At 42.3% G+C, this 140,601-nt stretch overlaps 6 protein-coding genes and 1 long non-coding RNA gene across 8 annotated transcripts; 4 read left to right on the forward strand and 3 right to left on the reverse strand.

Annotated features, from left to right (window-relative positions):
* Window positions 1-8,633: 8,633 nt before the first annotated feature.
* Window positions 8,634-34,594, reverse strand: SH3BGR (SH3 domain binding glutamate rich protein). Its single transcript, XM_066177147.1, has 7 exons — window positions 34,439-34,594; window positions 28,614-28,799; window positions 22,275-22,355; window positions 15,528-15,704; window positions 12,352-12,381; window positions 10,100-10,210; window positions 8,634-9,114 (listed from the first exon to the last, which is right to left on the reverse strand). The coding sequence occupies exons 1-6, from the start codon at window positions 34,481-34,483 to the stop codon at window positions 10,142-10,144; spliced, it is 588 nt and encodes a 195-aa protein (XP_066033244.1). The 5' UTR covers window positions 34,484-34,594; the 3' UTR covers window positions 8,634-9,114; window positions 10,100-10,141.
* A 2,170-nt stretch (window positions 34,595-36,764) lies between these two features.
* Window positions 36,765-50,708, forward strand: LCA5L (lebercilin LCA5 like). Its single transcript, XM_066177312.1, has 8 exons — window positions 36,765-36,774; window positions 39,100-39,279; window positions 41,260-41,795; window positions 42,800-42,937; window positions 44,591-44,684; window positions 46,920-47,023; window positions 47,323-47,449; window positions 48,998-50,708. The coding sequence occupies exons 1-8, from the start codon at window positions 36,765-36,767 to the stop codon at window positions 49,636-49,638; spliced, it is 1,830 nt and encodes a 609-aa protein (XP_066033409.1). The 3' UTR covers window positions 49,639-50,708.
* Window positions 50,709-50,720: 12 nt separating this feature from the next.
* Window positions 50,721-57,112, reverse strand: GET1 (guided entry of tail-anchored proteins factor 1). Its single transcript, XM_066177148.1, has 5 exons — window positions 56,964-57,112; window positions 54,970-55,135; window positions 53,843-53,910; window positions 52,409-52,523; window positions 50,721-51,724 (listed from the first exon to the last, which is right to left on the reverse strand). Exons 1-5 carry the CDS (start codon window positions 57,051-57,053, stop codon window positions 51,651-51,653), a joined length of 513 nt encoding a protein of 170 aa, XP_066033245.1. The 5' UTR covers window positions 57,054-57,112; the 3' UTR covers window positions 50,721-51,650.
* Window positions 57,113-57,216: 104 nt separating this feature from the next.
* HMGN1 (high mobility group nucleosome binding domain 1) lies at window positions 57,217-61,753 on the forward strand. The gene is made up of 6 exons (XM_066177149.1): window positions 57,217-57,377; window positions 57,676-57,708; window positions 57,835-57,864; window positions 57,967-58,017; window positions 59,830-59,961; window positions 61,238-61,753. Exons 1-6 carry the CDS (start codon window positions 57,363-57,365, stop codon window positions 61,283-61,285), a joined length of 309 nt encoding a protein of 102 aa, XP_066033246.1. The 5' UTR covers window positions 57,217-57,362; the 3' UTR covers window positions 61,286-61,753.
* Window positions 59,955-64,858, reverse strand: LOC136285677 (uncharacterized). Its single transcript, XR_010719514.1, has 3 exons — window positions 64,293-64,858; window positions 62,416-62,545; window positions 59,955-60,292 (listed from the first exon to the last, which is right to left on the reverse strand). It is a non-coding gene; the product is annotated as an uncharacterized lncRNA (long non-coding RNA).
* A 409-nt stretch (window positions 64,859-65,267) lies between these two features.
* On the forward strand, window positions 65,268-106,738 carry BRWD1 (bromodomain and WD repeat domain containing 1). 2 transcript variants are annotated; one of them, XM_066177150.1, is made up of 41 exons: window positions 65,268-65,401; window positions 65,535-65,593; window positions 65,739-65,768; window positions 65,952-66,011; window positions 68,936-69,086; window positions 69,911-70,009; window positions 70,221-70,381; window positions 70,593-70,814; window positions 72,183-72,283; window positions 72,879-72,949; window positions 73,830-73,930; window positions 74,556-74,596; window positions 75,281-75,379; window positions 76,762-76,912; window positions 77,365-77,499; window positions 78,415-78,543; window positions 79,718-79,943; window positions 80,272-80,457; window positions 81,144-81,327; window positions 82,518-82,608; window positions 83,540-83,680; window positions 85,082-85,167; window positions 86,078-86,273; window positions 87,463-87,579; window positions 87,679-87,786; window positions 88,125-88,249; window positions 88,347-88,429; window positions 88,782-88,893; window positions 91,977-92,038; window positions 92,808-92,963; window positions 93,523-93,643; window positions 95,252-95,377; window positions 95,915-95,990; window positions 96,477-96,521; window positions 96,635-96,781; window positions 97,449-97,601; window positions 97,914-98,098; window positions 99,505-99,740; window positions 100,484-100,666; window positions 101,122-102,099; window positions 104,657-106,738. In XM_066177150.1, the coding sequence occupies exons 1-41, from the start codon at window positions 65,341-65,343 to the stop codon at window positions 105,799-105,801; spliced, it is 6,939 nt and encodes a 2,312-aa protein (XP_066033247.1). In that variant the 5' UTR covers window positions 65,268-65,340; the 3' UTR covers window positions 105,802-106,738. The 2 variants fall into 2 exon arrangements, with proteins under 2 accessions (XP_066033247.1, XP_066033248.1); XM_066177151.1 differs by having other exon boundaries at window positions 97,914-98,026.
* Window positions 106,739-109,153: 2,415 nt separating this feature from the next.
* PSMG1 (proteasome assembly chaperone 1) lies at window positions 109,154-116,849 on the forward strand. The gene is made up of 7 exons (XM_066177152.1): window positions 109,154-109,281; window positions 109,535-109,632; window positions 110,825-110,976; window positions 111,314-111,376; window positions 113,328-113,526; window positions 114,360-114,496; window positions 115,573-116,849. Exons 1-7 carry the CDS (start codon window positions 109,160-109,162, stop codon window positions 115,645-115,647), a joined length of 846 nt encoding a protein of 281 aa, XP_066033249.1. The 5' UTR covers window positions 109,154-109,159; the 3' UTR covers window positions 115,648-116,849.
* Window positions 116,850-140,601: the final 23,752 nt, after the last annotated feature.

Below are 140,601 nucleotides of genomic sequence, written 5' to 3' on the forward strand. Positions count from 1 at the left end.
TACAAGCTCCAAATTGTCCACCACAAGGGCAGTGTCCAGCTGAGTGTTTACAGATTTATTTCTGAGGGCTTCCTTGACAGGTGACTTTACATGAATGGCATTTTTTAAACATGAAAAATTATTCTCAAGTGAAAGAATGAGAGGAAATGACCTCTCGGGGGAAGTTCAGATTAGATATAAGAAAAAAACTTTTTCCCTGGAAAGGGGGTCAGGTACTGTATTGAGTTGCCCAGGGAGATGGTGGAGTTGCCAGCTCTGGAAGTGTTCAAGAGGTCTCTGAATGTGGCACTTGAGGACGTGGTTCAGGGGTGATTTTGGTGGTTCTGAGTTGACAGTGAGACTGGATGATTTTGGAGGTCTCTTCCAGCCTCAATGATTCTGTGATCCTACGAAAAGAATATTAAATTTTAAAAAATCTGCAGATAGTTCAACTTGCTCTGCTTATAAGCATTTTATCTGCTCTCCAGTTTATATTCCCACTCTTAACCCACCTTTTTTTTTCAGGCCATCAAGCCCATGACCTGCCCAGATCAGGGTGTGTTCTGCTCCCCAGCTCCTCTTTAGCATGGGCCAGGCCAGGAAAGCTGGCTGCTCACAAGTTCAGAGCTCATCAATCTTTCATACAGGGCAGTAAAACATGGATGAGCAGTAAATACACCTATCCTCGCTTCCTCTTGCCCACTAAATCAACTCCCTGCTTTTAGGCATTCAGTCAGTGCTGGGCTTCAAATATTAAACCATCAAATCTTGAAGCAATTGGAGACTCTGGAGTCTTTTAATGGGTTTCCTTGGCTAAGCTTTGGCAGCAGGGACAGGGACTACAGGAATTAGAAGTTCTCTTTTTGGCATCTTCTCAACACAAAGGGTGTCTCCCAGCCCTTGCACACAAAGAAAGAAGGGAAACACTTCTTTATAAAAAAAAAAAAATTCAGGCAAAATATAAGAAGGTCATTTGTTGGAATTCTTTTTCTCTTTGCAAAGAGAAAAAGAAGCCAGAACCATCACAGTCATTGACCTTTGCTTTTGTGGAACCTTTGTTTTAATCCAGCTCTTTTAGAGAAAATGCTTTGTACAAAAAGCTCATCCTACTCGCAGGAAGAAAACCCTTTTGCTGGAGTCATAGTTTTTGACCAAAAGGTAGCTGTTGGGATTTTCCTTCTGTGAGCAAGCCATGCCACTGAGACATGCTTCCAGGGACAGGGCATCCAAAATTTCTCTAGGAAACCTGTTCTAGTGCCTTCTACCCTAAAAGTAAAATATTTTTTCCTAATATCTGACCTAACCCTACTCTGTCAGTTTGAAGCCATTCCATGTGTCCTGTCCCTCCAGCCCTTGGGAATTGTCTCTCTCCAGGTTTCCTGGGGCTCCTTCAGGCCCTGCAAGGCCACCCTGAGCTCAGCCCAAAGCTTCTCCTGTCCAGGCTGAACAATCCCAGCTGTGCCAGCCTTTCCTCCCAGCAGAGCTGCTCCATCCCTCTGCTCATCCTGGAGCCTCCTCTGGACTCTCTCCAGCAGCTCCACATCCTCCCTGTGCCGGGGCAGCTCTGCAGGTGGGGTCTCACCTGAGCAGGGCACAGGGACAGGATCCCACAGGTGATGGCCCCAAGCAAGGAAGGAAGAACTTCCCGAGTTTCTGCCGCCGGCTCAGCGTCTAATTTGGAAACAAAAAATACAGCCTGACAGGGCACCCTTCAGGAGTCTCTGACCTTCATCTCTGGCATGTCGCTAAGCCTTTGCTGCCAGCCTGGGCCCTCTGGGGTGGGGTCTGTCCCGAACCCAAAGAGGCTCCATCACCTCCCGGGGGATTATCCCGGCGCGAGTTTCTGAGTCCTGCCCGCTGACGCCGCAGGGATCGAGTGTCTGCCCGGCTCTCTGATCTTCGACTCGTAGCAGACGCGATTTCAACACGCCTCCCTCCCCTTCAGACAGCAGGCACCGAAATACCTGTGTTTTTAGCTCTTCCTCTTCGGCAAGAGGTTGATGTTGAGGTTCGGAATGGTGACAGCCAGGTAAAGATGGCCATGGGTTAAAAACACACTGATAAGAACAGGGGCCAGAATAATTTACTAAGGACTTGTAGCACTGTCTGAATTCACTCTTTTCAGGTGCCTCTAGCACACTACAGGTCCTGCACACCCAGTATTTGTTGTCTCTCCTCGTTTTACATCCCACATCCCTCCTGACACATACAGTACTGCATTACACACCTGCCAAAGAGATTTTATTGCCCCTTCCTCTGGACTAAGTTCCTTCTCCAGCTTTATGTTTTCTCTATTCCTAGTGTGAAACAACTTTCATTATCCACCATTTTTGGGAATTTCCAATTTGGAAATGTTGCTGCACTACACCAACCAAGATCCTGTTGCCTCCTCATAAATTGGACACTGCCAGACCTGGATATCTGGAATGGCTTCTCCCAGACCTCCTCAGTGTGGATTTAACCTTTTTGGTCAGGATTCAAACATTGCACAGGAGCTGCCCCGAAGGAGGTGCCAGGGCAGAGCTTTGCAATGTGACTAGGTATCCCCTTTACTTCTGAAAATAACTCCTTGGGACATCTACTCATCACATTCCTCTTTGCCACGGCTGCATCACATTACAGCTCCCCACAGCTTGGAGACAAACCTGTGCACACAAAATTCTGCCTCCTGGGTCAATCCTAGGAGGACAGGATCCCAGCTTCTAGCAGAAATTCTTATTAGCCCCCAAAGCAAGTTATGTTGGACCTCCATGCCACCAAATTTTATCTGATAGCTGTACTTGAGGATCTTTCACCTCTTTCTGGGATGCTGTCCTGTTTTCCTCCACACTGGCAATGATCCTCAACTTTCTGCCAGTTCACATTTCTTTGGCACAGGCAGCCTGTGCTGGGGCTGATGTTAAACACGGTCCCCAGGACCAACTTTGGAGATTTTCTCTACCCTGGGCGTGTCCCTCCTCCTTCCCCACAACTTTCCCCTCTCCCAGTGCTTAGTGATCAGGTGGAGGTGTCCTCATGGCACAGCTGGGTGATTCCCCATCCAAATTTTGACCCTCCAAGAGCTGCTTCCTCAGCCTCCTGTATTTGTCTCTGGATGGGCCACACTGGCAACTCCCTCAAAACCAGCTGGAGGCTGGCCAGAACCTGAATTTAATTTTCTTATAGTGATTTATCTGATGAAGACCACACAGATGCCATTTCAACTGGGTGCAGCACGACCCATCATTAGAATCCAGCACGACTCTAATGCTTATGGAAAAGTACTGGAGCCCACAGAAAGCCAAAATTCCTGCTCCATCACTGACTGCTGGGAATCACTCATGTGCAATGCCTTGCAAAAACTGTCAGCTCCCTGGGCAGAGGGTTGCCGGAAGAGAATGTGCCTGTTTTGTTTATTTATTTAGAGCCTATTGTGGGGGTGCTTCACTTTTGTTAAAATAAAATATTAAATGAACAAAAAAGTCTCCATGGTGAGGGGTAAGGGAAACACAGGCTGGGCATCAGAAAAAAAGCCAGCTCATGTGCTTGGTGCTGCCTGGAGAGCTCCAGGACTGCAAATTTTATCAGGGTAATGTGATTTTGAAGGCAAAGAGCCAGGCTCAGCTCTGCTCAGCACACGGCTCCAGCTCACCTGCAGCTTCTGCTCAGTTCCACGAGAGCAAATTGGTACTGACAGGACAATGGCATCCAGCCAGGAACCCATCCTGGAGTTTGGCAGAGCAGAAATCTCTGTCCTTTGACCCCAGCCCCAAAGCTCAGGGGCTCTGGATTCCACAGCCACCCTCTCCCTCTCTTTGTGCACTCTGAGCTCTGATGTGTCCTGGTATCTATCTTGGAATCATGGAATCATTTAGGTTGGAAAAGGCCATTAAGATCATCAAGACCAACCATTCTGCCAGCACTGCCAAGCCCACCACTGACCCATGTCCCCAAGTGCCACATCTGCAAGGCTTTTAAATCCCTGCAGGGATGGTGACCCCAGCAGTGTCCTGGGCAGCTCATTCCAAAGCTCAACAACACCTTCCTTGCATAAAATTTTCCTCCTAAACTTCCCACCTAAACTTCCCCTGGTGCAACTTGAGGCCACTTCCTTTTGTCCTGTCCCTTGTTACACAGGAGCAGAGCCTGAGCCCCACCTGGCCCCACCCTCCGGTCAGGGAGTTTTGTAGAGGAAGAAGATCCTTTCTTCAGGGTTTGGTTTCTCTTTGATCCACTGAGCTCCACTCTGGTGCTGTACAGTTCTGGATAAAATAAAATAAAATAAAATAAAATAAAATAAAATAAAATAAAATAAAATAAAATAAAATAAAATAAAATAAAATAAAATAAAATAAGTTCTATATTCTTGCATTGTTTTGTGCCTCCAGGCTTCTTTCTCTGGGGCTACATTTTCCTGAGGGATTACACTGCTGAGGAAGGAGAGGTGCTAACAGCTTTTTTCCACACCTCTCAGCAAAATCCCAGCTAGCTGGCAGGAAGGCACTCTGTCTGACATCTTGCTCTACATACCTAAGGAAGTGACCTCAGCAGTCTCAGAAATACCCTCCAAACTTCTTTTGTGAAGTAGGAAACACAGATAAGTTTTGTTCTGCTTCAAAACATCACAGAATCACAGAAACTTCAAGGTTGGAGGAGACCTTCATGGCCATCCAGTGAGCAAAAAGGACTGAAAGGTGACCATATCCTCAGCCATTTCTCCTACAGGCTGCTTAATAGGAGAGTTTGCAGTGAAAACACAATGTGAAGGAGGTTTGATAGCTGTCACTCATCAATATGATGGGGGGAAAAATGTTATCATCTTTAAAGGGGAATGGACAACTCAGAAGCAAATAATCTTATCAAAGGAAGAAGGTGAAGTTACATTTTCACCTTTTCATCCGTGCATTGGCACTTTGTTTTTATTCCCACAAATTCTCCGCAATGTTTTCTCACATTCGTGGGGAAATCAGGGTGCAGGGAAGTTAACTGGGTAGTCTGTGGTTAAAAATGGGCTTGGACAAGCTGGTATCAAAACTCAGCTTCTCTTAAATCCAGTGAGAGTTATTCCTCACTAATCAAACATCCTGAAAGAGAAAGGTACAGTGCCTCAAAGAAACTGTGGTCTCTAAAGCAGTCCCAGGTGCTCTCAGAGATTCATCCTTCATCTCTCCAGAGTCCCTTCCTGCTTTTAACCCTGGAGGTATTTAAAAGTGAGGACGAGACCCTCAAAGACACTTTTTAGTGGTGAGGTTGGCAGTGTTAAGTTTATGGTTGATTCAGTGGATTCAAGGGTCTTTTCCAACCTAAATGATCCCAAATTCTCAGTGACAGAAAGCCACCATGGTTCTCCACACCTGATTTGGACTCCTGTGCCCTTGATTTGTGTCATCCAACTCTGCACCTCGAGTAACTCATTAATTACTTTCCCCCTGAGCTAAATGGAGACAGAAACTCGTTAAGATGAATCTCAGCTGAGATTTGTAGCTCCCTCCCCGTGATTCTTGCTTGTCAATGATGGGAACAACAAGCGTCCTTCAGGATATTTGTCATCAAACCTAAAACTCACAATCTGCTTCCTGAAGGAATAACTGTCTTCAGTTCTCAGCTTCCCAGATGATATGTCAAGCATATTTCCAGCCTCCCGAAGTTGTCAAAAGATGCAGACAGACAGACTTATCTTCTTTAATGCTGATATTCTCACATTAAAGAGAAGACTGTAAGCAAGTTTTATTACTTGGAAGGTGGATGAACAGATGTGGTGGCTGGAAAAGTGGCCAGAAACCCCCCTCCTGGGGGCGGGCACTGCCCTAGCAAAGCTCCTGAACAGTTTAATTTTTCTCCAATGACTTTCACAAAGAGTTTTCTTAGGAGGAAATCTCTCACACAGTTTGTTGGCTCAGAAGTGCTCTCATCCATGGCCCAAGTTGCCTTCTGGACCTGCCTTTCCAAACCCTTTATTAGCAACACAGTGAAGCATCTCATATTTATTTTCCTACGAAACAATTGACTAACCCTATCCACTTTGTTGCTTGCCGTGGTACTCCATATCACATCTTTTACACTTCAGCAGCCTGTGAAACTTGACAATCAATCATCATCATCCCAAAGTGCCAACAGCCACATCCTATGACATATATGGATCTGTAGGAAGCATAGCTTGAAGCCTTTCTAATTTTAGCTTGTTTCAGGATACGAGAAGTTTCAAGCATCAATCATCCAAGGAAAATGCTTTACATACCAAAGTGTCACCAAAAAAATCCAAACAAAAAAACCCAGCCTGCTGGTTTGTGTGTAACTGGGGTGCACTGGAAGGATTTTACATCCATGGATTCCTGAAGCCTGTGAAATGCCGTGTACTCTGTGTTAACCAGCTGCAGTTGCCTTCTCCCAGTAAAACAGGGATACAAACATGCAGACAGTATTCCTCCAAGCGCATTTAAGCCAACAGCTCACAAATTTGTGCCACTGATTTTCATTCAGCTGTAGTTTAGAAAAGATTTAATTCTTTGCCCAGTTGCACTAAATTACTGCAGAAAGTATTAAGCTTATGTAAGCAGAATTAACATTATGTCTAAAACCACCAAGCAGCAGCCGGCCCCCCGCTTATCCCTGGCATACTCACAGCCTCCTTTTCTCCTGGCAGGAAGGATGACCAGCACATGCTGATCCCAAGGAATGCCCCAAATTCCTGTGCTGGCTGTAGGATCTTCTGCTATCCCGTTTGCTGGTTCACCCCAGTCACCAGCTGTCGAAGAGATGGGGTCTCCATGGTTTGCATCATGAAGCAGATTTTATTAAACACACTTGTGGTTTATAGACCTTTCAAGCACAAGCTAAAACAATTAACAACCATATCTATGTTTCTTAGTAACATTGCTTAACTATGGGCTAGCACAGACTTGCACAGGCCTGTACTGTCTTGCGTATCTTCCTCCTTCAGGGCCCTGCCTTGACTTTCCAGGGCTTGTGGCCCTCTAGCACATCTACTTCTGTAATGAGTTCAGCAGTACTTTTGAGTCCTGCTTCTGAGCTGTATTCCCAAAAGCAGGGCAGTGTGTCCCTCCCACGTGGGAGGCTTAGCATTCCTTACATTCCCTCCCAGCCTTCCCAGATTAGACCCTCTCCAGAAGATCACCGCTGTGTTTCTGCCTTAACAGGAATGTGCAAAGTGTGGCGGGTTTTGTCTCAAGCCCCAAGCCTGCCTGATTCCTTGAGTACATTCAGGGTTTTTGTTCTGGGGGGAAAAGTGGAGCTTGTGGTTCATCAGCCACGGGAAACTCAGGCAGCCTGGGAATACATCAAGGCACAGCACACGTTGGATTTACCACATTTTCAGAGTGATTAAGAGTTCCGTGTTTATATGGTCCACCATGCTCCCAAAAGTCCTTCTGCTTAAGACCTCTGCAGCAATGACTGGTGGTGTCCTGATTTGGTTGCTGGTGAGATGCTGAAAATTTTCCCCAGGAAGAGGAATTACCTGCAGGAACGAAAGAAATGCTAAAATCAATTCCTCACATAACCTGCTATTCAGTCTTTGAAAGTGGAAACGGGCAAAACTATTTAGGAATAGCAAGTCTGGCGTATTTAAATCCTTTTGCCCCAGTCCCCAACTTCTGTGATTCCTTGGATTCTGGATGTTTAGGACACATCCCAGGATGTGGTATCCATTTATGAGCCTCCTGTTCCTAACACTGCCTGATCCCTTCCTGGACCTGTTGACACTGTAACATCCTGTGACGACAAATTCCAAAATTTCCTGACTCACTGCATAAAAACATTCTCCCTCTTTTCTCCTTCAAGCTGATCTATTAATTTCATTGTGTCTGCTAATTTTCATTATGGTGTTGCAGGATTTTCTGACTCACTGTTCTGCATTCATCTTTTTTTTTTTTTTTAGCTGCCTTGGCTTCCTCTCCAAATTGAAGAGTCTTTTCAGCCTCCTCATGGAGCAGCTGTTTCATCCTCTCCAGCTGCCGTTTTCTCAGCATTTCTCACTTCCCCAGGTCTTGCCTGAGACCAGACTGCACAACCTGTTCGAGACACCAACACAGCCAGGTCTGTATAGCTACAAAGCCCTGCCATCCTGTTGACAGTGCATTTCCCTGCCTATTGGCCACTGCTGCACCTTGAGCTGATGATTTTGGAAGGACGTGGAGCTGCTGGAGAGAGTCCAGAGGAGGCTCCAGGATGAGCAGAGGGATGGAGCAGCTCTGCTGGGAGGAAAGGCTGGCACAGCTGGGATTGTTCAGCCTGGACAGGAGAAGCTTTGGGCTGAGCTCAGGGTGGCCTTGCAGGGCCTGAAGGAGCTGCAGGAAACCTGGAGAGAGACAATTCCCAAGGGCTGGAGGGGCAGCACGCAGGAAATGGCTTCAAAATGACAGAGAGTAGATTTAGATGGGATATTGAGAAGAAATTCTTTATAGTGAGAGGCCCTGAGAGGTTGTCCAGAGAAGCTGTGGCTGTCCCATCCCTGGAAATGTCCAAGGCCAGGCTGGATGGAGCTCTTAGCAGCCTGGGACAATGGAAACTGGATGATCCTTAAGGTCCCTTCCAACCCAAACCATTCCATGATTCTCTGATTCCATGACTCTGTACAGCCCACAGCCCTGAGGATGGAGAAAACCTCTGCGCACAGAGTTAAATTAATGCTTTTGCAGACAAAGAACAGATACGACAGAAAACACATTTATTTAAACTGCTGCACAATGGGAATCTCAATCATTTTCAAATGCCAGCTGAGGGAGAAGTGACTCACATGGCTTGTGTACAGGAAGCCTTTTTGCAGTTTTTGGTGCTGAATTTCTTTTCCTCTGAAGACGTCACTGGTGTGATTTGGGTCGGCTGCTGAGTGGCAGCAACATGCTTGGCAGAGTTTGGACATGGAGAGAGACATGGTTCCTGCCCTGAAGAGCTCACAATCTACATGTGACATGGACAAAATTATCCCAACACATAACAATTGACTGAAATACGACATGAGAACCATTTTAACAAGCAACTGGAATACCAAATATATATATAAAGGCTACAGGTGGGACAGAGTGGTGTCTGTGTTCTGTTTATCTTTTTATGTTCATACAGGCACAAAAGGTAGTGGTACTTTGCTTGAGAAAGGGATTTTCTTTTCTTTGGCGGGGTGACTCCAGCTGGTGCTTCCTGAACAAAAACAAAGAAAATTAAATTAGAACTCGGCACTTCTGGGATGTTATAGATCTGAACTCTGGACAATGCTGTGATGAAATAATTCCCATGCCATAAATTAACCCGGATTTGGGAGAGGCAGCATGAAAGAAGTGATGGATTTCCTCCCCTGTGGAGGTGCTGGGAAATCCCACCAGCACCTGGTTGGTGGAAACTTTGGCAGCTACCTCAGAGTCACCTGGGAATCCAGTCCAGGACAGCTTGGACAGGGCTTGGAGCAACCTGGGATAGTGGAAGGTGTCCCTGCCCATGACAGGGGGCTGGAACTGGATCATCTTTAAGGTCCTTTCCAACCCAAGCCATTCCATGATTCTGTGGATCCTAGAAAGAGCACTTAGTATCTGTGATCAGGAGGAAGTCCCATCACCCAAAGGAAAATCTGCTGGAAATTCCAATTCTCTTGTAAGCTTCAGTTTCTCCCCAGTAAGTGATTTTCTGATCTGTATTTCAATGTAGAGGATAAGGGACAGAGGAAGGAGAAAACCTGAAAATTAAAATTAAAAAGCACATGCTGACAGAACTTGAGCAGTGCTGGGGTGCTCACACACCTGTACAGGACAAACTTTGCCTTCCAGCTGCTTCCTGTTCGGCGGTTTTAAATTTGGCCTATTTTCAGTAATTTTATATTGAGTCATATTTCTTGTCAGGCTCCTCCCTCTTACCAGGATTTTAAGTTTTCAGCTAAACTTGAGAGAGGAATTCGTGTGAGACATGGAGCTCCTAAAAGCTGCAGTGGCATCAGTAGCTGAGTAAGAGAGTAGAGGGAAGAATTCTTATTCCATGTGAAAGACAAGCTGCAACAGTGAAATCTACTTCTGAGTCCTCAGCTGGGTACTTTGTGCATGGACACTTCTCCTGTCCACAACAATAATTACAAAAATTGCAAGTTAATGTTACTGTAAGGGTGTTTAGAAACTGTGCTTGTTGTCTCAATATTTACCTGAAAACCTGTTCAAGAAATATTGTGTCATAGGGAACTGTACTAAGACTCTTCCTGCTCCTCCACCTCTGCCTTTTCTTCTCCCTCTCCCTGCTTTTCTTCTTCTTCTTCCTTTTTAATAGAAAATATTTGGAGTTACCATGCAAGAATTGAAAGAAAAAATAAGCAGTCTTGAAACGCAGAGCTCTGCTTTTACAACTGTTCTAGTTCTAGGAAAGCAATATTTTTTGAGATTCAGAAACAGAATTAATGTATAGAGTTTTTAATCTCAACATGGCAGGGCTTTATTTTGTGGAGTTAGTAGTCATGTGCTGGAATATAAGAACTCTCTTCTTAGGGAGGTTAGAACATGTGGTTAAGCTGCAAACAGATGCTCAAAATCAAAATGAGAATATGAAATACGTGTAAATATGACAAAAAGTCTAGTATTTTTAATTATACACTTTCCTGGAGCAGTAAACAACTAGAGATTCATGGCACAGGAACTAGACTCCTGAATGATCTAGAAATCATCTGGAATCAGATAATACAGCCTTGTTTCTGTCTCAGAAGTTCTAATTTCTCTCTTTTATGCAGGAGAAATGACACAATTGAAAGACAATAGCCCTTTGCTTCAATCAACAGTTATCTGAAAACTTGAATTTGTAATGCAGACAACAATCTCTGCTTATTCTCCTTCTAGATTAAATGAAGCCCGACTCTGAAGAACAACTGGAAATTGCTTTGTGGGCTCCTCTCCTCCTCTTCCAGCGACCTCTTGTCCAAAGGCACTCCCATGTGTATAAATCAGCTTTATCTCAATCTGCCCCCCCTTCACAAACTGCTCAGACTGCAAAAGTGACATGAATTTCTTGCTGGCATAATCAAATAACCAATCAAAGAATCAATAATGAGCTTTCAGTCAGGACTGCAGGTCGTACATGAGCAGCACAGACCTTTGTTTTCCCTCTCAGGCTCCTCCTGTCTGTGCAGGAGTCACACCTGAGCTGATGAAGTGAAATCCTGCTTAAATATCTGCTTAGGAATGGAGCTGTTGGAATCAGATTCCTGGTTTCAACTGTTCTTCAGGGAAAAGCATTGCACTAAAGAATCACTCCTGCAAAACTAGAAATGTAATACAAACATCTGTGGATTAGAAATTCCTATGCCAAAGGAATATTGCCTCTTTGGGCATTTTCCCCCAGGAAAGGTGCCTTTTTTTATTTCTTGAGAACTCCGACACAGGGCCAGGAGAGTCCACAGACAAGCCACATCTTTCAGATATTACCAACTTCCATCCAAAATTCAAGTCAATTACCTTTTACAGGGGGAAAAAAGAATGGTTATTTCCCTTGCTTGAAGCATTAGTTTGTGGTGCCAGGGTACAACTAACCAGGCATGATGGGCCTCTCCAGGAACCCCAGCACCTTGCTCATGGGTCCAGGAGCTTTAGGGTCAGGAAAACACATCCTGGAAGGAGCAGCTGAGGGAGCTGCATGGGCTCATCCTGGAGAAAAGGAGGCTCAGGAGGACCCTCATTGCTCTGCACAACTCCCTGACAGGAGGGGACAGCCAGGGGGGTCAGGCTCTGCTGCCAATGAAAGGACAAAGGAAATGGCCTTAAATTGCATCAGAAGTGGTTCAGGTTGAAGATTAGAAAAAAAAAAATAGAAAAAAAACTTCCCTGGCAGAGTAGTCAGGCCTTGGGATGAGCTGCTCAGGGAGGTTTGGAGTCACTGTCTGTGGGAGTGTTCAGGAGGAGTCTGGATGTGGCCCCTGGGGACAGGGTTTGGGCTGATGCTGGTGCTTCTGGGTGGGACTGGAAGATCCTGAAGATTTGGGCAAAACAGAAAAGTGTTTGAGGATCTGCACCTGGGTCTTACAAATTCTCATGAGGGAAGTATCTCCTTTATGGGCAGAATGGCCTAAATTGTCAGAACAAGTCTTTCACACTGAAAATGCAATCACAGCATGGTGTCAGCCAGCGATTATCAAAGATACACTTGTCATGGGAGTCCTTGGCAAATTTTATTGAAGACTCTGTGACAGACAATTTCTCTTCCATTTACAGTTTTTTATGATTAAAGGCCCATCTTTGTTCCCAGTCAATAACACCACAGTAGGACCAATCATTATCTCTAGCAGAATATGACTGTGGTGTATTTACTTTCATGAATAAGAATTTTCCAGCTTTTGAGTGAAGCAAAGGGACTGAAAAGGAATTAAATGCACACAAACCAAAGACGATAAGAAAATATCCAGGTATACTATACCCCTGTTGCTGCATGTTCTTCCTTGCCTTCCTACGAAGAGATACAAAAAATGTTAGAAAGATAAAGAAAGAATATCAGAGATCAGAGAGGAAAAACACAGAAGTTAAACACTGAATTTAGGAAAATTCTGTGGAATTCACTGGATTCATTTGGAGATCATGTTCTCCAAATTAACTCACAAAACACATTCAAGCTTAACTTTTATGTTGGAAAAGGACTATAAAATCATTAAATTGAGCTCCTTTTCCTCAACTGTTTCCAATCAAAACTGCTTCATTGGCAAGCAAAGATTTGGAGCTGGGTTTTGTTTGCTTGTTCAGGTGGAGCTTTTGTGGGTTTTTTTGGTAACTAGCTGGTCTACAAAATCAAAGTATAATCAGAATTTTAGAGTCTTATCTATGCTGTATATCATCATTCAGAAACTGGCTTGTGATTCTGTTAAGTGTTGTAGGCTGCAACAGATGCCTTGGCTCAACAGGGAATAAAAAATAATGCAAGCTGGTTTTAGACTGTAGATTGAGCAGACGTGATGAGAGAGATAAAAAAGAAAAAAAAAAAAAGAAATGTACAAAGTGAATAGAATTTAATGTTAGATCCTAAGCTGGTTGTTGGGGGAAAGGGCTAATCCTACACAAAATCCCAAAGACAAGAGGCAAATGTCACAGTGCCACGCAGAAGGCAGAGGGGTTGATTTGAGTCCTCATGGAATGAGTTAAGGGAGTGAGTTGCAGTGCCAAGGTTTAAATATGGCCTGGGGAACTGCTGAGACAGGATACAGACTTGCGTTATAATATGATTTTTGAACACGTTTTTAAAATAATTTTGCCCTGAAGGGAGCTTAATCTGTACTGAAAACTGATTTAACTGGGACACCACTTAAAAAATATTCTAACCTCCAAGCTTAAATCTGAAGTCAAAATCAGACAGTGAAACTACAGAAAATTTATTACCAGCATATCGAGTGACCAGCAGTGTCCATGTGAGCTGGAGCTCAGCCTCCTCTTCAAGAAACTCAAAACCAAAGGGACAGACAAAGTGAGAATGGGATGCACTACATCCATGTGGCCAAAAAGCTGGAGCTCCTGGATTTCTGCGTCTCCCAGGAAGAGCAGCAGAAGCTGGAGAGAGCTGCAACCTCCACACTGAACATCCCCTGCTACTGAGGAGCACTGGAGGAGCCTCCTGAAACCTGGAACCTCCCTGCAGCCCGAGGGCTGAGACAGCCCCAGTTGGTTCTGTTTGCTGTCCTGTGCTCACGGGCAAAGGCTGAGGGAACCTTACCTCACCAAGACTCCTTCAGAATTTTTCCACAGTGCTAACATTTCCCCTGAGAAGTCACTAGAGAAAAGCTGGCTTGGGTACACCCCACAAATGGGAGTAATTTTTGAGATGGTTTGAAGCAGTGCTAAATAAGGCCAAAATTCCAGTACCAAATTCCCACAGGCATATTAATTCAGCCATAGAACATAAAACTGCCATCTTTCTCATTTTTGTGTTGAAAATACCTCTCTCCTTTAGGACTTAACAACCAGTGGAGATACTCTGATGGCAATCTGGCAGTCTTTGAGCATATTTACTTGCATAAAGCCCTGCTCAGGTAAGGAAATGGTATTTTTACTTCCTTTTATAAGCACAAAACAAGATACAGAGACAAAAGGTGGAATTCATCTTGCTGTAGCTGCCTCAGAGTTGCTCTTCTTATCTAACCCCTTCCACTGTGTGCTGTCTGTAGTGAGTGACTGAGTGAGTGAGAAGAGCAGAATTCCTACAGAATGATTCATGCCATCCCAACAGAAGTGATAATTGGGATGAACTATAGCAAGGCGGGCAGATGCCACACCACTGAAGTGATTTGTCCTGGCTGACACGGGAAGTGGGTGGTGGAACAGGGCAAAAAGTGTTTTCTGTGCTCTCTCCTCTGCCTCTCCCCTCCCTGAAAAACTGCACAGGAATCTGTTTTCCACTTTTAGCTCCAATCCTTTCTGTGAGAAGTGGAGCAAGGTGCTGGTTGTATAGGAGTGGTACTGCATGATGTCAGTGCAAAACCTCTCCTACACAGCTGCCTGACACATTTGCAGACAAATTCCAGCGTTCTGCTCTCATGTGAAAAACATTAAAGCAGAATGCCAGCCAGAAGGGCAAGGCACCCAAGCCAGGCAGCAGTTTTGGCTCCTCTCATGAGCCAAAAAACAAACAAACAAACAAACAAACTAGTTTAATGGCACTTACCTGCCAGCTGAAATTCATAGCAACATGAAAAGTGCTTGGATATGATTCTAATTAAGGAGGAATTTAGTACCACTGAGGACTGTCTCTCCTCAGGACTGTTTTGAAATGATGAGTGGGACTTCCCAGTGGCTGAGATGTGCATGAGGGAGTGTAAAAGGGGTTTTTCCAGCCTAACAGTGGCTGGATCAGTAACTACTAAAAAGGGCAATGGGGAAAGAGGTGTTTCCTCTGGAGAAATATTGAAGCTAGATGAAAAACAATGCCAAGCTCCATTTGTTCTGATCTCTAATATATGATGCACTTGTGCTGGATATTCCCCAGGGACCATCTGATCTCCAAACACAGAAGAACCTGACTGCAGCAGCAGTCCTGACTCCCTGGGAAGAGTCAACATCCAAATAAACCCAGCCTTAAATGATAGCCTGAGCTGCAGTTTGAGATCTGTAATACCAGAGCAGGAGCAGATAGAAAGGAAAACATTGGCTTCTGTTTCTGTACCGCCCAGGGAATTCTGGAAGGCCTGGAGAAGTCCCTGTCAGATCTGCTGCAAACATTTACAGCCAGATTTATGAGCACTGCACATGCTGGCCATTGAGAGCAGCAATTTTTTTTTTTTTTTTTTTTTTTTTTTCCCACAGGCCGGACTGAGAGGTCTACTCCTAAATCATTTGCTATAACTAGATTCTGGTTCCCAATGACCATCAAGATAAAATAAAAAAAGCCTGTGGTAACAAGTGGCAAAAGGTAGCTGCTGTTAATCAAGAATCAGAACAAAGTTCCTTGGAGGTTTATCCAGGTTTCACACCATCCTGATATCAAAGAAAATACATCCAAGAGAAACTCTGCAATCAGTCACCCTGGGGCACACCAGGAGGGCTTGTGGGTTTACATTTCATGTGCTTAGCACAGGTAAAACCCTCAGATCACAAAGAGAAAGGAAAAATTACCTGTTGACCTTCTGGTGGTGTCTGGTCAGGCTGAGCCTCTTCAGGAGCCCCTTCATCTGCCTTGGCTTCTGCGTGTGCCTCAGTTTCATTCGTGGCATCAGATTTTTCATCCTTGGAATCAGATTTATCTTCTGTGGCTTCTGATTTCTCCTCCGTGGCTTCAGACTTATCAGTCTCCTGGCAGCAAAGGGGAAGTCATGGTAAGCTTCAGGGCACATAATCAACAATTCATTTCTATAAAATTCTTGAGTTTCTTATTTTGAGAAAATGTTTTTCTATTTTTGCTTCAGCTCTCAAATGAAAATACCCCCTTTAGGGTGTATTTCTCCTGTGAAAAGAACACTTGGTGGCATGTTGACCGGGTGGGGTTTGTGTGGGGAAAACATGAATTCAAGCACTTTTCAGCACAGCAGATTCTCTAACCTTCCTCTGGAAAGTTCAGTAGAAACCAAAGTTCACCCTGATAGCACATCTGAGCTTCAGGGAAAAAAAAAAAACAAAACTTTTTCCACCAGCATCAATTCCAATTAAACATCATCCAGAACCTCCAGGAAAAACAGAAGTAACAAAGGATTTCACATTTAGTCTCTTAACTTTTCGCTTAAAAACATCAGGAAACTCTTCCCACATCAGTCAATCAAGTCCATTTATTCCAGCACCATAACCAAGCACTTCCTGGGAGGTTCTTTATTTGACAAATATCCTGGTGTCCTTTCAGCTGGGTGGCTGTGAAAGGTCACAGTGGCACCCACACTGTGTCGGATAAAAGGAAGCCTCGAGTGGAACAGCAGAAATCTGATGAAATGCAAGAGCATGAAGTGCAAAGTCACCTTATTTGGGACAAGAAGTTCTGGGTCAGATTATAAAGTGTTTTTTCTATTGCAGTTTAGGAGCTCATTACTTAATGATCATCGAGGAAGAAAATGATGGATGTATTTAAATCAGCATGGGATAACTAAGCCATGAGTGTGATGTGACAATGAAAGAGGTAAAAAAATGTGGTCCTCAGATGCATGAGGCGAGGCAAAACCTCCTTTGGATTGCCCTGTGCCATCCCAGTCACTCAGGCTCAAGAAAGAGAAACTCAGACTGGAACAGGTGCAGAAAGGGCTACAGGAACATCTGAGGGAGTGGAGAGCCTGTCTTATGAAAGGGTGACAAAAAAAACTTCATTGCTTTAATCTATTGAAAGTGATGCTGTGAGGGGATATGATGGCAATCCCAAAATAGATCAGAGTAAACAACAGACAGGGATAGGGTAAGGAAGAGTGCTGAAGGAGATGAAAAATTAGTACAAATTGGCTATGAAAAAAATTCTAATCATCATCAGTGGGAGATTTCAGGAGACATTTGTAGTAGAGAAGCTGAGGTAAAGGACCTTATTCATTAAAAGGAAATTTTACCCCTTCTGAGAGGTGTTATCTGGGCTGGGTTCCTCTGGCACTCGGGAGGTCCTGTCCTGTGTCATCCTGAGTCCCACACGCTTTGGGAAGAGCAGCACATCCCTGAGAGGAGAAAAACTCCTTCCCCATCCCTGTGACCAAGCCCTTACAACTCAGTCACCTGCTTGGTTTGGGGTTTGCTGCTTTTCCATAATTTCATCTGTCTCTACAGTTAAACAGAAGCCCTCAGTTATGTTCCCCTTTCCTTTAAACGTCACAAGTCCTCCTCCAGTGTCCCCATGATGATTTCCTCAGCCAGTGCACTTGTTCTGCAGAAAAGGGCACATCTGGCTGGCTTTTATCCCTGGAGCTGACTGGCTGAAGTTCTGGCTTAGGGAATCTTTGTCCCAAGATGTGCTGTGGGACATGAGACATGTCCTCCTGCTGACAAGCTCTGCTGGATGGGGACAGAAATGATAGAAAAGAGCTTAGGAATGTTAGGAAGCAGATTTCACAGCAGTCTGATGTTTTTGCTGAGACCTGACTGCCTGTAAGGCTTGGTGCTCTTTTGGAAATTTTCTCCTGAATCGTGGAAAGTCAGTTTTATATTTAAGTTACTTGCAGTGAAAAGGGAGTGGGCACAAAGGTCCCTAAGTCCTCCTTCCTCTGGAACTCGAGCAGGAGCTGATCAAGATTAAAGCTTTAAAAAGCAAAACATTTCTACCTCACACCAGTTTCACACTCTGTCACACAGCTGCACAAGTGTTTCTGCCAGCACGTGGGGGATGCTCAGGGAGAGGAATGAGCAGCTGGGAGGGAGCAGAAGGAGCCAGAGGAAGGAGGAGGGAGAAAAGACAATTTCTTTTTCTGGCAATATCATCTCATTTCAAGTGCACATAAAACTGTGGGCTCGCTGTACTCTGATGCTGGTGGCATTGTTATTAAAAACAGATCTACAGAGACATTTGTTCGGCTTGGTTTATTGTTTACTTTTCTCCCAGAAGCCAAAAAATATATGAAGATCAAAATATGTAGTAACACAAACAAACATTGACATTCTCTTGTGCAACATTGTGTTAATACATTATTTTCTTACGGGAATGGCAACTTCTTACAGATAATTTCTTTGCAGAAGTTCCTCAAATGAAAAGGACAGTGTTAATGAAATATAAATTAATAGAATCACTGACCATGATTTGGGTTGGAAGGGACCCTAAAGATCATCTTGTTCCAACCTCCTTGCCATGGGCAGGGACAACCTCCACTAGACCTGGTTGCTCAGAGCCCCATCCAACCTGCTCTTGAAATTGGTTAAATATTTATTTTCAGCACAAATATTAACATCTCATTAAAATCCATGCACTCAATATTTTTGGCTGGGACATAAAACGCCCAAGGACCATCCTAGAGAGCATCCTAATTAAAATGACCCTATTGTGTGAATCCATCTCAGATGAATCACATATTTAGATCTTAAGGCACAAAAAAGAGTTGTAGCTCAAAGAACTAAACTCTAGAAGCAGCATGTTATCAGCCAGCACACACACACACACACACAGAGTTCTTGTTAATTATATGGAGAACTCTGACATTCAGAATATCATCACTACACTGGCTCTCCATAGAAACACAGAATTTAATTTTCAACGAATTCAAAATGAAGTACCATTTCTAAAGATTGGCTGACAGGTCATTTTCTCTTTAAATAAAATGCACATAGCACAGATTTGTAATTCAAAGCAGATTTAGGAGAAGCCTTCTTCCACTAACTTAAGCTTAAGTATCTACAGATTTGGAGAAGATTCTGGATATTAAGATCAAGAATAGCGGGATTAAGGCTTCAAGTATGCACAGTATTTGAAAACAGACCCTCAATTCACATAAATCACTGAGTTCACTGAGTCAGACTAAGCATAAAAGTGGTGCCAGCTTTAAAAAAATGTACCCAACTTTTGAGGCAGCTGAGACTGACACATCTGACCCCAAACATACAAACTGCACTGATTATAGCTCAGATCTACACATGTCTCCCATTGGGACATCACCGCTCAGGCCACTAACCCAAGATTAAACAGGATCTCTCAGAAATCTAGCACAAATTTGAGTCATCTTTGGGTCAGGCATAAGGCACAGCTGCCCTTAAATCCCAGCTTGTCCTGAACTGTGTTTTGAACTAATCTAGACCAGGTATTCCTTCAGGTGAGGAGTATTTGGTATTAAATAGATTAAATTACTTATTAACACAACCACTAAGTCTGCTGCTTCTCTCAGGCACAGAAAACTGTTCTGCTAAGCCCTGCTAAATGATGCTTTAGAAAACACAAAAACCATTGTGGTGAGGAGGCAACAGGAGAGAGGATGATGTGAGCTACCAGACCCTTGCTGAAGCACCACAAATATGGATTAGTTTCCTGCAAAGTCAATGAATTTTATGGGCACACTGCACCCTTTAAGGGTGTACTTGGTATGATAACATCACAGAAGCAGAGAATCACAGAATTATTTGGGTTGAAAGGGACCATAAAGATCATCTTGTTCCATGGGCAGGGACACCTTCCACTATCCCAGGCTGCTCCAAGCCCCAATGTCCAACCTGGCCTTGGACACTTCCAGGGATGGAGCACCCACAGATTCCCTGGGAAACCTTTTCTAGTGCATCACTACCCTCACAGGAAGGAATTCCTTCGTAATATCTAATCTAATCTGCTCTTCAGTTTGAAGCCATTCCCTGTGTCCTGTCCCTCCAGCCCTTGGGAATTGTCTCTCCCCATGTTTCCTGCAGCTCCTTCAGGCCCTGCAAGGCCACCCTGAGCTCAGCCCAAAGCTTCTCCTGTCCAGGCTGAACAATCCCAGCTGTGCCAGCCTTTCTTCCCAGCAGAGCTGCTCCATCCCTCTGCTCATCCTGGAGCCTCTTCTGGACTCTCTCCAGCAGTTCCACGTCTTTCCTGTGCTGGGCCCCACACTAATAATAAGTACTCTAATATATGGAATATACTGATACATAGAAACAACAGAACAAAAGAATCTGCAAAACTGAATGTGTATTTTGCACTCAGCAATGGCACTGAAATGGCAATGAATTTAACTACAAGTATTTTGTTGGGAAGTTTTAATTTGTTGAGGGAGCCCCAAAAGTTCATCTGCATCCTCAGGTGGAAGGAAATACGCTCAAAACAGTCCTGGTTAGGATGCTGTTGGACTGTGCTGTGAAACAGGATCATGGCCATTAAAGAACTTCTCTAGTGTTGGTGCAGTATGAGACAAAAAGATGGATGGAAAAAGAAAGAGAATGTTTTAAGACAAGAGCATCAAACAGGCATCAGCTTCATATTAATCTCTGTCATGTCTCAGCATGGTAAAAATCCCTAGAAAGAAAATGCTTACTGCCTTGTGGTGATTCCATGCTTTTTAGATTGCTTCTTCACTCCAGAAAAAAAAAAAAAATAAAAAACGCCAAAAAAACCAAAACCCACACAATTTTTTAAGAAGGGATTAATAGGAAACCTTGTCATATGTGTCATCATCACCATCTCTTCCACACCTGACTTATAATTCCAGATTTATGCAGCTGGAAATCAGTGTCATGAGCCATCCATTGTGCTTATCTAAGGTGGAGTTGACAGAGAATGAGGGGGAAGCAGAAGCAGAAGCAGAGGCAGAAGAAGAGGCAGAGCAGGAGAGTTCTTTGCTTGACAAAGCACGGGCAGCCTCTCCTGCAGTGGAGATGCTGAGACACACCTCTTCAAGAAGTGTGTACGTCTCTCACAAACAGGAATAGACTCTGAAAGGGAGACTATCAAAATTCCACATTTAACAGGGACTTTACAAACACTCTCACTTATTTGCACTCTCTGGACTGAAGCCACCACCGAGGCAGCAGTTAATCACTGTAAATGAGACTTGCCTGCTACCAATGGCACTGACAAATAAATCTGCCCACCAGAATGTACAAAACATATTATTTTCAACATTTCCAAGGTTGTCATGAAGTCGAAGCTGTAATAGCCTCTGCTGACAGCTGGGAACAAATGAATTCTAAAAAACTGTTACTTTGCTTCATAGATATGGAATCTACCAGGACCTTGCATGAAGCAGCAGATAATCTGTGGAGTGGGAAGGTGAAAAAATGCAATTTTCTTTATCTCACTGATTCTCCACGTCTTTTATAATGATTATAATATGCAGTACCTGCAGTCCTTTAAGCCTTTCATGGCTTTGTGGATGTTAATTAAATGAATTCTCGCAAGACCCTTGTGAGGTAGGCAAGTAATTTTTATTTCCCTGGGTGGGAGATGGCACAGCAAAAGCAGAAAGTTTAAATCACTCTCCTTATCATGCAGGGGCTCAGTCAAAGACATTTATAACAACTGGGGCTCTCCCCTGGGCGTATTTTCAGCTGTGGCTCTAAAAGCACTTAGCAAAGGCTCCTTCTTAATTTTTTTTCCTCTGCTTTTACAGAAGAGGATAAAGAGATATTTGCAATGTTATGTCACTCAAAGCTGCTGCAGAGTTGGACCAAAGGCAGATCTCCTGCTCCAAGGCAGTTCCTCAGCCAGGTCACTACAATGCAGCAGAGTTCTCCTGTCACTCTGGCACATCACTCTCTTGATTCATTTCTTTTGTTGGCTCACCCACGTTAAAGATGGCAACATTTTATTACCATCTAACATAAGCTCAGGATAGCAGAGCTGTAACACTCACAGTTATAAAACTTCTAATTAGAAGGAGATTCTAGTAAGGAAAAAACACATTCGTTTCTGTAAAAACAACACGAGGCGATAACGGGGGGAAAAACCCAAAATAAAATGCTTTTCTTTTCTCAGAAATATATTAGAACATTGTCAAAATATGATGGAGAACCACAGGCAGACTTGCCAAAGGGACTTGATGATGGGCTGGGTGTGCCTCTTCTCCTCCAGGAGAGGGAGAGAGTTCCACAGTGCCAGTGAAGGATAGGATGGGATGGGATGATCCCAACCCCGCTGCTGGGAGCCAAGACTATCCCAGTTCAATGTGGTCAGGAGCAAGAGAAAGCTTCTTGTAACCAACACAACCTAAAAATTGTGTGAGGTAGTCTGCATCATTTAAAAGCTGAACATAATAAAACACTGCTTTGTGTCAACAACAACAACAAACCTACCAGCTGGAGCCATGGTAACAAGCCTGCAGTGAAAGAAGGCAAGAAAGAAGTATTTTCTAGTATTTACTGAACCAGCCACTTTTTTCCCCCTAAGAACACTTTGCTGCTCCAACATCTAATGTATTGCTTGTCACTGCCTCTTATGTGACATGCTGAGTCACTGTCTATGTTCATCTTTTATTATAATCAAATAAATGATCCCCATGGAAGGACAGAAGTGCATACCTTTGTGCCTGGAGGAGGAGCAAGGCCCAGGAACGAGTAAATAATATTTTCTTCCTTAGCAGAGAAAAAGGATTCAAAATCCTAAGAAAGGAACAAACAAACAACAGAGAATTGGTGTTGAAAATCAAACAAAAAAGCACAGGAGGAAGAGACCAGCCCGGGCAAATCCTACACTGATGAGAATGACCACGCATTTGTACAACTGTCTGCGTTATCTGAGCCCCAGGAAGAAAACACAGATAAAGGGAGTTCACACAGGGTGGCAAAATGAATAAATGAGCAAATATGTCCAGAGACTTACACTTTAATTATATCCCATCCATGGCAGAATCAGATAAAATTAAGTGTCTCATTTTAACGTGCCTCAGCTGTACACTCCGAGGCAAAGCTATTCCCTTTAAATGTTAAAATAACACTTGCTGCAAGTAAGGACACAAAATAGGTCCTCAAAACCCTGGAACTTTATGGCAAATAAAAGGCAAGTCAAGTTAAAATGATAGCTCAAGTGAAATGGTAACAAGGAAACTTTATTTTAAAGAAAGTCAGTCTGGTTAGAAAATGATGTTATTTTCAGACAAACTTAGAAAGGGGTTGTGCTGTTCTGACATCCATGTACCAACCAAAATGTCTTGTGCACTGGTGAAACGAAATTAGAAATCATTGTATGAAATGCCTGTTTTCAGTGGAAATGGAACTGAGAAGACCAGGGATGCCTTCTGCCCTGCCAGCTACAGCCTGCATACTTTTTACTGCTTTCACCTGTACAACACTCCTGTCAATTAAGGAAGTTTTGCTATCACTATTGTTGTTCCTGGGAACTTCACAGCTCACATCTTACACAGGTAAAAATCAACAAATATTAAAGTTCCAGCAGAATCTCCAGTCAGAAGTGACTGGCCCCGAATCGCACCCAGCTCTGAGACAGGGGACTGAATATGTCCTGCTGAATCCCTGCCTTGATCATGTTATCATCCTTCCCCTAATCCCAAGAAACTCCAAGAATAGAAGCCTGTAAATAAGAAGGTGCTGAGTCATCCTTGAGACTTGTTTGTAAAGCTTGGTTAGGACCTGAGCTGTTTCATTGAACTGTTTTAGTATTTTGAGAGTATAAATTATCAGAAAGGCTGGAGTGGACTGTTTTGAAGTCACCTTAATGCCAACAAGAGTGGAATTGATCACATTTCAGTGCAGTTTGGAAGAGCTTAAGAGACATGACAAATGACAGCTCATTTCACTGATTTATCTGAGGGACAGATTGGCTTTCACACAGTCACACTCAGTGGTAACTGCTCCATCTGGGAGAAGCCTTGGAGCACATTTTGCCGCTGCTCCAGGCCACTCATTTCTCAGACCATCTCTTTGCTGGTTTCCCAATCCTATGGGATTCAACTTCTCATCCAACCCAGGCAGTATCTGCATCTGACTCATGGATTTAGGAGTAATGCAGCAAACAAGAAAATGAGGAATTTGTGCAATTTGAAGGGCTGGAATTTGTCATGGCCATGCTGACACAGGAAACTTGCACCCTCCTGAACACCACATACTCACAAGGCAGCCTGAGCAAATCATGGCATGACATGGCAAGAGCTGGGGAACAAAGAAAACAAAAACACGGAAAGGCCACGAAGTGGACTTGATATTTTATATCTCTTTATTGAGGAAAATTAGCCCATGGGAGTGTACTAAAATTCCCCAGAAACACACAGCCTTGTAGATAACCAGACCTGAGGACACAAGTGAAATGTATGAATGACCAGACAACTCCTTATCAGAAGTGGGTATAATCTTTTATGATATCAAGTGCTCCTTGGCAACAGGGAGTGTGCAATGACATCCCACAGCAATGGAAGGTCACTTCTTTCCTTACACTGAGGAGAAAGCTATAATGTATTAAATAGGAGATAAAGGAATACCTACAGTGATCATGGAATAGTTTTTCTATGGTGTATTTGCACCCATGCTTTACTAATGGTGACTTGTTCACATCTCCATTTGCTGAATGACTCAGGATAATTGTTCCCAAGGCAGGCGGTAAGAAAAATAAGCAGGAACAATTTATTTCAGGTAAGCAATTCTATTTTATCTGTGTGAAAGATATAAATGGTCTAAGTGGTGCCATTTGTCAACCAGACATCAGCAGAAAATTCTTCCCCGAGTGCTTGGTACAGCACCAGGTCAGAGCACACAGAGAGGGCATGGAAACACCATCCTTGGAGTTTTTAAGAATGCAGATGGCCAAAGCCCCAGGTAATATGATCTAACTTTTGATCTACCCTGCTGTGAGTAGCAGGCTGAACTACAAACCTCCTGAGATCCCTATATTTCCATAAATTTGACTTTAGCAGTTACATAAATGATAGAATCATAAAACGGCCTGAGTTGGAATGGGACCATAAATATAATCTCATTGCCGTCTGGGCAGGGACACCTTCCACTATCCCAGGTTTCTCCAAGCCCCAGTGTCCAACCTGGCCTTATGGACATTTCCAGGGATCCTGGGGCAGCCAAAACTTCTCTAGGCACCCTGTGCCAGGGCCTCTTCACCCTCACAGGGAAGAATTTCTTCCTAAAATCTAATCTAACTGTACTCTCTGTCAGTTTGAAGCCATTCCCTGTGCCCTGTCCCTCCAGCCCTTGGGAATTGTCTCCCTCCACGTTTCCTTCAAGCCCTGCAAGGCCACACTGAGCTCAGCCCAAAGCTTCTCCTGTCCAGGCTGAACAATCCCAGCTGTGCCAGCCTTTCCTCCCAGCAGAGCTGCTCCATCCCTCTGCTCATTCTGGAGCCTCCTCTGGACCCTCTCCAGCAGCTCCACATCCTCCCTGTGCTGGGCCCCAGGCCTGGGGCAGCTCTGCAGGTGGGCTCTCACCTGAGCAGGGCACAGGGACACAATTTCCCCCTCACCTCTGCCCACACTGCTTTGGATGCAGCCCAGGACACAGCTGGTTTATGGGCTGCAAATGCACGTCCCAGCATCAAATGAAAGTCTTACCTAATAATTCAGAGATGTTTTTTAAAGTGTATACAAGGATACTTCATTCTACAGTTTTCAGCTTACAGAAGAAAGCAAAGGTTTCATCTTACAAAGAAAAAAAGTAGTTTACCTTTCATTTATTTTCTAGTTTTTTAAGGGTTTTTGTAAAGCAAAGGCAAAGACAAGAGCAACAGGGTGCTCAGTATATTTAGCAAGTGACACAGATGCAGACGTCTGTCTAGACATGAGCAAAGAAGCAGCTTAAGGAAAAGATCAAATAAGGACATAATTGCCAGCAATGATGGATTAGAATGGATACTTGAAATCGGTGCTATAGCTAGGCATACAAAATGAATCAATTTCTAACCTATTTCTTCAAGTGGCAATAACAAAGATCTGAGAGAAAAATAAAATCTGAGCTATTTTATCAGACAGTTTTAAGCTTCTCTGACCTGGCGGAAATGCTGCTTCAAGTGTATCTTCATAAAAATCCATCTATGAGAAATCTCCACTTTACAGCAGAAGCTATGGAGTGGAGCAGCTCCTCATAGTCACCCAGAAAACAAAGATACTTTAATTTAACAGCAGAACAGCAGATGTGAAGAGGGACTGACCTTGCTTTCTTATTATGTTATTCTATTCTAGCACAAACAGAAGACTCCTCACCTGTCCCCAGAACCCCCTTTCCTTTCCACCACTCCAAAAATTTCACTGAACTCCAGAAGAGGACATTGGACAAGGTCCCAAAAGACCATTCCCCCAAGGCAGGAATCATTGCATCACTCCGATCCACTGGCTCTGATCCACCTTTAATGACACAATGAGGTAATCTCCTGAAAACTATGTATTTTCTGATGTCTGACTTGAACTTTCTTTGCTGCATTTTCTTCTCATATAGCTCATCCACCTCCAGTGGACATGGAGCAGAACATATTTTACAGAATCCTAGGTAATTCAGGTGGGAAGAAATCTCAGATCACCTAGAGTAACCTCCAGGTCAAAGCAGAGTCAATACTGAATTCAGACAAATAATTTGCTTTTTGCCACAGCAAAAATAGTTGAAGGTTGTCACATCTCTCTCCAAACCCCTCTTTCTCAGGGTAAGGAAGGAAATATTTAATCTTGACTTTTTACCTCCCAAGGCCACATCTCCCAGGCCATCATGATGTAATGATTCACGCACATGTGTGAATGGGAAGCAAACATTGATAAGAACAACTGATAAGACCATTGATAAGAAAGGAAATGTGGGGAAAGAGTGATCCCAGAAAGAAGAATGGGGGAAAATGAAATGTAACAAATTTGATCTTAAAAAAAAAAAAATTCTAAAGTACTAACTGTGAACAAAGAAAAATTAGCAGGAAGGAGAAAGGGAAAATGTCTTATAGAAAAAAGAGGTGTAAAGAGCTTGACTTGTTCAGCACAGCAAAATGAAGATTAATAGAGGATACAATTCCTATTTACAAATATACTCGATTGGGGCTGTTGAAGTTAAAGGGTGATTTGGGCATAGCAGGAAATGGGTATGAACTGTCTGCATTTAGCCAGGCTAGAAATTCAAAGGTTTTCAGATGCCACAAAAGTGAGGCCCTTAAAAACTGATGAGAGCAGTATATTTTAAAAGGACTTTCATGAATTCAAATACTGCACTGGAGTCACACAGACCTTTGCAATCCTCAGGAATATTTTTAATAAAATGGCTGAAGGCCAAAGGAGTGGGACACAGGGGAAGATGTATCAGGTAAATATTAACCAGCCTAAAACAATTCTGGATTTCAGAGCAATGGCTCTGCTGGCCTTGCATGGGCTGTGCAGGGAAGCAGAATGCAAATCCCCAGGCTTTTATTATAGAACATGTTTCTTGGGAGGATTTTGCAGTGTTCTGGCAGCCCCTGGCCCTGTTCTGCCCACATCACACTCCCTGTGCAGCTCCCTCGAGGCACCTTCTCCTGGGGAGAAGGATAAAGCTCATGCACTGATATGGATCTCATTACCTTATTTATTTGGAAATAATGATGCTATAAATTAGTCTTTGTTATGCACCCACTGGGATCATTAGCTCTGAGCTCTGAGAGCTGGGTGCATTAGATTTCTGGAGACTTTTAGACTAACTGTAAATTTGTTTCAGTTTTAACATCAGTAGCTGCAACTCCTTTCCCCATGGAGATGTTTTCGCAAAGGACTATTTCTTCACTTGAATTTATTTCAAGATGTAGATTATTTGGCTTCCTGCAATAGCTTCAGACATGCAGTAAAAACTATGTCTTTATTATTTACTGTCAAAACTGACCAGTTGAAACACTTCATAAGGCAATTATTCTTTAATTTCTTATACAACTTCTCCAGAGAACATCAGAAATATTTATTGCAGCACTGGCTGCCACAAAAACCAGAGTAAGATAAATCAAATTACACTTTTTATTGGTGCACACTGGATGCTGAAATGCACATGAACTCCAACACACCAACTTCTCTTTTAGGAATTCTATGAGAAAACAAGGAAACGGCTGCACTCCAATATTCTTATCATCAGCTTTTGCTCTGAGAGCACTGAAGATAATTCTGAAAACTCAGTGGCATGAAAATCCCTGCTCCCCCAGTACAACCTTGCAGGAGTTCACACCGGATTTGTGCAGTAACTCCAAACCAGGCTCAATGTGTGCCCTGTGTTCCAGAGAACTTTGCAGGTTCATTCCAGCCACCAGATCTCAGCACTTTCCAGACTGGGAATTTCCACCCAGACTATGAGAAAATAAAAGGTCTCAGATTATCTCTTTTGATTCACAGTCCTAATATTCATGCTGGCACACTATTATCTTTCTCTGCTTTGAACAAACTGTCTCAAGAGAAAGAACCTGTTACAAGCACATATGAAAATACAAAAGCATCTGATGAGTGCTACAGTTGCTGTTATGAAGAGCTGGATGTTTATTGAATAAGCAATATAATGCCAATAATTCAAACCATATTCTAGAACTATTCCAGTAAACAAACATTCCTATTTATTTGTATAATATAATGGAAAAGAAGATTCCTATTCCCAGCCTCTGGTACCTCAGATATCTACCTGACGTCCTTGAAGCCCAGATAAGCCCAAACAAACAAAATATCAACACTCTCCATCAAAATTAACTGAAACTTCAAGAAGTTTCTCCAGCCAGTTTTCCCTCCATGCATATTTTGCTCTCACAAATAAATAAGCTTCTGTTTCGTTGCTTTTCTGTGCTTAAAAATGTTTCCTGAGAACTGTTCTTTCACAGTGAATCTCAAACTTAAAGAGTTTGTTTGACGCCTCCTATTAATGGAAAAGGGTCCTTTTCTGTGAGAAACTCTCTGAAGATATTTTAATTTCCAAACAGCTTCTTACCCCACAGTACCGCTCCTCGTTGAAGATCTGTGGAGGGAGGGGAATTCCATTTTGAGGCTTTTTTTCACCCGGGACATTCTCTCTCATCCATTTCCTATTGTCCTCATCTCCTGCTATGTCCATTTGCTGAAAGTCGATCTTGTTGGCCTCTAAAAAGCCCACGACTTCTTGCTGTTTCTTTTTTATCTGGGTAGGAAAGAGGAAAAAACAACATTTCTTCTTTAAAAAAAAAAATGGTTTTCTAAAATTAACTGCTATTACAAGAACCCGGGCAAGTTTGTCAAGTTTACAGAATCTTTTAGGCTGGAAAAGATTCCAAGATCATCGAGTCCAACCTTTGGCCAATCCTTACCCTGTCACCCAGCCCAGATCACTGAGTGCCATGTCCAGTTGTTCCCTGGACACCTCCAGGGATGGGGACTCCTAACCTCCCTGGCAGTCTGTTCTAATTCCTCTTCCATGAAAAAATTCTTCCTGAAAGTTGGAAGTTCTTGAAGTGGGATTCACTACTCCAGTAGCCTTTAAACTTTTTGAAGCTGAGATTCAACATTTTCTGTCAGCACTCAGAGTGCTGCCACTACATCCCTCCCACCACACACCCACCCCCCAGCTTCTTTCTTTCCTCCCTGGATGCAGTGACAACTCCAGCTAAGAAATGAGGCTCAGCAGGAAGCCTCCTACTGTGTTCCCAGATCTGGGAATGTGATGTACACATACTTAAGGTGATCCTGCCTGAAGTCAGTAAAGGTCTGAAATTGTTCATATTTCCCTCAGCATGTTACTGCCTCCTTCTTCCCACTGATCACATGTGACATTCAGCTTTCTGTGAGCCAGGTTTCTCTCTGTATCTGTTCTTTAATGTTAGGCATAAATAAATTTCACAGAGTCAGAATCACAGAATTCCTGGGATTGGAAGGGATCCTCCCTGCCAAGGCAGGGTCACCTGGAGCAGGTGACACAGGAAAGTGTCCAGGTGTGTTTGGAATGTGTCCAGAGAAGGAGACTCCACACCCTCCCTGGGCAAGTGTTCCAGGGCTCTGCCACCCTCGGTGTAAAGAAGTTCCTCCTCATGTGGAGGTGGAACCTCTTGTGTTTTAGGTTATGGTCATTGCTCCTTGAGATATAATATATGAGTTAAGGCTCAAGAAAATCCTGCACAGCTGAACTCCTGTGCTTAAATACATCCCCCATTACAGAATGACATTCCAGTTGGACCACGAAGAACATGTTACATGCAAATAAAGCTTTTACACACAGCTTCTGTGACACCTAAAATTCACTCATGGACATTATTCTCCCTGATGCTGGTTCTGTGCAAGCACTGAGCTTATAATCCATCCTTTTACTCTGAAACTGTAACACTCACTACACTGCCGTACTAAAGGAATGCTACTCTTAAGCAGCTTTTAAAGAATTTGCCACCAGACATTGCTAGAATGAGGCAGCAAGGTAATTTTTGTATCCTGTGATTTTAAACCATGTCCGTATGTCAGACATCTGAACACCTGAAATTAAAGTGACACCAAGCTAGTGTAAATCAGGGGGACAGGCAATGAGATGAGAAGTCAGGGATTATGTATTTCCATAATCTAATAAAACAGAAGAGCTGAAGTAGAGTGATAGCCTATTATCCTGGAAGGATGAATTCTCATGAGTAAGGATAAAATTTCTTTTCCTTGTACAAACCAAGAAGCGTCTATCTACACATATCCTTGCTTACAAAAAATAACAAACATCAAACGCTGTACATTTTTATGGCAACAAGAGAGGTTTGCAGTGAGCTAAAAAAAAGTGCATCACTTTGAATGAAAACACTAATCCAAAGTAGTCAAAAGCCATGCAGTTGACACAGTTCAAAGCTGATTACTCCTATTCTTATTTTCTCCTTTTAAACAGAAATAATCTCATTACTGGCTATTTAGCTGCAGAGTTATTTGCAGAACACATTCAGGCAGCAGAAAGGATTGCTCAGGGGACATTTCACTGGAGAAAGTGGCAGGATAATGTTTGTACAAATGGTTAATAAAATCTGCACGAGCCAGCAGCAGGAGTTACATCACATGCTTTGAGAGCCAGGGCACTCAAGTGCTGTCAGCTGCAATTCCAGGGTCAGCCTGTCCCTTTGGACACAGGCACTGCAGGAGATAGGGCTCCTGGAATAACTGCTGCTCCAGACAGATGGTGCTTCTGAGGAGATAATGGAAATGGAGCCCGAGATTCTGTGCTCCCCTGCTTATGAAAGCTGTAACTTTTAAACCTGGCTTAATAATTTCTCTTCAGCTTGAGGTTCATAATGCACAGGAGGCTCAGGCAGCAGCAGGCCTGAAAGCAAAAAAAATTTTTGTGAAAAAAAATTAATGCTGAGGTGAAGCAGTAAAGTTTCATGGAATTAGGCTGCTTAAGGAAAAGGCAAGGAGTTTCTGACTATGACAATGAGATAAACAGAGCAGAAGATGTGCTGTGTCTTAGGTCTCACCATTACTGGGGTTTAGGCAGAGCAAAAGGCTTGGGACACAACCAAGCATGAAACCACAAAGCAAACCTTTGCTGTGGGTGGCACTAAGTGGGCAACCAAAAGAATCTCTCTGGGAAGCAGCACTCACAGGGGAAATTTAGGATGTAACAACACAGAGGACATACAAAGGCTTTCCCAGAATGTATGAGACTGCAGGAGCTTGTTTGGGCCCTCCCTTGTGTCTGATGGCATGGGAAGAATTCAAATTACTTGGGCATAGATTACTTGGAAAGTGGTGATGAACAAGATATTATTTCAGCAATGCCAGTTTTTCTTTCAGCAAAACCTGAGTTGCATCATCCCTAGATACTAGACCCTTAAAGTAAGGGGGAAAAATTGTTTTAAATAAACGTTTTCTAGCTAGAGTGTAAGAATTGCCAGAGAGGTTCTGGATTTCGTATCCCTGGAAGTGTTCAAGGCCAACCTGGATGACAGAATCACAGAATGGTTTGGGTTGAAAGGGAACTTAAAGATCATCTCATTCCAACTCCCTGCATGGGCAGGGACACCTTCCACTGTCCCAGGCTGCTCCAAGCCCCATCCAACCTTCCACTTCCAGGGATCCAGGGGTAGCCACAAATACCCTGGGAAACCTGTGCCAGGGTCTGCCCACCCTCACAGGGAAGAATTTCTTCCTAATATCTAATCTAACCCTTTATTCCTTAGTCTTAAGGCCATTCCCTGTGTCCTGTCCTTCCAGCCCTAGGGAATTGTCTCTCCCCATGTCTCCTGCAGCTCCTTCAAGCCCTGCAAGGCCACCCTGAGCTCAGCCCAAAGCTTCTCCTGTCCAGGCTGAACAATCCCAGCTGTGTCAGACTTTCCTCCCAGCAGAGCTGCTCCATCCCTCTGCTCATCCTGGAGCCTCCTCTGGACTCTCTCCAGCAGCTCCACGTCCTCCCTGTGCTGGGCCCCATGGCTGGGGCAGCTCTGCAGGTGGAATCTCCCAGGCCAAAATCCCCTCCCTTGCCCTGCTGGTTATGCTGCTTTTGATGCCGATTTGAAAGGGAACAAGTTCATAAAATGTCACCAAAACCACACAAAATAGAAGGATTTCAGAGGTGTCATAACCATGAGCAGCAGGAAGCAAGACTGCAAGAATTCCTCTCTAAGACATGAATCCTCTTTCTCCCACAATTTAGAATCTCAAAGTATAGTAGCAAATTCTAAACACCTCTGTGACTAGCAAAAGCATTATTTTATTTTTTTACTGCTTGCTCCAAGCCAAGCATTTAGTGGTTTTCAGTGCTATAAATAAGCGTCTCCACTTCTGCCTGCCTTAATGAATAGTTCAATATCAGCTAAGTCTGGAGAAGAAAGATAATAAAGCTGGAAATATTTAAAATAAATTTCTGAAGCACTGAAGGGAAAAATACAGACTGCAGATTTGCTCCAGAGCCACAGCAAATTATAACATTCCAGCATCTGATCCAGAGCACCAGAATGTCACTGGGTTCACTGCATTCACTTGCACAAAGTATTTATTAACATGAAAACCATTTGCAGTGAGTAGGGTGACCATGTAGTACACAAAATAGAGACTTTTGCATTCTTTGCCAGGGATCCTCTGCTGATTTACACCAGAGGTTGGGCCCATCTTATACTGAAATTCAAAATCAACACCATGCATTTCATGGGATCAGCCACCAAATTTGAAGAGCTCACCAGTCCTAATAGGACAATTTAAATTTGCAATTTAAACTGTTTAGGAATTAAGTTAATTCTCCTCAGGAAAAGCTGTACATGCTTGATACAGAATTTCTATTTAATAGGATTTTACCCATATATTGAGGTTTGTGCTAATTCTCTGCGTGAGTGAATTTTATATTATATATACCAGAACTCATTAAAGGTTCATTGAAAGGACACCTTCCAACCATGTTCATGGGAAAATGTGGAAAACTCCTCCAGGTGTACTTGGTGTTGCAATTCAGAATCAGTAATCTAAACACATGCTGAGATTGCTACAGATATACACACACCCAGCACACCAGAAAGGAGCCAACACAGAGGAATATGAAGATTCCATCATTTTCTTCTGGAGCCTCCAGATCAAAACAGGCCAAACAGGAGCAAGAAGAGTGCCCATGCACAGCACATGGCAATTTATAAAGCTACTCGTGCAGTGAATGTTCCATTACAAATTGCAAACTACCAAACCTGAAGTTCCCAACTTCCTCTTTTTTTTTTCCCCTTGTATCTGAAGTATATTATTAAAAAAAAAAAAGCTAAATATCAATAGTAGTTTTAGAATATAAGGCTTGGGAACAGGCTGGTGAGAGAACTGCAAACTTCCTCAGCACTATTTCAACTGGAAGTTTAGTGGAGGACCACCGGTGCGTTTCCTACATATGATGGTCCCATAAATGGGGGGTGTTTTTTGGAGCTTTTCCACTCTGGAATCTTCTTAAAGAAATGGAGCTGGTGTCAGGGAGATAGAGATGTAGTTACAGCTCTGTGCAAGCACCAGCCAGTTTGTTTAGCCGTGTCACTGGAAAGGAGGGAGGGAGGGAGGGAGTGCCAAAGGAAAACTGAAATCTGAGCTCATCTGGGAACTGGATATAAAAGGAAACAGTCCTTTCCCGGTTCCCACCTCCCACAGACTTCCAACCTCCCTACTATTCACATGCCCTTCCCTTCAGCTGATACTCTCTGCTGACAGCTACAGCAGTAGACAACAATGCTAAAAATCATCAGTATAGCGTTTCAACAGATACACACACACACAAAAATCAGAACAAAAATTTAAAAAACAAACAAACAAAAACCCCAAAGCAAAAAGAAATCACCAAGTAAACAAAAAACCTCTCAAACCCATGAAAAGGAAGGTGTTGGGAACGAAGTTTTTCTGCCTAACTCTATCCAGCTCCAAGTTCTTTCTTAGACAGAGTTCCTCCTTCGCAGGAGCAGTGTCCGAAAGTCTCTTTTAAAAAGAAACACTTTATTTTTTCCTGTAAACAGTCTACCTTCGCTTTTGCACAAGTACAATACCCACTGTTTCCTTCCTCAGTGTATATATTGCAGATACTTTCCCAAACAGCAGTAAATCTATGAAATGACAGATAATTTAGATGCAAAATGTTGTAACTGTGGTAAAAGTTCGCAGGCAAGCCAGCCTGCACTGACAGGAGTTCTCTACATCTTGAGCAACTTTCAAGAATAAGGTGGTCAAGGCAGAATAAAATTAAGATTTATTCCTGCTAAGAATTCCAGTGGGATTTTTGTCACGTGTAAACTCTTTCCTGGCATGTCCCAGGCTAATTCCCCGCCCTGATCCCAACGGTAAGAGGAGGATGTTAAAGGAGTCACCTACCGCTGTAGACCCCGAAGATGTGGCGACAAAGACTTTGATCACCATGCTGGCAGTGGTGGGAGTGAATCAGCAGAGCAGCCCTGCTATGCACGATCCCCGGAGGAATCCAAATGTTCCGCAGCTCCTGTGCTAAGCCGGGTCCTAAATGGGTGCCCCCTCCCCCCCGAAATCCGACAGCTTTGCCCTCTCCCCCTCTCCCCGGGATCCCGGCTTTTCCCACTCCATTGGCTCTTGGGTATTTTGGGACGAGGATTGGTCAGTAAGAGGAGCCAGAGCAAGGGGTTTGCACCTGCCCCTGGCCTTATTGCATTAGATTGACAGGGTGGCAGCCCAAAAAAGGCAAGGGAGAGTAGTGCACCAATGAGACAGGGCTGGAGAAATATTTGGGAGAGGGGGAAGGGACAACTGGGAAGGGAGGGGGAGTTGACAGCTTCGTGTTGGGGGCAATCCCAAAGCTGTCGGGTTGCATGAGCACCGTCACAGCTCCGTCCCGCAGGAAAGAGCTTTCCCAGACTACTACAAGGCTTTGGAGTTGTAGCTGGAAATTTGAGGTTATAAAAGGGGAAGGGGAAAGCGAGGGGAGCATAGATGCAGCAGTAATTGTAGCAGAGATCATACTGAAAAAAAGCGCTGGTCACAAACGCTCTCGACTTTAAAGAATTCAGACCATCATCCACACTGCAGGGCTCAGGGACTTTCCTGACATAAATGTGTGTCAGGGCACTGCCTGATACTGATTTGCCTGACTCGATGTACCCAGAACCTATTGTTGCATTTTCTCCTCCTTTTTGCATCACCAGTGAAAATTTCCAAGGCGCAAGGTGTGAGAAGAGGTCCAGAATACTCGGCAAAAAATACTCCCATTCTCCTGTTTTATCCGGGATGCTGGTTTTTTCCATCTGGTTGTTGCCTTCTGCCCCAGAGATCGCCACAATTTCAGTGCCTGCCTGCACATACTTGCTAAAGGAGGTCTCTGGGCATGAGAGGTATTTGAAGAATGTTAAATGGTCACAGATTATTTTCAAATTTTAAAGGCCAAGTCTGTTTCTGCTGTGAGCAACATGAGCTCGGTAAAGCTGACCCTGTTCCAGAGGTGAAACTGGACTAGGTTTTAGAAAAACATATTTCACGTGTTAAGATTGAAAATAGTAATGTCTGATCTGCAAAACGCTTAAAAGGGATTATAATACTTCATTTCCAGAATTTATTAGATAGGACTAAATACACTGTTGCATAGTAATAAAGAGTAAAAATGCTCTGAAAGAAAGTTTTTTGTCTGTGTTAACCAGTATGTGAAGCTGGAAATGCAGTACTCCATGTATGGAACCAGGATTCTGAAAAACTGCACACAAAACTAAAAATACCAGTATGGATAGTTTACTGTGGCTCACCATCTGTCATTTCTTTTTTACTTTTGAAAGGCAACAGGAGGTCCACCAACAAGCTTATTAGAAGTAGGTATTTTCAGAGTGTTTTCCTGAAAAAGAACAACCACCACAAAAAAAAACCCCAGTGAGAAAACATTAATTATTGCCTGAAGTTATTACACATGCTTGTTTCTCAGGAGATTTGATATGTGCGTATAGCTGGGAAATGACTGGCCATTTGGAATAGAATGTTTCTGAATTATTCGGTTTTCTGTGCCCTGAAGAAGTACAACCAAAGGATGAAAAGCTCCTGGGCTTCACTGGGCTCAGCCTTGTAATAATGATTTATCAGAGAATCACAGAATAAGCTGAGTTGGAAGGGACCTGCAAGGATTTTCAAGTCCAACTGGTGGCCCTGCACAGCACCATCCACAAGAGTCACACCATGTCCTCAAAGCAGTAAATATTTGCACCGCCAAATGTTCACGGTCAAATTCTGAGGCAGAATTGCCAAAGCACTCTCGCTTCTGCTTGGCTTCAAACCCCAAACACTCACTGAGCCACACATGGAAATGCCATTCCTGAGGGCTTTGGGTCATGACTCTCATTGTGTGCAGCCTCAAAGGAAAACACAGCTTCATTCTGAAGGGACTTTTCCCCTTTTTCAACTTAAGAATGTTGGGATTAACCCCGAGTTTGGAGGCTGCTGGGTCCGGCCTGTGCGCTCTGAGGGCGCATCCAGGCCGTGAGGCGCCTTCAGGGCACAGCAGGACCCACATCGCCAAATTCGCATTAAAACCCTGGCGCGGTACTGAAATATGAGGGTGGAAATACACACACGGGCTCCTCTGCCGGGTCTGGGGTGAGGGAAGAGGAAGGGAAGAGAGAGGAAAAGGGTGAGGCCCCCACTCCCAGGGTGCTCCCGCCATTTCCCACAGCAACAGGGGTGGAGGCCGGTGATGGCGGCTGGTGAGGCCGTGAGGGGACAGCACACACTGGGGTGGAAGTGGGGTGAGATTCCCACAGAGGACGCAGGACAAGGTGGGATCCTTCACCTGTGGGTGCCAGGGGTGCAGGGAGAACAGAGCAGAGTGAGGGGGAACATGTGCCTGGGTGTGGAATTGTGTGTCCAGCAGGGACATTGAGGGAGCTGCCAGGACATGGGGCTGGATATGGGACTGTGTGTCCCGGTGGGACAGAGCTCCTAGGACATGGGGCTGTTTGTGGGGTTGTTTGTCCAGGCGGGATGGAGCTCCCAGGACATGGAGCTGGATGTGGAATTGGGTGTCCAAGTGGACGCTGAGGGAGATGGCAGGACATGGAGCTGGATGTGGGGTTGTGTGTCCAGGTGGGACAGAGCTGCCAGGACATGGGGCTGGGTGTGGGATTATGTGTCCAAGTGGACACTGAGGGGATGCCAGGACATGGGGCTGGGTTTGGGATTGTGTGTCCAGGTGGGACAGAGCTCCCAGGACCTGGGGCTGTGGGATTGTGTGTCCAGGTGGGACAGAGCTACTGGGACATGGAGCTGGGTGTGGGGTTGTGTGTCCAAGTGGACACTGAGGGGATGCCAGGACATGGGGCTGGGTTTGGGACTGTGTGTCCAGGTGGGACAGAGCTACTGGGACATGGAGCTGGGTGTGGGGTTGTGTGTCCAAGGGGACACTGAGGGAGATGCCAGGACACTTCCGTCTTCAACGCAGGAATTTGGCCCTAATTGTTTGTTTCCTGTACCTTTTCAACATAAATTCTCCTGGAGTTTGTCCATTCCAGCCCCTGCCTTTTTAACTCTATTGCAGTATCTTTCATTTCATATCTCTGTTTCTTCTGCTTCAGCTTTGGTTTTCCTGTCTTCTCCTTTTCTATTTTATTTACTTTTCAACACCTGCTCTGGATTCAGAGCAGATTCAGGCCACACGTCTCATCAAAACAAATTAAAGCAGTAGTTTTAAGTTTAATTTTAGATAATTTGCTTTAAAGACAATTTGCCTAGAAATTGTTGGCAGTGCCAAATCAAATTTTAACACAAATACAGATCTGTGAACCAACCTAGGCTTTGCCTAATGCTCAAAATGTGATTTCTCATCTCTTGTGGGTTATTGTACTGCCTCAGATTTAGGAGGACTGTGGCATTCCTCAGTATTCCACAAGGAAAAACTGTTCATGCAAAGGAATTAAGAGTAATGAAGCTGTTTTGATTCAGCCTAAAATGTTCTGTGCACTCCTGAATTCCGTTCTTTAATTTTCTTTGGGAGCTGTGTGATTCCCCTCTCCCCTTTAAGAAATTTAATTTAAAATTAAATGCCAGCACAAAGCAAAAAGGCCAACAAAGGAGTTAGAAGGTTCTAAGAAAATAGTCTCATATTTTGTTAGCGAAGGGGATGTGTTAAAACCCATGTGAACTAAAGCATAATTTTAACCCCCCCTCAAATTTCCTTTCCACAGTTGCCATGCTCCTTTTGGACCCCCAAAATGTACAACTTACCCTTCTACTGTGTAAGATTCTTTATTTATAAATGAATTTTAAGGGAACAAAGATGAATTTCTCTGTGGCCCTGTTGTTGCTATGAGGTGAATGCGAGATTGCCACTCTCAAATCACTCTATTAGCAAATATTTTCCTACCTTTCTATTGTTTTCCTCTTTTGTGCAAAAAGTAAAAGTTGAATTATTGCTTTGGGTCCCAACATTTAACCTCTATTGTGTTTTAATCTCACTTTTGATTATGTTTAGAACCTAATTCCTTTCCACAATTGTGTCTCAAGGCAAAACTTGCTTCTCCTCACCGGAAGTGGATTGGAACATGATAATAGGAAAATGGAATGGGCATCAAGCCATGTCCCAAGGAATAATTTTTACTAGAACTACAGTGTTTAAATAATTCCGTCAGGAGAATAAACTGATCTGCTCTTGCACTTCCCAGTAGCCTCAGCAAGGAAAAAAAAAAGAAAGGAAAAAAAAAAAAAAAAAAAAAAAAAAAAAAAAAAAAAAAAAAAAAAAAGAAGAAGAAGAAGCATACTAGCTATTCGGAAAGACCTAGAAAGTTACTTATATTTGTTTATTTTATGCTACATACATGCTTTTTACAAGCATATTAAAATAGTTTTAGGTTCTCTATCCTCTGCTTAGAGTGTTAATATGGTAGCTAAGGTTGTATTTGTGCTGTTTTAAGGGATTAGTTGATTTTGTGATCTGACTTGCTGTCTAATTCTTGAAAAATGTGATCAAATGATAAAAATGATATTTTTATGACATGAAATACTATGAAATCCCAGGTAGGGTGGTGACCTCGTAGAGAAGACACAAGTGTACATTCTCCCAGTGATGATTCCAAGAGCTTTGTCAGTGACTGACCCTGAAAGAGTCAGAGGAGACAAACCTTTAGAAACACCAGGAACTGAAGAGAAGAAAATAGAGAAAAAGGACAGAACAAGAAAAGAAAAAAAGAAATTTAGACAGTCTTTCTATGCCCAAGGTGATAGAAAAGGTAAATTTGTTTTCTGCTAGTATGGGACTCTCTTGCGAAATATCATTGTTCCCTTTCTTTGGCTTCTTTTTTTCAATAATTAGCAAGACAGGGACAACAGTTTTTCGGTGGAAGAATATAATAAATTCTGTTTCAAACACCAATAAGGGGAGGGAAGAGAGAGAGATTCCCCTCTGTGCTATCCCACAATACTCAGTGATCCAAAGGGAGAATCACCTGGGATGTGGGTGCCCCTTGGCAATCTTCATTCCTCAGCTTCAACCCAGGGACCTGAAAATGGCTCTGCCACATTTTGGTTTCTGACCATGCATCATCTGGAGAGTCTGAAAAAGCTTTTCATAAGGAAAATCGGTAGAAACAATGCACAACAGTGTTAGTCTTGACCAGAAAACAGCTATTTTGTGGCCAGCTGGATTGTGGTTGTATCCTGTGAAATGAATTTGTGCCTCAGTGGAATGAGCATAGAGAACAAATATGCAAATGTACATGGAATTTATGCCACTGTTAACAGTGAGGAATCTCTCTGTGTCTGCATCTTTTCCCGTCTAGACCCATCCTTTCTTAAATCCTACCAGGCCACATTACAAAAATGAGTGGAAAACCAGCAACCAAAGGGTCCTGCTGAGCTTCAAAATTTCATCTTGATTTACCAAAGCTACAAGATGGAAATCAATCCAAAAAAACCAGAAGAACCACTGCTTGTCTCTGTTATAATCTCTGTTATTGTATGCTGCTGTCAAGAGGTTATACTGGCATGAAAGTAGCAGACCAGAAAAAATAATGGCATTTTTTATAACTAGTTAGAAAAAAATCATTATTGACCTCTACCTGTGGTGGGTAATTTAGTGTATATATTTGCAGATGTTATATATCATTTGGATAAAGTGTTTATTTTTGCTTGTCCATGATTTTGGAAATGAAATACATTTTACAGTACTTCTGACAGCTTTTGCAGAAAGGTATTTGTCCTTTTTTTTTTTTTCAATTCTCTCAGTCTGTTCTGGAAAAATAAAATAGTAATATGATATAATTTTGCAAATACTTGTGTGACAATATTTGTGATCATATTGCAGTTTTCCTGCAGTAGAACTGTGTTACATAAAATATTGGATTCAACAGAAATTCTTGGAAAGATCTGTCCTTTTATTCTGGTGTGTTTTAAGTCAGGACCTCACCTGTTTCATCCATAAAATATGAGATGATCTGTAAATTGTAATAAACTTTTTATCAAAATACTGCCTGAAATGCCATGAGAGCTGTAGAGAAATTGAAAATACACCTGAGAAAGGGGAACACACTCAGATTTAGAGTCTTGACTATTTTTAAACTCTAATCCTGCTTCAGGAAAAGAAAAGGGGTGTAATTCAGCCAGAATCCTGGCCTTAAGGAGAGGCAATGGCAGCAACACACTGAGAAGTAGCCCAATAATATATTTTTTTCAATTGCTGTTTAGAAACCACACAGACAACTGCACACCTATTCAAGGTGTAGATTCTGATGAGTTGAATTTGGTTCATCAGATTGTGGCCACGATAGTGAAGTGTGTGATTGGCAGGAAGAAAACTGATTTCCATGGACTGAAAATTGATTTCCATTGATTTGTTTCCGTTTATTTCCATTGGCTGCTATCTGTGGTCCACTGCAGCCACAGAAAGACACAGAGATATAAAATATTTAATGCATCTGTCTGTGAATTACTTGTATCACACAATCCTAGAACAGTTTATGTTGGAAGGGACCTTAAAGATCATCTTGTTCCAACACCTGCCGTGGGCAGGGACACCTTTCCCTAGAACCAGGCTGCTCATTGAACATCAGAATTTTGGGGTATTTTGTGGAGAAACCACAATTCTGTGGTTGGATGAGCAGTTTAGGAGTAGTAGTTAATTAGTAGTAGGAGTTTATGTGAGGAGAAAAAAACGCTCAGTGATTGATTTGTCTCAGATAATTTCTGTCTCTCAATGCCAGTTTACTCTGATCTCAATGCAGGAGGGAAGAAATGGCCAGCTGCAAAAAACCCCTATTTGAACTCCTCCTTTCTAACCCTGCCCAGCGGGGTGTTTTCCCGGGACAAAAACGACACGGCCCAGCGAATATCCTCGGCCAGGCTCCACAAAATCAAAGAGCTGAAGAACGAAATAGTCGACTTGGAGAGGAAAATCGAGGCGTCGAGCTTGGAGAACCTGGCACTGAAAGATCTGACCCGGCGGCACGCCAAAGCCATCAACAGGTTCAACAACGCCGAGAGCCACCTGCAGGGGCTGCTGGCAGGGCATCGGAACGAGATGAGGGAGCTCAGGAAACTCCTGAAAATGTCCCAGGAGGCCGAGAAAAACACAGCCAGGGAGCTCAAAAAAGTTGAAGGGGAGCTGAGGAGAACTAAAGGTGACCTGAAGACCTTGGTCATGCTATCAGAAGATAAAGCTCTGGCAGAGAGGGAGGAACTTAATCGCAGGTTGTCGGTCCTCAACAAAACATTGGAAGCAAAGAATGAGAGGATACAGGTAATGCCTGCAAATTATTGTGTTTGTGGGATGTAGGGTCATAGAATATCCTAAATTGGGAGGGAATCACAAGGATCATAAAGGAGAGATTTCAGTGCAGGAATAGTGGAAAAATTTTGGCTATTTCTTATCACATGAATGATTCTGATACAATCTTGTAACACTGGATGCTGCTTAATCCAGTGCATTCCTGAGTGTAAGGAAGTTCAAGAGGAGATAAGTCATCTCCTTTTAATATTTCATGTTTCTTTACTTTCATTGACCCTGGCACAAAAAAGATAGGGACACAATTTTTACTACAAAACTGGCAGAGTGAAATTTCCATGATCCTCCGGGAATTCATTTCTATTTCCTATGGGGTCTATTATGCACAGAATTAAATAAGGAGCCAGGAAATCTTAAAAGAAACTGTAAATATGAACAGCTGAATTCAGATCCTCTTTTAAAAACTTTCTGTTTCCAGGAGTGCGCAGCTATAAAAAGCACAGAGGGTTGGGTGTCCACACAATACTTTTAGGAACTGGAATTTCAGTGCTTGGCCCTGGGTTCGGAAGAAAAGAACCCAATAAATCACCAAATTTTCATTTACACTAAGCCTCCTTACTCTGCCATAGTTCATAGGTCTCTGTGAACAGAAAGCCTTAACATTTCTCAAAGTTGTTTGTATTAATTAATCCATCAGAAAGGTAAGGCACGGCTTTATTTTTATGATTGAATGCCAAAACTTTTCCTTTTGTTTAGTGAAAATAGGTTTTAAACCATTTTTTTTCTTACTTCGAAATTAATTTTCAGATACTTCAGTGTGGTTTCATATATTGTTTACAATATAATTTATAATATTATTTATATTACTATAATTAAAATATAATAACTGTTATTATATATAATTATGGGCTTAAATTTCCTTATATTAGCACACTTATATTTTAAATGTGTCAAGAACTGAAACTTTCCAACTGTCACACTGAGTACATCCATATGGTAAAATCTGTCACTTTTTTCAGAGTCTGGAAATGCAGCTGAAGCTGAACAACAGCATCTTTAGTCGTCAGCTGGCAAGTGAGAGTAAAAAACTCCTGGAAGCTACAATGATCACAAAAGACTTGCTAGTGGAAATTAACATTGTTCACCAAAAAATTAAGGTATTCCAGATTTTATCCAGGTTTCTGTCTCTACAGGAAAATTCAAATATTTATTGCTACCTATTCCTTTTGCTTCTTTTACAGTATTTACTAATGGGATTTGGTTTCCTGCTTGAGTCTACAGTCTACTAAGAAAGCCAGAAATGTGAAATTCTGACATTATTGTGGGGTCTGTTTGTTAGAAGTAGTTCAATAGTGAATTGAAACAGGGATAATTGCATCAGAAATTGAACCAAAATCCACATCAATATGTTATCATTTTGCCAGATTGGGGTCAGATATATTCATCTAGTCATTTTAAATTAGTTCCCTCACAGAAACAAGTCAAAATGAGCCAAATATTACAACTTGCAAAATTAAAGTTTAACAAAAAGACTTGTGGAAATGTTTCAAGAGTTTGCTCAAATTCCGGTTTGCTTTTTGGACAAATGGTTTTGGGATAAATAGGTCCAGTTCAGCACTTTTTGTAATGCTTGTAAAACAATCATTCAGGAAAACTAAATGTATTTAAAGCGAAAGCTGCCAGGAATGCAATGCCATATGAGTTGTAATGAAGAAAACCATCACACATTCCAGAAAACCTGGCATCCCTTGTGGCTTTTTCATAATTGTGTTTGTAACACAGTTAAAATACATTTACTTATATATTTCTGCATCAAGGTGATCCCATTGGGGAGCTTTCTCTTCCTAAATGGAATCAAAAATCTCTGGAAGATGTTGTAAAGGGGAGTTTTCCGAGACATCTTGAAGGGCAGGACAGGCAATTCCTGAGGATTCATGGAGGTTGGGATTTCTGCACAGGAGTGTTTTTTATCCCTCTTCCCTGTGTAGCAGGTGCAGATGTTTCCTCCTGGTACTTGGCAGTGCTTTTTCCCTGTCAGAGCCTGCTCTCCTCCTGGACCAGCAGATCTGGGAGATGGTAACAATTACAATCTCAGGAACATTGATAGAAAACTGTCCCAAAATGCAAATTATTCCAAAGTACAATTCTCACCTTAACACTTCTCTGAAATTGTTCTGTTTCATCTCTTTTCCACGCAGTTTTCTGTGTGTCCAGGTCTCTGAATTTTCTATTTAGATCCACAAAATCTTCTACTGATTTACCACAAAGAAGACCAGACATGCTTATCAACCTTATTTTTGTGCCAGAACAGAGTTTATCCTTACAAATTCATAGCTTTAGACACCTGTCTTATTTCAGGCCATTCCACTTCCAGGAAAATTTGTAATTTTCCCAAATAAACGAAGCTCTTTTTTTTTTTTTTCCCCACTGAAAACTGGAGTGGTGAGAGTATTACTGAGATCTGTCTTCTGTGTTTAAGGAAGATTTCATTAAGGAAAGAGGAATCTCGCTAAATAAATGCAAAATGTGCCTCTGGAGTTCATGTCACCACCAGAGCAACAGGTTTTGAACCAACTGAGCATATGACAAGGGCACTGAGTAAATTAATTTTTTTAAAAAAATCAACACAAAAAGAGGAAGTAAAGGCAAAAAAAAAATTTAGTCTGGAAAAATGCTAATGATTAAAGCCACCACGTGGGTCTGGCAAGGGGTGAAATCCCTGATGGGTTTCACCCAGCATGGGAAAATTAAGTGGGTAAAAAGTAATTTTTAATGCATGTTAGAACTTTAATAGTGTTTATTTCTCTTAGGAAAAGGATCGGCAGCTTTACATAAAGAATATTTATGCAAATCGGATGCCAAAAGCCCTGAGGGACAGAAGTGATTGGGTTCCTAATGACCAAAGTATGTCTGTAATCATCTTCTTTTCTTGTTTAGTTAGGTGACACTTCCACTGTTTTAGAACTGGGAGGTTTATTCCAATTTAAATGCCAAAGCAGTGCTTTTGTATGGGCTGAAAAGGAGAAAGGGTTTAAGAAGTTTATAGGCTTGAATGATCGAAAACAACAATATAAAATAAGTTCTACCAAGGAAGAAAGAGCTCTTTAGTAAAGAATATTTCTTTTACATGGATGTTCATAGATATTGGGAAGAAATATCTATTCCATGCAGTCTTGGCTATCCAACATTCCAAGGGCAGCTGCCTGGAGTGGGATTCAGCTGATTAAATCCGACCAATGCTGTTTGAGATTCCCCAGTTTGCCTCCACTACACCCAGAGTTTGGGATGGAATTATCTAAACATGAATTTCCCTGGCTGAAGCACGTCTTGAGAACACTGAGCAGATATTTCTGTTCCTAAAGTGAAGCAGAAATCAGGACTTCCTTCATGTGGGTACCAAAGAGCACTTAGCAGACTTGTCTGCTGGAAATGCTCCCCACAGAATTAGTCAAATCATGGCAGCAATACAAAATCTTATCACCCTCAGTTGCTTATTTCTTTCCTCTTCATTGCCTTTGCAAACCCATTAACTCTGACTTAACCACCAGTGAACTACAAGGAAAAGATTGGTAATTCAAGGTGTAAAATTAAGAAAAGCACATATTCCTGGTTCTCATCCCAGGTCAGACATGTTTTTTTTATGAAACTCTGAATTCCTGTTTTAGTTACACCACATAACTACCATTTTTTTTACTTATATATGGCCTTTTTTTCAATAGAAATTGAATGTTGCTATTCAATTATGGTACTTAAACCACTGTTATTATTTAAATTTTTCTTTCCTTTAAGCAAGATAAGGGAGCTTATTTGGAGAGAGACGTGCTATTTTGTAATGAAAAGTTTCCAAGCAAAGTTGCCCGATCCTCCGGAATTTTTAGAAAAAAGGTTTCATTCTCTGCCAGTTAATAGATTTGGAAACCCAGAGCTGAAATTGCTAACAACTTGTTTTCCCTTTCACTATTGACTCGAATTTTCCTTTAGCAGATTTCTAAAGACTTGCTTTTGCAGGTCATTATTTTCTAGTTGACATTCACAAAAGTTTTTTTAGCCAGCAGGAAATTTGGAGCTGGGTTTTCTTTTTAACGGCGCTGATAAATGGCTGGAGGGAGGCTTCCTTAGGTGTTCCGAAAGCTCTGCGCAGGTCACTGAAATGGAGAAATGGATTTATTGGATGGAGCCGGGGATTCCCGGAGCTCCGGCCGGGAGCGGAGCGCGGGCAGGTGGCAGCGGCTCACCTGGGGGGGCAGCGCCCCCTAGTCCCGATCCCGGGGAACACCCCGCTGGTCCCGGCTGGAAAAGCTCCTGAGTAACTGGGAGAAAAAAGCTGGAGCAACTGGGAAACCAATTCCTCTCGCATCGTCAGAGTCATTCCAGGCTGCTCACCAGTACCCCTTTCACCGCCCAGCTGCGAACACCAGGAAGGGCACCGTTTTTATGCGTTTTGTCCTTGGATTTCTGAGCCCAAAACTGGGAATAAGGGTGAATGTGGATGTGGATAAGATCCCGGTTTTGCTGCTCTGGTGGTAGCAACTTTCGTGTCAAAATTATTCCAAAAATAGAGTAAAGAGACAATATACTCATCTTCTCCACCTCATATCCATATTTCTCTGAATATCTCGTTCAGTCACCCCATTGGAATCTCTTCCAAAGACCACTGATACTTCAAACAGTGTTAAGCATTTCCCACGAGGGTGGGTTCCATAAAGATCCAAATTTAGGGAAGTGAACTCTGAGGCTTCATAGCAGACCTCTCAAATTCACACTAGAATGGAACCAAAAATTAAGCCCATGTAGGCTCTGGGGCATAGACACACTTATCTGACTTTACGTGTTCTATCTGAACAGGACTTTATTTGTTGTATATTTTTATATATATTTGTGTATATAAGTATGTTTAGGATGCACTGATGTACAGATGACAAGGCTCAGAAATCCAGGTTTGTGTCCAGTTTCAGCATTTATAGATTCAGCAGAAAGAATAACTTCTTTTTTAAAGGGCGTTAAGATATGCATTAAAAAAAAAAGTTTAAATTCTTGGTCACATATCAGTATTGTCAGTTGTCAGAGATATCTTTTTGTTTATTTCAACAATCTAATTCCAGAAATTACTGTATTGCTAATGCTTGTCCTATTCAGCAGGTCTGAGAGTAGACAGATCAGTACAAGTAGATAAAGAGAGTTTCAGAGAACTGCTGCTGTCTCAGCACCAAGAAACAGAAAAAAGTCCAATCCAGCTAAAAAAGGTGGGAAAGATCTGGATCCAAATCCAATCTCCTGTTTAAACTGTCAGCTAAGGTGTGTCTTATTCCCTAAGTTGCAGTAATGTGCCTGGACAGCCTGATCCAGGCTGTCCAGGCACATGTTGGTTGTGGATTTTGCATGAGTGTGATTACAGTACAGAAATAACGCTGTGATGCAAAATAAGAATGTAACAGCAATAGAAATTGATAATCTTTTTATAAGTATTGCACTGATTGTGTTCTTTTAAAAGTCACTAAGCAAGCATTCCCTCATTATTTTTACCTTTAATTACCAATGGTAGGAGAAAAGAGAAGATAAGGGTGGAGAAGATAAAGCAAAGGAAGTGTGCTCAGATGCCCAGGATAGAAAAGAAAAGCAAGCAACCAAGAAAGTCCCAATGCCAGAAACTTCTAACAGGACACACAGAGGTAGGTTTAACGTTTCTCTCAGAAATTCACCTGATCTTTGCAAATTACCAGAAGTCCTGGTAGTTTATGTGGTTCTGACGGCCCTTCACTGGCACTTGGCTAACAGGAATTAGTTCCAAATGATGAATGAGGTGACACTGAAAACACAGAATCATCTGGGTTGGAAAATACAGCTGCTGGTGCTGCTGCACTGAGAGCAGAGCTGCTCTGTAGGATGTGGCATCTCCACCCTGCTGGTTTTCCCAAAGCACTTCCTGGTCATCATGGTAAAAATTCAGGATAATTAACACTTGTTAACCCATACTAAACAAACACTGATCTCAAAGTGATCACTGGGAATCTTCATCAGTGATGAGAACGTATTTCCATGGCTGGAGAAGGAAAAGGACTGTGAGGGCTGGGAGCAGCTCCTCATGACAGTGATCCCAGGAAAGAGATTTTATGAAAATCTCAGCCACTGTGTTCTCATGGAAAAGTTACATGCAAGGGACTCATCTGTAAACATCTTTATTCTGAAGAAATTTTATAGAACGAAGGAAAGAAAAAGCAACTGCTGTTCCCTTATTTATGTTTTTCTTTCTAGAAACTTTCCTGTTACTTCCTTTAAGGCTTTTAGGAAAAGAAAAGGGCTGGGTTCCACCATTCTAAGCATGTCACAAATGGCAGGAGATCTCCAGGTCACACATTTACCCAGGTGGAATAGGTGATGCCAGTCACATCCCTGTACCTGGGATGTGTTAACCCCTGAGGTTTGTGCTTTGCCTTCTCAGCCTGCAGCCATCCAGAGCCCCCCAGACAACCAAAGTCAGCATTTGTCTTTAAAATGCCCTTCTAAAGCTGACAGAAAGCACAGGTCTTACAATGCTCCCTCTGAAAAATCTGTGAAATCTGAGTTTCTCTCATTGATGTTAGACTTTGATTGAAACCTTACTTGGCTTTTTTAGTTCCTGCAACCTCTTATTTCTCCTTTAAGCTTGGACCATGTCTCATTTTGGGGGTATTCTGTGGGTCTCTGCAGAGCACAGGACACATTACAAGTCATCCCCTGCACAGATAAATGGCATTTCTGTACACATGTTCCTTTTCCTACTGAAAAGTAGAGCCCCCTCATTTCCAGGTGAGAGAGTTGCTGTATATTCTGCTCCACACAAGCAGCTCTGATGGGAATTAAGGGAAAGGAAATCCTGCATATCTCTGAGTTCTGTTTAAAAGCTAGAAAGTGACAATTAAGGGTTCAGACCTCACCTCGTTTCTCTGTTGCATTGTACATGACTTTTCTGGCACTCTATTTAGCCATTACTGTACATAATGGCAGCTAAATCCATTTAATTAAATTCAACACAATGAAAATGAAGTAAAAAAGATATTAACCTGGATTCAGTGGCAGAATTATGTTGTTTAAATCTTGCCCCATGTCATTATATTTATTATAAGTGGTATTTGAAATACCATCAATAATATCAACTGAAGCAGTGAAATAAGGATCTGGTACTTGCTCTTTTTAAAGCTTCATAACTCTTCATGTTCTTAAACCCCACAATATTTCAGGGGACAAACTGCTGATGGAAGAATGCAATTTTCCAGAACTTATTAAAGAAATGGAAAAACAGACGGAGGTTTTTGATCAGGAGTTGAAAAGTCTGACGAAATCTGAACAAAATCCTCAAAGTGACAGCACAAAAGAGAACAATCAAGAGGGAGAGGCAGTGGAAGAAGCTGAAAAAGAAGAGAAAAAACCATCTGAGCAGCAAAAGAAGAAAGCCAGGAGTGAAGGTGCAGTTCTAAGCAAAGATGGAGTTCCAAGCAAAGACCCCACTAGGCTGAAAAAAAAATACATCTTCTCAGAAGCTGTTGAGAATTTGCATCAGGGGCTCCACACTTCAGGTGCTAAATGCAGAGCAGGCAGCCTGAGCAGCCTGAGACAGGCAGGCCAGAGCTGCAGTAACCCTGCTGTGTCCAGGGGGAAAATTGCCTTTGGGGCTTATGAACCTTCTTTTGGGCAAATCCCCCTGGCCAGGCAGGATGGCAGCTCTGGAGTGGGAGGAACACCTGAGGAAGGAGTTCTTTGGGGAGGGCTGTTTGCAAGAAGAGAGCCCCCCGAGTTCCAGCTGCGCACGGGGAATGGCAGGCAAGTGAGGAATGCGTGGCAAAGCCCAGACTCCATGCCAGGGTCCAACTCTCCTCGTTAAAACCAACTCCTCAGAGTATACAGTTATTTCTGATAGTTCAGCTCATCAGTTTACCTTTAGAAAGTTTAAACATTCAGATTGTTAAAACCCAAATGTTTTACTTTCATCTAATGTTTATGAAATCTTACAAGCACTGGCAATTGCTTTCCATGATTTTTTTTCCAAAACAATCCATTCAGTTGTCACAAAAAAACCCATTCGGTGCTCAGTGTCCATCCACAAAAATGTGTTGTATTAACACTTCCTTATCATTTTTACCTGTTACCAGGTAAATGCTAGTCCTTGTTTAAGAACTCCCAGGTTTTTGCATTCCCAAGGAGCTGGAATTTGGAAGCTGGATGGTTGTCAGCTCCATGCTGCTTTAATAAGGTTCACTGCTGGGTGAGGACCAACAATGCAGTAAAAGAAAACTTTTTTAGTTCCTTCACTCCCCAAACAGCTTCCAGAATTCAGAGATAATAAAAATAATTTGCTCCTACATTGTTTTCACGAGCATTAGAAGCCTCTAAAGCCTCATTCTTCCCCACTGTTGGAACTTATCAAAGCAGTTTGCCTGGTAACTTCCCCAGCTGACATCCAGAGATGAATGTGCGAGAGGAAAGCATTGTTTTGGAGAAGTCAGGCATAGCCAGTCCCCAAAAAGCCTCTAAAAATCCTTGTTTAAGGTTATGTAAGCGAGGGGAGGAGGTCTGTGTTTTGCTCCTCACAGTTATTCATTAGATACTTTCTAAATTCATGTGAAGTTTGGAAAAATTAGGGACATTCTGTTATTTTTTAAAGGCAGTAGCACTTAAAAAAATGTCAAAAATTACACTACTAAAGCTTTTAAAGATGACAAAGACATTCAGAGCTGAACCTGTTTGCCAGCAACATTTCAAAGGTTTAGAAAAATAATTTAAAAAATAAATTAGTCCAGTTAAATCAAATGGTATTTCCTTATGCATTAACACAGGGGGGCGTTGTTTTGGCTTGGATTTTGGTGAGTTTGGGATTTGTTTTGCCATTTTGGATTTGTTTGTTTGGGATTTTTGTGAGTTGTTTAGGAAAACTGCAGTTAACATTAAAAAAGACATGAGAAAACCTAAAATGGGTGGAAAAGCTTTATTTCCATAATAACAACACCATTATACATAAGATTCAATCACAACATTTTTTCTTTTTTATTTTCATGTTGGCTAAATGCAACTCCTAATATAAAATCCCAATTTTTAAATTAACAATAAAACAAACAAAAGTATTTAATCTATATATATATACACACACAACATAACCTGACCTTTTGAACTGCGTTTTAAAGACAGTGCCAGTTTTGGAGGGGTTCTGGCTCCTTCCTTCCTGCAGGGAGGAAAAGGCCCTGGAATAGCAGAACAGATCATTCCTCTGTGGGAATTCCAGAGCGAGGAGCTAAATCAGCATCCCCTATGCAGGAACAGCACTGTCTTCTGCTTCATTGACAGGAGCTTGTGTTTAGCAGCTGAAAAAACCTCTTAAGAGATAAAATCTTGATTAAACCTATCTATTGTTTTAGGAGCTCAAGAATATTCCAATTTTAGGGTAAAAAAATCACAAAGAAAGGCACTCTCTTTTGCCCCAAGCCAAGCAACTTCCCTCTGCCCTCTGCACCACCCAACATGATCCTACCTCGGGATGAAGCTGCCACATTTTACAGCAAAGAAACAGCCAAGCTCCCAAATTAATTCCTAAAGCCAGCAAATTTCCAATTTAAAACCACAAACCCAACGCTTCTAAATGTTGGTGACAACAGGCCATGACAAAACCTTATGGTTCTGCCACGAATAAACCCAAAATGAGGTTTTATAACCAGCAATGCTGCTCTTTCCAAACTGAAAGACAAACTCTGGGAAGAGAAATCCAAAGGACTGACTCATATGCAAATGCAATAACAAGGATTGTCTCAGACTTTGTCTCATAAAAGCTAACTGTCCCTTTTTTAATTTAAAAGAGTGATAATGTAAGTGCAGTTGAGGAGTCCAGGGATTGCTGGGATTCCTTCAGCTGAAGGGGTGCAGCATGATAGCTACAACTTTATTGCAGACCACCAGCCAGCAGGTAATTCCCACACCACCTGGAAAAGAGGGAGAAATCATGATTGAAGTTGTTGGATCAATAACCCTAAGAAACCCTGTGCAGCTGAAAACAACCTTGGAAGTGTAAAAAATGAAACTCAGAATTCATGAGGCCAACAGGAACAAAATTCTTTATATACAAAAGGGAGATACAATAGATGGGAGATCAATCAATGCTGGTCCAAAAAAAGTCTGGATTGCCTTGAGAAAAAAACACCAAATACACAAATATGAGCTAAAGTGTGGTGAGTACACCCCACAAGCTAAAACCATCTGCTACAGACCCAAGAGAAAATATCTGAAGTTTAAGGCTTGGCAAGTCACAGAATGCTTTGCTTGAATCTAAATTCAGGATTTGAGAGAGGTAAAAAGTAAATTTCCTCTAGAATTGAAATGAGTTGTTTTGTAAGTACATAGCTATTCATAGCACACCTGCGATCCCTTTTGGGGTGATTTTCTGATTTTCTAAATGAAATCTTCCCCAGAGTCATTCAGTACAGATGAGGGCAATGCTGTTTGGGTGGAAATAGAAGCGACAAAATTCTGTGATCAGTTCAAGAAACCAGAACTGAGCACACAAGGAAAAGCTGCTCAAATATTTGAAGCCTGTACTCTGGGAGTCAGAGAAGCAGCTGCTGTTAATCCATGGATGCTTTGGGGCTTGGGAATGTCCTTTTCCTCACCTGCCACTCCTGTAGGGAAGGCCACCAGGCGCTCCAGGGGAGCCAACCATTTGCTTGGAAGCACCGTGACGGGTTCGGAGTAGTACTTCCAGATCAGAGAGATCATCAGGGCAGCCTGGAATGGGAATTTGTATTAGTTTGGATAATAAAGACACATCAAAGTACATTCCTAGTGCTATCTGAAAACAGCAAATAATAAATTCTAGTGAAAGGGAGTTGTTATTTTATCTTCAAAATATTTTTATCTTCTTCAAAATATTTAGATGTATGACCTTAAATTTATACACAGTATCAGAAGGTTGCAGTGAGAACTTGTTTTCTTTCAAGACCCTCGTTTCAATCCAAAAGAGTCAAACACAGTCATAGCATTTCTTAAAATTCTGAAGACCCTTTTTAGCCTGAGTTTTTGCCTACAAGGAATGCAACTCACTTTTAACAGTCCCCTAAGGAAATCTTCAGGGTGATCACTGCCATCCTCGTTAGCAAATTCTCCTTAGAAAATTCTTTGGCATCACGTCAGAACTACACAGACAATCTGATGAGGCACCGTGGGGAAACATGTGGCAGCTGTAGGTGGGGATTTGCATCCTCAGCAGAAGTGTATTTTGTTTCCAAAGCCAGAATTATATTTACATGTAGCAGAATTTCCCTGGATTTGGGGCCATATATTAAAAAAAAAAACAACCCCATGATTAAAGAACTAAGACAAACTCCAATCTTGTCCCTGGAAAACCACACAGAGCTGAGATGAAAGTTAAACTCCTTTCATTTTCAACTACCAGATTTTATCAGCAGCATTTCCCTCCCAGTTCCAGAAACTCTTTTCTGTTTGACAAGCTCTGTGTCCTTGGAATCCCAGAGTGGTTTGGGCTGGAGGGGACTTTAAAAATCATCCAGTGCCAGCCTTGCCATGGGCAGGGACACCTCCCACTGTCCCAGGCTGCTCCAAGCCCCGATTTCCAACCTGGCCTTGGACACTCACAGGGATCCAGGGGCAGCCACAGCAAATCTGGGAATTCTATTCCAGGGCCTGCCCACCCTCCCAGGAAAGGATTTTTTCCCAACATCCCACCTTAACTTGTCATTTCTCAGTTTGAAGCCATTCCCTGTGTCCTGTCCCTCCAGCCCTTGGGAACTGTCTCTCTCCAGGTTTCCTGCAGCTCCTTCAGGCCCTGCAAGGCCACCCTGAGCTCAGCCCAAAGCTTCTCCTGTCCGGGCTGAACAATCCCAGCTGTGCCAGCCTTTCCTCCCAGCAGAGCTGCTCCATCCCTCTGCTCATCCTGGAGCCTCCTCTGGACTCTCTCCAGCAGCTCCACGTCCTCCCTGCGCTGGGGGAGCCCTGAGTGACCAGTTATGGGCCAATAAACCCGCAGAAAATTGTAACACTACTGAGAATTTGGGTTAAGTTGTATCCAGAACAAAATATTTACTTACCTGCAATATGTAGAATACAATATTTATAACCCACTTTATTTTGGCTAATTGGGCAGTTCGTGCTTTCACTGTTAAAGAAAAAAATATTACTTTCCATTACTTATAATAATGAATTATAATTACATAAAATTAGTCATGCTTTAATATTTCGCTGTTTAAGACTGGATATAACCCTGTTTAAAAGTCTTTTTCCAAATTACTTATAGCTATATTAAAAATACCCTTCTACAACACTGCAGTTCTGTATCACACTGTAGTTTCTTCCTTGACTTACTCAAAACAGGATTCAGTGATCAGCACCACTAAGAAAGAATAAATAATTACACAGTGAAGCCCAGGAAATTCCTGGAAAGACACTAGCAAGCTCTTCAAATTGTTTAAAGAGGAAAAAATTAAGGAGGGAGAGAAAAAGAAAGGGGGAAGGGAAAAGGAGAGAGAGAAAGAAAGAGAGAGAGAAAGAAGGGAGGAGGGAAGGGAGGGGAGACGGAAGGAAGGAAGGAAGGAAGGAAGGAAGGAAGGAAGGAAGGAAGGAAGGAAGGAAGGAAGGAAGGAAGGAAGGAAGGAAGGAAGGAAGGAAGGAAGGAAGGAAGGAAGGAAGGAAGGAAGGAAGGAAGGAAGGAAGGAAGGAAGGAAGGAAGGAAGGAAGGAAGGAAGGAAGGAAGGAAGGAAGGAAGGAAGGAAGGAAGGAAGGAAGGAAGGAAGGAAGGAAGGAAGGAAGGAAGGAAGGAAGGAAGGAAGGAAGGAAGGAAGGAAGGAAGGAAGGAAGGAAGGAAGGAAGGAAGGAAGGAAGGAAGGAAGGAAGGAAGGAAGGAAGGAAGGAAGGAAGGAAGGAAGGAAGGAAGGAAGGAAGGAAGGAAGGAAGGAAGGAAGGAAGGAAGGAAGGAAGGAAGGAAGGAAGGAAGGAAGGAAGGAAGGAAGGAAGGAAGGAAGGAAGGAAGGAAGGAAGGAAGGAAGGAAGGAAGGAAGGAAGGAAGGAAGGAAGGAAGGAAGGACACTGAAAATGGGTGAGATGGGGAAGACAAGTTTGAAGGATAAATACTTAAAACTGAAAACACTCTTGACAGGATGCTTTTCAGAAACAGAAAATGTTTTTCCTTTTGGAAAAGGGAGCAAACGTGGAACTGTACCGTGGGTTTTGAGCTTGTCAGTCATTTTGTTGATCTTCCTCTCAAGCCGGGCATATCTGGCAAACTCATCCATCATACTGATGGTGGCAAGCTCCTGCTTCATGGTCTGGATCTCAGCTCTCATCTGGGATTCCTGCTCTGCATCCTTCTGTAACAGCCTGGATATCTAAGAAGTGAAGAAAGCTATCAGTTATTGACCCAGAATTCCAGTGATTGGCTTTAATGTGTATAAAGTATGAACTCAAAAGGCTCCAATAAAAAAAGGACCTTTCATTGAGATGCAGGAAATCCTTGGGTAACAAGGGAGCAAGTGACAAGATGAGAGAAAACAGCCTCAGGTTGGACTCAATGATCTTGAAGGTTTTTTCCAAACTAAATAATTCTGTGATCATTCCTATTTCCAGTTCTAGCAGCCAAGTATCCCAACACTTTCTCCTTTCCCTTTACTTTCCTAATTTCTTTTCATGAGGCACCACCTTCTTGTGGGTTCATGAACTCTGTTTGCCATAGAAATGAAGGCACAAAGGACGCAAAATCTTTTTCTTGCTGCTCCTTAGGAAATGCTTCCAGCTTCCCCAAGACACATGTAATTTTTTCCCCATGGATGCTGTTCTCAGGCCTGCAGTCAGTGGGAGCATTAACACCACCTTCAGTCTCAAACCACAGCAGAAAGCTGAACAGAGATCTTCATAGAATCTGAGAATATCCTGAGCTGGAAGGGACCCACAAGGAATTGAGTCCAAGCCCTGTCCCTGCCCAGACCCCCCAACAGTCCCAGCCTGGGCATCCCTGGCAGCGCTGTCCAAAGGCTCCTGGAGCTCTGGCAGCCTCGGGGCCGTGCCCATTCCCTGGGGAGCCTGGGCAGTGCCCAGCACCCTCTGGGGGAAGAACCTTTCCCTAAAATCCAACCTCAATCCCTCCTGGCCCAGCTCCAGCCGTGCCCTGGGTGCTGTCCCTGACACAGGGAGCAGAGATGGGAGCTATCCCTCGAGCTGCAGATCCCAGTCTCAGTCTCCTCCAGACTGAACAAACCAAATGCCCTCAGCCCCTCCTCAAATGGTTCATCCCTAGCGACACTGAGTTCAGCTTCCTGAATTGCTGAGGGTGATTTAGGTTTTAAAGGATTTTTGTGCATTGTTGAACAGTGCACACTGATCTCTGTGCCAGTGAAGTTATTTCCATGGTAGAGCAGAGTGACAGGGATTTCAGCATCTTTGTACACTTGTGAGTTTATCTGGCAGTCACACAGTTTATTTGTCCTCAATTCCATTATCCATGCTTCCACAGGAATGCTTCAGATCAGAACAGGGGCACCCTGATTAATGGTTGAGATTTAAGGTTTATTCCTACAATGGCTCAACTCCTTAATCTCCATATCCACTGATCTCCCACCTCAACAATGGGCATGTCCATCTGTTGAAAACACGCAAGACTGAGCAAAGCTGCCCTTGCTATTCCCAAAAACTGAGAAGCTGTGGGTGTCCCATCCCTGGAGGAGCTCAAGAGCAGCCTGGACGGGGCTCTGAGCAGCCAGGCCCAGTGGAAGGTTCCCTGCCCACGGCAGGGCGTGTTGGAAGTGGATGATCCTTAAGGTTCCTTCCTGCCCAAACTATCCCATGACTCCGTGATCCATCCTAAGGACTGGAGGCTCAGGAGCATCATTGAACACACTGGTAACTCATTCCCCAGCACTTCAGCGCCCGGTGTAACCGGGACTGCGAGAGGCACCCAGCCACGGGGCTGTGTCCCACCATCTCCAGCATCAGCTTCTCCTCTCCAAGGCCAGGAGCAGGACCGTCACATCTGGGGCCGCGGGAGAAGGGCACCGGGACCACTCCCGGCCCGGCATCGCTCCCCCCATGCGGTGAGAGGACCCTTTACCGCCCTGCCGCCTCCCTGGGGGCAGCTCCCAGCCATCCTCCGGCCCGCGCCTCCCTCCCTCCCTCCCTCCCTCCCGCTTCCCCATCCCCGGCGGGCGCGGTGCCGTCACTCACGACGGAGGAGCAGGAGGGCAGCAGGATCTTGAGCGCGTTGCAGAGGAACACGGCGCTGAGCACCAGCAGCCAGGCGCCGCTCTCCGCCATGGGGCCCCGCACCGAGAGCGAGACTGGGACCGGGAGCGGGAGCGGGAGCGGGAGCGGCCCGTGAGGGCAGGCGGGGCCGCGCGCGGCACGTGAGGCGGGCGGGCCAATGGGGCGGCGGCGCGCTCGGGGCGGGGCGCGCCCCGATCCGGCTGGATCCTGTTGCGGCGCCGCTGGCGCTGCTGGGATGGGGAGGGGGGGCGGTCTCGCTGCGCAGCCGGGCTGTGGCTCGCAGGCAGCCGCAGCAGCGCTCGCAGCAGCCGCGCCGCAGGAGCAGCCGCAGCCGCGGGGGTCGCGGCCGGGAGCCTCGAGATGCCGAAGAGGAAGGTGAAGGCGGGCGGCAGCGAGCGGAGCCGCCGGGCGGGGACGGGCGGGGGTTGTGCGGGGACCGGGCTCGGCGGGAAGCGGCCGCGTCGCGGGCTCCGGTGCGGCGGGCGATACCGGGGGCCGACGCCCTCCCCTTATGCCGGGTGGCTCGGCGGGACGGGGAGGGGGCTGGGGGTGCGGGAGGCTCGGGGGGGCTCGGCGAGACTGGCGGTCCGGGAGCGGCGGCGGGAAGGGGCGGGCGGGGGGCGGCGAGAGGCCGGTCCCGGCCCGCCCCGCTGACGCGCCGTGTGTGTTGCAGGTGACGGTGGCGGACGGGGACGCCCCCGAGGAGGTAAGGAGCGGGCAGGGCGGCGGGGCAGGCGGGGCTGCCCCCGGCCCGCCCGCCCCTCACGCCCTTCTCTCTCTCTCTCTCTCTCTCTCTCTCCCTCTGTCCCTCTGTGTCTCTCCCTGCCCGCAGCCCAAGCGGCGATCGGCGCGGCTCTCCGCGGTAAGTGCCGAGCGGCGGGGCCCTGCGGGGATGGGCGCGGGGCCGTACCCGGGACGGGTCCCCCAGGGTTGGATCCTGGCCTGACTTGTTCTCTTTCCTCAGAAACCCGCGCCCGCTAAAGCAGAGCCGAAACCCAAAAAGTTACCGGCAAAGGTAAGAGTGACTTGGAAGAGGGGAGGGAGAGGAGGTGGTGCTTGAGGGCATCCCGTACTCAGTGCCCCGTGCTGGAATGGCTTTATTCCTTGTGGGAACACTCACTTGGCTGAAGTGTTGTTTTAATGTGCTTTTGCCAGTATTTACAGGTACATTCCATCACTGTGTAGGTAGATCCTTGTTAAGCTCCAGGCATTGCATGGAAGCGTGGGCACTGATCCGTGCGTGTTACATTGTGGTTTGGTATTGGGTGGAACTACTTGACTGTCAAAACAACTGTTCATTAGGAGATCAGGAGGGATTTCTTCACAGAAAGGCTGGTCAGGCGTTGGAAAAGCTGCCCAGGGAGGTGGTGATGTCACCATCCCTGGAGGTGTCCAGGGATAGGCCTGGGTGTTGTTTGACTGCTCTGCTCTGGTTGACAGGGTGGTGCCCACTTAAAGTTGGGCTGGAGTATCTTGGAGGACTTTGCCAAACTGAACGATTCTGTGATTCTGTACATAACGTTGTATTTCATCTCTCTTACAAGAGGGGATAAAATACAACTACTGATGTTTTGAAGCAGTGTGGTAGGACAGGGAAAAAAAAGTATTAGCCACTTAAAAGCCACATGAGCTTCCATTCATGTGGTCTAGCTTTCAGGTGTTTGTGTGTGTGTAAGAAAGTGGTTTGTGTGATCTTCGAATTCTTCAGCACAGCTTTCACAGTGCAAATAAGTAAGGTGTAAATTCTTTTGGTTTTTTGGGAGAACTGAAAATGGCCTTGTGTCTGTTGGCTTACTGCTGTTTTAGTGTTCCTTTGTCATCATAAGATTTCTTTGTGATGTATTGATGAAGAGCTTTGGGGTGACCTCACCATTGCCTTTCAGTACCTGGAGGGAGTTGATAAAGAAAGATGAAGAGAGGCAATTTCCAACGGATGGAGGGATGGACACAGGGAATGACTTTCAAACTGCCGGAGGGCAGGGCTGGATGGGATCTTGGGCAGGAATTGTTCCCTGGCAGGGTGGGCAGGCCCTGGCACAGGGTGCCCAGAGAAGCTGTGGCTGCCCCTGGATCCCCGTGAGTGCCCAAGGCCAGGTTGGACACTGGGGCTTGGAGCAGCCTGGGACAGTGGAACGTGGTGGGGTTTGGATGAGATGATCTTTAAGATCCCTCTCAACCCAAACTGTTGTGATTCTGTAATTTCAGATAAATTAAAAATCTTTGCAGACTTCCTGATGTTTTCATTGCATTAATCCTATTGAACAGTATTTCATTGTATTAATCCTACTGATCAGGAATCTACCTTCATTCCAGTGATTTGAGTATCAGTATGTTCCTACTCTCAGGGCTGTAAGCCTAAAGAATTTTGTAATTTCCTTTTTTTTTTTTTTGCAGTGTCTGTGATGCATCTGCACTTACTGCTGCTCATTGATCTTGACTGACATATGTGATACTGAGTTTCTGCTTATAACTACTTCAAGCTATTAATTAACAGCCAGATATTTTTATTTGATTCATCCAAACTTTTTTTTGCATCAACTTCCTCACAGTATTTTTTCCAGTTTTGTGAATTTTGCTCATTACGGAGTTAGGTGGTGGGCTTTTTAAATAAATATTAATGAAGAAAAAAATATTTTTGCAATCAAAGTATAGAAGTCAGTTTGTTGCAATTATGTAATTCTGAAATATTTTGTAAGTGGGTGATCAGGGGTTGTTGGTAGCTTAGCAAATCCATCTTGGTTTTTCTGTGCTTTTTATTATTTTCAGGGTTTACCTGGAAGGTCATAAAAATTGAAAATGTATTTACTGAAAATGTATTTCGTTGTAGGATAAATCTGAGGACAAGAAAGCTCCATCAAAGGGGAAGAAGGGGCCTAAAGGAAAACAGACAGAGGAGACAAACCAAGAACAGACAAAGGACAACCTGCCTGCAGAAAATGGGGAAGCTAAAACTGAGGAGGTGAAGTTTGGAGGGCTGGGTTTGGGTTTGCTGTTACTGAGAAGGGGTTTTTTTTGCTACAAAAGTTTCTTGACAAATGAAATATTCTTTTTCTTGGGATTCTTGAGTTTTCTCAAGATTCTTGAGATTTCTCAAGATTTTTGAGTTGATTTGAGCAGAGTTGAGGTGATATTGACAGACACTGCTGGGAGAAGGGACAGATTGGTGCAGGGACAAAGTACAACAATAATTGTTGTTGCTGGAGAAGTGACTGTGCCAGGTGAGTCTTGGCTGAACTTTCTGGAGTCATTGGTCAGGTCACTTTCAGCATCCTCCACTCTGTATTACATTCCTGGAATGCAGACATAAGTCAGTTACAGATTTAGGACAAGATCTGCAGGATAAAGCAGCACCTCTTACCAGGGCAGGTGTGGTAACAGGGTCTAGAGTTGGTGTCAGCTTTCTGTGACACTCAATGTTCCCTCATTTTCAGGAGTTCAGTGGAATATTTTGGGTTTAGGTAGCTGATGGGGTTTGGTGGGCAAGGAAAGTCCAGGATGGTACTTTAGGAACAGGAGGATTTACTCTGGGGTGACAGCTTGTCATTTGCAAGCTTGCACTGTGAGAAAGTTGTGCTCTAACTACGAGTTCTTCAGCTGACTCAATTTTTTGGCATTATTGCAGTCTTTTAATTTGTGCTTGTAATATTTCAGCAGCAGAACCAAACTTGGCAGCATTCCCATCTGGGGTCCCTTTAGTTCACTGCTGCAGAGATTATGTAAATTTACAAGGAATGGTTGATGACTTGGTCACACCACCCAAAATTCCAGGTGGAATTTTATACCGAAGTCTAGAAGAGGAAGAGTCTGTCCTCCTGGATGTTATTGTTTGCCAAGAATTAAAGCAGGGTTAAGATTTGAAGAAAATGTGGCACTGAAATTTAAAGGCATGAAGTATTACCTCCTGTATTTTCTAAACACCTCGTGTAATTGTAGCAGTGTAAAAAGCTAAAGTTTTTTTCTGTCATAAAGGCAACAATCCAATTAAAATTAAAATCCTTTGCAGTGCGTGTTCAGCAATAAATCAACACCCTGAAATCCATCCTGGTGGATCCAAGGAGCCTTTTTGTGACAGCTTGGTTTTAACAGGTCACAATCCAAGAGATATCTGCAGGAACAACTCAGGGTTATTCTGTCCTTTTGTGCATTAAAACCACTCCAGACTAATCTGAGCCATTAAAAACTTCCTGCACTGAAGTCTTCTGTTTTTTTTTTTTTTTTTTTCTTTTCCTTTCCAGACCCCAGCACCTGATGCAGCTGCAGAGAAAGAAGTGAAGTCTGAGTGACACCTGCTCCCACATCTGTAACTGGTGGTCCTTCAACCTTTCTTCTTGTACAATTCAGAGGAATATTTTTATCAACTATTTTGTAAATGCAAGTTTTTTAGTAGCTCTAGAAAACATGTTTTTAAAAAGGAGAGAATCCCGACTCGACCCATTTTTTTACATATTTAGATAAGTGTAAATGCTTTTTTTAAGTGGTAAAATCATGTACTGGTTGTCTTTTTTCTATGAAACCAGAGATTAACGGTGTGTTAATTAAGGAGAGGGCTTTGAGGCCTTGATTGGGCCTCACATTCCACAGACTCCAAGGGACAGTTTTCTATCCTATAAAATGAAGCATAGCACAGATCAGACTTTGGAATTTATAATGATTGTCTTGAGAATGTCTTAACATTTTAGTTATTTATCTTTCTCTATGGTTGTACCATCAGTAGAATTGCTCATCTAATAAAACTGCTCCCTAGTGGTGGATTTCTTGCTGAGTGGTGTAAATCAGTGACAAAGTTATTTTTGGTAGTTGCAGCTTTATTTTTTTTTTTCCCCAACAACTTTGTAGCTGTGATGCAAAAGATTGGAAACTTTTATTTTATATCTTGAAATACTGTCTTAAGTAAAAGTTTCTGTTTGACAGATGGAACTTGTTATTGTCAATATTTGAGATACTGGAATTTCACATCTAGTTTTAAAGGACAGCTTGTCTACAAAGATTGAGTGAAAAATATTTGAAATAGTACTAGAAAAGAAAAACAGAATTAGTTTTTAGATTTAAAAAAGTTCTGTGAATAAAAACAATTGTAAAATTGTTGATAGTGTTTGTGATCACCGAACAAAAGCCAAATAAATCTTGATTATGAAAGGATGTTTCCAAAGCTCCTGCATTGACTGGGAACTCACAATCTGAGTGCTGCGGTTTGGATTTTTGTGTCCTTCAGAGTGTTAAAACTGTACTTTTTAAAGAGATGGGTGGCAGTTCAGGGAGTGGAGAATTGCAGTGTTAATCTCAACTTCCAGTTTGAAAGCTGAGAGCTTTGTGCAGCTGCTGTTTGCTTAAAAAAAAGTCAATAATTAGTAAACATCAGATGACAGCCAGGCAACTGTCACCTTGTCCTGGGAAGAGCAAAGATCAAACTAACTTTTTGTTCTTTGTTGGGTTTTTTTTCCTCTTCCCCCAGAACTTGTTTACCCTCTTCAGTAACACCTGCAAAGCCCAGAACCTGCTTCCTGTACATTTTTAGTGCCTTCTTCAAATTGTTGCAGTTATTTCTAAAAAAAAAAAAAAAAAAATTAGTTTCACCTCTAACTTGCTTTCTTAATCAATACTTTTCATTTGAGAATTTTTACCATTTTTTACCTCTTCAATACTTCAGGAATCTTTTAACTTTTCCATAGGAAGTCTCCCAACCTCAGGCCACAACCTGCTCCTGTTTCATTCCATCACAGGTGTGTTCCTCACAGAGCACACCTGGCTTTGGCTTCAAGGTCTTGGAGATGTCAAAACTGGAAATTGATGCCACTTTTCTAACTCACTTCCCCCAACATCCCCTTCCAGGCACCATATTTGTTGGTTTAATTTTAACATGATTTAGCTCCATGATATTATTTACTCTGTGGTTTTGGCAAGCTCAACCCACCAGTTAAATCAGTAAAAAACTTGGAGGTAAATCCCCCAAAATAACCAATCCCCCAAGAGAACCACTCATCCCTGCTTTTACAGAATTTAAACAGTCTTATCTAATGAGAGCCTATTTTTCATGTGTTTTGGGTCTCTGGTGCTGTGATCCTGTGGATTTCAGCATCTTCCTCATATCTGTTACCCAATGGTTAATTTATTGTAACTTCTCATATTACTCTGTCTTGTGTGAAGAGATTTATTTGCTCTTCAGCTAAGGACTGGAGATCTGCATCCACTGGAGCACAATCCGATTCAAAATACAACAGCAGAAAAATTGTTTCTTGGAAGATACTCTTTGTATAGTGCAAGTAGTTGTTTGGGTTAAGGGAATTAAAAATAACTTCAGGGTTCTAAAAATGCATTTCAAGGTACCAGAGGTGGGGAATGAAATAAGGAAAGCAGACCTTGGATTTAAAATGTAACCCAAGTACAGCCATTGCTGTTTTTATCAGAGTTCATGCTGGGCATGGCTGAGAAACAACTGGGAGAAAGAAGAAAGATAAAAGAATGGGTTGGGTTGGAAGGGACCTCGAAGATCATCCAGTGCCACCTCTGCCATGGGCAGGGACACCTCCCACTGTCCCAGGCTGCTCCAAGCCCCAATGTCCAGCCTGGCCTTGGGCACTGCCAGGGATCCAGGGGCAGCCACAGCTTCTCCGGGCACCCTGTGCCAGGGCCTGCCCACCCTGCCAGGGAACAATTCCTGCTCAAGATCCCATCTAACCCTACTTTGAGTTTGAAGCCATTCCCTGTGTCCTGTCCCTCCAGCCCTTGGAAATTGTCTGTCTCCAGGTTTCCTGGGGCTCCTTCAGGCCCTGCAAGGCCACCCTGAGCTCAGCGCAAAGCTTCTCCTGTCCAGGCTGAACAATGCCAGCTGTGCCAGCCTTTCCTCCCAGCAGAGCTGCTCCATCCGTCTGCTCATCCTGGAGCCTCCTCTGGGCTCTCTCCATAAGGTCAATGTCCTGGCTCCCAAAATCCTGTCTCCAGGAGCCAAGGCTCAAGGTGGCACAGGCATGGGGGCAGAGTTGCTTTTTTTTCTTTATATAATCACTGATGCCAGGGAAGCAGTGCTGCTGGAGTGGTGTGGAAAATGGGAAAATGCCCCTCCCCAAGCCGAGGTGCCCCCCAGCATCCCCCATGGAGCTCTGCTGTCACAGCAGGAGGCTGGGCTTTCCCTAACCTCCAACACAGACACAACAGTGATGCTCCCAAATCTGCTGGCATGGGACCCACACACTGGGCACCACGCGGGGCAGTGCACTTTGAATCACATTATCACAAAATCATTTAGCTTGGGAAACACCTCTGAGATCATCGAGTCCAGTCTTTGATCAGCACCTTGTTCAACGACCAAAGCACGTCCTGTCGTTCCTTGAACTCCTCCAGGAATGGGGACTTCGACACTTCCCTAGGCAGAACATTCCAATGGATAATCACCCTTTCAGCGAAAAAATTCTCCCCATGTCCCACCTGAGCCTCCCCTGGCCCAGCCTGAGGCCGTTCCCTCTCCTCCTGTCCCTGTTCCCTGGCAGCACAGCCCGACCCCCACGGCTGTCCCCTCCTGGCAGGGACTTGTGCAGAGCCATAAGGTCCCCCCTGAGCCTCCTTTTCTCCAGGCTCAGGCCCTTTCCCAGCTCCCTTAGCCTCTCCTGGGGCTCCAGCCCCTTCCCCAGCTCCGTTCCCTTCTCTGGATAAGCTGCAACCTCTCGATATCCTCCTCGCAGTGAGGGGCTCAGAACCGGACACGGCACTCGAGGCCTGGCGGCAGCTCCGTCACAGCATCGCCCCCCGGAACCGGCTCTCGGTGCCTCGCCGCGGGTCCCGGACGGGCTGTCCCGGTCGGGGAAGGCGGAGGCAGCGCCAGCAGCCCCGTTGTTCCCGGGGGCGATCAGAGCAGCCCGGCTCTCCCCCGCCGCCCTCAGCGCCGCCGCCAGCCGCGCTCGACCCCGCCCCCGGTGCGCGTCACCGCCGCCTTCCTCGCGCGATCCTTCCGCGCCTCCTCCTCCTCCTCCCCTTCTCCTCACCGGGCGCCTTCCCCGCCATCCCCCCTCCCGCCCCGCCGCCCACCCCGCCGCTCTGCGGGTGTATTCCCCGCGGCCGCACGCCTTCACCGCTGTCCCGCCGGCGCACCCGGTACTGCGGGGACTATTTTCCACCGCCCCCCCCCCCCCCCCGCGGGCGCTCCCGGCGGAGGTGTCAGCGGCGGCGCCGTGGCGGGTGGTGCGGCGGCGATGGCGGCGGCGCCGCCGAGGCTGCGCTGAGGGGGGAGAAGGAGGGAGGGAGCGCTGAGGGGAGCGGGGGGGCGGCCGTGAGGGGAGGGAGGAAGGGAGGGAGGGGAGGCGCTGACAGCGCCGTGCCGAGCCGGGCCCGCCGCCCTCAGCCCGCCATGGCCGAGCCTGCGGCCTCCTCTTCCAGCTCCGGCGCGTCGTTGCCGCTCATTGAATCAGGTAACACCGCGGGCCGGGGTGAGGAGGTGCCGCCGGTGCCGCCATCTTCCTGCCCTCCTCCCCCCTCCCCCCCGGGATGGGTCACGGCCGCCCCCCGGTTCATCCCCCGTGTCTCTTGCCGTGTCTCTTTCAGAGCTTTACTTCCTCATCGCGCGGTTCCTGAGCACCGGACCCTGCCGGAGAGCGCTGAAGGTGAGTCCGGGGCTCGCCGGGGCGCGGGGACCCCGCGGTGCCCGCGGAGGCTCTGGGGGAGGTGGGAGCAGCCGCGCCCCCCGCTCTGGAGGAGCCAAATCGTGACTTGTCCCTAACTCTGTGTTTTTTCCCCTTCCCTCTGCAGGTGCTGGTGCAGGAGCTGGAGCAGCACCAGGTCTGTGTGGGCTCTGATGAAATCTTGCTGTAGTCAAAAGTTTCCTTTGCAAGTCATTCAAGTTTCTGCCGCTGTCTCAACTTTTCCCCCCTCAACACACATTGTTTTGGATGTGGTCTGTAATCCCTCCTTTCCCCCTTAACCGCTCACGGTTTTTTTTGTTTGTTTGTTTTCTTTATTTAGTTGCTTCCTAAAAGATTGGATTGGCAAGGAAATGAACATTATAGAAGTTATGAAGAATTGGTGAGACTTTTCTCTTTAAGATAAACCCTTTTATTTACGGTGATAACATTGATGTTAGACCCTCTGCCTTTAAGAACAGGCCCAAATCTTCACCTTCCTGTACCATTCCGGCTCTGAACACTGGAGTTAATTTAGGAAGGGCCTTTAATTTCTTTACATCAGACTAACAAAAACACGAGCGGTGGTTTAAATTGAGGATATTGTTTATATAGCAGAGGTGGAGCTTGGCGTTGTGCGGTGGTACATGCCACTGCCTCCATGTAGGCAGGAGCCAATCTCCAGCGAGGTTTCATTTCGGAGTTTCAGGGGCCAGCTTGTGAGGCACGCTGTGATTTGTCGGTATTTATTTTCTGGTCGGTTTCTTTCAGCCCCCCTCCAACAGATTAGGAAATGAAATCGCTGGTCAGAAACCGAGGGTTGGCAGTTGTGGTGCCTGTGAACGTGCTCGTATCGCCGGCTCCTCGCTGGCCACGGCTTTGTTTCTAACGTGCTGGAAGGATGGGGCTGATCTCTTCCACAAAATGTACTTTCTGCCCTTCCACGGCTGGTGTGGTGTGTTCTCAGTTGTTTTTACAGAAGGCACAGCTGTGTTTTGGGGCTTAATTTTGCTGCTTTTTTTAAATGGCAGAGAGTTTGAATGCTGGGGAGTTCCTCCCCCGCCCAGTGTGATTTTTATTCTTTTTTTACTGTGTTTGCTAGTGTTTCCTTTAAAGAGGTGTTTATCCTTGCTTTTTCCCACCTAAGGTTCAGGCATTCCAGGTTACTTGGCTGATTATTGCAGTGAACTCCCTCTTGTGAAGCACTTAAGGATCTCAGGATCATATTTGCATAGAGAAGGAATGAAATGTTGTTTAAAACCTGTTCTTAATTCTTGAAGCGTTGCTTGAAATGATAAGTTTGATTCCTCTACTTGTCGTTGTGGTCAGTTGAACAAGGAAGGTTTTGGATCAGGTTTTTTTAAGTCACTGAGAAGCCTGGCCTTGAATTTAGGCAAGATGAAAGTAGGATTAAGCTTAAAAAGAATGGTTGGGAGGTTTTTTTGTTGCTTCATTGTTGGTTTCTTGCTTCATTTCTTCTGACAAAAAGCAGGGTGGTGGGAGATCCCCTGTGTATATTTTTCTGATTTCAGGACTGCTTTTTAACTGTGATTATTCTGCATATACAGTTGTCAAACTAATTCTTTAACGTGTGCTGTTTCTGCCTCTTTTTCATGCATACTTTAAAGGAAATCTCTGCACAGGGCAGTGCTGTTTCCAGATACCTAAGTGAATCTTCTCAGGGTTTTAGTTTCTGATTTTTGAGGGGCTCTGGGAACTTCCTGTCCCACTCTGGTCTCACTGTGAAAATGCAGAGACCACAGACAAATGCAGTGGTGTGGTGTAATTATTTCTATTCCACTTTGCTCAGCTTGGAGTTGCAAATCTTTGAAGTAACTGTTCCTTCTAAAATCTCAGCAAAACTACTTCAAAAAAGAAAGGAATTGCAAGGTTTTGTATGCAGGGGTTGCATTTAGAAAACATACTTACTGCTGATGGCATGCAAACAAAAAGGGTTTTAGTGTTTGGCAGAAGGCAGGCTGACCTTTCTGTCCTGAATGTTGTGGCTGGTACTGCTCTGTACCAATTCAAGAGTCAAAATTGATGTCAAACTGTATTTTGTAATTTTTGGGCTACCGGATATGTTTCTTACAATCAACCTTAAGCATCTAATGGGCTGATTTGCTTGGACAGATTTGCCTGTGGGGTAATGGGAACTGTTTTACTGATGTTATCACCTCCCACCCTGCCAGGAGTACAACCTGTGCCCCTCAAGCTTTATACCTGGGTTTTATCATTAAAAAAAAAAACTGCAAGGCTGTGACTTAAACTATACCTTCTGAATGCTCAGTGTGCATTTGGGCAACTTTTTGGCAGTGTGTGGTATTTTTATTCCCACTTTTTCTGATTAGCCTTGTTGGGACACTTTGCTCGGCCAAGGGAGCAGCATCAGCAGCACGAGCTTGTTCTGCCTGTGTGCTCAGTTACCTGGGCAGGAGGCCACATACCTGAGCTGGTGTGGCCCTGAGCTTCTCCTGGATGGATTGGCTGGGAATTCTCTGGCTGCTGTTTGTTCATGGCCAGGTCACACTGCAGGAAGCTTCTTCAGATCTCCCCAACAGCTTCAATTTATGGTTCTGATGGTTTAAACTCTCACTTTGTGTCTTTAGCTTCTGCGTTATCATGGTCGATAAGCATTAAGAATTTTTTAGATTGAACTCCCAGAAAGAAAAGGGGAGGGAAAAAAATAATCAAAACCCTCACACATCTGTTCTTGTCTGAGACATGAGTGTGTGTGGGGGTGTGGTTTTTTTTTAGGTTGCTTGATGCAGATAGTGTGGGATCATTCCTGAGCGTAGGGATGACAGGTTTGATCCTTTGGTTGAAGGAAGTAGGGCAGACTTAGGCTGTGTAGTACTGGTTCTTCAAGGAAACTGTTTCCAGAGAGATTGTACTCAAACCTGCTGGTTTGCAGTTCACTCAACATGTACAAGTAGTAGCTGCATAAATTCTCGTGCTTGATTGCAACCACATTCTCTGTGATCTTGAGTTAGGAGGGTTTCAATTTTATTTCTTATTTTTAATACAAATAATAGGGTGAATTGGCCAAAGACACTCAGTGTAGGGTGCCACAGAGGTGATTCCTGCAAGCCTCCAGTAATAAAATACTGATAGGCAGTGTGCAACTTTACTCCAGTTATTTTTACTACAGCTCTCCCTAGCTTGCAGAGTACCCACTGGATTTACTAGATCAGCGCTTAACAGAATTGATTTTTCTCTGAAAGCTGAACTTAAAAATAAATATATATACCTGTGCATATTGATGCTTTTAGATTCATCTGTTCTGGGTTGTACCATCCTTACTTTTAAACTTTGAATTTCTGTCAGGTGCTGTCCAACAAACATGTGGCTCCAGATCATTTATTACAAATCTGCAAACGTATTGGCCCCATCCTGGATAAGGAGATCCCACCCAGCATTTCCAGAGTGAATTCCTTACTTGGGGCAGGGAGGCAGTCCTTGCTCAGGACAGCAAAAGGTAAGAGCTGTTCTTTGTTTGCAGTGGATGTGATACATTGTCATGTGTACAGAGTTAGGATTTGGGGAATAGGGTGAGAAAGGCAGAACTGACACTTTGGAAGTGACCTCTTGGAATCCTAGAATGGTTTGGGTTGGAAGGGACCTTAAAGCCCATCCAGTGCCACCCCTGCCATGGGCAGGGACACCTTCCACTGTCCCAGGTTGCTCCAAGCCCCAGTGTCCAACCTGGCCTTGGACACTGCCAGGGATCCAGGGGCAGCCACAGCTTCTCTGGGAATTTTATTCCAGGGCCTGCCCACCCTGCCAGGGAACAATTCCTTCCAAACATCCCATCTAAACCTGTCCTCCTTCAGCTTGAGGCAATTCCCCCTTGTCCTTTCACTCCAAGCCTTTGTGAAAAATTCTTCTCCAGCTTTCTTGTAAATCCCCTTTAGTTACTGAAAGGTTCTTGAGATCATCTCATTAAATAACTTCATATTAGTAGCTACTCATTGGACTCTTGTATAAATATTCAGGAAAATGTTAAAAATGAGTTGAAATTCTAGTTTTGTGTTGTGTGAACTGTAGGGGTACCATCATTTAGGAGTAGTTTCAAAGCTGGGTGGTTGTGTTGGTTTTTTCTCTTTCTGTTACTATTAAATGGATTTTTCTCTTTAACTCTTAATTGTTTGTAAGAAATTTTGGGCCAGTTGGTGCTTGGCTTTTTGGTGGGTTCAATCCTGTGTTTGAGACCAGTCTAGATGGGCTCTTTGCTGTATTTTGGAACCGCATCTCTCGGCATTTTTAACAAATAGTTGTGATGAACTTGAACTGGTTTTGCAGATTGCAGGAACACTGTGTGGAAAGGCTCTGCATTTGCTGCTCTCCATCGAGGCAGACCCCCTGAAATGCCTGTGAACTATGGCACCCCACCAAACCTTGGTAAGCTCCTCTCACCTCCGCCCACTGCTGCTCAGCACATTTAAAATACTGTTTTTTACACACAGAGAAAAAAATTGCAGATACCATAAAACCTGACTTAATGAAATCTGAAAGTAATTTCTAGTCCCTTTTTAATATTAATGGCTGTTGAATAAACCCAAGTTTTAAAACAGAGATGTTTGAAACATGATGTGAATCCTCTCTGTTCCAGTGGAGGTGCATCGAGCAAAGCAATTAACTGGATATGCCAAGTTCAGCACTTCATTCCCTGGAAGTATGTACCAGCATGTCAAGATGCACAGGAGGATCCTCGGCCATCTCTCTTCTGTCTATTGTGTTGCATTTGACAGGACTGGACACAGAATATTCACTGTAAGTTGATGAAATACATCGAACTCTGAATATAGTTTTAGATGATACAAGGAGAAGAGCTTGGAAATGGATGTTGTGCTAAAACTTCAGGAGATAAATATCAATGTTGGTAAAATGTAGCTCCCTCGCTGTGCTTAAGTGGAACAATTTGCTGTAATTAAAGGTCATAAAAGCATGTCAGAAGTTGTCCCTAATGAATATTTCTCTCCAGGGCTCAGATGACTGTCTGGTGAAGATCTGGTCCACTCACAATGGCAGATTGTTTGCCACCTTACGAGGACACTCAGCAGAGATCTCTGACATGGCTGTGAACTATGAGAACACCCTGATTGCAGCTGGCAGCTGTGACAAGATGATCAGAGTGTGGTGTCTGAGGACTTGTGCACCAGTTGCTGTCCTCCATGGGCACACAGGGTCCATTAGCTCACTGCAGGTATGGGGCTTTTCAAGTGTTGCTGCATATTAAAAACTGAAGTTGTTTCTCTGGCTGTTTATGGGAGTAGTGAAATCTGAATGTGTAAATATTCATGTCAAATCACAGGATAAACCTGCTTAAAAACAAGTAAATTCCTTGTTACTCTTGAATTCCTACCTATTTAACTGAAGATAATGACAGGAATTCTTTTTCACTTAAAGATCACTACCTAGAATACTTGAGTTGTTAGAACAAAAGGGAATTTCTGGGAAATATCATGTCCTTCTGTTGTCTCTCACTGGAAACATGATTTACTATTTTGTGTGAGTATGTTCTTGTATGATATATGATCCCGTATACTACTCCTGCAACTTTTGGGATGTGGGTGTTTGTTTTAATCTCAAAAATAGGAGTTATTTCAGAAGGACAAAGGTGTAAGGTGTGTATTTAAGTTTGAAGGTGATTTGATGTGCTCTTGTTGGTCCTTTGGATTCAGTCTGGTTTTGGCCTTTAATTTTTTAATTAACACAGAAATTAGTAGCTCATTATCTAGGTTTGGAGTGTTTTCCAGTGAGACCAACAGCTTGTCATCAGGGGTGAAGAGTGGCTTGTGGAGCTCAGTACAAACAGATAATTTTGACATTTTTTTCTCAAAAATGCTGCCTCAGAGAGTAATCTTCATACCTGCACTCTCTGTGGCATTCATTGCATTTTTTAGTTTGGTTGGTTTTTAATGTCTAAATGCTTGTGGTGCTTCCTTTATTGTAATGTGTGGATTTTTTAATTTAAGCTTTCTTAATAATACCAGAATTGCAATAAGTACGATCTGTGTGACTTTCCAATGATAGTAATTGCTGAAGAGTTTAAACAAGTTGTGTCTGTAAAGTTTGCTGAAGGGTAGCTCTGTGCATAGCAATAAATCCCATATCTTGGAACTATTTCTGAGGAATTTCCATAAAATTCTTATAAAATTACAGATGATGCTAAGTTACACATTCAGACTATCTCACATCTCATCCTCTGCTTAATTATTTTTAAACTCCACCTGTCTATTTAAGCTTCCCCTTTTTTCAGTCTGCTGTGCTCATTATTTCATTCACTGACAGGATTTTCAGTGAGTGATTGTGGTCAGTGAGTACATCTAACCCAAACCACTGAAGGAATTGGGTTTTTTTAACACTGTAATTGAAACACAGACCACAAACTTATCTTCAAGTAGGGGAGGTATTACTTTGTAAACACTAAAAATCAGCTACCAGCAACTGCTCCAGCAGTTTGAGGTGAAAAATCCAAAACAAATCAAGCTTTTACTTTAACTTTTTCAGAAGTTCATGACCAATTCTTAAATCTCTGTTCTTGTGTGTTTTTTCACTTCCCTCTCTGCAGTTCAGTCCCATGGTGAAAGGCTCCCAGCGATACATGGTCTCCACTGGGGTGGATGGAACTGTTTGCTTTTGGCAATGGGATACAGATTCCATGAAATTCAAGTATGTGAATGGTTTGCTGATTAAGCTTTGTGCCATCCTAGGCTTAAGTGAAATAAGTCAGGTGCTTTTCACTCCACTGAGTTTTTGTGGGTTTGTGCAAATCGTGTATTCTGTAGTTACTTTAAAGTATCATCACCAACTGTATCCTTTACAAATTAATGTTGTTCCACTGACTTGGGAGATTAGTTGGGAAGTATATTAATCTCTTTCTTCACTAAAAGTACAAATGTGGGGCGACAGGAATGGCTGGAAATGCAAGTACGTTGGAAAGTACAATACAACTTGGTGGTGGTGTTGGTTTTCCAGCAGTCCTGTAGTTTTAGGATGTTTCTTAAAGAACTTGCGTTCAGGATATCTGTGTTCAGGATAGTTTGAAATATTCATTATCTGATTACTCTTTGTTTGTACTCAAAAAAAATTAATTACTACCAAAAAGAGCTCTAGGATGATCAGTGTGTGGCTGGTGTTGTGCCACGCAATGGTAGCTGGTATAAAATGATTCCTGTTTGAAGAAACATCCCTTTATGTTTTGAAATGTTGCTAAGAGCCAAGTTTTGGGTGGTGTGGCTGATTTCAAACATCTTTTCTTTTTAAGCACCAAGCCAGTGAAGTTCACAGAGAAACCCAGGCCAGGGGTTCAGATGCTTTGTTCTTCCTTCAGTGTGGGTAAGTCAGGTGGAGTTCAGCCTTGTGATTCCTTCTTTTCTCTCTTGTAACACTTGATTGTGACATCTTTAGAACGGACAAAACCTGCAGTTGTGAGTAAATAATTGCACAGATGTGCACTGTTAGCTGTGACACAATTAAATCATGGGACTTCCCATGTGATTTCATGGAACTCCTGTGATTTCACAGGGATGCTCATAAAGATCTTCCTCTTTCAAGGAACCAGAAATGTATCTTTAATGTGCTTCACTCCTGGCTTGTAGTTTTGTTTCATGCTCATGTGGATTTCAGAAATAAAAAGCAAATCCAAGTGTAGCTTGTTTACATTGTCAGGATAGAGCCTTGGCTAGTGTTGGGGAGATATTTTTGACATTTTGCTTGTTTGGAGGGTTTCTTTTTGACAGCACTTAGAGGCAGATCTTGGAATTTCTGCCACCACAGCTAAATACTGGTGTGCTTACACTCCTGTACTTCACTTGATGGGTTTATTCACATTTCAACCTAATTTTGATGCTGTTCACTTGCACAAATGAAGCACAGACTACAGTTAGAGTTATCTACATAATTCTGAATATGAACCATATTCCCCACTGTTAAAGGCTTCTCTGTGCAATTTAATGTGAAAAGTTCCACTATTACTCTAATGATGTATTTTAAAATCTTTTTAACACTAATTTATTTTTACTATAGCCGAGAACATTTTCTGGGGCAAGAAAGGGATTTCCTTCCACATATGTGTGTTAGTGGAAGAGCATAAAAAATGTGCCATTTTTCAAATAGTTGTGGGACTTTTTTTATATTTAAACCAGGCCTCTGAGAAGTGGTGGTGACCTGTTTTAATTTCTTCCATAGCAGGTTAATTATGGCTTGATTTTTACAGGTGGTATGTTTTTAGCAACTGGCAGCACTGACCACGTCATCAGGATGTATTTTTTTGGCTCTGAAACACCTGAGAAAATAGCTGAATTGGAAAGTCATGCTGTAAGTCATTAGTTAATTAGTCATTTGAAGCATCATTGTAGTCCCAAAGTGATTTTATGAGTGGGTTTTTAGCAGTGCTGTTAATTAATTTTATTTGCAATAGTATTTCTTCTGCAAAATCTGACTTTATTTTTGTTGCATTGATAAGGCTTTATCAGTACTTATTTCTTAAGCAGAGGAGACTTTTCCACTCTTAAAACATTAAGTGTGGTATTTTATTTATATCTACTTTTCCTGCAGTTTTTACTGTGATAAAAAACCAAAAACTATTTATTTTTAAGGAAAGTGTAAGGAGTAGGAACAACAGATTCTTCACCATTGTAGTTGACTTATGGTTTTGGAAATATATTTAAATATGATTCAGTTGTCAACCAGGTTATTTAATCTGTTCATCCTTCATGTTTAATTCAAGCAGTTTTTAAAAGCGACATTTTAAATAAATTAATGGTTAGTGAATTCTGAGAAGTGTTTGGACTTGGTTTGTCTTGCAGTTAAAACTCATAGAAATTTCATAACATTTTATTTTTTCATTATTTCAGATTTTACTAAAATCAGAACTGTCAAAAAAAACCATACTTCCTGTTTCAAAAATAAAATTTCCAACAAACTGTACCTTTTCTTACAGGACAAAGTTGACAGCATTCAGTTTTCTAATGGTGGGGACAGGTATGTTGAAAGATGATGAAATATGGACAAAAATACATAATTTTGGAATTAAGAATCTATTACTGGATGTTCCCAGTAAGAAAAATCTACTTATTTGGAAGTCAGGAAATTTTTGAGCATAATTAAGCTCCAGCTATCCCAGCTCTGTTGATTTGTCTTAGATGATATTTTTCGCCTGGCTGGGGTTTTATTTACCTGGAGGAATTTTGCCACTTTTTTATGTACCCAATGTGTTTGTGGCCTTATAAATCTCCTTTTCCTCCTCCTTTCTTTTCAGTTTCACTGAGTATTGTATAGAAGATGGGAAAAATGCAGTGAAAATGGTCAAAAATAAATTACAACCTTTTCATCTGATTTGTTCTTTGCTCTACTTCAGTATCTGAAACTCTGCAAATACTTAAAATACATTAAAATCCTGTACTGAGGAGGAGCTGAGGATGAATTTGTGAATTGAGTTAAACTTTGGAACTTGGTTCTCTGTTCTTCATGTTTTGAGGACTGTATTCAGTTTTTCAAAATTGTTTCCTCGTTTTCTGGAAAGAAAGTTAATGGAAAGAAGTCTCTTAAACACAAACTGAAGATTTCAATTTACAAAATTTATGTTGTGGTGGTGTGTAACCCTAAACATAGTGTAAAGCAAATTGTTTTGGAAGATAAATGAATTAAATTTTAATCCTTGTTCAGGTTCATAAGTGGCAGCAGAGATGGAACAGCTCGGATCTGGCGTTTCGAGCAGGCAGAGTGGAGAAGCATTTTGTTGGATATGTCTGATCGGCTGCTGGGGTAGGTGAACTTTTCATCCCTTGGTTCCTTTTGTATCAATTCAGAAAGAATTGAAAAATTGAATTCCTCAAATGTGAGAGTGACAGCAGCATTCTGGTCAAGTTCTGTGGTCTTTGGAGGGGGTGAAGTGAGTGTTCTGGTGATGTAATAATTGCTGAGTTGGAGTCTGTGCTTTCATAGATTTCTAAGTGTTCATAAAGCTCTCAAATGTACTCTGCCAAATTAATTTTCTTGCATCTTTTCAGGGGAAAAAAGTGAACAGCAAGAACCCACCTGCTTTATCTGGGTATTAGTCTGACACCTGGTGTGTCATGGTAGAAATATTTTTAGAGTAGTAAAAATCAAGTAGGTGGTGACCTATTTGCAGGAGAGGCTGTGACATGGAATAGGTGGCTTTCCTCAAGGACTCATCTTGCTGACTATTCCCATTTTCTGCTTTTAAAAAAGTGAATTAATGAAAAGTTGGTGGCACCCAGTCTTGATAATGTTATTAGAGATAAAAATCAGGGTGTTACGTGGTGTTGGGTAAACCTGCAGGGGAAATGGTTTACAGAAGTACACAAGGTCAGAAAGCTTCTGCAGACTCTGAACAGAAATTAATCTAGGTGATTAAATGAGATTTTAATTAAATGATTTGTAGGTGATTAACTGAAATCACCTACAAATGAACCTTGGGTACATGACTTGATTGGAGGGTGATTTCAGGCTTTTTCCTGTGATGAAAAAGACCATGAAAGAAACCTGATTTTACAAAGGAGGAGTCATTAATATTTGAGATTTTACTGTGGTTTTATAGTTGAGAGTAAGAGGCCTCTGCTTGAAGTGGAACAAAGATAATCCATGTGAAGGTGTTTCAAGGAAAATGGATTCTTTCACTTGACTTAAAGGCTGAGGGGCAGTGTTAGAATATCCTATAAATGTATTTTGGGGAGAGAATAAGGAAACAGATTGAGGTTAAAACAAAATGTATTTCTGTATTACTGTGTTTCTGTTGGGACTCATTAAAAAATGCTTAGCTAATGTAGAGATTGGCTTGGGAATCAGTTAGTTGGAAAAAGCTGACTGTAAAAAGTCCAAAATTTTTAAGGATTTATGTTAGAACTGTCATGGTAGAGGAGCCAAGATTCCATGAAAAAGGAAAGCCTTTTTGCCTTGCCTCTCAAATGGGAAAGAGATTATCAAGTGCTTTAAAATTTAAAAATCCATACTTGCTTTAAATGAAGGGGTTTTTGTGGACCCAAGTTTCAACCCAAATTTAATTCTTCACTTCCTTGCTGTTGTCTGATTATTAACACAGGAAAACAGGTTACTGTATTTTCATATAGAAGGGGCTAATTAAAATATAAAACACATCTCTGTCCTGTTTGACTTTTCAAAAACAGTGACACTTGTGCAGAAGAAGACAAATTCATGAAGCCTAAAGTAACCATGATAGCTTGGAACCAAAATGACAACTATGTTGTTACGGCTGTGAATAATCACCTGCTCAAAGTTTGGAATTCCAGCACAGGGCAATTGCTCCATGACTTGGTGGTATGGAACTTTCCTTGCTTTTGGAAGATTTTCCTGGAATTGCAGTGACATGTGCATGCTGAATTTATAATTAGAGCTGATGAGTCTTGAAAGCTCTGGATGGATGGTGCAGCAAGTGTGGTGTTCCTTGGAATTCTTGCTGTCAAAATTTGCTACTTCCTTCTGCTTTGGACTTTCCCTGTAAATAATAGAAAAAATAAATGTGGAATAAATAAGATTTTTGTAAAGTAACTTGCCCATTGAATCCTTTGGCATCCTTTGGAAAAACCTTCATATTTCTGCAGCTCCTGCTTGAATATAGAAAATTTTTACCTTTGGAATGTTCTAATCTTTGTGGCTGCCTGGGGTTTAATTTTGCATAGAGGACAGCACAGGCTTTGGGCTCTGTTGTGCATATCCTGCTGATGTGGTTTTTCCTTGTTTTCCCTGTGCTGTGCAATTTTCCCTGGCAGGGCCATGCAGATGAAGTGTTTGTCTTGGAGACCCATCCCTTTGATTGCAGGATAATGCTGTCTGCAGGTCATGATGGCAACATCTTCATATGGGACATCACCAAAGGCACCAAAACAAAGCATTATTTTAACATGGTAAGAGCTGCTTTAAACACTGTTTGTTCTCAGCACACAGCAGTGTGTTCACTAGCAGCTTAAGGAATTGCCACCAACACTCACACCCCTGCTTCTTTAGGGAAAAAAAAAAAACCCAAAAAACTAAACAGAAAAACCTTAACCAGCAAAATGTATTAATTTTTTTTTCCTTAGAGCTTTTTACCTTAAAATTTCCTGATCATTGCAGATTTCCACTCTTTGTTACTGAAGATCATTGTGCATGCCATTCATATTAGTTGTTTTCCTCAGGTGAGGTGAGGTGCCATCTAAAAGGCTCTGGTTTAGGCCATTGTTTCAAGACACTTGTGGACAGATACTTGTATTTACCACAGTCTTAAAAATGATAATCTTAATATCCATTGGCACAGCGCTTGAGGGCTCCATTTGACAGCTCATTGTTAACACTTCAAATTAGGTTATTTTCTCTGAGACTCAGGTTCTGATCTAATATTCATATAATTTTTTTATCTTCTTTTTCCCTGGTCAGTCAACAGCAAAGAGCTTTTTTTTATTTTTAAAATAAAAACCTTTTATTTTTAAGTTCTTAAATTCTCTGTCTAGAAAGTTGTTTAACGAAACCTATCTATATTCGCTCCAGTTTATTTCGAGCAGTGTGCTGACAGCTAAAAAGCCTCAGAAGAGCATATTTATTTCTTTATTTTATTCACTGAACAATAACTCTTCATACCCTCTAATGCACCTTTTAGAATTGGTTCAGGACTTAAATTCAAAGGGAAAAGAAATATACTGAAGCAACAAAATTGTTTGTGCCTTAATGGAGGTATTTAGGGAAATGCGTGATGGCTTTTGACAGAGTAATTAATTTTTGATGCTTATGGTTACTTCTGAATAAATAATCAAATAATCTTGATTTTTTTTTTCCCTTCAATCCAGATTGAAGGCCAGGGACATGGAGCTGTTTTTGACTGTAAATTTTCACCAGATGGGCAGCATTTTGCATGCACAGATTCTCATGGACATCTGCTGATATTTGGCTTTGGCTGTAGCAGGCCTTATGAAAAGGTAAGTTCAGCTTTTTATCAGATCTCCGTACTGAGTTTCTAACTGAAATTACATTATTACATAGAATAATTTAAAAGTTCATGTGTAAAAAATAATTTGTGTTGTTAGAGGATCTAAATATAATGGATTCCTTGATGTCTGTAAATTGTTTTGCTTACATGATCCTGACACAGGAGAAAAAAAACAATGTCTTAACATTCCCATGGGAGTAGCTCCCAAGAATGCTCCTGGAATACATTTTCATCTTGGAGACAGCTAATTCACATTAATTGTTGAACCTCAAAAATGCTTCTGTTTCTAATTTCTGCTGGTTTATCTTGCAGTTCTTTAGGCCTTTCCTCCCTGAAGCCCAAATTCACTGTAGTTGATTAATTTACGCGAAAGTAAATTATTGATCCAACTCTGTGGTTTTTGAAATATTAGAACAATGTAAGGAGGATAAATGTCTGAATTTATCCTATCCTAAATTTTTCAGTTTATTAGCCTGCTTCCTTTTCGTTTTGATAAATGCACATTTATTCTTTTCTTCACTTCTCCATATTTGTCAGGTTGCAATGCTAATTCCATGTGTATCTTGTTAAAGAATTATTTTTCCCTTGCTTTACATTCTCAGCTGAAATTGAAAGTTGTTCCCTTTGTGTTTCTCATCAACGCTGGAAGCAAATTCTGACTGTGATCTAATAGTTATGTAACCATTTTTCCTTCAGTTTCATGGACTTAGCAGACTTTCAGTTATAGAAAAAAAGCTTGAGGTGGACCTTGATGAAGAAAGAAATCATGATTAGGAAAAGTTTACTTTGAGAGCTGATGTTGAGCTTCAGCCAGAGATTTCCTTGCAAGGAAACTTAGGGGCCACTCCCTCAGGAGTTGGACTTGGTGATCCTTCTGGGTCCCTTCCTATTGTGAATATTCTGATAATTGTAGGGGGAAAATGCAGAATGAGAGATAAATACTTTTAAATGTAAAACAGTTCTTTTGCATTAAGTTACCTCAGCTTTTTGTGTTCTGGAAGAATTTTGTTTTCTGCAGAAGCACTATCAAAAGTTGCAGTACTGCAACACCCATCCAGGTTAACTGAAGTTACACATAAATCTTCTAATTGGGAACGTGCCTGTTCTTTCTTTAGCATTTTTTTTTTCCAAATTGCTGACATAAAAACAAAATTTCCTTTTAGATCCCTGATCAGATGTTCTTCCACACTGACTATCGGCCACTGATCCGAGACTCCAACAACTATGTGCTGGATGAGCAGACTCAGCAGGCCCCTCACCTCATGCCCCCTCCCTTCCTAGTGGATGTGGATGGAAACCCTCATCCAACAAAATATCAAAGATTGGTGCCAGGAAGAGAGAACTGTGCAGATGAACATTTGATTCCTCAGCTTGGATATGTAGCAACAAGTAAGAACATCACTAAAGCTCTACATTCAGGAGTAGGGTATGCACTAGTTCCTAAGGGGACATCAGCAATTTAAAAATACTTTTTTTTTTTTTTTCACTTGATATTTTGTGTTCATGTTCACTAGAGATGCTGGAAGGTCCTGTGTTGAATACAGTTTAAAGAAGCAAAAAAAAAAAAAAAAAAAATCAGTTGTTAAAATGGATGTTGCAGTTTTTCCTGTGGGCAGTGATGTTCACATACGGTTTGATTGTACATTCCATAGATGTCTTACTTGGAATAAGTAATTGGAATAACTTCATTCATTTGATCTGTTTTACACTTGGTAAGGTGATGGAGAAGTTGTTGAGCAGGTGATTGGGCAGCAGACAGTTGACCAGGATGAGCCAGGCTTGGAACCCAGCATTCTGGATGGGATGATAAGACAGCTCCAGCTGGAACAGGATCAGAGAACTGGAGCTGATCAAGAATCTGCTCCAAGTGGCCCCCAAAACGGGGAGGGAACACCCAGGAGAGGTGAGGACTGCTGATAAATTCCTCAGTAATTGTTCTGTCTCCATTTTTATTGTGCTGTGTGAAACACTGAAACAGATTTTAACTTCAGTGTAGTTTTGGGGATTGAGATTCCTTGAACATTGTGATACCTGATTATTTTTAAACAAGACGCTTTCCTAAGCTGTGTCTTTGTAGTTTTAATTACGTAATTCTGTAACATAGGTGGAGAAAAAAATTTTTTTACATAATTATATATTTAATTATATGCACTCAGCTCTAGGAAAAGTGCTTTTTAGAGCCTTACTGGCCTCAGAGCTGTCTGAAATAGTTCAGAAGAGCCTTTCTGTCACACCACAGTTCCTTTCACTATGAAGAGTTTGGGAAACCACTGGAATGTGGCATTCAGTGCTCTGGTCTGGTTGACAAGGTGGTCACTGGTCAAATGCTGGATCTTGGAGGTCTTTTTCAGCCTGAATAACTCTGTAATTCTGGTTCTGTGAAAAGAGTAGTAGAAATAACCATTTAAAGAATCCTTTGTGTAGTCTCCCTGTGGTTTCTACAAGACACATCATCCCCTGAAGGCCACAAGTCACGTACTTAGAGATAAATACATGGCCATTATTCTTTTTTTTAATCTTGTAGCAAAAAGCAACGAGCTTCCAGCTCTCTGCAGCGTGACAAAAACCTTTTTGATTTGTGTGTTTCAGCTTTCAGGAGGCCGAGTTTGGACATCCAGTCCCCGCCCAACATCGGGCTGAGGCGCAGCGGGCAGGTGGAGGGCGTGCGGCAAATGCACCAGAACGCCCCGCGAAGCCAGATGGCCACCGAGAGGGACCTGCAGGCCTGGAGGCGCAGGGTGGTGGTGCCAGAGATCCCCCCCAGCTTGCTCAGGTCTGTCAGCAGCCTGCAGGTGATGCCTGGAGAGGCTGCCTAGGGCAGAGGCCAGGCAGAGTTTGGGAATAAAGTGGGTATTTATTAAAAGGTCTTTAACAGATATGCCTTGGGCAGTGCGAGAGTCTGGCAGAGGCTACAGCCGAGATGGATGATGGTCACAAGATTTTCAGACAGATAAAAGTTTGATTTGTTTGCATATCAGAGGTTAATTGTCCAATTATAGCTTCAGCTAATGAAGTTATATCCTCCTGGTTTGCTTCTCCCCCCAATTCACTTTTGTTTATACTCTTCAGGGCCTGAGGCAGCTGGTGTGACCTTGTTTTCCAGGCCCAGAAGGATTGTTTAGTCTGATCAAAATGTGAAGAGAGCTTACTAACACTGTATTATATAGAGTTCAGAGTTATACACTAATGCAGTACAGAATCTGAAAAACATAAAAGCTAAAACTTAAGGCAGCGCTAGGGACAGCACAGCAGCTTGGTTTGTCTAAATTGAGTGCTGTTACACCAAAGGCAGAAATGGATGGTGCTGGAATAGTTCAGCATTGTGGGCAGATGTGCTAACAGCTCATAACTGTAAGGTCCATTCACTGAGAAGAAGGGGCAGTTAATCCAGTTGAATGATTCTCCCCTATTGCAATATTTTAAGTCATCTCCAAGCCAGCTAGGTCACCTAGATTCTTGGTTTCTCCAAAATAAAAGATACAACTTGAATTAATTACCATGGAAGAGCTGGCTGAGATTGTGCTCTCTGTGAGACTTTTGGAGGTGGTGAGTTATAACCCCTTGCAGTTCTAAACCAGTTGCTTTCAAACAGTATTCATCTGTGAAAAGGAGAATTAATGGCTAAACATGTCCTTTTAAAGCCACAACCGTAGGTGCTGCCACATCTCTGAGGTTTTTAAGAAGCATTCCCAATGTTGGGAGGTACAGTGATTGCAAATGAAAAAATGTGAACTAAAAATGAGGTTAAAAACCTAAATTTTATTTTTATGATTGGAAGAAAGACTTTCTTAACCTCCATATTTTTTACTCTTACCTGGAAATGATAGGATGGTTTCAAGTTAATTGAGCAACAATAACATCTGAAATTTAATATGGAATGGAATTGGGTGTGAGGGATATCCCTTAAAAAGAACAACATTGTCAAAACAGGTGTAGAATTAGATTTTCATGGCTTTCTTGTAGGAAACAGGAAGAATATCGGATTGCAAAAGGGGAAGAAGAGAGAGATCTTTATGCAACCGAGAAGAAAAAGTCATTTGAGTCACTGGAAAAGGTAGGTGGCAGCTTCTGGAAAAGTGAGTATTCTGTGCCCAAGGACAAGTGGTGGTGTCGAAAATAAATGCAGAGATTTCTGGTATGGCCTTCCAAGGACTCTGATGATTCAGCTCCCAGTTATTGCAGGACAAGGTTTGATTGATTTTTATGGATACCTGGAATTCTTTTTGCTTTCAGTCTTGCCTGCTTCTGTGTGAGGTATTTGGGAGTAATTTCTAAAGGCAGAATGGCTTTCAAGCTGTTCTGGTTTGACTGCAGTTGCACAGCCATTTTAAGTCCTGCTCAGACCACTGAGATCATTCAAGGTCCTATACTTGAGGAACCACAGGTTATATTGCTGTTCCTTGTCATTTTACTTTAGATAATTTTGTGTGTGGGGAAGCTTCTTCAGACTTAAGTGCTTTTTTCATCACCTGTTTTGTGGGAGAGTTTGACAAGAAGAAAACATTGGTTATTGTGCTGTTCTTATAAGTTTGTTCCCTGATTTGGTGTGTCTTACAGTACAAAACAATTTGACACAAGAATTCTACTTGCACAATTCTCTATACCGAGGGGAGTTGGGGGTTGAAACAAGATGATCTTTAAGTCTCTTCCAACCAAACCATTCTCTCCTTTTATAAGTACACATTGTAGGCAGTTAATGCCTTGATTTTGTAAATACACTTATCAGGTGATGTGAATGGAGCTGCCACAGCAGTTTATAAAGAGTTTATAAATTGCTTAGAACAATTAATTAATCTTAAATTTGGAACAGCAAATTTTGAACTTTGGGCTTACATGAAAGTTGTTTCTTGTGAAAGGGACTCCTAATTCTAATAATGCTATTTCAGTTTTTGCGTTTGTCAGTGCTTTTAGCCACCCTTTCCCCCTCATAGAAATTTGCCAGATAATTATTTTTATTTAACTCCTTTCCCTTCTTTATAAATTAGAGCGACTCTGAGTCTTCATTAATCCAATCGAAGCGTCGACTGCACAGACGGAAGTATTCCAACTACAGAACAAGGAACAACATTGAACAGCTGGAGTCTTCTGAGGAGGAGAGGGACAACTGCTTTGGCTTGATAGAGCAGGTGAGTTCTCTTCTGAGTCTGGACTGAGCCTGAGTTGCTCAATAAATGAAATTTCATGTAGATGTGCCTTTTCTCTGTTAAACAAGCAAACAAAAAACTCTACCCTTCTTTTTCCAAAGAAAGTGTTTCTGTAAGCATCATCATTGTTAGCACTTCCCAAACTTGTGTTGCTTTAATAAAGACAGTATTTCCTGTCAGATTATAAATGGCTCAGCTGGCTTTGCTGAGAATCTTCTTAACCAAATCCACAGCCCGGGGCAAAAATCTGATGGACAATTGGTTGGCTTCAGGTGACATTTGGAGTTTAGATGTGTTTTAATGTTTTTCTGTGGAAATTTTGTAGGTTCTTCCTAATGTGATTCTTCCACAGGGTCTGTTCCTCTTGGGCTGAGGTGGCACAGGACTCTGTGGGTAGCAGGAGCTTTTTGTTTGTGTCTGATGTGTTACCAGTCTGTAAATGGGTGATAGGACTGCCTTTGTCCTGCCTTGCCCACAAGGAAATAGTGTTAAACTGGGAAAGGGAGAAGTGGAAGGAGCAAAGAAGCTCAGACTTGTTGAAGCAGTCACTTTGTTAGGGAAAAACAGTGAACAAAAGGGAAATCAGGAAATCTTGCAAGTAAGATAAGGGATGGAATTCCTTAGAAATTGAGTCTCCTTTCCTTGCCTCTTAATGAAGAATTTCAGAGTGGCTAAAAACAGTCACTGAAACTGAATGAGAATTTCAGTGAGTACTGTCCATCAACACAGTGTATGGAAAGGTTTTAGTGAGAGGACTGTTAGCTTTGTTACTGTGAAAATGGCAATCAGCTGGACTAATTCAAACAATTGAAGCTACAATTGAGATCTCATGGGATTTTCTCCTATTTTTTAATTTTTTTGCTTGACAAAATACAACTTGACACGTGAACCATGCATCATACTGACTCAGTTACGGAAAACACGTTTAAAGCATTCTATTAATGCAAATAGTTGATGAGCAGCAGTCAGGAAATTAGTACAATCATAATATATTTTGATGTGTCTCTGCTGTTTCCCATTGCATTTAAATACATGCATGAGTACTTCAATTAGTTCTTGATCAATCGATAGTAAAAGGAAAGGGAAAAAACTCTCATCTGATTCCAATTTGCATAACTAATAAAAAAAAATCATTGCAATGACAGAATATCCCCTTGTGTGTGGAGAGAAGATGTGACTGTTTGTCTTGATCTGTTCCTTTTGTAATGTAAATTCTTCCCTGTCAGTCAGATTTTACATGCTTTACATGACCTGATTACTTTTATTTCCATTTTAACAACTTTTTACCAAACTTCTTCTAAATTTGATAATATGGACAACATGTTTTTAAGTTTCAGACCCTTAAAACATGGGTTTGGCTTGAGTTTGTGTTCTTAAATTTAGGAAGCTGAAGAAAGTGAGGGCTCTGGTTCATCTGATGAAGAGGAAGAGTGGAGAAGTGACAAGAAAAGCAACAGCAACAGTTCTAGGTAAAGTGAAAAAACACATCCCATAATGAGTTTTACTTGAATTTTGACAAATTAAGAGTTGTATGAAAGCTCTGTTGTGCTTCAGATGTGATCATATGATGACAATAATAATAATATAAATAATAATCTTATAAGATATAATTCATATACTTCACTGACATGTTGTATTGTTATTTACTGTTCCATTTCACCAAAACATATCTATTTTTTAATGTAATTCCAAGTCCCTCTGCTTTTTTTGCCATATGGCAAAGAGAGATGAGAGTCTGGAATATTTCTATAATATGTTTCGGTCTGGTTTTGGAGGAATGAAAAATTTCATTTGAGATTTTTATTTTCCCAACTTCGTTTGGGGAGTTTTGGGATTGGTTCTTTTTTTTTTTTTTTTTCCTTGCTCTTAAAAAAAAATTTAAAACTCTTGAATTTTTAAAAATTTCTAGTTTTATGTAGAAGTGTTTTAGATAAGTTTTTGATCACTTCATTTTGGTTATTTTAGATATTCTTTTAGAATTCTGTAGTACTAGAAATAAAAAATACTCAGAGGGAATGTGGATGTGTAGCTGAGATTTGAATAAGTGTAAAGAATTTAAGCAGCATTTGGTTCATGTGTTCCTTGGGGAGGGCTCCTAATTAGTCCAGAATTCCATTGCAGGATTTTCTTGAATAAAATTATTGATTTTAGAAATCACCAGACTTTAGTTGTTTAAAGAAATGTACTTTGAATTACTGGATTCTCCCAAAAAATCATATTAAGCTTCAAGCCAAGTAATGGTTACAGCAAGGCAAAGTTGTTTTGAAGTTGCTTCCAACAGCATTTGCTATCTGCTGGTATTTTTCTGAGGGAGTTCAGAGTATTGTGAAGTGGTGAGAGCTTGGTTGTGTTTTTGTTTCTCCTGCCCTGTGTGGACAGCGATTCCTCGAGCAGATATTCCGATTGGATTGCAGACGCTGGGATCAACCTGCAGCCTCCGGTGCGCACCTCACGCAGGAAAGTGCTCAGGTACTGCAGCACCTCCGAGGACGAGGTGTCAGCTGAGAAATCCTCTCCTCCTAAGAGGAGAAGGAGGAAGAGGAGGAAAAAACCCAAACCAAAAAAGCAGGAGGAGGTACACTTTTTCATTTTTTCTGCACAATCTCCAATTAATTTCTCTCCTAGAGGTTAGGTGTCTTCGTTAGAAACTTAAAATAATTGTTACTGCCATTAGCCAAGGATCTTTGTGTCACCACACACAGGGCACGTGGAATTGATTTGGGATTCTCAGTGTGAGGGATCTGCTGGTTTGTCGGGAAGAATCTGCATCCCAGATGAAGGCACTTGCATTTTCCAAATGATTAGGGTTCTCAAGGTTGATGGTATTAAAGGGGAATGTGTTAAATAAATATCAAGACAGAGTATCAGACTATTTCCAAGGGATAAAACAAGGGGGGTTGGCTTTAAACTGAAGGAGGGCAGGGTTAGATTATGTTAGTGAGGAATTCGTAACTCTGAGGGTGGTCAGGCACTGGGACATGTTTTCCGCATGTTGTCCACAGAAGCTGTGGCTGCCCCATCCCTGGAAATGTCCAAGGCCAGGTTGGATGGGGCTTGGAGCAACCTGGGATATTTGAAGATGTCCCTGCCCATAGCAGGAGGTGGAACTGGATGATCTTTGAGGTCCCTTCTAACCCAACCCATTCTGTGACTCTCTAACTTGTTTAAGCTGTCTGGGTTTTTACCTGTTTTAATGCACAGGTGACACAGTCGCTGCATTGGTGGTGGCCATTTTATACTTAGGTTGAATTTTTAAACTTTTTATAAATTACTGTAATTACTCTGTTTTAAGCTACACATTTTTTTAAGTTAATTTAAACAATTATCCTAAGTTACAATAACTACTGTTAGTTGTTTTCTCTCATAAAGAAGCAAACAAATACTTTTTTTTAAGCCTGGGGTAATTTTGATACATTTGGTCTGTTTTTCTCTCTATCCTTTCACTTTCTTCTAAGAAGAATCAAACAGTTTCTTGCAGCGTGATTAATTTTTAATTGGGAACTGAGACTGTCATCTAAATTATAAAACTTTCTGCTAGGGCCTGCATAATAATGACTTGCTCCCTATAATCTCCAGGTAGGAAAGGAGTGTTTAGTATTAGAATTACAAATACAGATACAACTCAAGCAAAACCCTGGAGGAATTCTGCTGATACTGTTTGGAAATGCTGCAGATTAGTCCTTTATGAGTTAAGCTGTTGTCTGCCAAGTCAAAATGGAAGGGTTTGTTTATCATTCATTTCCATTTTGTCTGATTTTGTGAAGGCGGATGCTGCAGCACAACCACTGAACATGGAGTTGTCTTACGACTGGCACCCTCCAGTCTGGATCACAGACACAGCTCTCCGAAGGTCCCCGTTTGTCCCTCAGATGGGGGATGAGGTATGGACATGGATTTAAATCTTCCAATGCTTGTGATTATTGTAATTGCTAAATACAGGAAAACATTCACTGTTCGGGCTTGTTGGGGTGTTTTTTTAGGTGATATATTTCCGACAAGGGCACGAAGCTTACATTGAAGCAGTGAGAAGAAATAACATTTATGAACTGAATCCCCACAAGGAGCCTTGGAGAAAAGTGGTGCTTAGGGTAGGTCTGCAGTGAAGGTTTTGTGGGTTTATAACAGAGTCTGTGAGTCAAGAGTTTTATTATTCTGTTTGCAAATCGTGGATTTGTGGGGTTGTTACTAATATTTCCCTATGGAGAAAGTGTGAACAATTATCAGATTGTCTTCAGAATTTTCTGTGGGAAGCCAAATGAAATACTTTTGTTAAAATCCTAAGGCTGACAGACTGCCTTCCACTGAAATCTCAAATCTAATTCAGGATTTTGCATATGGGTGCAGTTGGTTAATTCATGTTTAACTAACAGTTCTCTGCATGGTCCCTAAGATAAAACTTGCTGAAGCCATTTGTTCTTACCTGTAGGATCAGGAATTGGTAAAAATTGTTGGAATTAGATACGAAGTTGGTCCTCCCACGTTGTGTTGCCTCAAGCTTGCCTTTATAGATCATGCCACTGGTAAACACACAGACAAATCATTTTCCATCAGGTATGTGCAGTTTTAGTTCCCTGAAAATTGTTTAAGAATATGTTTTTTGTCTTCCTAAAGCCCTGAGATACACGTGAGTGATGATTTTTTTATCCAGGTACCATGACATGCCAGACGTCATCGACTTCCTTATCTTACGTCAGTTCTACGATGAAGCCCGGCAGAGGAACTGGCAGGCCTGTAAGTGTTTGCTGAATGCTGGACTGAACAGTTTTGAAATCACAAATGTGTCCTTGGCTAATTGCTGCATGTGCTCTTTGCAGGGTCAGAGGGTTCTCTGGTAGGCAAGAGTCAGAAATTTGAACCTTGGAGGGACTGCAGTAGATGTAAATACAGTCACCAAAATACGTATCCAGACTGTTCTGTTCCCTTTTTAAATTTTAAAGCTAAATAACAGACTTACATGTCAGTGGATCTAGAACTTTATTATGGAGAGAAATCAAGCAGTACATTTATCAGAAGTTTTTCTGATTGCCTGTGGCAGCCACAGGGTTAAATCCTCCTCTCAGCAGAGTGTCTGTGTTTGCTGCAGCTGACAGGTTCCGCTCCATTATTGACGATGCCTGGTGGTTTGGGACTGTGCTGGGGCAGGAACCCTACCAGCCTCAGTATCCAGACAGCCACTTCCAGTGTTACAGTGTCAAGTGAGTACAAAAAGATTTTATTCACAACCTTATTAGAGTGCCTTTGCTCTCACACGACTGCCTCATTGCTATGATAATGTATAAATTATTCACTTAAATTATTTTACTCCTGGTATTTTACTCACTTCTTAATGGTTTTAAGTTGCTGCTGTAGCACAGTGTGGATATGCAAGAACTTGTGGCAACTAGTTAATGAGTAGTAATATGGTAAAAGCAGTTGTTGACTTCTTCATATTTCCTGTACTGAGTAATTCTAGGTCCCTTCCATAAAGCAAGCATTGCAGTTTTCTGTGAACATTAATTATTGGTCTGCACTGATAGTTGGTTTGGGGATGCCGAATCTCCTCTGCGGTTGCTGGCATCAAGGTCCTTATGCCTCAAGTCCTCACGCTTTGTCTTTCACATTGTGCATCCTTTTTCATATCAACAAAGAGGCCTTCACACAAAGGAGGGGAATGGTAAACAAAGATATCTCTGGACTTCAGTGCTCACACTAAGGATACTGACCTTGTCCTGCCCTGTCCAAGCTGTCTGGAATAGAATCAGAGAATGGTTTGGGTTGGAAGGGACCTTAAAGATCATCTTGTTCCAAGCCCTTGCCATGGGCAGGGACACCTTCCACTGTCCCTGGTTACTCAGAGCTCCAAACAGCCTAGCCTTGGACACTTACAGGGATGAGGTAGCTACAGCTTGTGTCAGGGCCTCACCACCCTCAGTGTCAAGAATTCCTTCCTGGTATCTAATCTAAGCGTTCCCTCCTACAGCTTAAGGCCATTCCTCCTTGTCCTTCACTCCTTGCCCTTGTGAAGGTCCCTCTCCAGCCTTCTTGTCACCTCCTTTAGGCACTGAAAGGATGATTCTGGGATTTTGCTTGGTTTGGTTTCCCCCAGCAAAGAAGGACTGTAAGGAGAATAAACAGTCAAGATTCAATATTCCTATTTCCAGCATGCTCAGAGATAGTTCCCATATCTTACACAGTACATTTAGTAGTCACAGTTTCATTGTTGGAGGACTTCTTAATTGCTTTTCCACTCAAAGGCTTCTGAACCTGTTGCTCACCACAAAGAAGGGAGATGTTACAGCTAATAGATAATCCAGTGAAACTGCCAAGATTGTGTTACATGTTTTGGTTCCTTGTCTCATCTACTTGTCTTCTCTCTCAGTGATTTTCCTTGGGAAGGTGGCAGTAACTCTGAGACTGAAGTTCTTGCCTGTTATCTTCCCTTCTATATTCCATCCATTCCATGTGTTCTGTTGCGTACCACAAATATTCCTTAGGAGCAGGTTCAGGTGGGCTTTGGATTTTTCTTGGCCAGTTCCAAATCAGGCTTCCAGTATGAACATAAGCCTGGTGCTAATTTCCTGGCCTCCTTTCTCCTGTAAGACTTAAAGGATATTTCAGTATTTTAATGCATCAGCCTTTAACAGAAAAGTAGAGCTGCTTTGAAGGAAGGAATGCTGTGTTCCTCAAGATCCCTTTCCAAAAGGACTTCATTCTACCTGCCTCACAAACAGCTCTTCTAGAGCAGAATCCTAAGATATGTGTATGAAAACACCTGGAGTGTTTGGCAGCTGTATTTGGGTTTTGTGACCTGGCTGGGTCTGTTGCTCTTTTTGTCATGCTTACTTCAATTTATCGCTGTTACTGTTGTATGGAAAATAAATTAATTGAAGATAATTTTCAATTTATTTATTATTTTATTGGCAAGACAATAACAGGTGTTTGTGTAGAAGCAGCTTGATTTATTATGAAGTTGCATTAGCTGGATGAGTGAAACTTAAGCAGAACTAAGTGAGGCTTAAGCTGTACTAAACTCTTGATAAAGTCTTACATGCAAAATTATGAATTAATATATCCATTTGTGCGTATCAACAACTTGTGAAGTATTGTACAATAACTGGGGAAGAGAACTGAACAGATCAACCTTTAGGACTCTTAGTTCATAAAAATCCAAACAGGCTGAATGATCCAAGTTTTCCCAAGGCATTGGGAAATTCAAAACAACAGAGTGTTCCTCTTGCCAGAGCAGGGCTTTAGTTATAAAATACTCTGAACATGGTCATTTCAGTTTCCAGTTGGTTTGAAAGAAATACACTGGAGGCATTAGTCCAAATATCTGAGTTTATTAAGGCATCAAAAGTAGACCCAGGAATTTGGAGAACTTTGACAGGAAACTGCTGGCAAAGCTGCTAAGCTCTGGAGGGAAATTTGTGAACTGCAGTCTGATCTATTTGTTTCGGCTATGTGCTTGTAATAAAAACTAAAGATGGAAACAATAAGGATTAATCCAGCTGTAGGAAGGATCCAGCACTGCATACAGGGTACTTCTGTCTCTCTGGATCAGTGAGGTGTGAAGATGATCCAGTCAGATATTTTTTACCTTGAAAATTTCAAAATTCATTCGTGTTTTCTGTGTTTTTAAAAACATGTAAAAATCTGCCCAAATGTGGGGGGATTTGGAGAAATCTCAGAATGATGTTCACACCTAATAGTTCAATATCAGAGTGAATATCCGGATCTGTCAGTAACACTTGTGTTGCTTTTGCTTTGTCTTGGACTTCAATTAACTTCAGTTTCTTCATTTTATATTTATTCTTTGCTTTGTCTTAATGTCCTCTGCCCCATAAATTTGCATGCTAGCACATGAAATTCCTCACTTCCTCTTCTCCCTTAATCCATGGACTTGCACAACTCCTGCTGTGATCAGCAAGAAAAATCCTCTGCTGTGTATTTCTCAAATCTTTCCCTTGATGTTATCTCCCTCTGCCAAATGTGCAGCTTATTTTTCTTCTTCATCTTCTTGATACAATCTCTGTAAAATTGATTTATTCATTGGGTAAGTTGCATACAGCCAAAATCAGGAGCCCAATTTTAATCTGAAATTGATTATGAAGAATGTTTCCTTTTTGCTGATTGCAGACCAATACCTTTGTTTATGTACATGTTTTTACAGTGTATTTTGTCAATACCGACAAGTAGCTGTAATTTAAATGTGCTTATAGACTTAAGTATGCTTGGAGGGAACACTTCTGAGTCAAGGTAACTTTAAATTATTGTTTTCTTTTTTTATTTGGTGAATCAGATGGGACAATGGTGAAATTGAAAAGCTGAGCCCGTGGGACATGGAACCAGTCCCTGATAATGGTAGGTAGAAGCTCTTTAGAAAAACAGTTTAAATGTGCTTTTCCCTCCTTCCAGTTCCTTTGTTTCATGCAGGTAGTGGGCCTGAGGTGATTCCTGTCTTAAAGAGTCTTGATTCAAATTTAGTGAATTTTAATTTTCATTTGAATGTACCTATATTTTTTCCTCTTGCATCTTCTAGAGCAGTTTTGAAGAAAAATACTTCAAATGGTAGCTCTGGCTTACAGAATAAATGTAAGGTTTACTTCCAAATGTCAGGTTTCAAAAAACATCTTTAGTTTCAAACTATGAATTTGTTGTAGTATACTATAATACAAAGGGGTGCAAGAAGAATATAAATAAAGAATTTCCAGCCAACAAATCCTTACTGCACATAGTTTAGAACCAACAATTTATAAAGTTTGCTGGTCAAATCCAGATTATCTGTAAATAAAAGAGTGGCATTTGTGGTTTGTCTTAAAATTTCACTTTTCCAGTACTTGTCAGTACCAGCTGGGAGGAGGGAGGAAAGTTGGGAGATACTGAGGAAGTAGTTAACTGAGTAAGCTGTCAAAAAGATGATAAACTCAATTGAAAACTGCAGAAAAACAGAATTTACAACATTTTGCTGATTGTATCCAGTTTGTGTAAATTTTTTCCTACAGCCTTAGTATTAAACTCTACTTCAAGGGAAGGATTTTTCTTGTCAGTTGCAAGCATACAATTATTTAATAACTGTGAGTGCTCAGCAATTTATCTTGTTCTCACTTCTTCCCCAATTTGCTGCCTGTAGTTGATCAGCCTGAAGAATTAGGAGCGAGTGTCTCTGTGACTTTGGAAGAGGTGGAGAAGCTCCTGTACAAACCCCAGGAGGGGGAGTGGGGGATGAAGTCCCGTGATGAGGCCTGTGAACGGATTATCCGTGGGATTGATCAGCTCATGACTCTTGGTGAGTGTGAGCTGAGCTTCAGGTTGTTTTCTCTTGGTGTTATATTTGTAAACAGAGCCTGGAATATCCATGGCATCTTTTAAAAATTCCCAGTGACAAAGTACTTTAATGAGCAATTTTTTTCTGTGCAGTTCTTTGTGTTTGTACTGAGATCTTTATGATTTTATACATGATTGGTTTTATAACACCCATTCACTTGTCATGGACCTACAGGCTTTGAAATAGAGTCCCAGAATGGCTTGGGCTGGGAGAGACCAGGAAGCCAGCCTTCCACTATCCTACGTTGCTTCATGCTCCTGGCCTTGGACACTTCCAGGGGCAGCCACAGCTTCTCTGGGCACCCTGTGCCAGGGCCTGCCCACCCTCCGAAGGAACGATTCCTGTCCAATATCCCATCCAAACCTGCCCTCTGGCAGTGTGAAACTATTCCCCCTTGTCCTGTCACTCTATCCCTTGGAAATTGTCTCTCTGTCTTTCCTGTCAGCGTCTTCAGGCACTGGAAGGCCAAAGAATGAGGTCAAACAGTTAAATTTTTGCTGTTTTTGCTGTTTTTAACCAGACATCTCAGCCGCTTTTGCTGGCCCAGTGGACCTGTGCACATACCCCAAGTACTGCACAGTGATCGCATATCCCACGGACCTCAACACCATCCGCACCCGCCTGGCCAACAGGTTCTACAGGTCAGTGCTGCCAGGGCAGCCAGGGGGAAACTCCTCTGGGAACTCTTCAATTGTTTTGAATTACAGTTACAATTTGGAATTACAATTGTTTTGGTTTAGGGCAAATTTTGGGAGAAAACCTTTGAATGGGTTTTTTTTGGAGAGCAAACCTAAATGGTCCCTCCCCTTAGCTGGTTTGGCAAAAGAGCTTTTTTGGAGAAAAATTGGAGAAAACTATTTATTTGACAAACAAAATCCTTACAAGTATAAGGAATGAATAATATGAAACTCTTGCCACATTGAAGAGAGATGGCAAAACTGAGAGAAGTTCTTGCTGTGTGTTAGTTTAGCTCTTTTAGTTTTTTATTAGTTTTAGTCTGACATTCTTTTTTTGAGAAACTCACTGTTTGAAATCAGCAAATACTAAAAAACTCCCTGAAGTTACTTCACTGCTGATGACAATTCAGATTTTGAAGCACTGTCCATAAGTTACTTGGAACTTGGAGAAGGTTAAGCTCTTGCTGTTTTCAGAAAGGAGCTTAAACGCCAGAGGTGAAGTGTTAAATATTAACAGCAGCATTTTAAATGATAAAAACTTACAGAAGAAAAAGAGGGAAGAGTGTAATGATGACAACACTCTGGTTTGCTGGATGTGCTGGTCAGCCATAGCTTGAAAATAAATTTGAGTATTCTCCATCTGGACCTGCATACAGTGTCTGTAAATACAGTGAAGAGACATTAATAGTAATTTTCCTCCCGTATAAGATGGAAAAAATGTCGTGGGAAATAATTAGAAATTCTGTAGGTGAAGAACTGCAGACTTGGGATATCTTTGTTTCACAGGTATAAGGAACTGTTGTAAATGAAGTGAGTTGTAAAAATGAAATGACATGTTTGTGGCAGCTCATTTCTGTCAAGTTATAATTTCAATTTGTAGCAGTTTCTCAAATCTGTCATTTTACAGGGGCACTGTTCTCAGTGGTCAGTTGGCCTCAAAGTAAGGTATTTAAGGGAAGACAGAAAGGGACATCATAGCTGGGATGTCTTTAAAAATGTAATTAGACAAAGCTCTTGTCACTCATTTTTAATTGCTTGTGCTTTGCATTTATTAATTAAAAGTTCCTCAGGTATGACTCAACTTGTGTTCCATTTCTCAGGGCTTTGTAACAAGCACCTTCTGATATTTCCAGAAGAAGTGTGCTAATTTATAGTAGTTATTAAATTATAGTCTTCCCTCTCCTTTTGAATAAATCAAATGTAAGCTTTTAAAAAATTCTTATGTTTTTAAAGATTCCAGGAAATCTACAGTCCTTGGGATAATTTCAGCAGCATTTTATGATTTAGGGGTAACAAATGCTAGTGCTTACTTGGCCAGCTGAATTAACTGAGTTTGTCACAAACTGTCTGAGTTACCAATAATGAGTTGGGAGATAAGTGACGGAAGATGTACATTGTTAGTTTTGCTTCCTTGGGTTTTCCATGTGAAGGAAAAGTTTGAGACTGCCTTAAAGACTGTCCTAAAACAGAGGACATCTAAAGCTAATATGGAGGGAAAATTACAGAGATAAAATTTTTGCTGGTTTTAAGCTTTTCTTTAGTATTAAAGGTGCAGTATTTTCTAATTTGAAGGAGGATTTCAGCATTGGTTTGGGAAGTCAGATACATTGAAAGCAATGCCCGAACCTTCAATGAGCCTGGAAGTGCTATTGCCAGAGCTGCAAAAAAAATCACCACCCAGCTCCTAAAGTTTATCAAGTAAGTGGCATTTTAACCTAAACATTGCTTGAATCGTCATGTTTTTGAACAGTGGAAAGTAAAAACAGCTTAATGTCCCTTTGTGGTGAGCCCTGCTTTGACTCTTCTCAGTGCACTGTAAGGACAGGTGTATAATTCTGAGTGTTACCTTAAATACTGAAATGTTTAGCCTAGAGGCATTTTCGCTTTTTCCCTGGTGTTACTGCTCCAAAATGTCACTTGGCAGTGAGTATGTTAAGTAGCTCAGCCTGTAAAAAGTAACTTCTGTGCTGTCCTGTGTAGAAGATGCTGTTGTAGCTTGTCTGACTTAAATGAAAGGTTAAAATAAACTGAGAGGTTTATTTTGAAATGAGTGTGGGCAGCCTTCCTGCAGCTGGACAGGCCCCTTTCAAATCCCTAATTCTGATTTTTAAATTCCATTTAATACTCAGTTACTGTCTTCCCTTTTATATGGAGCACTTGGTTGTGGTTGAGCTTAATTTAGGGAACAACAGCTGTTTTTGCTCTTCCAGTAACAGAGATTTAATTGCATTGCAGTGACCAGGACTGTACAAACATTTTTGAATTATGTAGCACAACAGATGATGAACAAGATTGTCATGATGCTGATCTGGTAAGTTGGGGGTTTTTTTGTGGAAAATTCCACTAATTTCGGGTGGTAAGAAAATACCAGCAATCTTCAAATATTGTTGGTAAAATTGCTGAGTTCTTTATATGGCTAATACAAACATGGACTATATTAGGAATTTTGATGAACGTTTTATGTCATTTTTTTATCAGTGAATTGCATTACTGGTCATATTTAGTCACTGAAGTTCAAAGCTGTTGGGTAACTCCTAATTGCAGTTGCTGATGGTGGTTTTTCCTTTTCTCAACCACTGAAGATTCGAGACTCCAGCTCTTGTCCTTATCTAGGATATTGCTTTCCAAGTCTCCCAGATCATGTGTTGTATTCTTTTATGCTCATCTTTTGTCTTACTGAAAGAATTAAGAAGAAAATTTAATTTTACCACAGTCTCAAATCTAATGACACTTCTAGCCTTCATCACCCATTTTTCCCTACATCACTTTTAAGATAACTGATTTTTTTTTTGTGCAGGACGATGAAAAATGTGTTCCAAGAACATCATACAGAAGGAGAAAAGTGAGTTGGCCAATCCTTACCTTATAACTCAAATCAGGTTGAATTTTTTCGTGCTGTATTCCAGTAATGCTTTCTCTAACTTTTTTTTTGTTGTTGTTGTTGTTTCCCTCAAGGGACAGGGCTTAAAAAAAGGAAAAAATCTGAAAAGTGGCTATGATGAGAACTGTTGGAAGAAGCAGTGCATGGAACTGGTGAATTTAATTTTCCAGTGTGAGGATTCTGAACCTTTCAGGCAGCCAGTTGATTTGGATCAATATCCTGTAAGTTGTACTTGATAGCTTTAATAGATTGGGTTTTTCTTGCTGCCTTACTGTGCCTTGTAAGGGAATTATTTAGAAACATCTGTATTTTCTTAATTAAAACGAGTTTCTTGAAGGTCTAAAATCTGTTTTGTGAGCCTGAGGTATGAATTTGATCTTTTCGCTCTCTTTTAGCTGTTCGTGGTAATCTTAGTATCCCCTCAGTGTCTTTTGTCTCTAAAAACAAATTAATTTAAAGGACAAAAACTTCTTTTCGACACATAACTTTTCCTGATTACTCCACATTTTGAGTCTCACTTCAGGTTTTAAAAGCATCTTGAGATTCTCTAAAAAACATGAATGGGAGGGAAAGAAAGATTGAGGTGTTTTGATGGGGGTTGATTTGGGGTTTTTTGTGTTGTCATTGTGTTTTGGGGCTATTTTTGGCTGGTTTTTTATACCAGATCCACTGTTTCTCTCAGTAAAATTCAGGGGATAATGAAAAGGAGTTTTTAAATCATCCTTTCTCAGCAAAAGTGTTGATTTCTGCTGTGGTGCTTCTCTTTCCACTGCTGCTGAAGATAATTTGTGTAATTTTAGCTACTCCTAAATGACAGAAATAAAATTCAAAAGCTATTTTTTTTTCCTTTATACTTTCACAGAAATCTATTTTTCATTTTTTTTATAGGATTACAGACATATTATAGACACTCCAATGGATTTTGGTACAGTGAAGGAAACTCTGGAAGCTGGGAATTATGACACTCCAATGGAACTGTGCAAAGATATCAGACTGATATTCAGTAATGCAAAATCTTATACCCCAAACAAAAAGTCAAAGGTAGCTGTTATAATATCTTATAATATTATTATAATAATATCTTGTAATCTTGTAATAGTAATATCTGGGGGTTTGTGAATGTCTTAATGAAATTAAATCTTACTTTGCAATTTGTTTGTTGGTACTTTTGATAAAGCTGCTGGTTGGGTAGACAGTGGAGAGAAATAGGACAAAAATATTTAATATATTCATTTTCTGTTGCACAGGACTGCCTGTGCTTTTCCTATTGCTTTTCTGTGCAGTTTTTCATATTACAAATACTAGTCTTGGATCAAAGGCTCTGTTTTTAATAGAAACCACTTCCTTACTTAGATTTACAGTATGACCCTGAGATTGTCAGCACTGTTTGAAGAGAAAATCCGAAGAATTGTTTCAGATTTCAAAAATGGGCAGAAACAGAATGAAAAGCTCCGGAGGAACCAGAGGTACACAAGAAGATTTAATAATCAAAGGTTTAATAATCAAAGCTCAGTGCAGCAGCCCACCAAAATGCTCAGGTAATCAAATTATGAAGGTTTAAAGATTTATCTCAGCTGACTGATATTCATATTTACTCTCACATTTAGTCTGTGAAGAGGGGAACAATTAGTTTTTTAAGTGGTTTGTAACCCCAGTGAGACTTTTTATAATTTTCATGTAGTAGGAAAATTATGTTAAGACCAGGGGCTTTTTTATAATATAAAACTGATAAATATAAGGAGACTAGAGTAGAAAAGGTGGGGTTTTTCTTTAGTATTTGAATCAGAAAATCAATATATAACTGAAATAATGAGGAATGAAGCAAAGATTTACTTGCTGGATATATTACAAAGATGAAAATCTGTATAAATTACGTATTTAGTTACATGCAGAATAAAGTCAGTCCTATAGAATTTCTTGAAATTGTCCCTTGCTGTAGCATTCAGCTGGGAGCCAGATCTGCCGTTTCTCTTTGGAAGGCAAACAAGCTTTTGACACAACTGCTGTTTGACATGATTAACTCCTGTTCTTAATTTGCATGTGGGACAAAGTGGGACAAAATATAAAAGTTAAATGTGGTAAATTACTGAAACTGAGCTTTTCCCTTCTGCTGCTGTCCAGTCTTCCTTCTCTAGCAGGGAAAGGGTAGGAGTAATAATTTTAATTTTTTTTAAAGAATCTAATTTCAGGGGATTACTTTTATACTTTAACATAACCACAAACCAGGATAGGCAGAAATTGTCTTTTGAATCTTTTTTGTGCTCATATCTGGAGAATTATGTGTGACTGTTCAGTGGGGCACAGCAGAAGTGAGGTTTGGGATAACAGAATTTATACACCTTGTGCGCCTGGATGAATGTCTGAAAATCTGCAATGTAAGGAAAAAAACTGACAAAACAGTTCAGTAAGTGAAAATAATGGACTGAGCAGGATGGTAGGAAGCACTCAGGCATGTGGAGGTAAGAAAGGATCAACTTAGTGAGGTTTTCGTATTTGAAACAGTGAACAGTCTGTAAGGTTTCACCTTCTGTGTGTGTTGGCAACTCAGTTTATTGCGGAATAATGCTTGCCTGGATAGCATTTAGTTGGAGGCTCATGTGCAATTAACCAGAGGCTGGGAATCCAGCAGGAATTGAGACTGCTGCTGCAGTGAAAATGAGAGAACATGAATTATCTGGAGGACATCCACCATTAAATTCTGTTCCTCAGAGCAGAGAAAGATTGTTTCCTCTTGTATGACTTCCCTAGGAGTGCAGACTGTTATTTTAATGAAAATACTTCATGTTTATCCTTGCCAGAGTTAAGATTGTCCCACACCACATAAACTCATAAAAATACCCTCCCAGAAATACAAAATCGTATTAAATGTTGTTAAAACACATAATTGCCTTCTCTCTCCTAGTTTTACAACCTCTGTTGCTTTTACTACTCTTGCTCTCACTAGAAATCTGAAGCAGAAACCATTGAAGTCTCAGGCCAAACTTGAATCTGAGCAGGAAGATTCTTTTCCTCAGCCTACCTCAAGCAGAGCCGCCTGTGTCACAAGCCATAAACCCAACGCCGGCTCCTACAACCAGAGCTCCTCGGGAGAATCCTCGGATTCTGCCTGCCTGGCATCCTTTGAGAGGAATGGGAAAGCCAGATCCACAACACTAACCAATTGTTCTGCTTTATCGTCAGGTCAGGATTTAGAATTGCTGCATTCTGAGTTGTTAAATGAGCTTTGTGTTTTTAACACGGAATTTTTTACACGAGGTTTGGGGTGTTTGTGTGATGCAGAATTTTGTGTGTTTGACTGGATTTTGGACACTTAAGTTATTTACAGTGATTGTTATAAAAGGATTTGTGTACTAGACATGATTTTTTGCTTTGAAATCATGTAGAATACAGTAAATTTATTAATTAAATCTGTCAGCAGGGAAGTATTTGATAATTGATACTATATAAAATTCAGGTTATATGCCCATATATGTATATATATATATATGTTATATAAAAATTGCCATCCACAATTAGCAAATGACAGAAGTTTCTGAGACTTAAAAACTTCCTTGCCTTTTCTCCTACACCTCCCCTTGACGAAAAATTCAGCTTATTTCAAAGAACAGAATGCAAGTTCTGGTAAGATCTGTTAGAAAATGTTCTGTGTTTTGGGAGTTTTTCACTTAAATCTGGTGTTTGAAAAGAGCTGTTTTATTTTAATTGAAACTTAAATACATGGTAAAGAAGCTTCCTGTCACTGAACATTACATGAATATGGATTTTGTTGAGGTATCAGTTTGATCCCTGTTAGACATTCAGGCATGAGAATGCATTTTAAGATAATGTGAGGAAATTCTGAAGATTCCAGGATCAGCAGAATATAACTCTTAACTGGAAGCTGTTTAGAACTCTAACTGCCAATTGTTTTTTTGTTTTAACAGAGAGTGAAATAGAAGGTTCTGGGGTTTCTTCATCTTCTTCATCTTCATCCTCCTCAAGCAGCTCAGAAGACAGCAAAGGCTGTTCTGGAGCTCCTGTGTCGTCTCCCCTGCACAATGGGGTGTGCAGGAGGAACAGCAGTCGTAGGCTGACTCGGAACAGGGCTGCTCAGAGGAAACAGACAGGTAGAGTGGTAGGAGATTGTTGTGAACAACAAGGAAGTCCAAGTCTTTATATTTATATATTCATATTTATAAAAATAACTGAGTGGGGTTAATATTTTTTTAAATCGTCGTATATGTAAGATACTAATTTTTTAATTGGTGCTAATTTTGAAGCTTTCACTACACTCAACTTTTTAAAAGATTTTTTCATGACTAGGGGAAGAGGACAGAAACCAAGAGCCTGGTGAGAGGGAATGACTTGGAACGCTATCTTAAGAAAAATGCAGCAATTCATAAAGAAGTTGTAGTTGTCACAAAACCAGAATGAATCTGAAATCCATGACAGCAAAAGCCCCTGACTGTCACTAGGAAATATTTAATGCATCATGTCTGTGGGTTAAACCAGTCCCAGTTTTGACAAGACTTCAAAGCTGCTATTTCATATTTCAGCTATAAATCACTGCTCTCCTTTACAGGAACACTTCTTCAGGAGAATGGGAATACAAGGAAAACGATCAGGAAAAAGTTATATGGAAGTGACTCTGAAAATACTTCGGCAGTGACATCCGAGTCCCTCAGCAACAGCAAGGGCAGGCACAGGAAAACCCCACGCAGGAGTGCTGCTGTGGCTGCCAACAAACTGAGGCTGATGAGTGACGTGGAGGAGGAGGTGTCGAGCTCAGAAAGCATCGGGATCTGCAGGAACAGGAAGCTGCCACACCGGAATGCCTCAGCCGCTGCCAGGAGGATGCTGCTGGAGGGATCAGAGGATGAGGCAGGCCTAAAGTCTGAGAGTGACAAAGAAGTAGAAGAGCAGCTCACCAAGAGGAAAACCCTTTCTCAGACTGGCTGCTCTGCTCCACGAAGGAAATTTGTTAGTGAATCGGAGAATGGAAGCTCGGATTCTGAGCCCGACACGCAGGCCAAGCAGAAGAGCTGGCAGAGCAATGGGCACAAACAGCTCCGGGGCCCTGTGTGCTCTGTGTCTCCCAAAGTGAAAAGTCCCACCTTGGACCTTTCAGAGGAGGACTCCAAAAGCCATAATTCTGAGGATGAGAGCAGCCAAAAGGTTTCTGACCAGTCAACACCTGCACATCACAAGCCTGCAGTGAGCAATTCTGAGGATGAGGCGGACTCTGAGTCAGACAGGTGGAATGGCAGGAAAGCCTCTGGGCTGCAGCTGTCTCCTCCTTTAAAAAAAGCAAAAGTCTTGAGTGATTTAGAGGACACAGCAGAATCTGAAGCAGAAGCCAGAGAGGAGGAGAAGAGTTTTGTGTGGGAGAGCTTGGTGCCCACTAGGATTGTGAGGAGTTCCAAATCTGGAGCTGCCTCCAGCTTCCATCACTCATCAGATTCGGACTCAGAGAGCGATTCCAATAACAGCAATTACTGTGAAACTTCTGCAAAAGCAAAGATGAGGAAGAGGAAAGGAAAAACAAAAATCATTAGAAAAGGTAACATTTTAAAGTGTATTTCTCTATTTCTTAATACTGAGTAGATGTCAGAGAAAATCTCCAAGTGAGCAGAGTGTTCTCTCTTTGTCCAGCTCCTTGTTTTGAGGATTTCAGTAACCAAAACCCTCTCCTTTGCAGTTCTGTTACTTGCTTTAATTATCTGTTGAGATTTTCTGTGCTACAGCAGATTTACAACTGTTATTTTCAGTTGGAGTAACTCTATTGATAATTTTTAAAAATTTATTTGATGGAAAGGTGTTTAAATTATTCTCACATCCGTGAGAGCCTTTTTCAGAACCTGAAATTTAATTTGACTTTGAGATTTTTTTCTGTCAATGATGTGTGGAGTCCTTAACACTGACAGGCACTTGGCAGAAGTAAGATTTATATTCCACTTGTTTCAGAAAGTTAAATTCTTTTCTTTTTGGGTTTTATTCTGGAATTTTATCTGGCACTCAGATCTTTGTCTGCTGGCTGATCATGATTTAGAAAGTTGGGTTGGAGTTGGGGTTTTTTTTAAGCTCATGAGAATGATGCTGATGTTTATTAAACCAGGTCACGTACATTGTGCCTTCATAAAATCAGGGAATTGGTTCTGATTCGGAATTCAAAAGACTATTCAGAAGTTGGTGTTTGGTGTAATCCTTTCAAGCCTGTCAATGTGCTTTAAGAATCTTAACAAAACTATTGTCTGTTAAGATGACTCTGTCTTGACAGTTTTCCACAAGGAATATTTACTTGTTTTGTCCCAAGATCTTACATTTAATACTTCAGTATATTTAATAGTGGTATCCTGGTAGAGTTTCAGTTTTTCAAATAAACATATATATTTTTTATATATATATATATAACTGTAACTATGTATGTGTATATACACACTGCTCAATTAGCCAACTAAACATTTTTATTTATTATTTCTTTTTTATTTATTTGTTTATTGTATGTTTATTATTTATTTAACATAAATTAATGTGGAAGCCTTGCTTTGGTTACTTTTGAAATACATATAATAAAAATAGCATATAATCTATTTTGATATGTAGAACAGTCTATATGTAGTTCAGTAATGTATATTATGTTATAGATAATATAGATGTGTACTGTTCAGCATGGGATTCTAAATATCAGAAAAGACTGAAAGCAAAGTTTTCAGATAAATTGTGCCAATGCCTTGTGGGCTGTAGTGCCCCCTGCAGCTGAGCTGCTTGGAGCTAAGGCTGGATTTTCCTGCCCAATATTCCAGGTTTGGAGTTGAACTCCAGGACACCCTGATAAACCAGACCTTCACATCTTTGTGTCTTTTAAAACCTCTCTCAGCTTGGTTTAATGCTCCCTCTTTCTGCCTGTGTCACCTGGCTGGACCTTTGCAGCTTTTAATTCTGGATGTTTGGTGGGGAATTTCAATATATTTTATTATAGATTTGTTCCAAATTTAAGATCTCATATACAAAGTTTAATTTTAATATTCTGGCAGTGCTGCAGAAAGGCTGGACTTCTTTATTCTTTAGCCTTGTGTTCCAGCTACTTAATAATATTGCAGGAGAGTGTCTAATACAAGATCTAACTCTTCTTTGTAGTCTGTGGATTAATACAGCTTTTATACAGCATTTTGCAGTGTGCAGCAGAAATGTGTTGTGCTCTGGCCATCACACAATACGACTACTACAAATAGTAATGTTCATGTATCATTTCTGGAAACTTAAGAAAGAAAGGAAATTAATTATCCTTTGAAAATGTGAAAATAGGAATATACTGGAGTAGTACATAAGAGGATCTACGTTTAAATAAGGACCAAATTTGGTATATGAAGAGATTGCTAATGTTGGTACTCAAGCTGGACATTGGAATTTATGTCTCATAATTTTCCCTCTGTTTATTTTTTTTAAATTTACTTCAAGAACTTTTGGTGTTTGTTAAATTCATATGTACAAATGGTTTTATTTACAAGGGAAACATTGATCCTCATAGAATATGATTTATACATTGAATATTTGTTTTAAAACACAACATAAGCAAGTTCTATATTTAAAAAAACGCTGAATGGAAGATTCACTGTTAGCAGCAATTTGAGTGTTAAAGTCACTAAGGATCTGAAGGGTTTCAATGTTCTCCACCTGAAACCATCTAAAATTGTGAAACTTGTATCCACATGAAATATTCCATTTTCCTTTTTAAGATAAAAAGGCCTAAAATGTGTAATTAATGTTGCAAGTTTTATTCTAGTAAGAAAAAATTAACTTTTAATGATACAAGTATTAATAATACGATAGCATTTATTTGCTAAGTGAGGGAATTGGTAATTTCTGAGCTAATTAACAGGGTGCTCCTAAAGAAAGCTCTCTTGAGACCATGAAAAGTGACAATCTCAAGAGTTAAAAGTACCCCTGGGATACTGATGGTATTTTCAGTAAAGAATTGAGATAAATTGCACTTAACAGTTTAAATAAAAACAAAATTCCATATTTGAGTATTCTATTAAAGATGGCAGCATTTGGGCGTAATAAACTAATAATTTCAGGGATGCAAGACATGAAAAAAACTTCTCTTTGTTTTGTAGAGCCAACATCAGAGGAGGCCGGCCAGAGTGCCAAAGTGCTGCGGAGCAGGACGTGCATCATCAACTACAAGAAGCACATCAAGGTGTCCGGCGTGGGGGAGAAGAAGAACCCCCGCAGGTGTGCCACGCTGGCAGCCAACAAGATCAAGATCATGAGCCACGCCAAGGAGGAGTTATCCAGCTCAGAAAGTGTTTACCCAGCCAGAAAGAACCGCAAGCAGCTCCAGGGCAGTGTGTCCTCAGCCTGCAGGAAGAGGCTGTTCAACAGCTCCGAGGTGGAAGCTTGTTCCAAATCTGAGAATGAGAGTGAGCAGGCTTCTGGCAGGAAAAAACCTTCCTGCCCCGAGTCTTCTGTTTCTAAAAGGAAATATATTATTGAGTCTGAGAATGAAAGGACTGACTCAGAGACAGAGACTCAGCAGCAGAGTGATAATAACCACATGCAGCCACACAAACCCCCCTGTGCTGCAGCTCTGAATAATTTTGACTACAACTCTTCGGAGGAGAATTCCACAAACCACAAGGTAGAAAATGGGGGGAACTGGGGGATTTCTAGGCAGGCAGCTTCAGCCCACAACCATTGTACGAGTAACTCCGAGGAGGAGGTAGATTCTGACTTAGCTAAACTTGAAACTAAAAATACCAGAGTAGCAGCAAATAAAAAACCCAGAGCTTCTTTCAAGAGATTAAAACCAGTGGAGGACTTCAGAGAAACAACAGAATCCGAAACGGGGGGGAAGAAAATGGAGAAAAGCTCTGTCTCCGAGGATGTGGAAGCCCCCGGGACTGCAGGAAGCTCCAAAACCAACTTCACCCGTTTCTCCTCGGACTCCGGGACTGACACCACCATCTGCAGCGACGCCACGGAAACCCGGAAACGCAAGAGGAGATCGAAACCCGGCAGGAAAGAAACGCTCAACTACGACTCGCTGAAGCCTTCCCGGAGGCCGCAGCGGAGGAAACGGCGGAAAGGCAGCCAGGAGCAGGACTCGGAGGAGGCGGAGTTCGGCGGGTGCCGGCGGGCACAGCAGCGGCGGCGGCGCTCCAAGATCCGCACACGGAACGGCGGCCGGCGCACCGTGCGCTACCACGACGGCGACGACGATGACGACAGAGCCCTCGAGGACGCTGGCTGCGAAACGTAACCTTAACAAAAGGAAAGCCCAGCCCATCTCTTTTCTTTTTTCTTTTTTTTTTTTTTTCCTTTTTTTTTTTTTTTAATCGGTAATAGCACTAGAACTCCTGGTGGGCGCCGGCTCTTCTTTGTCCTACATTTCAGGGAATATATTTATATTTTTCTATGAAAAAGTTAATGAATGTGATTAGATGATGACTTGCTCCTTTTTCAATATTTTGACTTGCACTTGCCTGCCCATGTAGCAGCATTTAGCACAGATGCCAAAATGTGCCTCATTATAGGGGCAATTTTTTTGTCTTTACTGGTATTTTATTACATATAAACAAGAGTTAAAAAGATGTTAAACACTGCAAACAGGTTAATAGCAGTATGTTGAGTATTATTGTTATGGGTGCTGCAATGAAATACTACCTAGGTCATGCAACATTCAAGAACAGGTTTCAAACATCTCTAATGCTGTATGAAATCATCTACAATAGTAACAGGCTTCTAAATAATACTACACACTCTAAAAACCTGGTAGAGAAAGAGGAGTGAAGAGGCTGATAACTTCACAGCTTGATTCAGTGCAGGTGTTAAACGTTCTGTACTGGCATTGCTGATAAGCAGTTAGCAGCAAAGAAGTTTATTGCCAGTTCCAGAGGCTTTGGTGAACAGAGGGTTCTGCTGACAGGTAGTACATCATTAATGTGACTTCTATACTGTAAACTTTAAGATTATGAAATGCAGGTGAACTCTTGGGCCTAAAGGGTTTTTGTGTGTTTTCTTTATAAAATAGAAAAACAAACAAAACACTTGTTCTGTTTTCTTTATGCGTGGAAAGCTTGAGGTGCAGGATTCTGACATTCCAGACTTTTTTTTTTTTGCTACATTTCCGTTGTTCTTCCATATTTAAAGTGTTTGAATGTTGGATTTCCCATTGATTAAACGTTACGAGTTTCTGAGCATTGCAGTACATTTTCTGTTTTCGCATTGTTTGAGGTGGCTCTTGTTGACAAGAAAGAAAATTTCTCCAGAAAAATATGTGGAAGTCCCTGGCTGAACACATATCAACAACAAGAACACACAGCAACTCTAAATCCTTAATTTTCCCTGGAATTGTGCTGGTGGGCGCCCCACGATGGCTGCCCCTCAGCCCAACACCAGGAATCTCTGCTCCTTCCCTATTCCAGGGTTCCTCCTTTGCTCTGCAGCTTCCCTTTCTCACACGTTGGAAAACCTGGTGATGCCTGATTTCATCATTCAGTAGATGTGGCAGAATATCAGATTCATCCTGACCTAGCTCATTTGAACTGAAATAGCAAGTTTGGGAATTGATATTCCAGCAGGTTGGACTGGTAGTGGGATCTGGAAGGGTTTGGGGGTAAAGAAATTTAGTGCAGCTGCACAATCCTGGTGAATAATGACAGAACTCCTTGTACAAATGGAAATGCATCATGGAAAAGGGGGCTGGCATCAGTGAGAGCCACTTCTCCAACACCCTCACTGACATTGTCTTTTGCTATCCTGGTATTATCTCAATATAGAGAAATACTCTTTTTCTTCCTTCCTTAAAACTTCGATGTGAAGTCCAAAATAATTTAAATTGTTCTTGCCCCAGAAAATTTTATTTAGAGCACAGTCTTTAATAGGGTGCAGGAGAATTTTGTAAATTCAAGATAAATGTTTATCTGTTTTTTTTATTTGAAATACAAAACACAGTTGTGTTTAGTGGTGAAACTTGAAGGTGGCTTTCTGGTTTTTTTGAGGAGCAAACTTTGTTATAAGGTTAGTAAGTCCACTATTTTTTTGTATTTTCCATAAACTTCACTGTTTAACAGCTGCTTATTCTCAGTGTCTCTGGAGTATAACCTCCAATCTGGGAATAGGTGAACATCAGAGTTTTTTTATTAATTTTCTGTTTGAACAGCTGAGATTTGGCTGGTAGGTTTGAATTTCTAATCTAGGCTTAGATTTACAAAGCTGGTTTTCTTTCAGGTGCTGTATTCTGTCACTGCACACCCAGGTTCAAGGTGATCCCTGAAAGCTGGAGAAGGTTCTGGCCTCTGGAGCTGTAGATCCCAGAGGGAATGACTGCTTAGGGACCCTGACACTTTTATTTTCTAAGCAAAGTGTGTGCAGGTCTGAATTTCCTAATTTTATACACATAGACAGTAGGAAATTATTGAACTGGAAAGGTGTTTTGAGTCTTTCACCCTTTGAGAGTTTATTTATTTTTAATTTATTAAAGGAGCATGTTGACTCTTAGAGAACTGGGAGTCCTTTCACCTTCCTCAAAGTGAGCAGTTTTGGTTTGGTCTAGCTGTACTCAGGGAAGTAAAGTAGTAGACCTTTAAAAGTAGGATCTTTATTTAATAATGTGACTTTTGGGGGATGTTTTGGTTTGTTTTAAAACAGGACATGGATCTGTGATGGTGATCAGGCAGCATGAACAGAGGGAAACATTAAAGTGCAGGACAGAATTGTAAAGGAATCACATTCTTTCCTGTTAAAGGCTTTGATGATGTACATGTGTTAGTGGACCAAAGTAAAGCTGTACATACACCTGGAATGTCACTGTGCTCTTATTTGGTTGAACCAGGCCAAGGGACAGGTCCTGCCCTTGGGTCACAACAACCCCGTGGAGCTCCAGGCTGGGCACAGGGGCTGGAAAAGCTGGAAAAGGCCCAGGGGGTGCTGGTGACGGGCTGGACACGAGCCCGGGGTGCCCAGGTGGGCAAGAGGCCCCTGGGCTGGATGAGGAATTGTGTGTCCAGCAGGAGCAGGGCAGGGATTGTCCCTCTGTGCTCCAGGGCTGTGTCCAGTTGTGGCTCCTGCAGGAGAGCCCTGGAGGGGCTGGAGCGTGTCCAGGGCAGGGCAGGGAGCTGGGGAAGGGGCTGGAGCCCCAGGAGGGGCTGAGGGAGCTGGGCAAGGGGCTGAGCCTGGAGAAAAGGAGGCTCAGGGGGGACCTGGTGGCTCTGCACAAGTCCCTGCCAGGAGGGGACAGCCGGGGGGGTCGGGCTCTGCTCCCAGGGAACAGGGACAGGACAAAACGCCATCGAGTTCAGGCAGGGGAGGTTTAAATGAGATATCTGGATGATTTTCTTCACTGAAAGGATGGTAAATCCTTGGAAGTGGCCCGGGGAGGTGGCGGAGTCACCATCTCCGCGAGCGTTCCGGAGCCGTTGTAGATGTGGCGCTGGGGGCCAGGCGCCGATGGCACACACACCGCGATGGCACACACACCGCGATGGGACACCCACGGGGTGGGACACGGAGACCGGACACACACGGCCATGGCCCGGTCTCTGCCCGGCCGAGCCCCGCAGCCTCCCGGGCCGTGTTCCGGCGCTGAGGGCGGGGCCGCGCAGGCGCGGGCGGCGGCCATGGCGACCTTCTTCGGCGAGGTGGTGGTGGCCCCGTCCCGGGCCGGCCTGGACGAGGAGGAGGAGGCGCGGGAGGAGACGCCCGAGGACCGGGAGATCCGCAGGGAGATCGAGAAGAAAAGGTACCGGCGGCTCGGGAGGCTCAGGCTGGAGATCAGGGAAAGGCTCTTCCCCCAGAGGGTGCTGGGCACTGCCCAGGCTCCCCAGGGAATGGGCACGGCCCCGAGGCTGCCAGAGCTCCAGGAGCCTTTGGACAGCACTGCCAGGGATGCCCAGGCTGGGACTGTTGGGGGGTCTGGGCAGGGACAGGGGCTGGAAATGGATGGTCCTTGTGGGTCCCTCCCAGCTCGGGGTGTCGTGTGGCTCTTTTCGCAGGGAGATCGATGTGCTGTGGACCTGGCAGGCGGGCGGCTGTGCCCAGGAGCCCTTGGTGTGCTCCAGCTTCATCGTGGCCATCGGGAGGAACGCTGCGGGTGCGTGCGGAACCAGATGCTGTTGGGTTTTACTGGATAAATTTGAGGAGGCTGAAGGTGGGAGGGAGTTGTAAATGTCCCAGGACATTCCCTGCTCTAAGCCCCAGTGTCTAACCTGGCCTTGGACACTTCCAGGGATCCAGGGACAGCCACAGCTTCTCTGGGCATTCCATTCTAGCTCTTTCCCACCCTCCTGGGGAACAGTTCCTTCCCAATATCCCATCTAACCCTGCCCTCCTGGAGTTGAGGTCATTCCCTCTTGTCCCGTCATCCCATTACCTTATGAAAAGTCCCTCGCCAGCTTTCTTTAAGCCCCTCTATTTACTGAATGTGCCGCTCCTCATTTAGGAGCAGAGGTTAAACCTGGAGGCAGCTGAGTCATCCAGAGTTCCTCTGTACATGAAGTTTCCTCTGTACATGTAAAACATAGTTACTGTTACAGCTGTTTACTCCTGAAAACTGATGTATTTTCAGTTGAACAGGAAAAATAAAGTATGTTTTAGTTTTGGGTTTTAGTTGGGACAATCCCCCTTTTCCTTTGCCTGCCTTTTGTACTGGTAAACTCTCTGGGATTGTTTATTAATTGGCAAAAGTTTTGTTGTAACAGTACCAAGAAGTTTTGCTTGCATTTAAGTGACATTTAGATGACAGATTTTTTTTTGAAAGTTAACTTCAGTAATACATTGAGGGTTTGTTGACATTTTTCCTTGAAAAATAGATATTTTGGATCTGTCTTGTAGCTTTTGACAGGAATCTGATTTACGAACATTTTTGCCACACTCTTCCCTCTGTTTTCTAGAATCAGTGTAATAGTTCTGCCTTGCTGCTTCAGTGATTTTTGATTTTAATCTGTTATATCTGTTACATCAGAAAGTATTAGAGACTTAGTATCTCACGTCCTTAATTAATACTAAAGAAATTGAAGTTGATTGTAATGCTATAATTCCTAAGAACAAGTGATTTTTATGTTAGGGATCTGTATATGTTGAACAGCTCTCCATCTTTTTAAATTTAGGTTCAGTGGGGCTACTCACATGGCTGATGTTTCTTAGATTTGGTCAGTAAATCTAAGTTGATAAAAATGAGTTATTCTTCCTTCAGATTGTAATAATCTAATTTATTCCAGGTATTTATTTGTAAAGCAGAGGTTTTATTCTTTATAAACTAACAGTATTTTTAATGGCTTTTGCAGCTTTCCTGTCATCTTTTATCCTGGATTCTGTGTGCTGGGAGGTGGTTGGAGTCGTGAAACTGTGGAATGAGTGGTGCAGAACATCCAGCACCACAAATGTCCTCCCCACAGACTCTTTCTGTTTGTTCTACAGATTGATATCAGATCCCACAGTAAGTGACTTGAGCATTAATTCCTCTGTGTTTTGGCTTTCTGAAAAAGAGGGCCTTCATCCACCCCCAAACAGGGCACTGCAGGATCATGGATTAATCTCATAAATGATCTAGAGGGTTAATTCTCACTAAAACTGTGTGGAGCTCAGCACAAAGATGTCACAGCCTTGTGGCTTCACAGCATCTGTGAGCAAAAAATCCTCACTGAAACAGAGTTAAGGAAACCCAAAATAACTGAACAAGTTACTGTCTGTAGCCACATCATCCTTAAACATGATTATGAACTGCTGTTGCCTTTTAAACTACTTGTTTACACAAGTTTTTCCTTTTTTTTCAGGTTTTATTGTGCCAGTGTAGTTGTTACGTGGCTGAGGATCAGCAGTTTCAGTGGCTTGAGAAGGTAAAACTGGCAAGAAAATAAATGGAGTAATAAGCTCCTAAGGGTGGGGTTCTTCCTCTCTCTGATACTTTAAACATGACAGTGTTAAATAAGTTTCTCCTGTAGTTTTCTTTTTTTAAAAATTCAAAAGTAGGTAAAGTTTACTCTCTGCAGGATCTCTGAAATCCCTTTCTAGATGCTGCCAGCTGTGTCTGCTGTTACCTCCCAGCTCAGTGCAATCACTCCTCTTGGACAATATCAGTTTTGTTGGCCCTTAACCACTTCCCAAACCTTTTTCCTGCTTGGTTTTCATTTCCCATGGCTCATTTCAGCTGCATTTCACTTCTGGGAGAAGTTTTCCTTAAAAAAAAAAAAAAAAAAACCAAAAAACAAAGCAACAGCAATTTGTACAGCTGCCAAAAGATCAGCAGACAAACCAGTTGTGGAACTCCTGGTGGATGGTGTCAGCTGCTGGGTGTGTTCTGTGCCTTTCCCAAGCAGCATTTGTCCCATTTGTTCCCAGATTTAACATTCCCAGGGCCTCACCCCAGCGTCATCCAGGTTACAGGAGCACTGCTGGCTCAGTGAAGTCCCTCCAAACATCATCATTTTGATTTTAACAAGATAAAGACAGGGAGGGATGTTCCTCCTCTTGATTTTCTTGATGGATTTGGGTCACTGCTTTGCCTGGAGGGAAGTGTGGCTTATTTTTCTCTTGCTGTCTGTCTTCCTGCCTGCCTGCCTTTAAATCTCTGCTGAGCTGGTGGATGAGCAGGGGTTCTAAAGCTGTGCTTAGAGATAAGTGTGGCTTTGCAGGGGGATCATGGCTCAGTAAAAACCTTGAGACCTCAGATGTTTTGTTTTTGCTGTATTCCAGTCATTCCTGCATTTCATTTGAAGTGGGATTGCAGAAGAAAGATGACTGGGGGGTTGTTGTCTTCCCCAGTTGTTTGTGGATATGTGTGATTTCCAGTGTGGGTGTTCCTGAACAGTGGGAGTGTGGTTGTACCAGGTCAATGTTCCTGAGTATTTTTAAGCTTTGTGGTTATTGGTATTTTAAAAATGTGCAGCAGAAACAACGTGCTGGCAATCTTTTTGCTTTTAATGTGAATTGTAGACCTGTGGTCTGTGTAAATCCTGATTTACTGAGCATCTCCCATCCCCACAAGTCAGATCTTTACATCTGGGTGTGATTTCTTTGTAAGGGATCACTGACAAACAAGAGCACACGGCCTGGAGTTTTGCAGCCATGAATTCCAGCCAGTGTTCCCAACAAAGCAAGTGGAAAGTCTGTGGGCTTCTGAATATTTCTGTCAGATTTCTGTCACTGTGGTGACACAGTGATGGGAGGGCACAGGCAGCTTCCCTCCTGGGATTGGCACACAGACAGAAATGGGCAGGTTTCTGTCGCTGTTTCTAAATTCTCTATTTTCTTTTCTCCTGTTGGTATTTTGTGATGACCCGAAAGTTCTGGACTTCAGAACTCTGTTCTTTGAATTTGAGAAAGAGAACCCTAATTTTTCTTTCTCAATTCAACTTGAATAGAATGAAATAAAATCTGTGCATTTCAAGACTCTTACAATATTGTAGGACATCTGGGGAGCACAATTTTCATCTCAAATGTTATGCAGCTCAGTGAACTTCTTGGTTTTTTATTTGGAATCCTTTTTCTTTCTACAATCAGCATTAATTAAAGCAGTGAATCTTAACAGAAAGTGCTGAAAACCTAAAACCTCTCCAGAGGATCACTAGATTTAGGAAATATGTCACAGCTGTTGTTTTGGGTTTTTTTATCTCCATCCCAGGAGCAATGCCTAGGAAATTTCTACCTGAAGACTGTGATTCAAACTGGTTTTAGTCCTGCAAACTGGAGTTCAAGTACCCTTTGCACTGAAATTGAAATTAATCTTTGAGGTTTCTCTGCTTTTATTGTGAGAAGAGAAATTTCGCTGATGTATTTTTTTAATTTCAGGTTTTTGGCTCCATGCAGAAGAAAGGCTTGCAAGTAACCATCCTTTCCACGTGTCCTGTAGCTGATTATAAAACTCAGGAATCCACTCTGACACTTGTATCTCCATTCCTGAAAGCCTTGAAGACCAAAGAATTCCAGGAGCCGGTCTGCTGCCCGCTGCTAGAGCAGCCCAACATTGTGAGGGATCTTCCTGCTGCTGGTACTTTGCAATTCCAGTTATTTACAGGACTGCTGGTGGAAACACAAAATTCCCCCTATGGAGCATCCCACTGCAGTTAGAATTTTTGTGTAGTTGTGGGAACTGGCTGACAAGTCAGCTTTCTATAAATTAATTGCTGACAGGTTCACATCTTACACATTGCCCTGGAAAATAGGGTTCATTTTCCAAACCAGCCACAAATAGTTTTACCCATTGTGTGTGGGACAGAAATACTGGAAAATACTTCAGTATAGCCTTACAAAGCATATTGTACAGTGGGTTTTTTTTGGAATTTTACTTAGTAATTAAGTAAGTTTTTATTAAGATTATTTTCATCTGAGCATCCAAAGTAAAAGCTTCTTAAGTCCTTTCTGTATATTGCAGGTAGAGAAGCTTGCACAGGGCCACTGATCAGCCTCATGGAAAAGTTAGGTTCGGTTTTGTTACGTAATTTAATAAAAACCTTGAGCTTTTCAGTTTAGAATCCCTAATGGTAGCAGAACGAGGAAAAGCTTGTCTGGCAGGAGCTAAAAGTGGATGATTTTCTCTTGCTCACACTTCTTTTTATGGGTTTTTTTGTTTGTTTGGGTTTTTCGCAGTTTGTTTTATTTACAATAGTACAGTTTCCAGGTAGGGTATGTGCCAGGAAGAAACACCTACACATTTTTTGGTGGTTTATTTCCTTGTGTAGCTGGGGGATGAGAAGTGGCTGCAGTCAGGATCATGAGCTGGTAATTAAACTTCCGTGGGTTTAAAATTCTGACTTTTATACACAGAGCTGAGATTGGTTTTCTGCTGGATTTAACACAGATTTTCTTTTGACCTGTGTTCAGTTCTGAGTTACTGCCAGGTGTGGCAGATCCCTGCAGTGCTGTATCAGTGTTACACCGATGTCATCAAGCTGGACACAGTTACCATCGAGGCCTTCAAGCCTCTGCTTTCTTCTAAAGTCCTGAAGAGTTTAGCCAAGGTAAAATTCCATGTTTAAAATTAATGGCAGCTGTGGGCTGGTTTTGTCTGTCTCCATCTCTTGCATTCTCCTATTTTTGTTCCCCTGTGAAGATTTCATCTGAAAAGGCAGAAAAATACAGATTTTAATGATAGTGCTTTGTACCTGCTGTAACATCTGTGTGGCTTAGAAGTTAAGAATCTACGGCTTCCTTCAAAACTTCATTTTGAACTTCATTTTAGGCTCTTCTAATGGTATGAATATATCAGGGAGGGATTTCTTGTGCTTGTGTAAGCTGCAGTTTCCTTTGGAGTTGCCTCATTTAAAACTTTCAAGCTTTCTGTTGTGTGGTGTTTTTTTTTTATTTTTACATTTTCTATTTATATACCAGGTGGCTCTGTTCTAGCTCTGTACCTGCCTCACTTCTGGCATACAGGAAAGCTTCTTAAAATACCCACTTTGACCTATAACTTCTTTTTGGAGCTAGAAGACCGAATTTCTGAAGACATTGTACACTAATCCAGCACCTGTGAAATCCAGCCTGGCCTTGAATACTTCCAGGCGTGGGGCAGCCATAATTTCTCTGTGCCAGGGCTTCACCACCCTAACAGTAAATCCCATTGCTCCCATAAATTCCCATTGCAGCTCCTAAAACAAGTGTTCTGCTCTTTCTGAAATGTTTCTAATTGAATTTTGGTTGCTTGAAAACACTTTGAACTGAGATCTAAATGCCAAAGAGGTCTGTGTGTACTGAGGTGTTTGTTTCAATTCTAAAATCAGTTTTCAGTACAGCTCATTCTGTTCTGCTGAGTAAGTCTGCGTAAGACATAGATATTTAAACTCTTAAGGAGAACAATGACAGAGACTCTTCCCCTCATGTCCAAGCAAGGAGGAATGCAAAATAATAAATCCCATTTTATTGCTGAACTGCACATTGCTGAGGGTAACTTCATTCAGAAGACCTGAGTTTTGCTCACAGTTAATACTTCAATAAAAGTGATGTTCAGAGTAATGAAAATGGGACCAGAGGCCAGTGGGGCTCTTGCTTTGTTCCCAGCACTGTGAGTGATGCTGATTCTCTCTTCCTTTTCCCCCAGGATGCCTCTGAAAGCACAAAGATTTTGAAGAAGTTCCTGACAACCAGTGAAACTCACAATAATATCTACATCTGACCAGAACATTGATGCTGCACTTTTGTAAACTCCAGTTTCTTCTCTAGAGGACTTCTGGGAATTTTTTTTTCCCCTTAAAAGTAGAATAAATTCCAGTAGATTTTTACTTTTCCACTCATTTTTTGTTGCTTTTGACTTCATCATTGCAAACACCCATCTGCATGGCTTGGGAGACTTTCTTCTGGAGTGATTTTAGAAAGATACCTTGGATATGAAAAGCTGCTCCTTTTTCTCCTCCTGAAGGGATTGTCTTACCTAAAAGTATTCCTTTTATATGTAAAAGAGGAAATGCAGATAAGGAATTCTGTCTGTATCTAATGAGAACTCTCCTTTTTTACTTTATTTTGAAACCTGAAGGTTTTTCTAATATTTGATGCTCTTCAGAGATTTTTCTGTGATAGAGAAAATGCACTCTATCCTTTTCCATCCACAGAGAATTTTGTTTATGTTTGTTTATGGCTCCACATGCCCTTTTTAATGTGTGTATTGATACAAAATGCAGTAATTAAACTATGGTAAATGCCTTTAAAACTTGCTGGTGAAAAATAACCTCCTGGTCAAAGGGGCTGGCAGGATCACACCCTGCATCAGCTGGATTTGCCAGGGCAAACTGATTTAATTCACTTTAAAAGACCAAAATTTGGGCAATGGTAGGAATAATAAAAGATCTCTTAGGCAGAGCATGTGATTTTTAGAGGAAAGTAAAAGGTTTTAAAGCGTCTCAGAAAATTCTCTGGAAGTCAGTAAAAATTTCAGCAGTTTATTTAAAGTACTAACTGGGATTGAGGTGCAGTTCTGAGTTGCAGTTTGTTTAATTGGACATTTTCTTTAAGAAAGTGGTGTTGAAGTATTAATTTGCTCCCAGGAAATTCTGTTCTCTGCTGGGTGTAATTTTGACTTACACTGGATGCTCAGTGGATATTTTTGAACAGTTTTTGCCTTCCCAGAACTGTCATTGATATAAATTTCAGTTCAGGTAATTACAGATGAGTAGATCTTGCCAAAAGAGATGCTGGATTTTGGAACAAATTCTGAAGCTCTATGGGATTTTTTTTTCTCCATTTCTGTCCATCCTTATACTACAAAAATTGGTTTTGTGTGTGATCTGAGCTGAGAATTCTGTTGTTTTTAAAGTTGGCTGCACCATTTTTTTTCCTTTTACATGTTTGGTTCATAATAAATAAAGCAGGTAGCAAGAAATATCTTTTAGTAGTAAAGTGTGCAGACCCTTAGAAGAATTGTGAATGTATTTCTGGTATTGGTGTGATCACCCAGGCAATTTGCAATGTCTCAGAACAGTTATTATATTATATTTAATTCAGTTTTTACTACCTGGCTTTATGCTGAGGTGTGAGAGTGCTCTTAAATACCTTGAATAAAAGTGGCAAACAAAACCATGGCAAGCTTGGGAGATGAAATCAGACTGAAACCTGGTGTTTTGGCAGAATTCTTCAACAGTTCACTATTCTTGCTTGAAAGCTCACCATAGCAGGAAATGTTTAGGTAGGATGTAGTGGGGAAGTACTGTAGGGCAGTGAAATAAGATATTTTAATTTAAAATTCTGCCTTTTCCCATAATTGAATGTAGGAAGCAGCTCATATTCACCCCTTCTGGAAGCCTCAGAAGTAATGATGAATTGTGTCTCTCATAAGAAGTCAGTGTTGAAGATTTTTTCCCCATATTTGAATGTTGCTGCCTTTTTTATTTTCCCTTCTGTGCTCTCCGGTATCTACCAAGAGCCTGCAGTGAGGCTTTCTTGTTTCCTAACAGCTGCTGGCTTTAATCCTTGTAGGAGTTCACAGATTTCAAACTTGTCAAATGTGGCCGATGGCTTCAGAGCTTTGGGGGAAGAAGTTTGAAATGAGATTGTGTAAGACTTGGTTTCCTGAGGTATTTGCTAAATGCAAATTGTGAAACCAGACTAAACTCTGAGACTGGAAGGGACTCCACTTTTTAAAGTCGTTTAAACCACTTCTCACTGTTTTTAGATAACACTGATCTATCTTCTGCTGAATGTCTTCCAAACCAAGGGTTCTTCTCAAGTCCACTGCTTTGTCATGCTGCAGAATTTATTAGGTGGGCAGAGGTGTTTACCCATTCCTGAAGAGTCTGACTCCAAGGTGACGTGCCTGACCTAAAAATCTTAGATTAGAGGTGCATTTTGCACCTTTCCTTTTGCCTTGGAATCTGTTGGAGTCTGTGCATTGGAGGCCGCAGGGCTGTACAAAGGTAATGTCCAATCAAGGTTTGGGCTGGAAGGGACCTTAAACATCATCACGTTGCCACCCCTGCCATGGGCAGGGACACCTTCCACTGTCCCAGGCTGCTCCAAGCCCCAGTGTCCAACCTGGCCTTGGACACTGCCAGGGATCCAGGGGCAGCCACAGCAAATCTGAGAATTCTATTCCAGGGCCTGCCCACCCTCCCAGGGGTCAATTCCTGCCCAAGATCCCGTCCAGCCCTGCCCTCTGGCGCTGGGAAGCCATTCCCTGTGTCCTGTCCCTCCATGCCTTGGGAATTGTCTCTCTCCAGGTTTCCTGGGGCTCCTTCAGGCCCTGCAAGGCCACCCTGAGCTCAGCCCAAAGCTTCTCCTGTCCAGGCTGAACAATCCCAGCTGTGCCAGCCTTTCCTCCCAGCAGAGCTGCTCCATCCCTCTGCTCATCCTGGAGCCTCCTCTGGGCTCTCTCCAGCAGCTCCACGTCCTCCCTGTGCTGGGCCCCAGGGCTGGGGCAGCCCTGCAGGTGGGGCCTCACCTGAGCAGGGCACAGGGGCACAATCCCAATCCCTTCCTGCTGCCCACTGAGCTGTGGATGCAGATAGGATTCATATCATTCCCATTCCTAGAAAAGGTCTCATCTCACTGCACAGATCCAGGAAATAATTTAATTCTTCCTAGATTCCATGCTCACATTAGCTTCACCCTTCACACTGCTTTGTTGCCAAAGTTTCAGAGAAAGAAAGCAAATTCTGACATACAATTCTACAATTTTTATGCCAATAATCTGAAAAACCGAAGCATTTTGTTCTACCTCATTGTTTGATGTTAACATTCTGGTTTGAGTCTAAAACACTGAAAGATCTAAATGAGCTAAAAATAATAAAATGAAAGTCAAAGAGGTAAAGGATTTTACTCTCATTTGGTGCCGTCAGATCTGCGGTTTGTATTCCCCTTTAAATATTTTGGTCTGGAAGTTTTGACACCTGCAGCAACCAGCAGCAACAGGCATCTCCTTCAGCCAAGTGAGATCACAGCTCTGAGGTCAGTTTGTTTTACTTTACAGAAAACACTGAAATCCTGTTCAGAGATAGCCCAGACAACATGATGACCAAAGCAGCTTGAAAATTAAATGCATTAAAGACTGTGGGAAGCAAAAAATACGCAGAATACAATGAAAAGTGTTTGTTCCACAATCTTCTCCAATTTCAATATTTTATTCCCTTTACTAAAATGTTTTCAGAAAATGGAATGAAATCTGGAAATCAGAGAAAAAAGTAGATCAAGCAGTCTGAAGCAATCCAGACACCATAGGAGTAAAAAAACCCGAGAAATCACAAAAGGCGCAATTAGCAGCAAGTGCATGCAAATGCATAGAAAGAGAGGTGAGAAGAACTGACAGAAATGAAATGTCACAAAAAAAAAAAAAAAAAAAAAAAAAGTAAAAAAATTTGGAGGCCAGGTGAAAACCATAAAAGCGAATGGGATGAGCAGAAGTGCAAAGACATGGACCGAAGCTTGCCCAATTATTGCTCATTGAAATCAGCGGATTTCATTCCCCTTCCCGAAAGGAAGGCTTTCCCTTTCGGGAAGGGGAATGAAATCTGGAAATCAGAGGACAAAGTGGATCAAGCGCTCTGGAGATGAGATGTGATGCAAAAAGCACACAAGTGAAAAAAACTGAAAATTCTGGAGAAAGGTGATTAGCACCGAAGGGCATGAGATGAAAGGAGGGGCAGTGCAAAGGTGCCAAGCTTGCCGAAATGACTCCACTTGAAATCCTGAAGCCAGGGAAGACATGCATAGAAAGAGAGTGGAGAAGAATTAAAAGAAATAAAATGTCGGGGGGAAAAAAAAAAAAGTAAAAAATTCGCCAATCGGGCTAAAACAATAAAAGAGAATAGGATGAGCAGAAGTGCAGAGACACGGACCGAAGCTTGCCCAATTAATGCTCATTGAAATCAGCAGATTTCATTATTTTTGGCAAAGGGAATGAAATCTGCTGATTTCAATGAGCATTAATTGGGCAAGCTTCGGTCCGTGTCCTTGCACTTCTCATGTCAATCGCTTTTATGGTTTTCGCCGAGGTTCCGAATTATTTACTTTTTTTTTTTTTTCTTTTGTGACAATTCATTTTTGTCAATTTGTTGGGGGTTAGGTTTGTTCCTTCTTTCTCTAAAGAATTTTTTCCCCATAAGTTACCAAGGAGACCAAGTGTTGGATACTTGAGAGTACTTAACCGAAACAAAAAGGTGGACAAAAGGTGGAAGGAAGAGCTAATGCAGGTAAAAGAGCTTGAGGTAGCTGCGGGCTCTTCTTTTTCCGGCGTTCGGGGAAAAAGAGAACGGCTGTTGCTAGCTGGAATAGTTTCACTGTGGCCAAAAAGATCCATCCCTGGGAAACCTACTATCACCGGTTCGACCTGAATCCTGAGTTTTCTCTGCCACCTATGGGATCTGGGCCGACCCTGCCCCGCCTTCGGTTTCTTGGGCGCTGCTCCTCTTGCTGCAGCGTGACCCTGCCCCCCCCTGCGCTGCCGGGACACCCTGCCATCCCAGCTACCAACCCGGGACTTTTCCACTGTTTCAGCTTGGTGCTCCGAGGATCCTGCAGGGACACCGAAACCAAACTGCCCTGGGTTTTGTGAAACAAAGCCCTCAAGGTTCTTGGTACTGTTTTCGTTTGTTATTAATGCTGTAGTTGTTGTTGGGGGGGGTGGGGGTGGGGGGTGGGTTTGTGTTTGTTTGCTTTGTAACACATACTACTGAAGAACTGCTATTCCTGTTTCCCAAATCTTTGCCTAAGAGCCTCTGATTGTAATTTATAATTGAAAAAGAAACAAAAAGGGGGGGGGGGGGGTTTACACTCTCCATCCCAAAGGAAACTGCAGGGGTTTTTTTTATTACCTGGCAGATACCTGTCTTCCCAAACCAAGACACAATTCTTCTATGCATGTCTTCCGTGGCTTCAGGATTTTAATTGGAGTCATTTGGGCAAGCTTAGCACTTTTGCACTGCCCCTCGTTTCACCTGAGGCTATTCAGTGCTAATTGGCATTTTCCCAGAATTTTCCGGTTTTTTCACTCGCGTGCTTTTTGGATCACATCTCCACTCCAGAGGGCTTGATTCACTTTATCCTCTGATTTCCACATTACATTCCCTTTCGAGAAAGGGAATGAAATCTGCTGATTTCAATGAGCAATAACTTGGCAAGCTTCGGTCCATGTCCCTGAACTTCTACTCATCCCATTCGCTTTTATGGGTTTTTTTGGGTTCAAAATTTTTCAATTTTTTTTTCACATTTTTTTGTGACATTTCATTTCTGTCAATTTCTCTCTGCTCTCTTTCTACGCATGTCTTCCCTGACTTCAGGATTTCAATTGGAGTCATTTGGGCAAGCTTGGCACCTTTGCACTGCCCCTCTTTTTATCTCAGGCCATTTGCTGCTAATCGGCCTTTTTCCACAATTTTCAGTTTTTTTCACTCCCGTGCTTTTTGGATCATATGCCCTCTCCAGACCGCTTGATCCACTTTGTCCTCTGGTGTCCAGATTTCATTCCCTTTCTCAAAATGAAGGTTTTCCCTTTTGGGAAAGGGAATGAAATCTGCCCATTTCAATGAGCAATAATTGGGCAAGCTTCAGTCCATGTCCTTGTACTTCTGCTCATCCCATTCGCTTTTATGGTTTTCACCCGGCCTCCAGAAATTTTTTCTTTTATATTTTTTCAACATTTCATTTCTGTCAATTCTTCTCCACAGTCTGTGCATTTCTTCCCTAACTTCAGCATTTCAGTTGGAGTCATTTGGGCAAGCTTGGCGGCTTTGCAGTGCCCCTCCTTTAATCTCTTGCCACTTGGTGCTAATCTTGCCATTTCCCGATTCTGTCAGTTTTTTTAACTAGCGTGGTTTTTGGATCATACCTCCTCTCCAGAGCCCTTGATCCACTTTGTTCTCTCAATTGCAGATTTCATGCCCTGTCGGGAAAGGGAATGAAATCTGCTGATTTCAATGAGCAATAACTGGGCAAGCTTCGGTCCATGTCCCTGCACTTCTGCTCATCTCATTCGCTTTTATGGATTATTTAATTTCAACAATTCTCAAATAGTTTTTCAATTTATTTTTAACCTTTCATTTCTGTCAATTTCTCTCGGCTCTCTTTCTATGCATTTTTTCCCTAACTTCAGGATTTCAATTGGAGTAATTTGGGCAAGCTTGGCACCTTTGCACTGCCCCTCCTTTCATCTCTGGCCATTCAGTGCTAATCAGCCTTGTTCCAGAATTTTCAGGTTTTTTCACTCGCGTGCTGTTTGGATCACATCTCCACTCCAGAGCGCTTGATCCACTTTATCCTCTGATTTCCAGATTTCATTCCCTTTCCCGAAAGGAAGGCTTTCCCTTTCGGGAAAGGGAATGAAATCTGCTGATTTCAATGAGCAATAATTGGGCAAGCTTCGGTCCATGTCCTTGTACTTCTGCTCATCCCATCTGCTTTTATGGTTTTCACCAGGCCTCAAAAATTTTCCTTTTTTTTTCCTTTGTTTTTTTGTGACATTTCATTTCTGTCAGTTCTTCTCCAGTCTCTTTCTGTGCATGTCTTCCCTGGCTTCAGGGTTTCAATTGGAGTCATTTGGGCAAGCTTGGCACCTTTGCACTGCCCCTGCTTTCATCTCAGGCCATTCAGTGCTTATTGCGCAGTTTCCGGATTTTCTCGGATATTTTCACTTGTGTGCTTTTTGGATCACATCTGCTGTCCAGAGCGCTTGATCCCCTTGGTTCTCTGATTTCCAGATATCATTCCCTTTCCCAAAAGGAAGGCTTTCCCTTTTGAGAAAGGGAATGAAATCTGCCCATTTCAATGAGCAATAATTGGGCAAGCTTTGGTCCTTGTCGCTGCACTTCTGCTCATCCCATTTGCTTTTATGGTTTTCCCCCGGCCCCAAAATTTTCCTTTTTTTTTCTTTGTTTTTTGTGACATTTCATTCATGTCAATTCTTCTCCACTCTCTTTCTATGCATGTCTTCCCTGAGTTCAGGATTTCAACTGGAGTCATTTGGGCAAGATTGGCACCTTTGCACTGCCCCTGCTTTCATCTCAGGCCATTCAGTGCTAATCAGCCTTTTTCCCGAATTTTCAGGTTTTTTCACTCGCGTGCTGTTTGGATCACATCTCCACTCCAGAGCGCTTGATCCACTTTATCCTCTGATTTCCAGATTTCATTCCCTTTCCCGAAAGGAAGGCTTTCCCTTTCGGGAAAGGGAATGAAATCTGCTGATTTCAATGAGCAATAATTGGGCAAGCTTCGGTCCATGTCCCTGCACTTCTGCTCATCCCATCTGCTTTTATGGTTTTCCCCTGGCCTCAAAAATATTCCTTATTTTTTTCTTTGTTTTTTGTGACATTTCATTCATGTCAATTCTTCTCCACTCTCTTTCTATGCATGTCTTCCCTGAGTTCAGGATTTCAATTGAAGTCATTTGGGCAAGCTTGGCACCTTTGCACTGCCCCTGCTTTCATCTCTGGCCATTCAGTGGTAATCAGCCTTTTTCCCGAATTTTCAGGTTTTTTCACTCGCGTGCTGTTTGGATCACATCTCCACTCCAGAGCGCTTGATCCACTTTATCCTCTGATTTCCAGATATCATTCCCTTTCCCAGAAAGAAGGCTTTCTCTTTCGGGAAAGGGAATGAAATCTGCCCATTTCAATGAGCAATAATTGGGCAAGCTTTGGTCTTTGTTGCTGCACTTCTGTTCATCCCTTTCGCCCTTATGGTCTTTTCCTGGGTTCCAAATTTTTCTGATTCATTTTTCGACGTTTCTGTTCTCTCTGTTCTTCTCTAGGCTGTTTCTGTGGATTTCTTCCCACACTGCAGCATTTCAGTTTGGAAAGACAGATGCAGACAGTGCTAAAGGCAATCCTGCCTCAGCTATATTGCAGCTGTTTTAATTTCCAAAGATTGAGTACAGGTGTGATGTCACAGTTCTGGGTGTGATAAGAGAGTTAGGTAGTTGGTAGTCAGTCAGTTGGAGTCTGCTGGTCAAGCTGTGAGGATGAATGGACAGGAAGAGTTGCGAAGGACAGATAAGGTAAGCCACTGTATGAGGGAAAAACAGGGCTTGGTGGCCGACAGAGGGAGAAAAAGAGTGAGGCAGAACCACAGAATGAAGTGACAAAGAGGCAGGGCTGTGTGGAAATGCCCAAAGGATTCCCAAATAGAATAGGTAAGAGAGACCTCAACAGACCATGGTGCTACCACCGCAGACCCTCTGAGGTTTTTGAGGAAGCATTTCGAGTGTAGTGGCCATCACGAAAAAGACATTCAATTGAAGTAATTTTGAGCAAGCTTGGCACCTTTGCACTTGCCCTCTTTTCATCTCAGGCCATTAAGTGCTAATGGAGCTTTTTCCAGAATTTTCAATTTTTTTCACTCACGTGCTTCTTGGATGACACCTCCTCTCCAGAGCGCTTGATCCACTTTATCCTCTCATTTCCAGATTTTATTCCCTTTCGAGAAAGCGAATGTAATCTGCCCATTTCAATGAGCAATAATTGGGCAAGCTTTGGTCCTTGTCGCTGCACTTCTGCTCATCCCTTTTGCTTTTATGGTTTTAACCCAGGGTCCAAAATTTTCCTTATTTTATTTCTCTTTTTTTTTCTGACATTTCATTTCTGTCAATTCTTCTCCACTCTCTTTCTGTGCATGTCTTCCCTGAGTTCAGGATTTCAATTGGAGTCATTTGGGCAAGATTGGCACCTTTGCACTGCCCCTGCTTTCATCTCAGGCCATTCAGTGGTAATCAGCCTTTTTCCAGAATTTTCAGGTTTTTTCACTCGCGTGCTCTTTGGATCACATCTCCACTCCAGAGCGCTTGATCCACTTTATCCTCTGATTTCCAGATTTCATTCCCTTTCCCGAAAGGAAGGCTTTCCCTTTCGGGAAAGGGAATGAAATCTGCCCATTTCAATGAGCAATAATTGGGCAAGCTTCGGTCCATGTCCCTGCACTTCTGCTCATCCCATCTGCTTTTATGGTTTTCCCCTGGCCTCAAAAATATTCCTTATTTTTTTCTTTGTTTTTTGTGACATTTCATTCATGTCAATTCTTCTCCACTCTCTTTCTATGCATGTCTTCCCTGAGTTCAGGATTTCAATTGGAGTCATTTGGGCAAGATTGGCACCTTTGCACTGCCCCTGCTTTCATCTCAGGCCATTCAGTGCTAATCAGCCTTTTTCCCGAATTTTCAGGTTTTTTCACTTGCGTGCTGTTTGGATCACATCTCCACTCCAGAGCGCTTGATCCACTTTATCCTCTGATTTCCAGATATCATTCCCTTTCCCAGAAAGAAGGCTTTCTCTTTCGGGAAAGGGAATGAAATCTGCCCATTTCAATGAGCAATAATTGGGCAAGCTTTGGTCTTTGTTGCTGCACTTCTGTTCATCCCTTTCGCCCTTATGGTCTTTTCCTGGGTTCCAAATTTTTCTGATTCATTTTTCGACGTTTCTGTTCTCTCTGTTCTTCTCTAGGCTGTTTCTGTGGATTTCTTCCCACACTGCAGCGTTTCAGTTTGGAAAGACAGATGCAGACAGTGCTAAAGGCAATCCTGTCTCAGATATATTGCAGCTGTTTTAATTTCCAAAGATTTAGTACAGGTGTGATGTCACAGTTCTGGGTGTGATAAGAGAGTGAGGTAGTTGGTAGTCAGTCAGTTGGAGTTTGCTGGTCAAGCTGTGAGGATGAATGGACAGGAAGAGTTGCGAAGGACAGATAAGGTAAGCCACTGTATGAGGGAAAAACAGGGCTTGGTGGCCGACAGAGGGAGAAAAAGGAGTGAGGCAGAACCACAGAATGAAGTGACAAAGAGGCAGGGCTGTGTGGAAATGCCCAAAGGATTCCCAAATAGAATAGGTAAGAGAGACCTCAACAGACCATGGTGCTACCACCGCAGACCCTCTGAGGTTTTTGAGGAAGCATTTGGAGTGTAGTGGCCATCACGAAAAAGACATTCAATTGAAGTAATTTTGAGCAAGCTTGGCACCTTTGCACTTGCCCTCTTTTCATCTCAGGCCATTAAGTGCTAATGGAGCTTTTTCCAGAATTTTCAATTTTTTTCACTCACGTGCTTCTTGGATGACACCTCCTCTCCAGAGCGCTTGATCCACTTTATCCTCTCATTTCCAGATTTTATTCCCTTTCGAGAAAGCGAATGTAATCTGCCCATTTCAATGAGCAATAACTGGGCAAGCTTTGGTCCTTGTCGCTGCACTTCTGCTCATCCCTTTTGCTTTTATGGTTTTAACCCAGGGTCCAAAATTTTCCTTATTTTATTTCTCTTTTTTTTGTGACATTTCATTTCTTTCAATTCTTCTCCACTCTCTTTCCATGCATGTCTTCCCTGAGTTCAGGATTTCAATTGGAGTCATTTGGGCAAGCTTGCCATCTTTGCACTGCCCCTCTTTTCATCTCAGGCCATTCAGTGTTAATCAGCCTTTTTCCAGAATTTTCAGGTTTTTTCACTCGCGTGCTCTTTGGCTCACATCTTCACTTGAGAGCGCTTGATTCACTTTATCCACTGATTTCCACATTTCATTCCCTTTTGGGAAAGGGAATGAAATCTCCTGATTTCAATGAGCAATAATTTGGCAAGCTTCAGTCCATGTCCTTGTACTTCTGCTCATCACATTTGCTTTTATGGTTTTAACCCAGGGTCCAAAATTTTCCTTTTTTTATTTCTCTTTTTTTTTCTTACATTTCATTTCTGTCAATTCTTCTCCAATCTCTTTCTATGCATGTCTTCCCTGAGTTCAGGATTTCAACTGGAGTCATTTGGGCAAGCTTGGCACCTTTGCACTGCCCCTGCTTTCATCTCTGGCCATTCTGTGGTAATCAGCCTTTTTCCAGAATTTTCAGGTTTTTTCACTCGCGTGCTGTTTGGATCACATCTCCACTCCAGATCGCTTGATCCACTTTATCCTCTGATTTCCAGATTTCATTCCCTTTCCCGAAAGGAAGGCTTTCCCTTTCGGGAAAGGGAATGAAATCTGCTGATTTCAATGAGCACTAATTGGGCAAGCTTCAGTCCATGTCCCTGCACTTCTGCTCATCCCATCTGCTTTTATGGTTTTCACCCGGCCTCCAAACTCTTCCTGATTTTATTTCTCTTTTTCTTTTTCTGACATCTCATTTCTGTCAATTCTTCTCCAATCTCTTTCTATGCATGTCTTCCCTGAGTTCAGGATTTCAATTGGAGTCATTTGGGCAAGCTTGGCACCTTTGCACTGCCCCTGCTTTAATCTCTGGCCATTCGGTGCTAATTGCGCAGTTTCCGGATTTTCTCGGATTTTTTCACTTGCGTGCTTTTTGGATCACATCTGATGTCCAGAGGGCTTGATCCTATTTGTTCTCTGATTTCCTGATATCATTCCCTTTCCTAGAAAGAAGGCTTTCCCTTTTGGGAAAGGGAATAAAATCTGCGGATTTCGATGAGCAATAACTGGGAAATTTTCGGTCCATGTCCTTGTACTTCTGCTCATGTCAATCGTTTTTATGATTTTCTCCAAGATTCTGAATTATTTACTGATTTGTTTTTGTTTTTTTTGGGACAATTCATTTCTGTCAATTCTTCTCCACTCTCTTTCTATGCATGTCTTCCCTGAGTTCAGGATTTCAACTGGAGTCATTTGGGCAAGCTTGGCACCTTTGCACTGCCCCTGCTTTCATCTCTGGCCATTCAGTGCTAATCAGCCTTTTTCCAGAATTTTCAGTTTTTTTCACTCGCGTGCTTTTTGGATCACATCTCCACTCCAGAGCGCTTGATCCCCTTTGTTCTCTGATTTCCAGATATCATTCCCTTTCCTAGAAAGAAGGCTTTCCCTTTTGGGAAATGGAATGAAATCTGCTGATTTCAATGAGCAATAATTGGGCAAGCTTTGGTCCTTGTCGCTGCACTTCTGCTCATCCCATTTGCTTTTATGGTTTTAACCCAGCGTCCAAAATTTTCCTTATTTTATTTCTCTTTTTTTTGTGACATTTCATTCATGTCAATTCTTCTCCACTCTCTTTCTATGCATGTCTTCCCTGAGTTCAGGATTTCAATTGGAGTCATTTGGGCAAGCTTGGCACCTTTGCACTGCCCCTGCTTTCATCTCAGGCGATTCAGTGCTAATCAGCCTTTTTCCAGAATTTTCTGTTTTTTTCACTCGCGTGCTTTTTGGATCACATCTCCACTCCAGAGCGCTTGATTCACTTTATCCTCTGATTTCCACATTTCATTCCCTTTTGGGAAAGGAAGGCTTTCCCTTTCGGGAAAGGGAATGAAATCTGCTGATTTCAATGAGCACTAATTGGGCAAGCTTCAGTCCATGTCCCTGCACTTCTGCTCATCCCATCTGCTTTTATGGTTTTCACCCGGCCTCCAAAATCTTCCTGATTTTATTTCTCTTTTTCTTTTTCTGACATCTCATTTCTGTCAATTCTTCTCCAATCTCTTTCTATGCATGTCTTCCCTGAGTTCAGGATTTCAATTGGAGTCATTTGGGCAAGCTTGGCACCTTTGCACTGCCCCTGCTTTCATCTCTGGCCATTCAGTGCTAATCGGCCTTTTTCCCGAATTTTCAGGTTTTTTCCCTCGCGTGCTTTTTGGATCACATCTGCACTCCAGAGCGCTTGATCCACTTTATCCTCTGATTTCCAGATTTCATTCCCTTTCCCGAAAGGAAGGCTTTCCCTTTCGGGAAAGGGAATGAAATCTGCTGATTTCAATGAGCAATAATTGGGCAAGCTTCGGTCCTTGTCGCTGCACTTCTGCTCATCCCATCTGCTTTTATGGTTTTCACCAGGCCTCAAAACCTTTCCTTTTTTTTCTTTGTTTTTTTTGACATTTCATGGATTTCAATTTTTCTCCAATCTCTTTCTATGCATGTCTTCCCTGAGTTCAGGATTTCAATGGAGTCATTTGGGCAAGCTTGGCACCTTTGCACTGCCCCTGCTTTCATCTCTGGCCATTCGGTGCTAATTGCGCAGTTTCCGGATTTTCTCGGATTTTCTCACTTGCGTGCTTTTTGGATCATATCTGCTTTCCAGAGCAATTGATCCCCTTTGTTCTCTGATTTCCAGATATCATTCCCTTTCCCAGAAAGAAGGCTTTCTCTTTCGGGAAAGGGAATGAAATCTGCCCATTTCAATGAGCAATAATTGGGCAAGCTTTGGTCTTTGTTGCTGCACTTCTGTTCATCCCTTTGGCCCTTATGGTCTTTTCCTGGGTTCCAAATTTTTCTGATTCATTTTTTGACATTTCTGTTTCCTCTATTCTTCTCTAGGCTGTTTCTGTGGATTTCTTCCCACACTGCAGCGTTTCAGTTTGGAAAGACAGATGCAGACAGTGCTAAAGGCAATCCTGCCTCAGATATATTGCAGCTGTTTTAATTTCCAAAGATTGAGTACAGGTGTGATGTCACAGTTATGGGTGTGATAAGAGAGTGAGGTAGTTGGTAGTCAGTCAGTTGGAGTTTGCTGGTCAAGCTGTGAGGATGAATGGACAGGAAGAGTTGCGAAGGACAGATAAGGTAAGCCACTGTATGAGGGAAAAACAGGGCTTGGTGGCCGACAGAGGGACAAAAAGGAGTGAGGCAGAACCACAGAATGAAGTGACAAAGAGGCAGGGCTGTGTGGAAATGCCCAAAGGATTCCCAAATAGAATAGGTAAGAGAGACCTCAACAGACCATGGTGCTACCACCGCAGACCCTCTGAGGTTTTTGAGGAAGCATTTGGAGTGTAGTGGCCATCACGGAAAAGACATTCAATTGAAGTAATTTTGAGCAAGCTTGGCACCTTTGCACTTCTACACTTTTCATCTCAAACCATTAAGTGCTAATGGAGCTTTTTCCAGAATTTTCAGTTTTTTGCACTCGCGTGCTTTTTGGATCGCTTCTCCTCTCCAGAGCGCTTGATTCACTTTATCCTCTGATTTCCACATTTCATTCCCGTATGGGAAAGGGAATGAAATCTCCTGATTTCAATGAGCAATAATTTGGCAAGCTTCAGTCCATGTCCTTGTACTTCTGCTCATCACATTGCTTTTATGGTTTTAACCCAGGGTCCAAAATTTTCCTCCTTTTATTTCTTTTTTTTTTCCTGACATTTCATTTCTGTCAATTCTTCTCCACTCTCTTTCTGTGCAAGTCTTCCCTGAGTTCAGGATTTCAACTGGAGTCATTTGGGTAAGATTGGCACCTTTGCACTGCCCCTGCTTTCATCTCTGGCCATTCAGTGCTAATCAGCCTTTTTCCAGAATTTTCAGGTTTTTTCACACGCGTGCTGTTTGGATCACATCTCCTCTCCAGAACGCTTGATCCCCTTTGTTCTCTGATTTCCAGATATCATTCCCTTTCCCGAGAGGAAGGCTTTCCCTTTCGGGAAAGGGAATGAAATCTGCTGATTTCAATGAGCAATAATTTGGCAAGCTTCAGTCCATGTCCTTGTACTTCTGCTCATCACATTTGCTTTTATGGTTTTAACCCAGGGTCCAAAATTTTCCTTATTTTATTTCTCTTTTTTTTTCTGACATTTCATTTCTGTCAATTCTTCTCCACTCTCTTTCTGTGCATGTCTTCCCTGAGTTCAGGATTTCAATTGGAGTCATTTGGGCAAGATTGGCACCTTTGCACTGCCCCTGCTTTCATCTCAGGCCATTCAGTGGTAATCAGCCTTTTTCCAGAATTTTCAGGTTTTTTCACTCGCGTGCTCTTTGGATCACATCTCCACTCCAGAGCGCTTGATCCACTTTATCCTCTCATTTCCAGATTTTATTCCCTTTCGAGAAAGCGAATGTAATCTGCCCATTTCAATGAGCAATAATTGGGCAAGCTTTGGTCCTTGTCGCTGCACTTCTGCTCATCCCTTTTGCTTTTATGGTTTTAACCCAGGGTCCAAAATTTTCCTTATTTTATTTCTCTTTTTTTTTCTGACATTTCATTTCTGTCAATTCTTCTCCACTCTCTTTCTGTGCATGTCTTCCCTGAGTTCAGGATTTCAATTGGAGTCATTTGGGCAAGATTGGCACCTTTGCACTGCCCCTGCTTTCATCTCAGGCCATTCAGTGGTAATCAGCCTTTTTCCAGAATTTTCAGGTTTTTTCACTCGCGTGCTCTTTGGATCACATCTCCACTCCAGAGCGCTTGATCCACTTTATCCTCTGATTTCCAGATTTCATTCCCTTTTGGGAAAGGGAATGAAATCTCCTGATTTCAATGAGCAATAATTTGGCAAGCTTCAGTCCATGTCCTTGTACTTCTGCTCATCACATTTGCTTTTATGGTTTTAACCCAGGGTCCAAAATTTTCCTTATTTTATTTCTCTTTTTTTTTCTGACATTTCATTTCTGTCAATTCTTCTCCACTCTCTTTCTGTGCATGTCTTCCCTGAGTTCAGGATTTCAATTGGAGTCATTTGGGCAAGATTGGCACCTTTGCACTGCCCCTGCTTTCATCTCAGGCCATTCAGTGGTAATCAGCCTTTTTCCAGAATTTTCAGGTTTTTTCACTCGCGTGCTCTTTGGATCACATCTCCACTCCAGAGCGCTTGATCCACTTTATCCTCTGATTTCCAGATTTCATTCCCTTTCCCGAAAGGAAGGCTTTCCCTTTCGGGAAAGGGAATGAAATCTGCCCATTTCAATGAGCAATAATTGGGCAAGCTTCGGTCCATGTCCCTGCACTTCTGCTCATCCCATCTGCTTTTATGGTTTTCCCCTGGCCTCAAAAATATTCCTTATTTTTTTCTTTGTTTTTTGTGACTTTTCATTCATGTCAATTCTTCTCCACTCTCTTTCTATGCATGTCTTCCCTGAGTTCAGGATTTCAATTGGAGTCATTTGGGCAAGATTGGCACCTTTGCACTGCCCCTGCTTTCATCTCAGGCCATTCAGTGCTAATCAGCCTTTTTCCCGAATTTTCAGGTTTTTTCACTTGCGTGCTGTTTGGATCACATCTCCACTCCAGAGCGCTTGATCCACTTTATCCTCTGATTTCCAGATATCATTCCCTTTCCCAGAAAGAAGGCTTTCTCTTTCGGGAAAGGGAATGAAATCTGCCCATTTCAATGAGCAATAATTGGGCAAGCTTTGGTCTTTGTTGCTGCACTTCTGTTCATCCCTTTCGCCCTTATGGTCTTTTCCTGGGTTCCAAATTTTTCTGATTCATTTTTCGACGTTTCTGTTCTCTCTGTTCTTCTCTAGGCTGTTTCTGTGGATTTCTTCCCACACTGCAGCGTTTCAGTTTGGAAAGACAGATGCAGACAGTGCTAAAGGCAATCCTGTCTCAGATATATTGCAGCTGTTTTAATTTCCAAAGATTTAGTACAGGTGTGATGTCACAGTTCTGGGTGTGATAAGAGAGTGAGGTAGTTGGTAGTCAGTCAGTTGGAGTTTGCTGGTCAAGCTGTGAGGATGAATGGACAGGAAGAGTTGCGAAGGACAGATAAGGTAAGCCACTGTATGAGGGAAAAACAGGGCTTGGTGGCCGACAGAGGGAGAAAAAGGAGTGAGGCAGAACCACAGAATGAAGTGACAAAGAGGCAGGGCTGTGTGGAAATGCCCAAAGGATTCCCAAATAGAATAGGTAAGAGAGACCTCAACAGACCATGGTGCTACCACCGCAGACCCTCTGAGGTTTTTGAGGAAGCATTTGGAGTGTAGTGGCCATCACGAAAAAGACATTCAATTGAAGTAATTTTGAGCAAGCTTGGCACCTTTGCACTTGCCCTCTTTTCATCTCAGGCCATTAAGTGCTAATGGAGCTTTTTCCAGAATTTTCAATTTTTTTCACTCACGTGCTTCTTGGATGACACCTCCTCTCCAGAGCGCTTGATCCACTTTATCCTCTCATTTCCAGATTTTATTCCCTTTCGAGAAAGCGAATGTAATCTGCCCATTTCAATGAGCAATAACTGGGCAAGCTTTGGTCCTTGTCGCTGCACTTCTGCTCATCCCTTTTGCTTTTATGGTTTTAACCCAGGGTCCAAAATTTTCCTTATTTTATTTCTCTTTTTTTTGTGACATTTCATTTCTTTCAATTCTTCTCCACTCTCTTTCCATGCATGTCTTCCCTGAGTTCAGGATTTCAATTGGAGTCATTTGGGCAAGCTTGCCATCTTTGCACTGCCCCTCTTTTCATCTCAGGCCATTCAGTGTTAATCAGCCTTTTTCCAGAATTTTCAGGTTTTTTCACTCGCGTGCTCTTTGGCTCACATCTTCACTTGAGAGCGCTTGATTCACTTTATCCACTGATTTCCACATTTCATTCCCTTTTGGGAAAGGGAATGAAATCTCCTGATTTCAATGAGCAATAATTTGGCAAGCTTCAGTCCATGTCCTTGTACTTCTGCTCATCACATTTGCTTTTATGGTTTTAACCCAGGGTCCAAAATTTTCCTTATTTTATTTCTCTTTTTTTTTCTTACATTTCATTTCTGTCAATTCTTCTCCAATCTCTTTCTATGCATGTCTTCCCTGAGTTCAGGATTTCAACTGGAGTCATTTGGGCAAGCTTGGCACCTTTGCACTGCCCCTGCTTTCATCTCTGGCCATTCTGTGGTAATCAGCCTTTTTCCAGAATTTTCAGGTTTTTTCACTCGCGTGCTGTTTGGATCACATCTCCACTCCAGATCGCTTGATCCACTTTATCCTCTGATTTCCAGATTTCATTCCCTTTCCCGAAAGGAAGGCTTTCCCTTTCGGGAAAGGGAATGAAATCTGCTGATTTCAATGAGCACTAATTGGGCAAGCTTCAGTCCATGTCCCTGCACTTCTGCTCATCCCATCTGCTTTTATGGTTTTCACCCGGCCTCCAAACTCTTCCTGATTTTATTTCTCTTTTTCTTTTTCTGACATCTCATTTCTGTCAATTCTTCTCCAATCTCTTTCTATGCATGTCTTCCCTGAGTTCAGGATTTCAATTGGAGTCATTTGGGCAAGCTTGGCACCTTTGCACTGCCCCTGCTTTAATCTCTGGCCATTCGGTGCTAATTGCGCAGTTTCCGGATTTTCTCGGATTTTTTCACTTGCGTGCTTTTTGGATCACATCTGATGTCCAGAGGGCTTGATCCTATTTGTTCTCTGATTTCCTGATATCATTCCCTTTCCTAGAAAGAAGGCTTTCCCTTTTGGGAAAGGGAATAAAATCTGCGGATTTCGATGAGCAATAACTGGGAAATTTTCGGTCCATGTCCTTGTACTTCTGCTCATGTCAATCGTTTTTATGATTTTCTCCAAGATTCTGAATTATTTACTGATTTGTTTTTGTTTTTTTTGGGACAATTCATTTCTGTCAATTCTTCTCCACTCTCTTTCTATGCATGTCTTCCCTGAGTTCAGGATTTCAACTGGAGTCATTTGGGCAAGCTTGGCACCTTTGCACTGCCCCTGCTTTCATCTCTGGCCATTCAGTGCTAATCAGCCTTTTTCCAGAATTTTCAGTTTTTTTCACTCGCGTGCTTTTTGGATCACATCTCCACTCCAGAGCGCTTGATCCCCTTTGTTCTCTGATTTCCAGATATCATTCCCTTTCCTAGAAAGAAGGCTTTCCCTTTTGGGAAATGGAATGAAATCTGCTGATTTCAATGAGCAATAATTGGGCAAGCTTTGGTCCTTGTCGCTGCACTTCTGCTCATCCCATTTGCTTTTATGGTTTTAACCCAGCGTCCAAAATTTTCCTTATTTTATTTCTCTTTTTTTTGTGACATTTCATTCATGTCAATTCTTCTCCACTCTCTTTCTATGCATGTCTTCCCTGAGTTCAGGATTTCAATTGGAGTCATTTGGGCAAGCTTGGCACCTTTGCACTGCCCCTGCTTTCATCTCAGGCGATTCAGTGCTAATCAGCCTTTTTCCAGAATTTTCTGTTTTTTTCACTCGCGTGCTTTTTGGATCACATCTCCACTCCAGAGCGCTTGATTCACTTTATCCTCTGATTTCCACATTTCATTCCCTTTTGGGAAAGGAAGGCTTTCCCTTTCGGGAAAGGGAATGAAATCTGCTGATTTCAATGAGCAATAATTTGGCAAGCTTTGGTCCATGTCCCTGCACTTCTGCTCATCCCATCTGCTTTTATGGTTTTCACCAGGCCTCAAAACCTTTCCTTTTTTTTCTTTGTTTTTTTTGACATTTCATGGATTTCAATTTTTCTCCAATCTCTTTCTATGCATGTCTTCCCTGAGTTCAGGATTTCAATGGAGTCATTTGGGCAAGCTTGGCACCTTTGCACTGCCCCTGCTTTCATCTCTGGCCATTCGGTGCTAATTGCGCAGTTTCCGGATTTTCTCGGATTTTCTCACTTGCGTGCTTTTTGGATCATATCTGCTTTCCAGAGCAATTGATCCCCTTTGTTCTCTGATTTCCAGATATCATTCCCTTTCCCAGAAAGAAGGCTTTCTCTTTCGGGAAAGGGAATGAAATCTGCCCATTTCAATGAGCAATAATTGGGCAAGCTTTGGTCTTTGTTGCTGCACTTCTGTTCATCCCTTTGGCCCTTATGGTCTTTTCCTGGGTTCCAAATTTTTCTGATTCATTTTTTGACATTTCTGTTTCCTCTATTCTTCTCTAGGCTGTTTCTGTGGATTTCTTCCCACACTGCAGCGTTTCAGTTTGGAAAGACAGATGCAGACAGTGCTAAAGGCAATCCTGCCTCAGATATATTGCAGCTGTTTTAATTTCCAAAGATTGAGTACAGGTGTGATGTCACAGTTATGGGTGTGATAAGAGAGTGAGGTAGTTGGTAGTCAGTCAGTTGGAGTTTGCTGGTCAAGCTGTGAGGATGAATGGACAGGAAGAGTTGCGAAGGACAGATAAGGTAAGCCACTGTATGAGGGAAAAACAGGGCTTGGTGGCCGACAGAGGGAGAAAAAGGAGTGAGGCAGAACCACAGAATGAAGTGACAAAGAGGCAGGGCTGTGTGGAAATGCCCAAAGGATTCCCAAATAGAATAGGTAAGAGAGACCTCAACAGACCATGGTGCTACCACCGCAGACCCTCTGAGGTTTTTGAGGAAGCATTTGGAGTGTAGTGGCCATCACGGAAAAGACATTCAATTGAAGTAATTTTGAGCAAGCTTGGCACCTTTGCACTTCTACACTTTTCATCTCAAACCATTAAGTGCTAATGGAGCTTTTTCCAGAATTTTCAGTTTTTTGCACTCGCGTGCTTTTTGGATCGCTTCTCCTCTCCAGAGCGCTTGATTCACTTTATCCTCTGATTTCCACATTTCATTCCCGTATGGGAAAGGGAATGAAATCTCCTGATTTCAATGAGCAATAATTTGGCAAGCTTCAGTCCATGTCCTTGTACTTCTGCTCATCACATTGCTTTTATGGTTTTAACCCAGGGTCCAAAATTTTCCTCCTTTTATTTCTTTTTTTTTTCCTGACATTTCATTTCTGTCAATTCTTCTCCACTCTCTTTCTGTGCAAGTCTTCCCTGAGTTCAGGATTTCAACTGGAGTCATTTGGGTAAGATTGGCACCTTTGCACTGCCCCTGCTTTCATCTCTGGCCATTCAGTGCTAATCAGCCTTTTTCCAGAATTTTCAGGTTTTTTCACACGCGTGCTGTTTGGATCACATCTCCTCTCCAGAACGCTTGATCCCCTTTGTTCTCTGATTTCCAGATATCATTCCCTTTCCCGAGAGGAAGGCTTTCCCTTTCGGGAAAGGGAATGAAATCTGCTGATTTCATTGAGCAATAATTGGGCAAGCTTCAGTCCATGTCCTTGTAGTTCTGCTCATCCCATTTGCTTTTATGGTTTTCACCCGGCCCCCAAAATCTTCCTGATTTAATTTGTCTTTTTTTTTTTTCCTGACATTTCATTTCTGTCAATTCTTCTCCACTCTCTTTCTGTGCATGTCTTCCCTGAGTTCAGGATTTCAACTGGAGTCATTTGGGTAAGATTGGCACCTTTGCACTGCCCCTGCTTTCATCTCTGGCCATTCAGTGCTAATCAGCCTTTTTCCAGAATTTTCAGGTTTTTTCACACGCGTGCTGTTTGGATCACATCTCCTCTCCAGAACGCTTGATCCCCTTTGTTCTCTGATTTCCAGATATCATTCCCTTTCCCGAGAGGAAGGCTTTCCCTTTCGGGAAAGGGAATGAAATCTGCTGATTTCATTGAGCAATAATTGGGCAAGCTTCGGTCCATGTCCCTGCACTTCTGCTCATCCCATCTGCTTTTATGGTTTTCCCCTGGCCTCAAAAATATTCCTTATTTTTTTCTTTGTTTTTTGTGACATTTCATTCATGTCAATTCTTCTCCACTCTCTTTCTATGCATGTCTTCCCTGGGTTCAGGATTTCAATTGGAGTCATTTGGGCAAGCTTGGCACCTTTGCACTGCCCCTGCTTTCATCTCTGGCCATTCGGTGCTAATTGCGCAGTTTCCAGATTTTCTCGGATTTTCTCACTTGCGTGCTTTTTGGATCATATCTGCTTTCCAGAGCGCTTGATCCCCTTTGTTCTCTGATTTCCAGATATCATTCCCTTTCCCAGAAAGAAGGCTTTCTCTTTCGGGAAAGGGAATGAAATCTGCTGATTTCAATGAGCAATAATTGGGCAAGCTTTGGTCCTTGTCGCTGCACTTCTGCTCATCCCTTTTGCTTTTATGGTTTTAACCCAGGGTCCAAAATTTTCCTTATTTTATTTCTCTTTTTTTTGTGACATTTCATTTCTGTCAATTCTTCTCCACTCTCTTTCCATGCATGTCTTCCCTGAGTTCAGGATTTCAATTGGAGTCATTTGGGCAAGCTTGGCATCTTTGCACTGCCCCTCTTTTCATCTCAGGCCATTCAGTGCTAATCAGCCTTTTTCCAGAATTTTCAGGTTTTTTCACTCGCGTGGTGTTTGGCTCACATGTTCACTTCAGAGCGCTTGATTCACTTTATCCTCTGATTTCCACATTTCATTCCCGTATGGGAAAGGGAATGAAATCTCCTGATTTCAATGAGCAATAATTTGGCAAGCTTCAGTCCATGTCCTTGTACTTCTGCTCATCACATTTGCTTTTATGGTTTTAACCCAGGGTCCAAAATTTTCCTTATTTTATTTCTCTTTTTTTTTTCTGACATTTCATTTCTGTCAATTCTTCTCCACTCTCTTTCTGTGCATGTCTTCCCTGAGTTCAGGATTTCAATTGGAGTCATTTGGGCAAGCTTGGCACCTTTGCACTGCCCCTGCTTTAATCTCTGGCCATTCGGTGCTAATTGCGCAGTTTCCGGATTTTCTCGGATTTTTTCACTTGCGTGCTTTTTGGATCACATCTGCTGTCCAGAGGGCTTGATCCTATTTGTTCTCTGATTTCCAGATATCATTCCCTTTCCCAAAAAGAAGGCTTTCCCTTTTGGGAAAGGGAATGAAATCTGCGGATTTCGATGAGCAATAACTGGGAAATTTTCGGTCCATGTCCTTGTACTTCTGCTCATGTCAATCGCTTTTATGATTTTCGCCAAGATTCTGAATTATTTACTGATTTGATTTTTTTTTTTTGGGACAATTCATTTCTGTCAATTCTTCTCCACTCTCTTTCTATGCATGTCTTCCCTGAGTTCAGGATTTCAATTGGAGTCATTTGGGCAAGCTTGGCACCTTTGCACTGCCCCTGCTTTCATCTCTGGCCATTCAGTGCTAATCAGCCTTTTTCCCGAATTTTCAGGTGTTTTCACTCGCGTGCTGTTTGGATCACATGTCCTCTCCAGAGCGCTTGATCCACTTTATCCTCTGATTTCCAGATTTCATTCCCTTTCCCGAAAGGAAGGCTTTCCCTTTCGGGAAAACGAATGAAATCTGCTGATTTCAATGAGCAATAATTGGGCAAGCTTTGGTCCATGTCCCTGCACTTCTGCTCATCCCATCTGCTTTTATGATTTTCACCTGGCCTCAAAAATATTCCTGCTTTTTTTCTTTGTTTTTCTTGACATTTCATTCATGTCAATTCTTCTCCACTCTCTTTCTGTGCATGTCTTCCCTGAGTTCAGGATTTCAATTGGAGTCATTTGGGCAAGCTTGGCACCTTTGCACTGCCCCTGCTTTCATCTCTGGCCATTCAGTGCTAATTGCGCAGTTTCCGGATTTTCTCGGATTTTCTCACTTGCGTGGTTTTTGGATCACATCTTCTGTCCAGAGGTCTTGATCCTATTTGTTCTCTGATCTCCAGATATCATTCCCTTTCCCAAAAAGAAGGCTTTCCCTTTTGGGAAAGGGAATGAAATCTCCTGATTTCAATGAGCAATAATTTGGCAAACTTCAGTCCATGTCCTTGTACTTCTTCTCATCCCTTTTGCTTTTATGGTTTTCACCCGGCCTCCCAAATTTTCCTCCTTTTATTTGTCTGGGTTTTTTTGTGACATTTCATTCATGTCAATTCTTCTCCACTCTCTTTCTATGCATGTCTTCCCTGAGTTCAGGATTTCAATTGGAATCATTTGGGCAAGCTAGGCACCTTTGCACTGCCCCTGCTTTCATTTCTGGCCATTCGGTGCTAATTGCGCAGTTTCCGTATTTTCTCGGATTTTTTCACTTGCCTGCTTTTTGGATCACACTACTGTCCAGAGGGCTTGATCCCCTTTGTTCTCTGATTTCCAGATATCATTCCCTTTCCTAGAAAGAAGGCTTTCCCTTTTGGGAAAGGGAATGAAATCTGCTGATTTCAATGAGCAATAATTGGGCAAGCTTTGGTCCTTGTCGCTGCACTTCTGCTCATCCCTTTTTGCTTTTATGGTTTTAACCCAGGGTCCAAAATTTTCCTTATTTTATTTCTCTTTTTTTTTCTTACATTTCATTTCTGTCAATTCTTCTCCAATCTCTTTCTATGCATGTCTTCCCTGAGTTCAGGATTTCAATTGGAGTCATTTGGGCAAGCTTGGCACCTTTGCACTGCCCCTGCTTCCATCTCTGGCCATTCAGTGGTAATCAGCCTTTTTGCCGAATTTTCAGGTTTTTTCAGTCGCGTGCTGTTTGGATCACATCTCCACTCCAGAGCGCTTGATCCACTTTATCCTCTGATTTCCAGATTTCATTCCCTTTCCCGAAAGGAAGGCTTTCCCTTTCGGGAAAGGGAATGAAATCTGCTGATTTCAATGAGCAATAATTGGGCAAGCTTCGGTCCATGTCCCTGCACTTCTGCTCATCCCATCTGCTTTTATGGTTTTCCCCTGGCCTCATAAATATTCCTTATTTTTTTCTTTGTTTTTTGTGACATTTCATTCATGTCAATTCTTCTCCACTCTCTTTCTATGCATGTCTTCCCTGAGTTCAGGATTTCAATGGAGTCATTTGGGCAAGCTTGGCACCTTTGCACTGCCCCTGCTTTCATCTCTGGCCATTCGGTGCTAATTGCGCAGTTTCCGGATTTTCTCGGATTTTTTCACTCGCGTGCTTTTTGGATCACATCTGCTGTCCAGAGGGCTTGATCCTATTTGTTCTCTGATTTCCAGATATCATTCCCTTTCCCAAAAAGAAGGCTTTCCCTTTTGGGAAAGGGAATGAAATCTGCGGATTTCGATGAGCAATAATTGGGAAATTTTCGGTCCATGTCCTTGTTCTTCTGCTCATGTCAATCGCTTTTATGATTTTCGCCAAGATTCTGAATTATTTACTGATTTGATTTTTTTTTTTTTTGGGACAATTCATTTCTGTCAGTTCTTCTCATCTCTCTTTCTATGCATGTCTTCCCTGAGTTCAGGATTTCAATTGGAGTCATTTGGGCAAGC

The sequence above is a fragment of the Chamaea fasciata genome, unplaced genomic scaffold, assembly GCF_029207755.1.
Source record: "Chamaea fasciata isolate MVZ Bird 193981 ecotype frontalis unplaced genomic scaffold, bChaFas1.0.hap1 SCAF_2, whole genome shotgun sequence".
Lineage (NCBI taxonomy): Eukaryota > Metazoa > Chordata > Aves > Passeriformes > Sylviidae > Chamaea > Chamaea fasciata.

What these genes read in the sequence shown, in the direction of transcription:
- SH3BGR (XM_066177147.1), bottom strand. Translation starts at nt 34,483, where the DNA reads ATGGTGATCAAAGTCTTTGTCGCCACATCTTCGGGGTCTACAGCG. An exon ending in CATCTTCGGGGTCTACAGCG is followed by an intron (nt 28,800 to 34,438) that starts GTAGGTGACTCC and finishes TTTCCTACCCAG; the next exon opens with ATAAAAAAGAAACAGCAAGA. An exon ending in CACCACCAGAAGGTCAACAG is followed by an intron (nt 12,382 to 15,527) that starts GTAATTTTTCCT and finishes ATCTCTTCGTAG; the next exon opens with GAAGGCAAGGAAGAACATGC.
- BRWD1 (XM_066177150.1), top strand. Translation starts at nt 65,341, where the DNA reads ATGGCCGAGCCTGCGGCCTCCTCTTCCAGCTCCGGCGCGTCGTTGCCG. An exon ending in GGTCCATTAGCTCACTGCAG is followed by an intron (nt 70,815 to 72,182) that starts GTATGGGGCTTT and finishes CCCTCTCTGCAG; the next exon opens with TTCAGTCCCATGGTGAAAGG. An exon ending in AACAAAAATCATTAGAAAAG is followed by an intron (nt 102,100 to 104,656) that starts GTAACATTTTAA and finishes TTTGTTTTGTAG; the next exon opens with AGCCAACATCAGAGGAGGCC.
- GET1 (XM_066177148.1), bottom strand. Translation starts at nt 57,053, where the DNA reads ATGGCGGAGAGCGGCGCCTGGCTGCTGGTGCTCAGCGCCGTGTTCCTC. An exon ending in TGCCCTCCTGCTCCTCCGTC is followed by an intron (nt 55,136 to 56,963) that starts GTGAGTGACGGC and finishes TTCACTTCTTAG; the next exon opens with ATATCCAGGCTGTTACAGAA. An exon ending in CTTCCCTACAGGAGTGGCAG is followed by an intron (nt 51,725 to 52,408) that starts GTGAGGAAAAGG and finishes CCTCTTTTCCAG; the next exon opens with GTGGTGTGGGAATTACCTGC.
- HMGN1 (XM_066177149.1), top strand. An exon ending in ACGGGGACGCCCCCGAGGAG is followed by an intron (nt 57,709 to 57,834) that starts GTAAGGAGCGGG and finishes CCCTGCCCGCAG; the next exon opens with CCCAAGCGGCGATCGGCGCG. An exon ending in GATCGGCGCGGCTCTCCGCG is followed by an intron (nt 57,865 to 57,966) that starts GTAAGTGCCGAG and finishes CTCTTTCCTCAG; the next exon opens with AAACCCGCGCCCGCTAAAGC.
- LCA5L (XM_066177312.1), top strand. An exon ending in ACAGTCTTTCTATGCCCAAG is followed by an intron (nt 39,280 to 41,259) that starts GTGATAGAAAAG and finishes TCTCAATGCCAG; the next exon opens with TTTACTCTGATCTCAATGCA. An exon ending in GTCCAATCCAGCTAAAAAAG is followed by an intron (nt 47,024 to 47,322) that starts GTGGGAAAGATC and finishes TACCAATGGTAG; the next exon opens with GAGAAAAGAGAAGATAAGGG.
- PSMG1 (XM_066177152.1), top strand. Translation starts at nt 109,160, where the DNA reads ATGGCGACCTTCTTCGGCGAGGTGGTGGTGGCCCCGTCCCGGGCCGGC. An exon ending in AGGGAGATCGAGAAGAAAAG is followed by an intron (nt 109,282 to 109,534) that starts GTACCGGCGGCT and finishes CTCTTTTCGCAG; the next exon opens with GGAGATCGATGTGCTGTGGA. An exon ending in AGTTTCAGTGGCTTGAGAAG is followed by an intron (nt 111,377 to 113,327) that starts GTAAAACTGGCA and finishes TTTTAATTTCAG; the next exon opens with GTTTTTGGCTCCATGCAGAA.